We start from the raw sequence: 144,179 nt of genomic DNA, 5'->3' as shown, positions 1-144,179 counted from the left end.
TAAGTCAGGATAATGACAGTGGGAAGAAGGATATGGATTCAAGATTTTTATCTATAGTGTTATTAACCACAGAGATTAATATTTCATGATCCATAAGATCCCATTATATGACCCTAATGTCAGAGCTAATAGGTTCTAACTATATAGAATATTTGAAAAATATACATTTACCTTGAAACTTACTACATCTTTGAATTTAAAGGAATATTTTGAGTGGCATGAAAAAAATTTTGAAATCCATATTGACATGTCTACTTAAAGATATATCTACTGTATAAATTTCTAGCCTTAAACATTAACTATATAAACTTTGTTATTTTTTACATTCGGTGACACCATATTTGTTTTTCTTGACACTGCATACTTTAAAAAAAAAACTTTTCATGGACTGAGATACTCAATCCCATCAAGATATCAGATGGTTTTCCTACTAATGATTATTAGTGATTCTACTCAGAGATGATAACAGATGTTGTATAATTAACTTGATGTTGTTTAAAGTCTAATATGGTCCAGTTCAAATAGTATTGGAAACTCCTCCTCCCTTTATTTCAATAATATTTTCATTTGTTCCTCCCACCTTATATAAAATTGATGACTTTCTCCTACAATAGCATTAATTCTACCAGTCATCAGAAACCTATTCATGGTTTGAAAAGTGTACAAAATTACTCTTGAAAAAAAGCTGCTTCAGAACTTTGCTCCATATGCTAGGGACATCTACATCTTTTCAAACAAAGAGTTCTTAACTACTTAGGAAAATTGGAGTCATACAACTGTATCATCATAAACAAGTATATGGAAACATATTTGCTCTCTTGTTTTATCACACTGGAGGATATACTTAAAATGGGTGATTGGAAGAATTGTGTAAATTCTCCTTAGATGAACAGTTCAATTTCTGTTAGAAATAGAGGGCTCACCAAATGAAAATGCATCTTGATAAAAAAAAAAAAACAACTCTAGCAGTTTATTAGTTAGGCATTAAGTGCATATGAATGTGTAAGTGACATAAACTCCCAAGTTCTACCAACAGTTTTGCTCTTCCATAGTCATCCATGCTCACTCCCTGGTGACCTGATTTTGTCCTGGTTGGGGGAAAAGGGTAAGTTGCATTACCTAAGATGTTATTCTTTCCTCTCATTCCTATAAGCACATGTACTTGGCAGATATATACACAGATATATAGTGTGGTCCCAGGGTTGTGCTACTTGTCCAAAGGGAGTGGTTGGCTTCACACAGAGAACAGGATGATGGAACACCAACTTTTCCAAAGGATAACACTGAAATCCTAGAATGGGGGTGGACTGAACCAAGAAGTCATGGTTCTCTCTAGTAAATATTTCATGCCTCATCTGTTGTAGCTTGCTTTATGGGAAAAAGAAAATAAACTTTATTTCCATTTGGAGGTTCTCTTATTTCTCGGAAAAGCATTTCAGGTACTTGCTCCTCAGCTTGCAATATTTGAAATATGAATTCTGCATTTGTGGCTTATCAATAAAAACATATTGACTTTCACAGAGGTTATCTGGTGAATTCTAGTACAGGAGTAGAAACATTTACTTACATTGTGTTCACAGCTGATAAACTGCAGTTGCTAACAGTTTGTTAATTAAATCTTAGTTAAGCTTTGTCCTGCCTGCTTAGAAACGGGAACTCTTAATATTTGAGGCTGCAATTTGCATGCATCAATCAACACAAAGGCTGAACAAAGTGCTTGTTTAGGTAATAAGATAAGGAGGTGCCCTCTCCACATTTCAGCTCTAACCGCCTCAGAGGCAACATTTCCCAAGATTCCCAGCTGCTGCTTGCTCAGGCAGCTCTGTGGTTTGCGCTGCATATTAATTTCTGTTCGACACGGGAATTCAATTTGTACTGTACATTTCATTTCTTCACAGATTTAGATTTATTTCATGTTCTCTCCTTTTAATTAACTCTCTGGCACAGCTGCTGGACAGGATAGAAAAACTCATTGCTCTCCCTGTGTTATGAGTACACCACCAATCATTTGCCACTTAGATGGTGGTGCAGGAGCTATCAGTTTCTATGGCAACCACAGCCGTGGTGATTGATTCCTTGCCAGTATGGCATCACCACAGGGAGTGCAGCTTGTGATTTTTCTATGCTCACAACATCCATCTAATTAAAACAGGATTATGGAATCATCCCAGTATATGTTCGACAACTACACTGCAATCCATTTATGTAAATGTCAACACTGTTAAATACAGTGGTCAGTATTTATGAAGAAATACTTGTTTTAGTCTTTGGTTTGTACATTGGAAAGTGAGTGCCCAACCACCTAGTTTTGGCTGTTGTATTCTCTTAAATGGTAGCCTTCAATCGCACAGTCATTTTATATTTGAAAATCATGTGAAGCAAAACCAAATGATTATATTTCGATTGATGCAATGCTAGCTAACTCGAGAATGCTATACTAAGCCTGACTTGGAAATTGGTTAATTAATTTAGTGTACATGAATTATTTATTCATCCAAAGCTCTTAATTCACGTGATTGATTTTTTTCTTCAGTGACTTCCCTTGAGAGCAGAGCTCTCATGATTTCCTTCTCACAGAGCATTTCTCAAGTCCTCTAACAGTTACATGGGATTTGGGGAGCTCTCACCTATCAGGTGAGATGAAAGATGCTATATTCACAGTTGTGCACAGAGGCTCCAGATGAAAAAGGCAGCTCAGGGATTTTGTGAAGGGCTAAAAGGGGAGACAAGCCCTTCAGAGAATTGTGAGATGTCCCTTTAGAGAATTGTGAGGTGTGTATGCGAAGTAAAAAGAAAGGACAAAGGGTGACAGATCTGTTAGCAATGTTGTTTTATACCTCAGAGTTTTTGCTGGATAAGGCTGACAAAATACTCTGTTAACATGAAAAATGACAGTCTGCACTACCTAATAGCTTCATGTCCCTGTGCATTTCATTTTCCAATATATTTGTATGTTACAGAAGCTACCACTATGACATATATTAAGTATGTACTATATAGTCTATATATTTGCAGTCTATTCATTTTACAGATTTCCCCCCTTGCCTTCATTTTCGTTATATGAAGAAATTGCACATTCAGATACTATCAGAGGTAATTCTGGTTAAAGTTTAATTATTAGTACTATACTTTCCAAAAGTTTCATGACATTTCAAAGTTCTCATGAATTGACAGCAAAATTACTCCCAAAGCAGGAAATTAATAAAATGACAAAAAATATATAAAACATTTTGACTAGAGAAAGAAAAAGGATTCTAATATCAGCACAGCCATCCACAGAATATGATGATTGGTTGAGATAAAACTGATGGAAGTAGGAGTGCTTCACTGAAGGTAACTTTTAAAATACATATTGTTCTCCAGTTATGATATTACTGCCAAGATTGTATAACTACATAGTAGGTGTGATTGGCAGTATTTTTTTTTGTCTCAGGCACAGGCACACAGTTTATATTACATGTATGTATCTATACTAGACAGTAGTATATTTGCCCCTTGAGGTATAATACATGGTATTTATTGCTAATTTATTAGTATGAAGCTGACAAGCACCCGTTTTAACTACAACTGTAGCAGCAGCATCCCCCTCATTATAATGTCTGCTGTACTTCCAGGTGTTCATGCTGCTACCAGTGTTTCCTTTGAACCAAAAGAAAAGTTTTATTAACACATAATCAGAAATATAATTTTCAGAATTTATTTTTGAAATGGGAAATTTGTACATTACAAATGCAAGACATTTTAGGATAATTTTGAGGTTTTTATTTTTTCAAGTAATGTGACCAATAAATTAATCTTGTTTTCAGTTATCTATTTTTTTCTTATTTAAGCTCAAAGAAGTAAAGCTATACTTCCCTTAAATTTTCCTCTGGTAAAATGATGTAGTATGCTCTGTGCTACAAAAATAACAAGAGTGTATCAGAAATCTGTACTGCTTAATTTCCACATAAATGCTGATATCCTAACTGAATACTTGACTAATAAAAATATAATTACATAAGCTAGAACTAGTAAACTTCCATATTATCTCTGTCTGTCTCTATAAGCACTCCCTTTCCTCAAAAATTATATTTTATGAAATGTTAAAATAATTAATATCTGTACTTTTTATAGGTACAAACTGATATTTTCTTGAGAAGTCAAGAAGTTTATCTGAAGTACACTTAGACATGTTTAGTGAAAATAAAGAAAAATTATGCAGAGAGATAATAAAAATCTGTTTCAGAGCCTAGAATACCCTTGAAAAATATATAGTATCTACTCTCTGGAAAACATCACAACTATTACTTATATATTTAGTCTTTTTAAGATAAAAGTGTTATTTTAAACTTTTTTTATGGGTCATGACATCTTTGATGGCATCTCGTATTTTCCACAAATGAAAATATGTACTGCTTTTTAGGAAAGTCTTTTTGAGTGTTAATTTTTTAAGCTCCTTGCAGCAAAACTGGAGTAAGTGAAATATTGAGTCAAGGATGTGGTTATATTACATTCCAGATGGCTGGAGACATATGTGACAGGGCAAGTGCCACATTCATCTGACAGTATTTTCTTAAGTGTGTTTTATTTCGGTTGAGGGAACCCAGGGAGTCATTACAAGTATCCACATGCAGGGAACAGCTGGCCAACCTCAGATCTACACCTATGAGTGCTTAGACTTTGTTGAAGCTTTGATGGTCTGGAAAGAAGTAAGAGGTATTGTCTTTCCCCTTTTCGTTCGAAGTGTAACATAACAATTGAGCAAGAAGAAACAAAACATTCTTTGCTGTTGAAGTAAATGTTATCAACACAAACTTCACTCCAAATACGGTGAATCAGATCAAAGGAAATGTTTCCAAACCTTTTCATTTGTTCTCTGGCCTCCTTTCCTTATTTCTACATATGTTGACAATGTCGGTGTACATCTACCTTTGTGTACATAAGCAAACTTTTTTTTATGATAGACTCCTAGGAACAAGTTTGCTGTATCAAAAGTTAATGCACAGTTTAAAATTTGCTTGATACTACTGAATTGTGTTTTAAAAGGGAGAGGTGAGATTTACCAATTTAAAGATTCTTCTTTGCTTTAGGTTTTAGTATGGCTAGATATGCTACTGCGTAATATGATTTTTTTGTATTTAAATCTTTGCTATTTTGTTTATCATTGACTTTTTATAATGATTTTTATTTTAAAATTTTTACACTACAATTTTATTAAAGGTTTTAGCAAGATTTTCCTTAATTTGGCTTGTTTTTGAACTTTTCTAATTGAGATTATACTATGTAGTCTTCTGGGACTAACTTCATTTTTTTTTAATACTATAATAATGTAACTGTTCCTCCATTCCACTATAGCATTTCATTGTGTGAATGAATGTATCACAAATTATTTGTCCATTTTTAATAGCTGGCGTTCAGTTTTTCCCAAAGTTTTTGCAATTATGAAAAAGGTTCCTTTTTAATTTCTTGGACACATCTCCTAGTTAATAATGTGCAAGTATCTTTTGAAAGTTTATATACTTTAGTAAAGAATTGCTGAGTTGCAGGGTAGGTATGTGGGAAAGTTCAAATTTTCAAGATAATAACCAATTATTTTCCAATCTGACTGTACCATAATGAACATAAAATTTTCATTTTAATGTGGTTGGGTTGTATTTTTTATTTTATGGTTAATGTATTTACTTTACCTAAGTTAAGGGCTCTTCTCTGTCTGTTGCATATTGCATTTTCTAATGAGCATGACAAGAAGTCCTGTTCCATGTACTCTTCTGTTAACGTGATCCCATCTTTCTCCTGTCAAGAGGTGGAATATAATTCCCCTGTCCTTTAATCTAGGCTGGCTTTAGTGACTTTCTGAGCAGAAGTGGCAATCTAGAACTTCTGTGGCTAGGACACAGAATGAGTCTCTTGGAACATTCCTACTTGGGATACACACTTTCAGGTCCTAGCCACTAGGATCTGAGGCACTAGGCACTCTGGGAGACAGCTTCTACTGAACTTCCTACCAAGGTCAGAATTGGCTGCTGTTCCGGTCAGTGAGCCATCGTAGGTGTCCAGCCAAGTCAAGCCTTCAGAAAACTTCAACCTGTGCTCTATCTGCCCGTCCACTATAACAATATGAGACCCCAAGTGAGAACTGCCCAACTGTGAGAGATAATAATAAATTGCTATTTTAAATCACTATGATTCAGGGTACTTTGTTGTATAACAGTAGATAATTAGACAATAGTCTTAAGACTAGAATAAGTACAAAAATTAGATATATTTGCTTTATATTCCTCTAAAACTTGACATTAAAAAAAATTCAGTATCTAAAACCTTAATCCACCTGCAGTTGATTTTTGTGTATGGTAAAGTTACAGACCCAATTTTATATCTGTAATAAGATTAACAATACAAGACCAAGTTTCTTGTAAATCTTGTTATTTTTATTTATATATAGTGGTTGTTTCTAGAACCTTCTAATCTGATTTGGAGCTTCATTGACTTTTAGATTTGTACAAAAAAAATTAAACCCATGGCAAATTCCAAAACTATAATTTCTTAGACATAAATCATCTAAGATTAGTCGTTACTAGTTAAATAAATAAATTACTAACAAGGCAGGGAATAATGGTTAAATATAACCTCTTAGGAGTCAAATAAATTAGAATCAAATTTCTGACTCACAAATTCACCAAACTTTTTCATCTCCTTAAAGGAAAGAACTAAATTTATGTTTCAACATTTTTGTGATAGTGAAACAATCATATTAAATTAATTAGCATTACAGACTTGAATAAATTAAATTCTTAGTAAATGGTATCTCTCTTGGCCCACAAAAGATAGAAAAGAAACTAAGTAGTTTGTGAGAAAATGTTTTAGACTTGAATCTATACCCTTTTACCTGATGCTTCTTTAAAACAGACCCCTGCATTTTCATGAATGATTTAGGGGTAAAAATGTCTGTCTTACTTTATGAGACTAAATGTGTTTCTAAATCCTTTTCTTTACACCATATGTAATGTTTGTAACTCCATTTTTCCAATTTTTAAAATTATCAAACTCAACATGTTCTGAGAAAATGTTTCACCATAAATCATAGTAATAATTTTTAAATATTGTGATGTATATTTTGAAAAACTGTGCCCTTTTCTTCTGTATTCTCAATAGTAAATATCAAGTCTTTACTTTTTTGGCAGTAGTTTGATTTATAGTTAAGCTTAATCGGTTTATGTATATAAAGATGTTACATGAAAAAATAATGTTTTCCTCAGGATCTTATATTCTGTTATAAAGAACTCTGGAATATATAATCAAGTATTTGCTGGGGTATAATCCTTTAACAACTTAATTAATGTGACATTTAAGCTACTACACTTTTTATAAATAGACTTTGTATTTTAGAGCCATACTAGATTTATAGAAAAATTCATCAGAAAGTACAGGGAATTCACAAATATTCCCCACTCCACACACATAGGTAGTTTCCCCTATTATTAACATCTTGTATCAGTGTGGTACATTTTGTTAAAATTGATGAGGCAATTTTGACACATTATTATTAACTAAAGTGCATAGCTGAGATGTGTATTCCCTTTGTGTTGCACATTCTATGGATTTCGACAAAGTTTAGGGACATGCATTCACCATTATACTACCATACAGAGTAGTTTACAAACCCCCTGTGCTCCACCTATTTATTCATCCCTCCCTCCATCCAAAGCACAAGCAACCACTGACTTTTTTTTTACTGTCTCTGTTTTGCATTTTCTAGAATATCATACAGTTGGAATCATATAGTATATAACCTTTTCAGAATGGCTTCTTTCAAACTTAGCAATATGCTTTTAAGGTTCTTGCATGTTTTTCATAGCTTGATAGCTCATTTCTTTTTATCACCAAATAATACTCCATTGTATGGATGTACCATTATTTGTCTATCCATTCGTATAGTGAAGGATTTGGTTAGTTCCAAGTTTGGGCAATTCTGAATAGAGCTGCTATAGACACTCATATGTTGCTTGTGGTATATACATATATTTTCAGCTCATTTGGGTAAACACCAAGGAATGTAATTCTTTGCAAGAAACTGCCAAAGTGCCATCCAAAGTGTCTCTTCCTACTAGAAATGAAGGGAAGTTCCTGATATTCCTTATTCTTACTGGCATTTGGTACTGTCAGTGTTTTAGCCAATCTAGTAGGTGTATAGTGATGTATCATTGGTGTTTTAATTTGGCATATGATACTGAGCATCTTTTCATACGTTTATTTGCCACCTGTATTTTTGGTGATGTATCTGTTCAGATCTTTTGTCCAGTTATTAATTGGACTGTTTTCTTACTGCTGAGTTTAAGAGTTCTTTGTATATTTTGGATACCAGTCATTTATCAGATATGTGTTTAATAAAGATTTTCTCCCAGTCTGTTAGTTGTGCTTTCATTTTCTTCCACAGAGCAAAAGTTTTCAATTTTATAAAGTCCAACTTACCATTTTTTCATAAGTCATGCTTTTAGTGTTCTATCTAAAATCTTATCAACTCAAAGTCATCTAGATATTTTCTGTGTTATCTTCTAAGAGTTTCATAGTTCTGTGTTGCACATTTAGGTCGGTGATCCATTTTCAGTTAACTTTTCTGAAATGTAAAATGTAAAACTTCTGTAAAATCTATGACTAGATTTATTTTTTGGCAAGGGCAGTTGATTCAGCACCTTTTGTTGAAAAGACTGTCCTTCTCCCTCAAATTGCCTTTGCTCCTTTGTTAATGATCAGTTAGCTATATTTGGATGGATCTATTTCTAGGCTTTCTATTCCATTCCATTGATCTATTTGCCTATTCTTTCACCAATGCCATACTCTCTTGTTTACTTTGCTGTATAATAAATTTTGGAGTTGGATAATGTCAGTCATCTGACTTTGTTCTTGCCCTTCAATACTGGCTGTTGACTGCTCTGAGCTGTTTGCCTATCCATATGAACTTCAGAACCTATTGATACCCGTAAATTACTGGGACTTTGACTAAGATTATATTGAAACAATAGATGAAGTTGGGAAAAACTCGTATCTTGGCAATATTGATCCTATCCATCTGTACAAAGTATCTTTCCATTTATTTAGATTTTTAAAATTTCTTTTAGCAGAATTTCATAGTTTTCCTTTATAGAACTTATATTTTCTTAGATTTATACCTAAGTAGTTCATATTTTGATGGTGATTTAAATGGCACTGTGTTTTTAATTTCAAATTCCATTTGTTTATTGCTGGTATATAAGAAAGCAACTGTCTTTTTAAAATTAACCCATAGTCTGCAAAGTTGATATGATCACTTTTTAGTTTTAGGAAGTTTTTAAAACGTTCCTTCTTTGCGATCTTCTACAGAGAAATTATGTCATCTGTAAATAAAAAGTTTTATCACTTTCTTCCCAATCTGTGTTCGATTTATTTCTTTTTCTAGTCTTACTTGCTAGGACTTCCACTTCAATGTTGAAATACAGTGGTGTAGGGGACATACTTGGCTTATTCCTGATTTTAGCAGGAAAGCTTTTAGTTTCTACTGTTAAGTGAGATGATGGCTTTTAGGTGTTTTGTACATATTCTTCATCAAGCTGAGAAAGCTCTCCTCTATTCCTAGATTACTGATAGTTTTTTCATGAATGGGTGTTGGATTTTGTCAAATGCTGTTTCTGCACCAATCATATTGCTGTATGATCAGGTGATTTTCCTTCTGCTGGCTGTTTATTTGTTGGATTACATGAATTTATTTTTAAATATTGAGCCAGCTTTGCATATGTGGGATAAATTCTACTATGTGGTGTCCAATTCTTTTTATACATTGTTGTTTAATTTGTTAACAGCTTTTAAGGATTTTTGCGTCTATATCTATGAGAGATATTGTTCTGTAGTATTCTTTTCTTGTAATGTCTTTTTTGGTGTTGATATCAAGATAATGCCGGCTAAGAATGAATTAAGAAATATTCCTTCTGATTCTGTCTTCCAGAAGAGACTCTAGGAAATTTATATAATTTCTTCTGTAAATATTTGGGAAAATTCACCTGTGAGACAATTTGTGCCTGGTATTTGGTAGGTTTAGAAGGCTGTTAGTAGTTGATTCAATGTCTTTAAAGGGTATAGGACTATTCGGATTATTTATTTATCCTTGTATGAGTTTTAGTCATGTCTTTCAAGGAGTTGGTCCATTTCATCTAAGTTATCAAATTTGTGGACATAGAGTTGCCCATAATATTACTTTATTACCCTTTTGATATACATGGAATCAGTAATGATGACCATTCACTTATTTCTGATGTTAGTGATTTGTGTTTTTTCTGGTTTTTTCCTAGCATGGCTTGTAGTTTTAAGGTTTTTAATTTAATGTAAATGTTTTCAGAAAACCAGCTTTTGGTTATGTCTGTTTTATCTGTTTATATACTGTTTTCAATTTCATTACTTTATGTTTTAATTTTTATTATTTATTTTTATCTGCTTAAATTGGATGTAACTTGCTCTTCTTTTTCTAGTTTCCTAGCTGGAAGCTTTGATTATTGATTTTAGAACTTTATTATTTTCTAATATATGCATTCAATGATTCAAATTGCCCTCAAAACAATGCTTTTTCTACACTCCACAAATGTTGATAAGTTGTGTTTTCATTTATTTAAATATTTTTGGACATCTCTTGAGACTTCTTTTTTGTCCTTGTGTTATTTTGATGTGTTATTAATCCCCAATTATTTTATTGTTTTTAGATTTTTTGGGGGGATTGATTTCTAGTTAAATCCATTGTGATCTGCAAGCATACTTTGCATTATTTCTAGTCTATAAAATGTTTTCAGTTGTTAGAGGCATTCTTAAGTTTTTTATGGCCTAAAATGTGGTCTCTCTCATTAAATATTCCATGTGAGCTTGAAAAGAATATGTACTTTGCTAGTTTTAGATTAAGTATTCTAAAATGGCAACTGGATCAATGGCACTGTTAAGGTCAGCTGTGTTTTGGGGATTTTTTGCTGCTACTTTTGTCTCCAAATTTGCTTGTTTCTCCTTGCAATTTTCAGTTTTACCTCATATATTTGGACACTGTTGCTAGGTGCGTATACCTTAAAAATTATTATGTCTTTTTGAAGAATCAACCCCTTTATTATTATGTAATATCCCTCTTTATCTCTGATAGTTTCCCCTGCTCTGAATTCTGCTTCTCTTGAAATTAATATAGCTACTCTAAGTCTCTTTTGATTAGTATTGGCATGATCTGTCTTTCTCCATCCCTTTACTATCTGTGTCTTTATTTTTAAAGTAGGTTTCTTGTAGACAACATATAGTTGGTTCTTTTTGTTAATACACTCTGACAACCTCTGTCTTTTGATTGGTGTATTTAAACTATTGACATATAAAGTGATTAATATTCTACTATATTTATTACTGCCATAATTGTTACTGTTTTCTATTCATTGTTCTTATTTATTTTATTTTTTCTTACTTCTTTTATTTTGTTATGTGTTTTCCATTCTTTTCTGCCTCCTCTTTTTTAATTATACATTTTTAAAATGGATTTTTTATGTGGTGTACTACTTTGATTGATTTGTGGGTCATCCTTTCATTCCTGGAATAAATCTCACTTGCTTATGTTGTATGATATTTTTAAAAAAATTATTGAAGTGTAATTGATTTATAATGTTAGTTTCAGGTATATAGCAAAGTAATTTAGTTATACATATACATACATATAAATTTTTTCTTTTCAGATTCTTTTCCATTATATGTTATTACAAGAAATTGAATATAGTTCCCTGAGCTATATGTTCTTGTTGTTTATCTATTTTATATATAGTAGTAGTGTATGATCTTTTTAATGTATTGTTGAATTTGGTTTGCTAGTATTTTCTTGAGGATCTTTTCATTTGTGTTCACTGAGGCTGTATCTGTGCATTTTATAGGATTTCATTTTCTTTCCTTTCTTGGCATATCTACTATATTTTTTTAATTTTTAATGATCCCCCTAAAGTTTGTATTATACATTAACAGCTAGTCCAAACCCACTTTCATCATACTGCTTCATATGTAGTACAAGTAAATAACAGAGTATTCTCAATTCCTTCCTTAGACCATTACTGTCATTCACAATTATTCATGTGTTATAATCACTGAAAATTGCTATTACTAATTTTAATAAATGGTTATTTGCAAGATAAGTTAAGAATAAGAAAAAATATTCTATTTTGCCTTTATGTATTTCTTTTCTAACTCCTTTCTTTATGCAGATTCAAGTTTCTGATCTATATCATTTTCCTTCTCTGTGAAGAAGTTCTTTAACTTTTCTTTCAAGCTAGGTTTACTGGTGACAAATTTCCTCAATTTTTGTTGGTCTGAGATAGTTTTTATTGCTCTTTTATTTTTGAATGGTGATTTCACAGGATACGAATTTCTAGGTTGGTAGTTTTTTCTTTCAACACTTTAAATACTTCACTCTACTCCCTTCTTATTTACATGGTTTCTGAAGAGACATACAGTTTAATTCTTATCCTTGCCCTTAAATATTATATATGTTTTTCCTCCTCTAGCTTCTTTTAAAATTTTCCTAGTCTTTGATTTTCTACAGGATTTTCTACATATTCTAAATGTAGTATGCCTAAGGATAGATTTTTTTTTGATCTTGCTTGATGTTTACTGACCTTCTTGGATCTTTGGTTTGGTGTCTGTCATTCATTTTGGAAAATATTCTGCCATTATTAGTTCAAACATTTTCTCTGTTCCTTTAAATCTTTCTTATACTTCTGGAATTCCTATTAACATATGTTGCACATTTCATGGTTATCCCATGATTGTTGGATATTTTGTTCCATTTTTTTTTTACTTTTTTCTTTGCATTTCTTGACATTCTATTGACATTTCTTCAAACCCACTGATGCTTTTCTCAATCATGCGCAGTCTCTTAATAAGGCCATCAAATTTCTGTTGCAGTGTTTTTTATTTCTACCGTGTCCTTTTGATTGTTTCTTAGAATGTTCATCTCTCTCCTTAGATTACCCGTGTGTTCTCTTGTGTGTGTGCTTTTTCTATTAGAGCCCTTTCCATATTACTTATAGTTGTTTTAAATCCCCAGTTTGATCGTTCCAAAGTACTTTTCTACCTGAATCTAGTTCTGATGATTAGTTTGTCTCTTAATACTGTATTTTTTGTCTCTTAATATGCCTTATAGTTTTTGTAGAAAGGCAGACATGATGTAGCAGGTAAAAGGAACTGAGGTGTAAAGTCTTTAGTGTGAGGTTTTGCATTTATCTGGCTAGAAGTTAAGCTGTGTTCACTGTCTTTTATAGCTGTAGTGTCAGAGGCACCTCTGGTGTCATTGTTTTTGTTGTCTTTTATGTTTCTGTATTTCCCTAGAGATTTATTAAATGATGTCTGAGATGCTTAGTGTTCAATTGTATCCCCCCTCTAAATCCAGGAGTGTCATTGAGGTGGTGGTAAGGCGTACGGGTAAGAGAAGTGTTCTGTAGTCTTGTGGTCATGTCTTATTCTTTTAGTGAGTCTCTGTCCCTGGACTGTTACTTCCTAAGTGCTTCTCAGCCTTGTCTTATTTCATTTTCCCCTACAAGTATGCCAGACATAGCTAGAGCTGATATTTTCCTTCCCCACATGGAAGACTGCAGCATGCTAGAATTGTTTATTTCTCTTCAAACAGGTTGGTAAGACCCCCTTCAGTTAGTCTTAGTAAAATACTTCCCTTGTGGACAGGCCCTGTTAAGGAGAACATAATGTCCTGGGCATATTTCAAAATGGCTATTTTCATCTTCCCTCAGCTGGAATTATAAAGGCATTTTTTCATTGATCTTAATTGTGATAGGATTCCTTAAAGTAAACTTTAGGAAAGTTAGGGCCCCTCTATGACTGGGTCCCCCCTGAAATTATAATTCTCAAGCTTGTCCACATAGAGCCCCAGCAATTCATCAGTTACAATTTAAGTTTTTTTAACCCTGTACTGGCTCCAGCAATGTTTTCTGCCCCTGGACTTCTACTCTGGTAAGTTGTGATTCTCTATCTGCTTGTCCATCTCTCCAGTTTGGGGAGGGAAGGTGGCACAGCAGTTTGCCATGAGATTTCTATTCTCTCAAGGATCTAAGAAGAGGGGTTAATATTCAGTTTACTCAGCTCTTTTCTTGTTGTGAAGATGAAGTTTTTCCAAGCTCTTTACATCCTGGACCAGAAACCAGAACATATAGATAGTTTTTAAAAACTTTAATATTGAGATATTGTAGATTCATATGTAGGAGTAATAAATAATGCACAGATATCCTGTGGACTCTTTCCCTGGTTTCCTTCAGAAATAACACCTTGCAAAACTACAGAATTTCACTAGCAGGATATTGACATTGATACTATCCACTGATCTTGTTCAGATGCCTCAGTTTTGCTTGCACTCATTTGTATTTGTATGTGTGTGTGTAGGTTGAGCTCTATGCATTTTTATTACATGTGTATTACATCTACCACTCCAGTCAAGATAAAGTACAGTACTTCCAACACAACAAGAATCCCTCTTATTGCCCCTTAATTACTACATCCACTTTCCTCCCACCATATCCCATTTAGCCCCTGGAAACCACTAATTAATTTCCATTTCTACAGCTATTACATTTTTTTGATGCATTGAACTTATATTTTTTGTATGCAAGTCCAACAATATTAGAATATAAGCAAATTCTCCTTCTATACCATGATTTTATAAATAGAAACATGAAATTTCATTAATTATATTTTTCTGTGTAATATATGAAAAGAAGGGGCATCTACTTCAAATTAGAATGCTATCTCAGTTTCTTGAGATATGATTCTTGAGATGAAAGGCAGCTGATGCCATTTGTTATCATGGAATTCCTTCTGACAGTGAATATAAGAATTCTAATGGTCAGAGAAGACAGTAGCTAATGTCAAAATGGCCTCCCCCTATTATATGTCTGCCTCAAACAGGAGGCCACTTTCTCTCTTTAAAAATGAATCAAGGTGAAAGTGTTTTTGGATGAGTGGCTCTGTAGCTGAAGGATTAAGAGAACACCAGGTGAGAAATGGGATATGGTGGGAGGCTACAAGGAACTTGTATGTTATTTGCTGGAATTTCAATTTATCAGTATACATATGATTTAATATAACTACATAAAATTATCACTTTTTAATTTCGTATTTGATTGTATTGTTCTTCCTCTGATTTTCCTTCTGTATAATATAGTTGTACTTCCCTATGTATTATTATTAAAAGATATTTTAGTAGATTACCTTAATTGGAGACACTGAACTAGTTATACGCAGAGTTTTGCCAAGAAAACCTTAGTGATCTCATGCATAGATTTAGTGCTGAATTGATCTTTGTATTGATTATCATCTCACTTTTAAATTATGCAAAGCTCCAATTAAAATATAAAAATAAAATGTGAAAGCAGAGAAGAATCAGGTCTTTCAAAATATGCAGCTCAGATGAATACACTTTATTTAGGGCATCTCTCCTTTTTGCATCTGTATTTTGAACATACCCGGTTATATGTTCTAAGAATAGACATGGATATTACAGAGAAAATCTGCCTTTAAAATGTACTCAGTAACTATTCACTAATCCTTTCCTCAGAGAGCTTAGTCTGCTAAATATGATACAACATATTCTCTTGCATGCATTGATTGAATGCCAGAACAAGGCTCCAAAGATACTGTAATCTAAATACGCAAGGGTGTTGAAAGAGATGATTTAATCAATGTCTGTAGCACAAAGGTTTAGCAAAAGGAAAAGTATTTGAACATTATTATATCAATGTGAAGGATTTAAGTTTGTACAATTATATTGATTCCAAAAATCTTATTTTATCCATTATCTTTCTATAATGTATAGACTGGAGAAAGAAAGGGAAAATTCACACATCCACCAAAATTTGATCATATTAAGCATAGACCAATGTCATGGGTGGCTTCTTGTTCACAGGACATTCTAAATGTCATTTCAAAACACATAAATATGGCAAATCATTGTGGCACGAATACAGCTGTTCTTGATCTTAATTCACTTAGAAAAAATGTCAGTATCAAAGTTATGTATGTATATTTGCTTTCTAGGGAGCATTGAATAACTGGTGAGGGTACTTTCCTTATCTGATACTTCTCATTCCAATTGCAATTTGAAGGGAAATTTCTCTTTTAGGGTCTCAGGTGAGTCTACATTGGCGAACTCACAAATTTAAAATGAAAAATGAAGTCTGTGTACAAAGTAAGCATGTGATGAGTCTCATACTGCCCTTATGTGGGTGATAGAAATAATTACTTCCAGACATATCATTGCACTGGGCACAGTTGGCACACGGGAGTCAGCCAGGTGTTAGACGTGATAGGAAATGTGCTGCCTGATTAGACAGCCTGGAATCCAAGTGCAACAACATTCTCTCTTAAATGAGATGAGGGGTGGGAATTTAAATTTGCCATTTAATTTTTCATCTGTGGCCAAGGCATGCTAGTGTTTCAAGATGATTTTGTTAATCACATGGGACTATATACTGCATGCAGTAATGAAAAGATAGAAAAATGTTTTTCTCAAATAAGGCAAACACTGTCCAACTCAATTCTGTTGTGATTGGTTCAGTTGAGTTTTTTTTTTTTTCATTCTCTTGGTTAGTTCCTCTTATAACTGCATAAACATGTTTTGCTTTGTTTTGTTTCTACTTGTGGCAGAATCTTCTTTGTAGGCATCCTGATACTTTTATTTCACTGAGCCTTTTTTATTGTGATAATTCAGTCCTACTCTGGGCCATATGGATGCTCTGGAAGCTTTATTTATCCCAAATATGCCCTGGAGCTCAGAGTTCTTGGCCAAATAGGCTGAAAACTTCTTCCAAAAATATAGATCATACACATAAGCTTGTTTAACTTACGTTCTTACTAATTTTTAATCATTTGTAGATTTTTGACTTCTGTCCCATATTATGAACCCACTAGTAATGATAATAGGTCACATTTACAGAGACTCTTATCTTCAATAGACCAAGCACTGTGTCACACATTTTATATGAATGACTTCATCATTTAAATATCATAAAATATTTTGAAATTAATATTATTATTATAATCCCTATTTTAGAGGGAGAAAATCTTGCCTAGATAGGTATCATAAGCCACTGTAGCTCATATAGCATGTAAGTGGAGGAAGTAGGACTTTTTCTGAAACTGAGTCTGTAGTATCAAATCAATATTATGGATGCAAGAGTTTATTTCTTGTTTCCTACGTAGTGGTTCTCAAGGCTCTTTCAGGAAGTTCATCACGTAAAAATGAGTTTCATAATAATGTTGGTGTTCTTTGAGACTCATTTTTATACAAAAAGTTTATAAACAACGGTTTTAGATTCCATGGTACCACTGATCTGTAAGAACTTACTAATAATTGAGTTTTAATGAAGTATTAAAAAGGAATATTCTTGATTACCTGAAAAAGGATAGAATACTCCTCTCTTTTCCAACTACATATCTTTATGACCAGAGTTTTTTAACAATCTTCAGCCAAAACAATGTATCATGAAGGATTAAATGTAGAACAGATACGAAAATTTAGGTGTCATTTATTAAGCCAGACATTTTAGAGCTCTGAAAAAAAATGTAAAACAATGTCAGTCTTCTTTATTATTTGTTAGGGAAATATAGCTAAATAAATAATAATGTCATTTACATTGATATATAATGGGTTTATTATTGTCATTTTTAAATGATTTAATAACTAAATATTTAAATGCACTAGGTTTTAATTTCTAATACTTTAAATACTGATAGATATAACCAACATAATCCAAAGCTCTCAATAAATTTTAAGAATCTAAAGGGATTATGACAACAAAATTTTTAGAACCATGTTTCTAGCATATTCCCCAAAAGAAATGCTGCTTCTACACTAGTTCCTACATATGATTCAGCAAGTAAATATATCATTTTGTTCCTTCTTTTATTCATAAAGCGAACTCTAGCCTTCCAAGAGATAATGTGATATGCTGATAGCACAGTGACTTCCAGGTAGGGTGAATTTTCTTTACCAACATAAGAATTTTATACTGTATCTTGAAGGAAATTAAGAAACCTAGTGCTTTCTAAATTAGAGAACAACATAATTAAGATTAAACATTAAGAATGTTCTTCAAGTTATAGTGTGTGGGATGGTAAGGAGACCAATTGGAACATTATTAGATTAGTAGAGGTTAAAAACAGCAAAAATGAAAAAGGTTTGAAGTCATAAACAGTGATGGTACAAGACTGAAGTTCTGTAACTAGTTTCAGGATGAAGAAACACTTCAGGGCTAGGATGACACAGTTTAGAAACAGGTATCAAATTGATATATAGGGCAGGGAGGAGAGGTACCAAATATGCTAAGGTTCTGAAACATTGCTGTATCTCACATTTTTATTATCATAGTTATGATAAAAATTGAAGATACTTTGCAAATAAAAATGGAAATGGAAAAATAACTTTCTTTTACACATAGGGACCTTAAGGCAGTGTTTTTAAAAGTTACTGACTATAAAAACATAAATAAGATATTTTTTTCCAACTACAACTTACGCTTCTTTAGAGCAGAAGTATCTCTTTTATCCACTGTTGTATCCCTAGATGCTAGAAGAATACTTGGTGTATAGTAAGTGCTCAGTAAATATTTAGTGAATTAATGGTTGTGTGGAAGCAAATAAACAGTGTTTAATCAAGAAAGAAACTTAGATACCTAAGGATCAAAATTAATTCTTTTCTGACAGATTAGATTCTGAAGTCCAAGTAGAATGTTCAAAAGTGTTAAAACTTGTAATTAACAGAACCCAGAACACCAGACTCCCTGACCAGGGATAAGGAATTCCTCATTCCTAATGATTACAGTTTTAGTGGAGATATAAGCATGACACTTCCTTAAAAATGATATAATTTAGATCAGCTACAGCATATATAGTCAGTTTGTTTCACTTTACATTTTTTAAGACTCAACAAATAGAACCCTGAGGATTTGGAAGAGATAAAAGGAGGAGTCACAGTTCCCCACTGAAGAATCGGTGTCTGAAGTTTTTCCTGCTCCAGAATTGTGTAAGATTCAACAACTTCTTTTGTCTACACTAAGCTATTTTATTGTTTTGAACTATTCTTTGTTTGATAAACAGAGCCAGTCAGAACCGCCGCTTAGAGTATCCTAGAATATTTTTCAGTTTTTCCATGGAGGATCCAAGAAAAGAAGGTCCATGTAGAACACAGGTGGGTGTTCATCAGATTCCAATAGCAAAAGATCGGTAGTATCAAGCACCATGGAGAAGCCTTTTCAGGGCAAAGACTGCAATATCAGAATGATATTTAACATTTCTTTCTGACAGTATGGGAAGTACCCTCTCAACAGGAAAGGAAAGAGAAGAAAAACAGCCCCAATAAAGGTCATGCTAGTTCCTTTTCTGCTGTCCAAGTTAACGGGGGTAGTAAATATGATGATGAAATAAGATGACATTAGGAGATGTTAGTGGATGGTGTTTCTTTGGGTACCGTATTACCTGTCTCTCCCATGACTTTTTGGTAGCTTGAGGATGATCATATATCCTAAGTGACTGCCCACCAAATTAGTCTGTGTCTTCTTTTAATTTCATAAGGGACCACTCGGCAAATGCTTCTGAAAGCAGTGTATAGCTTTCCAGTGTATCCTAAGTCAATATAAGTTGATATATCAGTCTTTTAACATGGTTGATGTTCTAATAAAAAAATTAGAAGCATTTGAGGTTGATGTTCAGAGACTTCTTTTAATGAACACAAACAAAACATGTAAATTTCTTAGAAGCATATATACACGAGTTAAATCTAATACTGTATGTTCCCATTGATTTCTTAGCTGTTATTGAAATGGATTGTTTTTCAAAAGTTAGTGACCATTAAAATATATCTAACACAGTTTTAATAATTTTATAGGGTAGGAAGCAGAAATCTGATTACTTAAGAAAATATAATAACTAATATTTCTCATTTTCCATGTAGCTTTTACCTTTGATTATAAGCATATAACTGAACTATGAAAAAGGAATAAATATACACAAAATGGACAGGTAATGAGTAAACTATTCTCTAGTCAGAGCTATAAAACGTCTCTTATGTTCTGGAATAATTTCAATAGATAAAATATATGCTTCAAGATAATTTGTCCCTTTAGCAGGTACCTATTGAGAGTCAAGCACTCTAACCACTTTTTAAGTCTCAGATGTTCAACATAAACTTTTTCCTTTCATATCAAGACTTTTAGCTTGATTTTCCATTGATCAGTGTCTTTAAGATCTTATGACGTGATCTGAGTTTGTTTGGCTCTATGACAAATACCTTTAATAGTTTTCTTTTTAAATTGATGTTACCTTTAGTCTTTCATAATCTTTGATTAATAACTATCATTCTGTTCTCCTTTTTAAATTCTATAAGCTGAGGGAAAATGGGCCAATCATTGATCTAGCTACTCTATGAAAAAAAGTACGTGCCTATTCATCCAATCCTTTGAGCAATTAATTTTGATATTTTGCTTCTTGTCTCCAGTGTACTTATTTATTTTTCTAAAATATGAAATGTTTAGACTAGCACTTCTGTTTTTTTCATTTGTTTCAAATACTGAACCTTTGTAAACATGGTGCATTATTTCTAAGCTTCACAAAAATAAGTAAATACCCTATTTTATCCAATGACTAGATCTTTCTTCTTATAAAAATGAGACATCTCACCATACTCCATGAAGATAATCCACTGCACCCTAGGTGGAGAAACATTTCAGTCATTCTTTACAGCTACTAAGCTCTGAATAAAATTGAAACATCAATATTTTTAGGCTATTATTTCATAAACCATAAAACTTTGTTTCACTGTTTAGATATGTCAGGTTACCTAATTTTATCATATTTATTCAAGGGGGTAAAGGAAATATGACTAATTCTAAGGATGATATCAGCTATATTGTTTATTTATTATTATTATTATTATTATTATTATTATTATTATTATTATTATTATTATTATGTGGTAAACCCCAAACTTATTATTGAAGCAGGGGAGGAAAAGAAAGAGAGAGAAAGAAAAAAAAAGATTGATTATACAATTACAGAAACACTATAAGAAACTGATCTGTTCTATTTGTTATAATTATATGAATTAGTGAAATAAACTGGGAACTGAGAATTTTAGAATAGTATAATGATATTTGATTCCAATTAAAATAGATCTCAAACATAACTTCAAAAAGAAAATAAACGAGAAACATAGGATTTTGTGAGAGGACATAGGCATGCAGGATTATAAGAGAATTAGCAAATTACTAGATAAGCAGAAAGACACTGTCATAACATACATTGATTTCAGGAAAAAAAAAGGAATTCCTTCAAGAAAACACTTGTGGACAAAGTAGTATCCAGATGATAAAATTCTTCTTTTTAATTGAAGTATAGTTGATTTATAATATGATGTTAATTTCAGGTTTCAGATGTATGGCAAAGTGATTCAGTTATGTATATATGCGTGTGTGTATATATATCCACACACATAGATATGGATATAGGTTGACAGACATACTGTTTTTCAGATTCTTTTCCATTATAGGTTATTATAAGATATTGAATATAGTTCCCTGTGCTGTACAGTAAATCCTTTCATATATAGTAGTCTGCGTCTGTTACTCCCACACTCTTAATTTATCCCTCCTCCCTCCTTCCCCCTTTGGTAACCATAAGTTTGTTTGCTATGTCTGTGAGTCTGTTTTGGTCTTATAAATGAATTAATTTGTACTGCTTTTTAGATTCCACATATATAAGTGACATATAATATTTGTCTTTCTCTGACTTACTTCACTTAGCATGATAATCTCTAGGACCATCCATGTTGCTGAAAATGGCAATATTTCATTCTTTTTATAGCTGAGTAATGTTCCACTGTATATATATATATATATATATATATATATATATATATATATATATATATCACATCTTCTTTATCCATTCAATCTGTTGATGGATACTTAGGTTACTTCCATGTCTTGCCTATTGTAAATAGTGCCACTATGAATATTGGGGTGCATGTATCTTTTTGAATTCTGATTTTCACCTTTTCCAGATAAACCCATGAGTGGGATTACTGGATCATATGCTAGCTCTATTTATAGTTTTTTAGGAACCTCCATACTATTCTCCATAGTGGCTGAACCAATTTACATTCCCTCCAACAGGGTAGGGACAGGGAGGGAACAGGAAGGGTTCCCTTTTCTCCATACCCTCTCCTGTATGTATTCTTTATAGACTTTTTGATGATAGCTATTCTGAACCCACACAAGGTGATGCCTCATTATGGTTTTGATTTGCATTTCTCTAATAATTAATGATGTTGAGCATCTTTTCAAGTCTGTTGGCTGTCTATATGTCTTCTTTGGAGAAATGTCTTTTTATGTCTTCTACTCATTTTTTGACTGGATTGTTTGTTTTTTTGATATTGAGTTCTATGAGCTATTTGTATATTTTGGAAACTAAGCCCTTGTGGATTGCATCATTTGCAAATATTTTTCCCCGTTCTGTAGGTTGTCTTTTCTTTTTGTTTATGATTTCCTTTCCTGTGCAAAAGCTTTTCAATTTGATTAGGTCCCATTTGTTTATTTTTGCTTTTATTTCTTTTGTCTTGGGAGACTGATCTAAGAACATATTGCTATGATTTATGTCAGAGAATGTTTTGTTTATGTTCTCTTCTAGGAGTTTTATGGTGTAATGTCTTATTTTTAAGTCTTTAAGCCATTTTGAATTTATTTTTATGTACAGTGTGAGGGAGTATTCTAGCTTCATTGATTTACATGAGGCAGTCCAGCTTTCCCAGCACCACTTACTGAAGTGGCTGTCTTTTCTCCACTGTATATTCTTGCCTCCTTTGTCACAGATTAATTGACCAAAAGTTTGTGTATTTATTTCTGGGCTCTCTATTCTGTTCCGTTGATCTATATGTCTTTTTTTTCCCAGTACCATGCTGTTTGGGTTACTGTAGCTTTGTAGTGTTGTCTAAAGTCCAGTAGGGTTATGCCTGTAGCTTTGTTCTTTTTTCTCAGGATTGCTTTGGCAATTCTGGGTCTTCTGCAGTCTCACATAAATTTTAGGATTATTTGTTCTAGTTCTGTGGAAAATGTCATGGACAATTTGTTAAGGCTCACATTCAACCTGTAGATTTCTTTGCATAGTATGGCCATTTTTAACAATATTAATATTCCAATACAAGAACATGGGATATCTCATTGAGAACTATAAAACTTTGATAAAGGAAATTGAAGAGGATTCAAAGAAATGAAAAAATAAGATTCTAATAAATATTTGCCTTATGCTTTTTGAACAACCTTTTCGCATCATGGCTATTTCCCATATTATAAATTTCATCTTCCCAATGTAGGAGCTAGGTAACTCTTTGTCCTGGGTATTCTTACCCTTGAGGCATAGCATGTGACCTAGGTTTTGCCAATCAACTACACCCAAAAGAGACATTGATTTCAAAGAAATCAATGTGACAAATTCATTGTGTTATATAGGTGGCAGTATATAGTCAATAAACTCAAGCTTTCAAAACTAGCAGTGGCAGAGATTGTGCTATAAATTGTGCCATATTTAGATTTTTATGCTCACTGTCCACTATGTAAGCTGCAGTGCCAATACTCAATGGCAGTGCCATTATGTCTGAAAATTGTCAGGCAATACAATATTTGTGTGTTCGTCTTGGTTGTATAACTTTGAATGTTGATTCTCTGGTGCTGTGTTCCTAGAAATGCTTTGAAACATTTAACACCTGATAATAAATCAATTTTATGTTTTAATAAGTTAGAGGGGGTTTTGTGGTCTGTATTAAGTTCTCTGAATAAGACAAGGATCATACAGTATTTCTCACAAACTATGTAGAGAACATCTTGATTATCTATTTTTGAACTAGGGGTTCAAATACCTGTTCATTTCCAACTGGTCTTTCTTCTTCTTTATGTCAACAATGTCTGTGGCTTGCTGTTTTTCTCCCGTACTCCTCTTTCTCTTCCTTATCCCAGCTACCCATGCTAAAGAATTTCCATCATTTTCAAATCTGGAATACTCTGGAAAGTTCTACTTTAAAGTCAGAGGAAGGAGAGAAGAGAACCTATAGTCACCCATGTTTTTTGAAACAAAAGCGAAGAACATGATAATTATAAGTTATTTCCTTTATGGGCAAACACATTAAGAGTTATATTGAGCGAAACAGCACTTAGAGAATATAATCAGGGAAATAAACACACATGCAAATACTCACACATATATTTTCCCCCATCTCAAAAGAAAAAAAACTCTTTCAACTTAAGATACTCACTATGCCAAGGTGCCATATTTTGGGGTAGCATGTCCTGAATCCCAGCAGTGTATCAGTGACTGCATATTACTTTGACATGTCCATAAAAACTACAAGACAAATATTGACATAGTGATGTATAGAGAGATGGATAAATGGAGAGCTATATAATAAGATAAATACTGTGACAATTAATTATAGAATCTAGGTAGTAGGTATAAGAATGTTTATTGTACAATTCTTTCACTTTGTGAATGTTTGAAAGTTTTAATAGCACATTTTGGGGAAGATGTTACATATAAAATAAAAACAATGAAGGCAGCTCTGTATTAAATAAATAAAGATGAATGTTCATCATGACCTAGACCTAACATAGCAAGAAATTTTTGCTTTATTTAGTTTTTCAGCTTAAGGCATTAGACAAATATAAAAATATGTGGTAGTGAAAAGAACCACGAAAAATACTTTAAAATATTTAAATGAATACTCAATAGGATATGATGTCTGTTATTAGTTTCCTTGCATGTTTAATATTTATTGTCATAAGATGTGTATTTCTTCACTATGCCAAAATTGTCACCCTGTATCTCACAATAGAAAATCATAATTAGAATGAAAGATGTCTCAGTTTTAAGCTGGTTTGAGCCTTAGACATCATTAATTGAAAGTTCTTTAATTTTATTTAAGATGGAATTTGAACATTTAAAGTGACCTACCTAAAGTCATTTTGCCTGAGTGATAGAGTGAGGCAAGGATCTGTTTTCTGATTTCTAGCATAGTACTCATCCTGAAACTCTACATTATCTTTTATTGAATAGCGATGTTCAAAAGTTGTGTTAAAAATCATATAAAAAGCTATATAAAGCCTGTAATCATTACTAAATAAGTCAAATTTCTGTCCTTTAATTAAAGCCGAAATTTAGAAACAAAAGCTATTTAATTTTGCTTTCATCTCCCTGTATTATGTCATTCTGTGACTATTATAAATTATTCTCATATCATTATATAATGTGTAACATAACTGCATATATGTATACGTGTATACATATACATGCATGTATATTTTCTAAAATCAGGACTGTTAAAGGACTTTAGTTTCTAATGAAATTGTTAGTTAACACAAAAGCCACAGAAAAACATACTTACCTTTCAAAATGTGGGAAACATTCTAGAATAGAATTTTATATTCACATAATTTATCAGAGAAGTGTATCTTAAAACAAAGATGTTTTAGAACACAGTGTAATTGCATTTCCACATAAAAAAGCACCTACTCTTTTTTTGAAAAAGCATAAAAGAAGCTCTTAAGATTCTGATAGGTCAATTGTTTTTAAACTGAAGATCTTAATTGCTTTTTATTGTTTGAATGATAATGAATATGGCAAAAAGATTAATAACTCTTTTAGTTCTCATTTTCTCTTCCTACCTGGCTGATGGAAGGAGACATTAAGAGAAATGAATTCTTTTGAGTGAAGTCAAAGAATTCAGTTTATTTCTAAAAGTGATTATTACTGGCAAATGAGAAGACTTCATTTTGAGTATTGAACGCTATTTTCTCATACAACATTTTGCTATAAAAGTTTCCTGTTGAGATTTTCTGGAAAATAAAAGAGTAAGTAGAATTTCTGTAATCATTTTTTCTAAACCCCTTAAATATTTGAAAAAAATTTAATAACTTCAGAGAAAACAATTGAGTATATTCCATATTCTTAAAGGACATTTTTCCCCCTGAACTTCAGTGTGCCATAAAATTACTCAGGGTAATTGAAAAGATTTTTTTAGCTCAACCCAAGAAATTCTGATTCCATAGAAGTATCTCCTGAGGTGATTCTGAGGCCAGGATTTTAAGATGTAGAATTTGAAAATCATTGCTTTAAGAATCCTACCATTTTTAGAATGGTTGGCTTAGAATCAATCAAGTGTTATTCACAGTCCATATGACTCCAACCACAGTGATTCTTGAAGACTATTCTGCTTTCATCTTAAATCTTAGGAGAGAAGTCTGTTGAAAATCAAGTGTCTGATATCCAGGGCACTAAATGCTCTGGACATGTGAACATTCATATTCCTCAATCACAAATCTGGGGAAAATACTATTGATGATTCTTGCCTGACTGGATTTGAGCATTTGGGTCATTATTTGGAGGCTAAATCATTGGGGCTCTCCTCCAACCTTCAACCTTTCTTACCAACTGTAGGATTAAATTTAACTTGTACGTTCAGAAATACCTCCAGTAACCCTAACCTTTTCACCCAGCGTTAGCACTGAGAACTTATACTGTCATGGGTACTGCATACAGGATTGTAGAGCCATGTCCCTCAGAGCCTATTTTTTAAGGAAACTTGAGTGAGTAGAAGCAGCAGAATCTAGCACCAATCATGAATATGTTCAGCCATATAAAAACGCAAAGGCAGAAGAAAAATGAGTTGCATCGTTTTAGTAACGGTTGTGGAAAGCAAGATTTTAGAAAATAGCTGCCATGTATTCTCTGGAAAAGGAAGAAAACACCATTTCCATGAAACAAAAACAGAGATTTTTCATTTATGGAATAAATATGATCATCAATGCAAACACTGGATAGTAAAACCAGCTCTGAAGAAATGTAGTTCAGTGAAACAAATAATAGACTCAAAGTATGTACACACACACACACACACACACACACACGCACACACACACTAAAGAAAGATGAAATGATGATAAATATACACACCTAGAATCTAGAACCTGTGCTGTGAGATCAGCTAGACCTTGACTTGAATTGTGGCTCTACCACTTACTAATCATTTAAGCTCAGAAAAGTTAATGTCTCCATTACTTAAAATTTCCATCTCGGTAAAATGGAAATTATACCTACTTGTTTATTGAAAAAACAAAGATAAAAACTTATGCAAACTGCCTAAGAATCTGGTGCATAGAAATCTCAATAAATGACAGAAGATGACAAATACTTGAGAGACATTAATATACTCTACTCATTTAGGATAAATTGCTAAAAGAGAAGTCACCATCACAGCCAATCCACAATAGCTGCTGAAATCAAAGTGGCTTTGGAAGTTTGCATAACAAAAATTGTTGCAACTAATCAAGCTATAATCATTTGAAAAGTTAAGAGAGACATTCATGCATTTCCAAACAATGACAAAATATAGACCATTTGCAGACATCATTGGAGCAACCACAGATAGAAAATTCACTGTTGATATAATTTACAAAATCTAATTCTTATTATATAAATAAACAAAAAAGACCAACAAAAAGATTTTTGATGAAAAATAATTATATAGACATATATTATGTGGGGCCACTCTGGGTTGTCATGTAGGCAACTCCTTATCAGCACGTTTAAAAATTATTCCCTTTGTTCCTGCATAGGGAATGTAAACTCCATGGTGACAATAAAATATATTTATTTCTACTGTTCCTTGGGAGAATGTAGAATAGTGCTTTCTTCTTGAAAATATGTACTTATCCTACAGATCCCTTTGTAAGCTGAACATCTACTGATATAATTCTGTTTTCCACCTGTGTTTTATATGGTCTTTGTACAGTGAATGGTCAGGTGTCAGTAGTTCGGTTCAAAGTGGGACCTGCCAGAACTGTTTCCCAATCCTTGAAAAGGGTCAGTTGGCTGTGGTTATGCTGCAAGGAAGATTGGGCTGTGGTTATGCTTTCGTGACTTTTGCGGAGCACTCTTAAGACTTCATGACATTCTTATTTTTCAGTGAAAAATGCATCATCTCATATTATTTTATTTATCCTTTACAAATATACAATTGTCTTCTTTTCTACAAGTTAAATTTCACTCAGGTAGATGATGATGTTTTACCAATTTAAATTTGCAGATGAGCTAACATATTAAGATTTATTACACAGGACCCTTGGTATTTAGAGGTTCACATTTAAAGCAGTGTGTAGGAAGACCATGAGTTGATGCAAAGATTAACTCTGACATAATAACTGTTTTTAGATCCACTGGATAACAGTTTTCATTTTATTTATGAGCTTCATATTTTAAATTGACGTTTACACTGGGCAAAGTGTGAAATTATTTGACTGTGACCAGACTTATTTATAAATTCAATGTGAAGACTGACACATTTCATATGCTATTTGTATTATGAATATATTGGATATGGTACAATTAAAATATCTGAGCCTGAAGAGGGAAGGGGAGCGATACAGATCCAGTTAAGAAATAATGTTTGAGTGCACACATATTTAAAAAGTTATAAAAGGAAAAGAAGCAATATGAACTACTTATCTCAGTGCCTGAAAATATGCGGGAAGCAAAAATAAGACCTGCTAAGGCTGGCATATGAAAAGGACTTCATGAAATGTTAACTTAGCACATTTGAAATCATATTATAATTAGTACCGGGTGAGCCATAAATGTTCCTAAAAACACCTAGAAGTTAATATGGTTTCTCCCTCTCTCCCTCTCTCTCTCTCACTGTCATTTTCATATTATCAAGTACGAAGGTCTTAACTGAAGATTGTGTTCCTAGAGAGTGTGCATCGTGACAAATGGCAAAATATTAAAACCTGAAATGAGTTCTCTTCAGCTATTTTAGCTCCTAGTGGACCCTGGAAATTTAAGGGTCTAGCGTCTGGTTTGTGCATGACTGACTGTTGTTTACCCTGATCTCCTCGATGTACCTGGCCAAGAACAGAGGACTGTATTTCCAAGGGGCCTAACAGGTTCATCTTACTGATTCTGAGGCAGCTCAGAAAAGGAATGATACTATAATTACTAGCAAGAAAAATTCTAACAAGGCACACACAATTTGTTCCTTTTTTGTGACTCAAAATTTCTGACTCACATTTAGCATAATTCATTTCCTTTTAGTGAAAGTGTCAGTACCATCCTTTTCAAAATATTCCATCTTCAGAATTCCCCTCTGCATTCAGAAATGACATACAATAGCAATAATAGCAATAATTATAGTAATAACAATACCATGTATTTAGTGATTCAGGAGAGAGTGATTGACACTGAAGACAATTATTGCTAGCATATAGTAAAGAAAAACTGGTTTGTTGGTGGGTAGAAGCATAAGATGCTTGGCAACTAGTGAAATGATGAAATCTGTTACCTAACACATAGCTCATTAGAACCAGGGAGTTTGTCATGCTGAGGGTGGCAGCAGAATACTGTAAACTTTTCATTTTTATGTATATATAATTTATCTCATTATTGAGCACACAGTAGGCACTTAATCAATATAGTTCATTTTATCTACTACAGAATAAGCTTCTAGAAAAAGAAGAATTGAGAAATCCTTGAGGAAGGGATTTGATTTCTGAAAAAACAAGCTTTGAATCAATGCAGGTAGGGAAGCCAAAATCAAGGAATATATCAAAAACAAGGCTAGGTTAGAGCAGCAGATCAAAAAGTCAGCTGAACAAGAACCAAAGGATACATATACCAGGAAACAAAGTGATACATACAAAGCCCTGACACATGGTCAGGAATTAACCCATAGATGTATCAGCAGGTGTTGAAAAAAAGTAAGAGAAGGAATGTGTGAGATGCTAGCACTAAAAAAGAACCAAGATAAATGGTCCAAGAGTCACTTCAGTCTAGTATTTAGATGAACCTCTTTAAGAAGGTACATGATGACAAAGCCAGAGCTTGAAATGGAGATTGGTAACTAATAACACTAGAAGACAATGCTAACAATAATAGTGCTACTACCACCAATAATAAATAACAGCTATTCTACAGGAGCCAAAAAAAATCTAAAAATTGACAATAGGGTTATAGAATTTACTAAGAAAGTTTTTTAAATGTAATGTTTACCTGATACATTTAGGTAAGTGCATATTTCTTATTGTAGTGAATACATTATGTAAATTATAGGAAATTTTAGTAATTATTGATGCAGTTAAATTTATCATTTTCCCTTCTGGCCTTCCTTTCTTGGGAAAAGATTTCTCAATTCTTCTTTTTCTAGAAATTTATTCTGTAGTAGATAAAATACCAGTAGTCTAGTATTTATCATTACCATTAATTTGATCAGATAGACCTGAAATATTTAATCATAACCATTACCATCCTGTTTACATTACACTCAAGATCTCAAGGTGAACAATAGTAGGAATTCTTCACCTACTATTCATTTTTACCAGAAAAGGGGGTATATCACCTAAAACATGAACTCCTGTTCCCTGAATGAAGGACATGGGGACAGAGGAATAGGAAAGGAAAACAGTGATAACAAAAAATGATCAAATGTGAAGAAGGGAGCTGACCTCTCTACATATCCATCCCTTCTGACAGGGCCACAGAAAGTAACAAAAGCAGGTTTACCTTAGAATATGATTTCATGGATGGCAAGTAGCCCTTCTTCCCCAATTCTTTCATTTAAAAAAAAAGACCCAAACACACTTACCTGTGGTGTAAATCCTTTACAAAGATCACAAAACATTTAATTCCATAAAGAAAGATAAAAACAAACTACAATATAAGTTTCTTTAATCTTTTCTCTCTATGTTGTCTTTTACTAAAATCCTCTTACTTCCTCTTGCATCATCCCATTATATGAAAATTGTATCAAGAAAGTTTACACATAAAATAGTTCATTCTATAGCAAGGGGATAAATAAGGTGTTTCTGTAAATATATAACAACACTTTGCAAAATGCATTAATCAATTATTTTAAAAATACTACAAAATAAATATTTCATGGAAGCTGAATCCTCTCCACTTTACAAATATAAACAATTACCATAAATTAAGATTTACTAATGTCAAAAATATATACATTCAACTATTATTATACAGTATGTTCAATTAAGTGCAGTTAGCAGTTTGGGAAAATATAAAGTCATCTCTTTTCACTACATATAAAATTAATTTTGAAATGTTTTAATATCAAAGCAAATTTGGTTTTTATTCCAAAGAAAAAAATATACACTCTCACATATTAATTTATAATGATAATCATTATAAAACTCAGATTCCTACTGATCAAAAGAATAAAATAGTGACAAAGAAAATACAGATGAAAATGAAATAAGAATTAAAACAGTAGAATTTATCATTTATTTCCTATCTCTTCCTATCTTCCTAGTCTGATGAAATGTAGCATTAAAGGGCCATTAATTGAATATCACTGGAATCTTAAATAATTTTAATGAATGTATACCCTATTACTGAAAATTTACATATGCCATTCTATAATTATATGCTATGAATTTAAATCTATTAATTTTTATATTCATTGTTTAAATCATTTTTAAAAGTCTCTCTTATTCTCACAGCATTTTAGGGGAAAATGAATAATTCAATTTCTTTATATCTTTCAAATACTCACTTTGAGCTAAACTAAGTGAAAAATCATCAAAAAGGAAAAGCTTGTATTGTCTAAATAATTGCCATTAATCTCTTTGCTAACATAGGAATTTAGTGTACCATAAAAATAATGTATTTAAATTTATAAAACTCTATTATCACCTTAATTATGCAGTACACACAGATGTCTTAATGGCATGTCCAATATTTAGTTTAGTATTTTTCTGCATAACCTTTCATTTGGTTTTCTATGAAGTCTGACCTCATTCATTGTTTTATATAGTATTTATTATTTTGCATTTTTATTTATTTAATTAGAAAATACAGATGTATAAATAGAAGGTTTATTCTTTTCTCCTTTTGAGACATTAGTCTGCTTCTTAGAGGTTAACATTTATTTCCTTCATTTTCCCCAATTAGTCCATCTGATGACTACCCTTATGTATAATAGTAAAAGAATTTTTCCTTCCTATTTTTTAATGTAGGAAACACAATGTAATATTCACCATCTTTATCATTTTAAATGTACAGTAAAGTATATACACCTTATTGTGCAATAGATCTCTAGACCATTTTCATCTCGCAAAACTGAAACTCTATACACATTAACAACTCCCCCTTTTCACCTTCCCTTAGCCACTGGCAACTACCATTCTACTTTCTGTTTCTAAAAATTTGAATACTGCAGATAATTCACATAAATAAAATCATGCAGTAGTTTCTTTCTGTGACTGGCTTATTTCACTTAGCATAACGTCCTCAAGTTTCATCCAAATTGTGACGTATCACAGTATGGCCATCATTTAAGGATAAATAATATTCAGTTGTATGTTTATCCTACATTTCTTTATCTATTCATCTCACTGATGTTAATGTTGATTAGTAGACATATTAATTGCAAATATTTCAACAAACATGAGTGTAAAAATATCTCTTCAAGATCTTGTTTCCATTTTTGTAAATATGTAACCAGATGAAATTGCTAGATCATATGATAATTCTGTTTTTAATTCTTTTTGAGGAACTTCCATACAGTTTACATAATGGCTGTACAATTTACATTCTCACTGACAGTGCACAAGGGTTCCAAATTCCCCACATCTAAGTCAACCTTTGATATTTTCCCCTTTTTTGTTATTGGTCATCCTATTGGGTGTGAGGTGGTAACCCACTGTGGTTTTGACTTGGATTTCCCAGATGATTAGTGATACAGAACATCTTTTCATGTACTTGTTAGCCATTTATTTGTATATATTCTTTGAAGGAATATCTATTCAAGTCCTTTGCCCATTTTTAAATTGGATTATTTGGTTTTTTGTTATTGAGTTATAGAAGTTCTTTATAAATTCTGAATATTAATCCCCTGTCTGATACATGGTTTGCAAATTTTTCCCAGTTCTGTAGGTTTCCTTTCACTCTTTTGGTTGTGTCCTTTGTTGTGCAGAAATTTTTAAGTATGATCTAGTTCCATTTGTCTATTTTTGCTTTTATTGCATGTGCTTTTCGTGTCATATCCAAGAACTCATTGCCAAATCCATTAACATGATGCTTTTCCTCTTTTTTCTTCTAGGAGTTTATAGTTTTAGTCTTAGTCTCAGTCTTTCATTCAGCTTGAGTTAGTTTTTGTATGTGATATAAGACAAGAGTTCATCTTGATTCATTTGCATATGGATAGCCAGTTTTCCCAGCATCTTTGGTTTAAGAGACCATCCTTTCCCCATCGTGTAACCTTGGCATCAAGCTCTTTTACGCCCCTGGGAGTTTCCATAGTCCTAGAATACCCAATATCCTCTTAAAACATCTACCAGTGAAGCAATACTTAAATATGAAGTTTGGTCACCTCTATGGCTGGAAAAGGCAGGATCAGCTGGGATCAGATTCCCTCAATTTAAGTGAATATGCAATGTTCATTGGTATTGTAAACATTTGAATCAGAGAAAAGTATACTGAATTAACTGGTTAAATTTATATAGAATATATTCAAGTTATCCCAGTAATATAAGCATTATAAGATAATGTAAGCAATCTATGATTTTAAATGTACCATTCATATTTAATTGACTTAATTATTCTGTTTGATACATAATTAGGGACTTATAGAATGAAAGAGTTTCAATTTTGCAGTCAAGCAAGTGGGGATTTTATTTGACATGTGCCACAAAAAACTCTATATCCATTATTAAAGACTCCCACATTTATTAATAGGATGCATCCTGTGATGTTGTTTCTACTTAGAGTCTTATTTAAAACATGAAACAAGCAATGGAGGTTTAAAGATATTAGTTTTGGTTAAAACAAATAAAACCCTCATTTTCCATGAAATAAGGGAACAAAAACCATACCTTCCATGTTTATGCATACCATTGTCTCATCTATTTTAAAATTATAAGAAATTTATGAACATTGTTTCTTTTAATTCAAAAAAAACATAGTAGTTAACTTGCCAAACTTGAATGTCTGCTTACCTCAGAGCCTCCACTGTACCACACATAATAAAGAACAGTGAAGAAAGTAATGCTATCCTAAATATTGAGTTCAGTTTCTTCTTTTGAGTTTGATCATGCACACCAGCGTTTTAATACTCTTTTGCTATGAGGGAGGATACATTTTCAAGCCTTCATGTGCATGTGTTATGAATATCAGCTAATACTCTCAGCAGGGGAAAGCAATTGGCAATTCCTGACTTATCCTTCTGCTCATGTGTTTATACAAAGAGCTAAATGCTAGTTTATCAGCCTTTATGCCTTGATCACAGGTGTTAGCATATGAAAGTGGTGAATAATCTTGACTCCCTGATGCTGCAGCTCATGAAATTCAAACCTACTTGTGAAATTCAAGAACTGTTTCATAGATTAATGATCACTAATGGCCTATACATGCATACCCTATTAGTTAAACAAAGAATATGTCTGTGGTTGGAACTATAAACAGAGTATTTATGAATTTGCCTGATATTTTCCTTTTTTCATTCTTTAGCTGGCCTTGTGGGCTCAATTATGGCATATAATGAATGGTTAACTTTTCTAGGATATCGTCAAACAGATCAGAGATCTCTACAGCTCCGTAAAATTTAATGCTTAGCCAGGTAATACCATATTTAATTTCATAACTTTGTGTTGAATTTGTCTCTCAGTTATTTTTTCGTTCTTGTACAATTTAACGATATTTTGCGTCTGTTTTACAAACCTAACCAGAATCAGCAGTCAGAGAATTCTGAAATGTAATTAAATTTTGGAGCTATTTCCTTTTTGGTCATTAATATGCTATCCCCTATTGAAAGACAAAGTTTATTGCATTGCAAGATAATTACATTAAGAGGGCTTCATGAAGAAGCAATATTTTCTGGCAAGAAATTAGTCACTCTTTTGATTAATACAATAATTAGGAACAACATGTCAAGGGCAAGGTTCTGTGGTATAAGAGTAACTCTTATTATGTGGAATCATGATGTAAGTCTAGTTAGTTAAAGGAACACTTTCATGTCTGGGTTTTTAGTTTCCTTTTTATATTTGCAATATTTTGCCTGAATAGTATTAGGATAGGAGAGGAAATTTTAATATAGGAACTTCAAGCTGTACTAACTCTAATTTTCACTGTTTTTGCAATTCACACTTAAAATACCAAATGCATAACCCTCTCTAGAGTCTTGCTCTGCAAAGTGGTATCCATGGACCAGGCGCATCTGTACAGCCTAGAAGCTAGTTAAAACAGAGAACTTCAGGTGTGATGCCAGACAAACTGAATCCGAATCTGCATTTTAACATGATCCCAGTTTATAAAGTGACAGGCACCAAATAAATAAATGTCAATCGCCCCTGATTCCTGCTCCCAAAGGGAAGTTTTTAATAACAAACCTTAAACCATGAGAATGATTAAAAATATATATAACCAAAAAAAAAAAAAAAAAGGAAGAGAAAGAGACAAGGAAGAATGTGGTTGTCATTGCGTTCCGGCATTGAGAGGTCTTGATCTGAAGGTTTGGTTTAAACCTGTATGTATCTGGTAGTTTGCTGATTGATCCTAGGTCCTTGGGAAAGCTGTCTCCTTCATAACACCATCAGTTTTTGGAGAATCTTGAGAGATTTTTAGTTTTAGAGCTCTCATTATTATAGAAGTTATAGAGATGGTGTTTTTCAACTAAGAATTATGAATCCAAGACTTAACGCCCTAGTTTTTACTTTAAGAAGTTTTTATGTTCCCATACCCTAGAAATTCATCTTTCATATACTACTAAAGGAATGGAATCTAAGTGAGACACATATAAAACTACCCCAAAACTATTTTGTAATAGTAATTAAAGAAAAAAGCTCATTATTTTTATGAATTTCCTGTTGGATTCATTTGCACTGAAAACAGATTTAGACAGCTCAGCACTCATTGTATACCTATTATAAATAAATACAATAAACTGTTTGGAGGTTCTGGGTGTGTATGACAACAATAGTTATTATAATGATCATTCCTATTTAAGCAGCAAAAACCTAAAGTTTATCATTATATAAAGCCACAATTATAAAAAGACTTTTTATTTTATTACAAAATTGACTAAGTTACATCAATATGTGTTAAGTAACACAGTTCATTACATCTTTGCAAATGGCTTCTCTCATTCAAAAGCTAGATTTACTAGTTCACAAATATTAAATATTTGCTTTTTTTTACTTCTGTTCTTATTTTTTGTTGTTCAAGAATAAAAATTTTAAATCTTAAGAACAATAACTGTTTTATAGATACGCTGATTTCATAGTAACTAAGACAAATCACTGAGGCCAAGCTATCTTCCCATTTCAAGGAATGAAGTAGCAAATGTTTTATTCGAGTAAGCTCCAAGTAAAAGTATTTTTGTGACCTTAAATTCACAAAACATATTCAGTTGGAAGATCTACATATTCGACAAGAAGGAAGAACATAGAGAAAATATATTCCTCAATCGAGTTATAAAGAGATTGATGAACATCTTAGCTACAACCTTAGTAACATGTGCAATGGAGTGAAGACCCTTGTTTATTCAAATTAGAGAAAATAATGATTTAAGGGTCTGAATGGAAGCATTAAGCTGTCTCAGAGCCAAATTGAAATATATTAAAATGTCTTCAGAGACACAGAGAAATACAAAATGCAGCCAAGCAGTGAAATAAAGTAGTTGAGATTTTGGTGGTGTTTCAGGATTCCATTTACTCAAATCAAAGAATTAGGTAACCATATATAAACAGAAACTGTGAAAATCAACTCTTTGTAAACAGTATGGAATTGTAGTTCTCTGATGCAACCACATAAGATGACTTATTGTGTCCACCCATAATGGATGTGGAAAGAATCAGCCTGACATGCACATTATGTTTGAACTGTAAACATGCATAATGTCCATCGGTAGGAAAATGTTTCACTGGCTCTTAGCCAAAAGGCTGAGAAGTGATAGTAGGAAAATGTTTGATTATGTTGAATAACTTCATTATGAAGTAGAATTTTTCAGGTATACAAGAAAAAACTGCCATAGCTCTAATCTCTTGACTTACAGAAATACTCATTTTTTTCAGTAACAAAAGCAAATTCAATAGTAATGTGATTAACATGATACTATTCATGTAAAAAAAGACAACAGAGAATGAACATATAGTCTAAATTTGTATGAGAATGGACACCAGAGATTTGCACATTATGATAAATGTTGTTTTTCTGCAACAGGAATGAGTGTTCCTGCAAAACCTTCTGTTTCCCTCATGTTTAATGGATCACAGCAAATGTATATTCTGTAATTTTGTAAGAATTATAAAAATTGTTCTTCAAATTAAGGTAGTAAAATTTACCTTGAAGATAATCAAGCTTTTAGACAAAACTACTAGTTTATAGAAATGCAAGGGATGGAGCAAGTGATTAAAAACATACTTAAATGTAAGCTAAATTAAAAGAAGAAATAAATAAATAAGTAGACAAATATACTAGGTTTATGTATTGGTAAAGTCAATATTGTTAAATGCCAGTCTCTGCAAATTTACCTACCTATAGGTTCATTGCAGGAATGTGTGCATAAATTGACAAACTGATTCTAATGTAAATTTGGAACATAAGAAAACTAGGATAGGTAATACAGTGGTTTTTTTTAAAGAACAAAATTGGAGGACTCACATTGTCAGGTTAAATACTTACATTAAAATAGTCTCTTTCTGGTGCGAGGATAGACAAATGGACCAATGCTCAGCAGAGCCCAGGATCATATACTCAGTCACCTGTGTTATGCCAAAGGCATTACTGCAATTCAGTGGATAAACAGTATCTTTTCAATGAATGATGTTAGGTTAGCTAGATACCTATTTGGGAAAAAATTACCTCACACAATACATGAAAATTTATTTGCGATTAATCATAGACACAAATGAAAATTATAAAACAATAAGGCATCTGGAAAAATATAAGAGATCATCTTCATGACCATTGGTTAATAAAAGATTCTTAAACAGAACACATGAAGCAACTAAATAACTAAGACATATGAAACAACTAAAATATACACAAAAAATTCCACTCATTTGGCAGTGGAACAGTGGAGGATTGTGATCCTTAACAAAGAAAAAAAAAAAAAAAGTAAATCTTACGATTGCGCCAGCTTAATGCCTAGGATGACAGAACCACTGAATTGACATCAGAGATTGTAAGTCAGGAAATTCAAGGTACCTAGAAATTTGGGCTGCTCCACCACTTTTCCTTAGGTGAAGGAAAAATGTATTTCACTGTCATAATAAAAGTACATATATTTAATAATGGCAAAATAAATATGGTCCTTACTTATGACCAAATTATACAACTAGAGTTGACCTTTCTCCTAGAATTAATTCAGATGGTGATAGTTCAGTCATTTCCATCAGAAACTGACTAAAATCACAAAGACTAATGAGAGACAGGCATGTATCAAATAGATAGCATACTGTGTACTTACCAAAGTACCAAAGGAATAGTGAAGTTTCCCATATAATACAATAATAAAGAATTTAATGTATCTTGTTCCACATGATTTCATACGCTTGTCAGATGCTCACACACACAAAAATATATAGTTTATAGTTTAAAAGCATGGAAATAATAAAGAAAAAATCAAGATAAACTGTCAAGAATATTTGTCTCTCAAGTAAGAAGCACTGGAAATGATCAGACTACAACACCCAAGGAAGTTTATCAATAATAGAAATGCTGTTCTCTAGCATTCATATTACACAACTGTAAAAATAAACTCCAAAATACAGTAGCTTAAATAAAGCATAAATAATTCTTATTCTTCTTATCATTTATCAGAAAATAAGAAATATTGGGGAAAGTGATCTAAATATTCAAATCAAGAAGTTAGGAAGAAAAAAATGTACAAACCTAAAGAAACAAGAAAAAATAGAAAAATAAAATTACATGCTCATCTGAACATACATAAACATCAATTCCATATGCAATAAAATATTAATATTAAAACTGAAAGTTTAAAACTATTAGGTAATATGAAATAATTCTTTATAATGGTAATGTATATAAATATATTTTTTAAATTAAAAAATATTTAATTACAAAGTCATATGTTATATATATTTATGTATATATATATATATATTCACAAAAATGCAGAAGACTGCCCACATATATACTGGCAAAATATATGTAAGATAAGTATAACACCTCTAATTGACAATAGATTAAAATTTAGACTGTATTAAGAAATTTGTTCAAATCATAAGAAAAGGCAAGCAACACAATTTTTAAAATGAGAAAAATGTTTGAACACTCCATTCACAGAAAGGGACCTCTAAATGATCATAAACATATGAAAAGATGCTCAACTTTGCTAATAATTAGGAAAGTGCAAGTTAAAAAATAATTTACTATGTCAGATCTAGCAGACTGGCATAAATAGAAAAGATTGGTAATACTAAATATCATTAAAGATGTGAGAAACTGGGAATATTCAGATTGTTAGTCAGAGTATGTAAATTGGTTAGAATTGTATATAAATTTTTGGTGGTATCTAGGAAGAGGAAAATTCTTTAGATCCAGCAATTCCATATGTACTTATGCATCAAAAGAATTTCTTATGAATGAGAAAGAGAAAATAATTCAAAAAAGAAAAGAAGGTTAATTGCATTGTTTTTATATATGTATGAATGTATATGGATATATGTATGTATATATAATATATTATCTTAGATAATTTAGATGATTTAAATAGGGAAATTGTTAAATAACATATTCAGATATCAAGATCAAAGACTCCTGTTAAAGTGAAAGCCCTAGATATGTAGACCATGGATAGATTTCAAAACTCAATGTTACAAGTTACAAAATAATGAATAGCATATGGTTATATTTATACACATTTTCATAATGCTACAACAGATCCCAATATTACATATTATTGATGTCTATGTCACTATAGTAAAGTTGAAAGCGTACTTTGTAATGAAGTATATAACCATCATAAAATAGTAGTTATTTCTAGGGTTTGAGTAAAGCAAATGAGATCTCTTAGGCATACCACTAGCCTTAACTCTAATGTTTTATAAGTTTTTATAATACTGATCTGAAGCAAATATGGATAATAGTAAGATTTGATATATCAATAAACAAAAACTTGCTTGCTGGTATATAACATTTTAATATTTGAAACATTATAATTATCAGGAAAACTGAAAGGTTTATTGTCTTTGCTTGTAATACTTTATAATTAAAAAAGGAAAAGGAAAAGTTAAATGAGTAGGATTTCCTTCATTAGAGTCCTCAGAGAAAATCTATCACAAGTAATCAGGTTTAGAAGACAATTACACAACTGCTCTTGGTCCTTAACTTCGTAAACACCTAGGGTCCTCTGCTTCTGTATTTGTCCTCCTGTCCTTGATTCTCTTTTAATTTGCTCAGTTAGCTGGTTTGGTTATATAACTTTTTAACATTTTTTTTCCCATTGTGTTTTTTCTTTTTTGTTCGTTTCTTTTTATATCGCTATTTGTCTTAGGTGATATCAACCTATTTATAGGTTTTATTTGTTGTTCCTGATTGCTTTATCTTTTTTCTCAATTTAGATTTCCTACTATATCTGTACCATTATATTTTATGTATGCTGAAGTTTTATTTTGTCATTTAATTTTACTTTTTGTATGAATGGTTCAGTATTTTATCTCCAATAATATCCCCATTGCTAATTTTACCTGTATCTTATAAATTCTTTTGTCATTCTTTTTTGTTAGTATCAAATATAAAAACCATTTTGGAATAGGAGCAGTGATGGTGATTGTCCATGCCCTGAGGGATACTGGATGCATTTTCTTTACAAATAAAGCTGCGCAGAATCTGTTAACCTCCTTCTCTTAATTTCTACACTCCTCTCAAAAATGAGTCATCTGATTTTAAATTCCTTAAGATGAGTAATCTAAGAGAGGTAGACATAAAAAATAGCCTCTATAATCCTGCTTTGGGTACAGTGCACTGTGTCATCAAAATGGTATTTTCCTTTCAGATTAAACATTCCCAGTCCCTTTATGAAATATACATATAATCATAATCATTTATCTCATGTTTTCTTCTAGTAAATCCTGGAGAGTAGCTAACACAGAGACAAACTATGTCACACAAGGAGAGTAAGGCACATGAGAGGATCATTTGGAGGAGACAGGGGCTTGGGAAACGTTCTCTACAAGCAACCTGATCTAAGAAATTCAAGACTCCTGCCAAAATTTAGTGAGCTACTGTAGGACAGGGCCCATGCCTTGGTGATTGCTATCTTTGAAGTACTTGTCTTAACACACAATAAGAATTCATTAAATGTTGAATACATTAATGAGCAAGAAAGAGGTGGTCCATTTAGTATGTCAAAACTAAGCTTGTCTTACCTCAGCTGTGGAATGAGTCAAAGACAATCTTAAACTGCAAAAAGCAAATAGCTTGACCTTCTCTGACCTTGTAGTCTTCCTGGAATACAACCTACAGTGTATTTAACCCTCTTCTGAAAGAATGACTAGACTTCAAAATGCATCAGATTTAATTTTTCCACAAAATGAAGTTTCATGGTATTAACCTGCAAGAGGTCAACCAGCCCCTTATATTTAAAAAATGCATTATGAAATTTCTCACCATAATGAGCAAATTAAATTATATTTATTCTTTTTATGATTATGCTTTCAAATAGAGCAGAATAGTATCTTATAGGAAAGATAAAGGGATTAACAATAAAAAACCTGGATTTTACCAAATTCTGGCATGAATGCTCAAAAAAGTGAGTTAATTTGTCAAATATCTTACTCTTCTATCTGTAAAATGAGTAATTTAGATTACTGGTTTTTAAAACTGATATTTCAGGCTTGTTTTAATATATCATAAAATCAATTAGGTAGTTACAGTCAGCATTTAAGGATTTATGAAATGAAATAGAAGAAAGATTTTTATAGGGTATCATACATATAATGATAAGTAAATTATTATGGAAATGAGTTTCCGATTCATGTGTGTTAGTCAGTGTGTGTACTACACCATGATAAAGCATGCCTTTACTATTGATTTTTTTGTTTGAAAAGATGCACCCAACCAGCTATCCTCCAAATTTGGCCAATCCTTATTTAAATATTCTAGCTGTTTTAATCAGTCAAATTCATTTTTGCTTCATTCATTTTACAAAAAATTCCCAGAAACACCCGGCTTAGAAATCTCTATTTTAACTAATTTATAGACAGAAAATAAAATTTGATTTGAATATATTGCCTGATTGACTCTCTATTTATTAAATACCTTTTAATGTTATACAAGCCACTCTGCTCATACATCAATTGACTTTATCATTAAACATTTTAAACTTATCATACATATACAAAAATATGACATACCAAATAGGAAAACACAAAGTGATTATATCTTTGAGAAAATCCTTTCTTCGTAAAAACCTGATGGATTTTCATAAAGTGTGCCTACTGGCCGTCTGTATATCTTCTTTGGAGAAAAATCTTCTGCCCATTTTTTGATTTGGTTGTTTGTTTGAGATATGCATGTATATATATGAGAGAGAGAGAGCTGTATAAGCTATTTGTATATTTTGAAAGGTAAGTCCTTGTTACTAACGTGGGTTGCAAATATTTTCCCCCATCCTGTAGGTTACTTTTTGTTTTGTTGATGGTTTCCTTTGCTGGGCAAAGTGTTTAAGTTTGGTTAGGTCCCATTTGTTTACTTTTGTTTTTATCTCTTTTGCCTTGAGAGATGGATCTAAGCATCTAGCAATATTTGCTACAATTTATGTCTGAGAATGTTTTGCCTGTTGTTCTCTTCTGTGAGTTTTATGGCGTAATGTCATATTTCGGTTTTTAATCCAATTTGAGTTTGTTTTTGTATATGGTATGAAGGAGTGTTCTAATTTAATTGATTTACATGAGGCAGTCCAGCTTTCCCAATGCCATTTGCTGAAGAGGCTGTCTTTATTCCTTTGTATATCCTTGCCTCATTTGTCGAAGATTAATTGACTGTAGGTGTGTGTGTTTATTTCTGGGCTCTCTATTCTGTTCCATGGATCTTTATGTCTCTTTTTTTGTGCTGATAATACACTGTTTTGATTACTGTGGCTTTGTAGTATTGTCTGAAGTCTGGTAGGGTTATGCCTCCAGCTTTGTTTTTTTCCTCAGTATTGCTTTGGCAATTCTGGGTCTTTTGTAATTTCATGTAAATTTCAGGATTATTTGTTCAAGTTCTGTGAAAAATGTCATGGGTAATTTGATAGGGATCTCATTAAATCTATAGATTTCTCTGGTTAGTATGGCCAGTGTTTTAGTATTATTTTTATAATTTTTATATTATTCTAAAAAGTAATAGCTGTGAAAATTTATCTTCTTTTCTCTAGATAAATCAAAACTATACTTAATTTTGTCACAGGGGAAGATCTGCAGTTATTGAACACTAAAGAGTATAAAATACTGATAGCATTAGATAATTAGCTATTAAGACCATTTTAATCCTTTAGATTTTTTTCAGAACTCTCTGATATTCCATTCCTTTTTGTTTGTTGTATTTACTGAACTTTTCAGCTGTTAATTGCTGTTCCTGTGTAAACTCTAATATTGTTATTGTGAGGTCATCTTTATTTTCTATTAATACAAGTGAATATTGCCCAGAAATTGAGAGTGCACTTCTTTTGTTTACCTTGACAGTGAAGGAGTCAATGACCCTGGCTTCACTTATTTCACTTTTTAACCTTCCAATTCTTCTCACATAGTAATAGGTTCAACTTGATTCCTCACAGGCAACTTTCATGACCCAAAGATAGAAGGTGTTTTGCTGATTCCCGAGGAAGAGAACAAGATTTCCAGTCCCTCTTCACAGGTGCTCCAGCTCTTTGGAGCTGCAGGTTTTATGTAAAGGATTCCCTTCAGATCTCTTGCTTTCTAGGGATCCAGGGCAAAATGTCAGCCCCGAGGTACTAGGGTCCATATCTAAGTCCAAAGCCCCTGAATGCCATTGGCACTACCACCTCTCACTTTCTGAACTGGTTTTGATTTTTCTCTTTGTTTCTAGCACTTGAAATTTCACTTTATTTTAAGGAAGTTATTTCTTTTGAAAATTGTTGTATTATCCAGAATTTCTGTGTTTATACATTTGGGCTGCTTGTCACATCAACTCAAGTTACATTGGGACAAAAGTCAAACTGCAGCACTTTTCAGATGGAAGTTTTATGACACCTATCTACTTGTTGAAAATATAGATTATGCAATTCCAGTTCAAGAATAATTGGGCGAATTGGTTATCCCTCTCCCAACATAAATATCATAAAAATGTATTATTTATAGCTATCAATTATAATTAATAGCACTGTAGTACATAATTGAAATCTGCTGAGAGTAGAACTTAAATGTTCTTACCAAAAATAAAAGATAAATTTAAAAAAAAGAATGTGTTATTTAAAAGCCATAATTCTCAAATAGACACATAAGTCTCAAGCCAGATAAATAATCAAAGATTACTCTTACACATATCATAGCAAAATTTTAGAACTCTGAAGTAAAAGAGAAAATTAATGAAAACTTCCTAATGAGAGGTAACAGACTATTTAAATAACGGAAATCATATTGACCTTAACTTTACTATTTGCTACATTGAATTTAGACATTGTGTTCAAAGTACTGTGGTAAAAAAATTTTTTTTTGACTTAAAATTTTATACACTTATAGAAATAATGATAACTAAACTATCATTAATAGTGAGAGAGAAAATACGTATCATCTTCAGAAATACAAAGACAATGGATATTTAAGTATTATTAAGGATACATTTTAGCAAGGTAATTGTAAAAAATAAATAGATGCTTGAAACTAAAATCTCAAGTGTTAAAAAAAACCATGGTAAGTATTTTTTTCACTGAAGTAGAAGATATATTGTTCAGAACAAGATTCCACTGCATATAGCAATAAGTAATTTTAAAAGACAGATCTTTATTTTTTTCAAATATTAAAAAAAAATCTTAAGGTTGGTGATCCAGTGCTAATATGGTGACTCCATAATTATTTATGTAAAATTTATATTAAACATTTGTTTAGTATTTAAACATATTTCTCTATCAACATGGTGAACTAATCAGCAACTATAACATTTCCTTCCAAATAAAAATACTTTCTGCAAGCTGTCACTTTCTCCATTTCCTTCCAATAACCCATATTTTGTTGAAGTCTTCTGGAGTTTTAATTTCTGGTTTTTAATTATATTTTCAATATGCTTCTACTTTTATAGATATAAATTTTATTGATTATCTTAAGGCTTATACTCACACTCTCAACCCTCTTATATATGTAACTTTAATTTTTGCTGGCTTCTTTGATCAACTTTGTTTTTAAAAATTTTATGAGTTCAATGGTTCTTGACCTCAATTTAAAAAGATATATATTTTTGAGTAAATCATTCATTGTTTCTGAAAGACTTTCTCACCATCCTGTAAGTTGGAAAATGTACTTTTCTTGCCTCTAGAAGTGAATATTTTTAAGTATGTTAAATTTTACATTTACAATTTTTCTTTTGGACATTAAAAATATTTCTCTATTTTTCCCAAAAACCCTGAGTTACAAAATGTAAATCTGATGCCAGTCTAATTCTGATTCCTTTGACAATAGGCACCTTTTTTGCCTGCTTTCTTTGTAGTAAGCTATTATGAAGCTTTCTAACTTTGAAATTCTTAAATGTCTATACTGGGTCACTAGGTCTTCTTGAACACAACCATCCATGCTTGAGGTTTTATTCAGCTCAGGAAAATTACTTATTTTTCCAGTTTCTCTTCTCCATTTCCTTTATTCATTTGTTCTACAACTCCTTTTGAACAGATTGTCCAACTTCTCATGCTATCATAGTGTTCTTATCCCTTTATCTTTCACACTATGTTATGAGATAATCTATTGATTCCATGTACCAAAGCAAAGAATCAAGTCTTCGGCTGTGTTTATTCTAATAGTCAACCTGTTCAACTTTTTTGTTTATTATCTATTTGCTTTTAAAATGTCACCTCTATGATTTTTAATTTTCAATGCTCTTATTGTTTCATTTTTGTATAACAGTAATCTTTAATTTTGTGGGTATCACAACCTTTTAGTAATATCAGTGGATTTTAATTCCATGCATTTATCTTTTATTTCTTTAATATACAGTCTTATTTCGTATACTCATTTTTCTCTTTTTTTGTTATTGGTTCTCTCTCCTTTTCATGATGCTGATTTCCTCAAATACTTCGTGATCCTTTGTTGTGGTACCATGTTTAAAAGTAAAGTTCTATATTGATCAATGATCGTTGTTTGAGCTTATTTCCTCAAGATCACATGAAATACTCTGGTTCAGTCTCAGTGAGGGCTACTCTGTAAGAGGTATTCTGGTCCCCATTCTTGTGGTTGCAAAGTTAAGGGGCAAGTACATAATATATGGCCAAAGGAATAGTCTTCAGGGTGTCAGATTAGCTGGTTTTGGGGAGTGAGGGAACTCTCAGTCTTTTGTGGTAGCTGTTGTTTAACTCTGGACCTAACATTTGTCTACTCTGCAGAGCCTCAGGAAGTGATTTGAGTCAGGATTTCCACTTTAATCTGAAACGTTCTGCTCGATGTTTTAACATCCAGTGGATACATGTAGGATTGATCTATTTTGGACATGTACCCTTAAGCTGATGTCTCTGTGTGGATCCTGTTTCCTCTCCCATTCCCTGCTACCTTTAGTCCTGAAGATATCCTGCTTTTCTTCTTAAACTCACTTTTACTTTATTGTATTTATTTCATTTAATTCCCACTTTCATTTCTATCATGTTGGAGACTCTTCAGTTCCATAGGATTTTGATTAAATCTAATTAGCTGTCGTAGGTTCCAGAAATTCCTCATGGTTCTGATCAGCTGGTGGCATTATTCATGGTTTTTCCACATGATGAATTTACTCCCTTTTTAAAAATTTGTTATTTTAATTGTTCTAAAGAAAATTTTAGAATGAAGGAGAAGTAGAAAAGTTTATGGTTAGGAGTTCAGATTAGAAACCCCTACCATTTTATTTTTGTGTCTTTTGTGCTTTCATTAGGAGAACCAATATGGGAATCAGGGGAAGCATATGGAAAAGTAAGGACTTTAGACTTAGGTATGAGCCTAATGTTGTTCTGCAGTTTTCTGTGTGACCATGAGCAGGTCATTTAAACTCTACCAAATCCAGTTTCTCTTCATCTAAAATGAGGATATTACTTACTATCTATTTTAGAGGTAGGATTTATGAGAGGAATATGTAAGATAAATGTATAAATTAACAATTATACTCTCTGACAAAACAGAATGTGAGAGTACTGGTTTCACACACTTTGAAAACATTGGCTTTCATTACTTTTTATCTTTGCAAATTGATAGGTGAACAGTGCCAACACATTTTAATGTCTCTTTTTTTAGCAAATAATGGGCTCTTTAAAAAGTTATTTTGCGAACTGGCAAACATATCCTTTGCTTTATTTTCTAAGGCTATTATCCACTAATTTGTGAAAAAAAATACCCACTTTCCACTACCATCTAATTGATTTTGGTATTTTGGATACAATTTTTTTAAACTATGTCTCTTCAAGTTTACAAAATATATTTTGAAATATGAAATATGTTATTTATAGTTTTTTTAATGTCAAAATCTTTAACTACTTTGATAGTAAATGAATAAAAACTATATTTCTTATACATATTTCATGGATTAATTTTTTACACTTCTACATAAAAACACTTAGTAAACCAAGAAAATGCATTATATGGTGTGAATAAGACTATCACTTTATTTTGCCTAATCATTAATTCATTTTCTCAACTATTGATTGAAAATATAGTCCAGACTTATTCACTAATTTGAAGTGATAATTTTAGTATTTACTATGTTTTAAAATACCATGCATTTGGGGAGGGAATTCTTTTCTATTGAAGTTATATGTATCCTTATTCTTACACTGATAATCTATTCCTTAAATTATTATAACTATATAAAATAATTAATACCCATACATAAAATATTATTTTTCAGCATTTTGTTTGTTGCTTTATTCACCTCTTTGTAGTATGTGTCTTACTTAATTTTATCATATTTCTAACTTGCTTTCAGTTGATCCTCTTGAGTTTTCTAAGTAAAAAATTATATTATCTATATATTGATAATATTATACTTTTCCCTGTAGTAAACACAATCTCTCTTTTTTCCTCCATAGTCATCATGATATGGGTTTTAATGTTTCCTAGATCCTGGTTCAACAGAAAGATTCCTGTTGATTCATTATCAAGAACTTAGTTGGATCTTTTTAAGGATAACCTTCATTTTGTTTAAGAACTTTCCATTTCTGGTTTAGTACAATTTATTTCATTTGTTTTTGTTTTACTTTTTAATCAGGAAGTTTGTCCAGCCTCTATAAAGACCATTATTTCTCTTATGAAGTATAGCTATATAAGCTATATTACTACCTTTCTTAATAAAAATTATTTTTCAAAAGTTTAATAAAATTTCTTTGGTCATGACTGTAATTTTAATTTATTGCTGACTTTGTTTTATTTTTACATTAAGATATTTTATAAAATGAAAAACCTGAGAATGGAAATTCTTTATTTGCAAATTTGTACAATTTTGCCTATATTTATTTTCACAATTTTACCAATTTCGGGGAAATGCTCATATGTTACCATCTGGAATAATAAGTATGTCATAGAAATTATGGATTTCATGAAAGTTTTACAGCCTTAACTTCTAAAATTGTGGAATTTTATAACTATTACTTAAATAATAGTTTATTAGTTATTATTATCCTAGAAAATGTATCTAAGAGCTTTTGTAGGCTAGTAGAGATTTTATTTTTTTCTTGACATATATCTTAACTTTTTGAATTTAGAATTTCAATCTTAATTTTATGTATCCTACATGTGTATACACACACACACACACATACATACATATATGTATAAATAGCACTATATACATAATTGTTATTTTTCCCGAAAATAATTTTATGGAATGATGGACAATGAAGCATGCACTTATATTCCCTTTGTTAGTGTTTTTAGGGAATATGTTTTATTAATTTTAAAAGCACTAATCAGCTTTTAGTGTTGACTGTCCCTGTCAGTCAAGAACACAACTCTTAACAACTGTATTTCATTCTTTTTTTTCATAGACTTTATCTTGGTTCATCCACCTACTACTAAATTATTTATATCCCTCATTTCTACTTTTCAAAGGATTTAATTAAAATGTCTCAGTATTCATAAAGTAGCTTTTTTCTAATAATCATCATGTGAATGACTTTTGAGTTAATGACACTTTCCTAATTTGGAGTATTTTGCGATATTTAGCATAGTTTTTCCTAACAGCAAAGGATTAAAATTAATGAAATTATTGAACTTTTGGCCAATAACCCATAATCAATTTTAATATGCATTACTTGACTCACTATGTTGCTACCTCAATAACGGGTATCATGTTTTTCCTCTCTAGATTTTATTGGTACAGCTCTATATTCTTATGTAATATTTATAATCACTGAGTTATAAACAAATAATTTTGACTAACTTAAAATAAGCCTTTTTCAGTGTTCTTATAAATCTGTTGAATTAGGAGCATATTGATTTTAAAAGACTATATGGGGCTATGTAGATAACTTTTTAATTACTTACTTGGGAAGTTTAGTTTCTGAATTGCAGTTTAAGTTCTGTGCTTTTGGAAGTTTTAATTCTTTTTCTTTCATTTGTTCATTTTTCAAAGTCAATTTTTGCCTTTTGCAACAACTGTTCTGCCCCATTTAAAAATAAATGACTCTCTATAAGAAATAATTTTTGCTAGTTTTACAAGAAAAATCAATATAGTACATAGCTTTTTCCTGGCTTAGTAGCTAATCCAAGAAAAGAAAAGGGCCATACACTTCAAATGATGGATGCCCTAGACAGCTTAAGTGCAGACTTCAAACACAGATATTTTGTCATAATGTTTGATTCCTCGTAAAAAGTTTATACTTAAACTCGTATCTCTTTTAATAACTGCCTTATGCAGCACTATGCAAAATGTGGGAGGCTTTTTAAAATACTGAATTTAGACTGAAATAATTATCAGCACCATGCACAAGTGGGTCAAGCCTGGAAGAGAAAAACTGCACTGCCAGCTTTGAGTAAGACCCAAGAGGCAGGCAGAAAGCACATGATGTGGTTCAGCTTTGTTTGATTATTTTCAGTGAAGTTCCTCAGCTATTATGACCTAAATCTCCATTAGGATGGCTTGTTTTCCTTGGTTCATTGTTTTAAATATGCTGAGTTTTAATAGATAAATATTAAAATGTCTGTGAGAGTCTGTCTTACCTCTTGTAGCTCCCTTGAGTCCTTTCTTTACAGAGAGCAAACTTATTATCTAGTCTTCTTTATGTCTTGAATAACCAAAATACTGCAATACCCTAGTGATTAAAATTAGTTTTGTAAAGTAAGTTTAGAATTCCACTTGTAAAGCCATGCTGGGCAGATTAGACTCATCTCCTGGGATTTTAGAACTAGTTCTCCAAGAAACAATTTCCAATTGCTGGTGGGCAGTAGAGATCCAAGGTCAAGGTTACCACAGAGTATGCCCCTAACCAGCAAAATGATTTCTGTATCTCTCTTTTTTCTTTTCTCTTAGACAGTCCAATTTAGGACTTTGGAAACTTAGCTAAAGCCTAAGCCCTAGAGGGGAGGAGAAATAAAAAGTAATAAAAAGACATATGTTCCTGTATGTAATTTAAAAATTGAATTCATTATAAAAACTTTAAATAAATAATATTACAAAGTCATATAATTTCATTGGTGAATTCTCTCAAACTTCTAAGAAATAGTACCAATCTCACAAAAACTCTTACAAAAATATAAAAGGAATTTTCAACCTGTTTTTATGAATCAAACACAACCATGACACTAAAATCTAGCAAATATATTACAAGATAAGAAAATTAGAGACCAACATCCCTGATGTACATGGATCCAGAATTTGTTAACAGGGTATTGGTAAACAGAACCCAGAAACACATACAAATAAAGAACGTAATGATCAAGTGGATTTACCTTAGGAAAGCAAAGTTGGTTTAATGTTAAAATTTAACATACTAGGTGCATAAGAATGATGTAACAAAGTTCAGAAAATGGCGTGATTGTTTTCCAAATATAGAGGGGAAACTTCAGAAAACAGTCAACAAGTTAGTTAATGGTGAAATATTGAAACTTTATCCCTTACAAGAACAAGGCAAGGATAACCACTCAGATCATTTCTAATCAGCCTCATAATGGAGGCTCTAGCCAGTGCAATAAAGAAGGAAATGAAATAAAAGGTATGACTATTAAGGAGGAAGAAGTAAAATTGTCTTCATTCATGTATAACAGCATTGTTTACATAGAAAATCCTAACAAAACCAACAATAATAATAACAACAACAACAACAACAATAATAATAATTCTACTAGAACTAATAAGTGAATTTAGCAATGTGATAGTAACCTAATCACACCTGTGTTTAAAAGTGGATTCAACACTACACCAAGCCATTGGCACTTCCATTTTCACTATGTTCAATGTATTTTTCTATTGTTTGCCTCCTTTTGTGAAAATATAAAATTTCACAAGGGCTGATGTCTTTTATCTGTTTGCTTCACTAATGTATCACCAGCGCCAAGAGCAATACCTGATAAGTGATAAACACAGGAAATACTTACTGAATTTAAATGGTCTATATTTACGATTAAAAAGCATGGTAATGGAAAGGAATAGTTTTATCTTCACAAAAGAAATTAAACTGGTGAATGAATCATACCAACTCCAATTGCTTGCTCTTCTTTTGCTATGAATCAGTTTTATAAGGCTTCAGAGTTAGTTATAGATGTTTCCTTGAATCTGGCCTATGTGGTTATAATTTCCTTGAGTCTTTTTTTGACTTTGAACACAGAGTGTTTGTATTGTTTCACAGGAGTGCTGGACAATTGTCACAGTGGGAAAAAAACGTCAACATAAAACCTAGTTATAGTTTCTTGACAGAATAAGCCATCTTAAATATTAGTGTATATATAGTTCAATTAGTTTTACCCTTATTTTCTGATTGATTTCTTTCTGCAGTTGGACAAGATTCCTTAAGGGTCATTGAGTTAAAAATTTTTTTAAAGAAATAATACTCAGATGACTCCATTATTTCCTGAGTTGTCATGGATATACTGAATTGTTTAAATAGGTCTTGGTGATTTCTGAGAATCTATTTAAAACAGAGGGTATGTGTGTAACTTTGTGTGTGTGTGTGTGTGTGTGTGTGTGTATGTTTCTAAATGCATTTACAAAGTTAAATTATTCTCACTTTCAGGTCAAGCTCTCAAAAGAATTCACTACTTTGCCATAATTATCTACATAAGTTATTATTTAACCTAACGCTTGTTCATTTTGAAGATTGCTTATAAATGAACATCTCCTTTGCTACTCACAGGGAAGAGTTGCAGAGATTACACAGTAGTTACGAAATCCGTACTGGGAATGTCAACCTCATTGTGAAAGAAGATTTTTTTTTTTAAGAATATAGATCTGTGAAGATGACTGACTTTTCCAAATGCATATATTGCTTGAGATTGGAAAGACAGTGATAAAGAAAGTTATTTGACTCTTGTCAGAGTGATGAATTTGGACAATAAAGGAAAAAATATAAAAATTGACATGGGAAATATTTGGAAAGTTTCAGCAATATAGTTACAGATGCTTATTGGTGAACTTCACAGCACCTCCAATTTTGCATTCACATCCACAGACAAAGCCATATTTTCATGTCAGGCTATTTGTCACATTAAAAGTAGTTCACCTATATCACATAAAATACATTTCTTTCAAACAGACTTTCCACTTCCAAAGCCCCTTGCCATTTAGTCCCATTTGCACTAATATGCTTACATATTAAATGGCTCATAATTTGGAGGGCACATATGTAAAATGATGGATCCCTGATTTACCAAGTAGATTCATGAACCTGACTCAAACAATGTTACTTTGCCAATGCAATACTTATGCTTTAGAATTATTTGTTTCGTCATATTTTATCAGACATATGAAGTAATGTGAAGTAAAGTCAATTCCCAAAAGTGGTTTGCTAGACTCTTAACTTTAAATTGCTTTCTCTCAGATACAGGCTCCCAGACACCAAGCACAGGCTATAGCTTTGTTTTTAAACCAACACAGAACAGTTTTCACTACAGAAATTTATCAATAAACCATTGAGGTTTGAAGAAAAGAAATACCTTACCTAATCAAGTATTTGCAAGTATAGGAAGAAGGAAAAGGATTTCCAAGAACTCTGCATATATGCATTAAAAAATGCATACAAGTACATATGTCTGTAAATCTGATACGTCCCTATCATATTGGTATGCTGGCTCATTATTTAATCTTTCAGGTCTTATTGTCTATGTTGTCTTCCATTTCCTTGAGAGTGAAAATCTGATACTATTAAAATGTACTGTGTTATTTATCTGATAGTCTAAACTGCTGAGTCAGTGACCAGCTTTCTATGTTTACCTTTCTGTGTGACCTGGGATCTATGCTGGGTCCCACTGTGTCTGAGACTGGCATTCTCCCTAGTGCTTTTGCCTCTTTAACTGGAGAATGCCTGCTCCATTAACAGAGGACTATGCTCCATTGGGAAAATCCAAAATGCAGCCATTCAGAGTGAAAAAGCTGCATTTACAGGGACTCTGTAACTCAAGGACTTTGGGTTCAATGGAGTTATAATTGGCTTTCAATTTCAGGTATAGGTCAGGTATAGTGTTGTTAACCCCCACTGAAAGGGGGTGCAAATGAAAAAGCCCTCACTTTAACTCAATCAGAACTTCAGTCTTGAGCTTCCAAATTACAGCGTACTTGGTAAATTCTGCTAATGTTTTGATCTGTAATCCATGAATTTCATTTATTAATCCCAGTATTTTATTTATTTAGTAAGTGATTTGGTAAATCAACAATTATTAATTGAGTGATTACTATGTTTATGTAGTATTCTGGGTACTGGAGGTGCAGTAGTGAACAAAACAGACCAAACCCCTACTCTTGAGTACTTGCTTTCTGATAGGAATATTGACTGACTTTCTCATAAAAGAGAGTTACAGGTCAACTCTAAATTATGTCCTTTAGTCTTGCCCCAGCTGTCCTATAACTAGCAGTAAACTCTTAGCCATATTAATGTTTATTATGCTTTTATATTTTTATAGGGCTAATATAAGATTTTCTTTGTGTTTGATACTTTGATCATTTGAATAGTTTTTGGAGGACTGACTCTGGAAGAATGGACTTCAGTTTTCACAGAAGGAAGAACAAATATCATTTGAACTTAACTTGAGTAAGGTATGTAGAGTCATAATTTTCTGTACCTAACTGGGTCAAAAATATAAGATTATTTTACTCATTGTAAAGATATTCCTGTTCTGTTTCTTTCATTTTCCTGTGACTCTTTCCTTCTTCCCCATTGAATGGCAATTTCTAGTATAGATCAGGATTATTTCTATAAGAAAATCAGAAAATATTTAGGCTTAATGTTTTAACTATTAAAAATATAATACATGATAATTTCTACAAAAATTATGTCAGCCCATACCTTACAGTATGAATTCATTTTATTGACAGATATGCCTGCTGTATGCTTATGCTAATTTATTAGATCAGGTATATGTCAACACTGTTGTGTAGAAAGTGCCAATACAATATATGAGACATTCACTTTCAAAAGTAACACTGATAATTATTGACCAAGTAAATGTAACCATCAAAAACAGAAACTGTCCTCAACTATATAGAAATAAGTTCCATAGTGAGAAAAAGAAAATAAACACCCAGACTGCCAAAGTCTACTTCACAGGTCCAAACCAGTGACAGTGTTGAGATATTCTGGAAATTAAAGCTGTATTATACTGAATCTTTTGTAAGAGTGTCAGGATATTTTTGGCTTCTGGATAAACTACCAACAAAATGTAATAGAAAACAACCCAGTCTTTTTCCTTCCTATGTAGGGGAAAACCTAGTTCTTCCCCATTGTGCATTTCTTCTCTGTCTGTCTCCTTTCCTGCACACACAGAGCACTTCACTTCTGACACTTCTGGTCTCCACAAGTGTGGAGGTTTTTCCCCACAATGGGAAACTCTGTGTCAGCAGCAGAGTGTCCAAGAACTTAACTCAATTCTGACTCTGTCCACCTGGAGTTAGCATCAGATTACACAGGTTAAGGACTCAGTACCACAAATTTTTCCTCCCCCAGTGCTACCCCCAATCCCTTCAGACACCAATCAAAAGTCCAGGTTGTTACCTGCACTTCTGACCAACCAGCTATATAGATCGGCAGTTCTGATAAGGCTCCAGTAAACTCTTCCTTGGGTTTCGTTAATTTGTTAGAGAGGCTCACAGAATTCAGGGAAGCACTTAGTTATGTTTACCAGTTTATTAAGGGATATGATAAAGAATACAGATGAACAGCCAGAGAAAGAGATGCATAGGGCAAGGTCTGGAAGGATAGAGATCAGTTCCCATGGAGCTGGAGTGCCTCATCCTCCTGGTGTGGATACTTCTACTAACCTGCAAGTTCTCCAAACACCATGCTTTTTGAGGTTTTATGGAGGCTCCTTAATTAGGAATGATCAACTGTTAACTCCATTTCCAGCCCCTCTCCTCTCTCTGGAGGATGGGGGGTGGGGCTGAAAAGTCCCAGCTTCTCAACATGGCTTGGTCTTTCTGATGACCAGTCCTCATTTAGGAGCCATTCAGAAGCCCACCCAGAGTCACTCAAAAGAGCAAAAGATGCTCCTAGTGTTATCACTCAGGAAATTTCAAGGGTTTCAGAGGCTCTGTGCCAGGAACTGGGGGCAGAGGCCAATATATAGCCTTTCTGTTATCTAACATAAAATCATTTCCAATATTAGAATCGACTCATCTTAAAAAATGTTATAGTGTTTCCCTTTTTCATTGTTTTTAATGGGTCAGAATTTGGCAAAGTGAAGAAGAGGCATAATATTCGTGCTCGTCAGGGACAATGAGATAAAATCCTCTCAGTGTGGGTAGGGGTACATATAGCATCAAAAAGGAAGCACCAGCATAACCAAACTTGACCAAAATGGTTAACAGAACAGAAAACAATGGAAAATGCAAGAACAATCAGTGTGATGACTCAAACAATTTCCTAATAACTCAGGCTGATAAAGCATCATATGTATAAATATTATCTTCTGGTTTGGGAAGAGGGTGATTTAGGAAGGGCAGTCCCTTGCCTTATCTATTGTGGATTGATCTTTTAAGGGGAAGATATTTTTAAGATGAATTAATATCTGCTATATTATTTGAATAACAATATTTATATAGAATTCTGTTACAATGCTTTCATAGTCATCAGTTCTTTTGAGAGATCTCTGAGTTAAAGCAAGGGAAGTATTGTTATTCTGAAATCTGTGAAAGTAATTGGCCCAGCAAGAATTGGGGCAGAGATTCATATCTAAGCCCACCTTCCATCACAATGCCATATGTTCCCATACATTTGCTATTGTGTTTGGGAAGCTTAATATGTACGCGTTAATAGTACTCAGGACACACCCGCAGCTTCAGATTCTGATTCTTGGAGCAAAAGTGGCAAAGGACACAGCAGTAATAGGTATTTGAGGGATCTGCATGGGACTGCAAACAGTAAGAACTCCCTGAAATTGAACCCATATATATATATATATATATATATACAGAGTAGTCACAAGAGCACCAGTGTTGCATAATAATCTCATTTCCTTTTACTCAAACAAAACAAAACAAAGCAACCAAAAGCAGTGAATCCAATGTCTCTCTGAAATTTTTAAAGATATCTTTATCTACAGTGTTCTGAAAGTTCATTCATTTTAATGGTTCTCTATTCTGAAAACCCAGAGTGTTTAAGTATGGAATTTTCTTTCCTAGGATAATTTACCTCTTAACAGGTCCATTGTTTTCTCCTTCTCTAGTACCAATTAATCAGAAATTGTGCTCTCTGCAATGACTGAATTTTACTTTTCTGCTATGTTTTGTAGCCCTTACCTTTCTGGTAGTCCACTTTAGGATTATTTCTTAGCTACACAGTTTGAGTTTTTCATTAAATTTTTATACTTCTGCTTAAAATTAAAATTACTTACTTAAAATTTCCAAGGCTATAGTTTACTCTCTGTTCCTTCACAATAACTTCTGTTCTTATTGCATGGATACAATATCTTCCTGTCTTGATGAGAATTTTAATGATAATTATTTGCAAAATTCTTCTGCCCCCATTGTTTTTGCATCTTTTCATTTATTTTTATTATTGTCATGTTTATGTGAGGCTTTTTCAACGTGAATTTTGGTCTGTGCTTCGTATTCACCCTTAAAAATGAAGCAGTACAAAGCTTTTTAGACTTGCCATGTGTATGAGTAAAAGAAAATCTATATTTGTCTACTCACATAACGCTTCTGACACCGAATATGTGGGGCTTTCACACCAAGAAATTCTTCATCTCTTAGTAGACATCAGCTGGGTATCCTGCAATTTAATTCATTCTGTTGCTAACTACCAATTAATGCAGACCCCAAAGGTTAGAGGCTCAGTCCCACAAAACTGTCCCCCACTTTAGAGTTCAATCATAAGTCTATAAGAGCAGTACAAAATATTAAATATTTCAAGATAAACTTAATAGTAAGAGTGCAAAAAATTTATGACAAAACATGATTGAAAGACATGGAGATAAATGCAGTCATCCTTATGTTAATTATAAATTGAATTCAATCCAAATTAAAATACTAACAAGTTTGATTTTTCAATCAGACTAGAGAATTTGATACTAAAATTTACATAGAAAAACTAACCTTCAAGAATAGTCATGAAAATGCTAAAAACAAAAAGCTGTGGTAGTGTACTAGCCTCCCAAACATTAAAATATGCAATAAAACCTCCGTCATTCAAATAGTATGTTACTTGTGCATAATAGTATGTTACTTGTGCATGAGTAGACAGAAAAGAGTAGAACTGAATAAAAAGTCCACAAAAAAACGCTAGTATATACAGATAATTAATATATAATGAAGTTGACATCTCAAGTCACTGGGGCAAAGATGAACTTAAAAAACAAACAAATAAAAAACCAAAAATACAACTAGAACCATGGCAAATGGTTAGCCACTAAAAAAAATGAAATTAGATCCGTACCTCATATCATACAAAAGAATAAACTTTAAATGTATCAGGGATCTAAATGTAAAATAATATTAGTAATGAAATTATGCCAATGCTAGAAGAAAACATGGATGAATTATTTGATGACATAGATATAGAAGATGGCTTTTTATGACTCAAAATCCAGATGCAATGAATGAAAAGACTGACAAATTTGACTGTATAAAAATATTTCTTTGTAAGCTTCCATAGCAAAAACCAGAGACAAGTAAGGCAAAAGGAAATAGACTAGGGGAAATTTTTGGCACTATATATCATATGAAAGAGCTAATATCAATACTATATGAAGAACATTTACATGGTGAGGAGAAATAGACCCTCCCAACAGAAAAAAATGGGCAAAGACATTAACAAACCATTCACTATATATTTATATAACGTATGAAAAAATGTTTAATCTTAGTCATGGTTGGATATGTGAATAAACACTGTAGGGATATATTTATAAGATACCGCTTTGGCAAAAGTTAAAATGCATATTAGTAAATTCCTGATAAAGTCACTAAAATTAGTAATTTTCTGTTACAGTAGTTGCAGAGTACAAGGACTCTCTCATACATTTACTTTTGATTCTACATTTTCACTTTTTGAATTTACTCTGAATATATACTTCCACATATGTATGCAAAAGGTTACCGATTACAGCATTATTTGTAATTACAAAAGATTGAAAATGAAATGAATGACCATACATAGAAAAGTAATTGAATCAACTCTAGTACACAAAACAAAATGCAATGCAACTATATAAAAATTTAAGGCATAGGTCTGTGAACTGATACAAAGGGATTTTCAAGATACATATTCTTAGGAGGAAGAATGCAAAAGGTGAAAGGATATCTATAGTGGCTATATTTTTCATAAGAAAGAAATAAGAAAATATATGTATATATAGTATTTAAGGTATAAATATATATAATATATGTATAAACATATATATGTATATTATAGTACATATCAAATGTGTAAATATGTTTCTATTTGCTCTTTTTTTTTTAATAAAGAAGTGAACAGAAAGGATAAACAGAAAGAATAGGCCAGAAATGAATGAGATTGGTTTCCTGCAGGATGTGGGGGGGAATAGGTTAAAAATGACACAAACATTAAAATGGGAAAGATTGGATGCTAGAAAGTGACATTTGATATGAATTCATAAGATACAATTACCTGAGACGCATTTTTAATCAGTCACTCTAGCTGCTGATTAGCAGCTTTGAAGAAGGATTTCTTTAAAGAAATCTTTAAAACTAGAGACTACAGGGAATTTTTTGGTTTGCCTATGGATTTGATAATCAGGAACTCTGTGTCTTCTTGGGATACAGATGAACAAGCAAAACTCTGTAAGTCAGGAGTCAGCTTCTATAAATGTGGCCTTACATATTTATTTTAGATTTTATGAGAAATTTGATTTATCACATGTTCTTGTATCTACTGTTATAAATTTGTTATATTGTCGCTTAATTTTTAAAGTTTATTTCTAAAAACTGCAATATGTTAAATATATATGTAAATGTTTGATTTTAAAAGGAGATTTTCATTAAAACATTTTCTTCTCACCCAGTCTTCAGAGGCATAGTAACATGCAAAGGTAGTTTTGAGGTATAGCTAAAAAAAGGAAAAGAGAGAGAAAGGGGTTGTTTCTAAGTATTCTATTCTAGGTAAAAGAGATAAATTTCTTGAAAGAAGAATAAGGTTATTCAAGATTTTCTAAATAAAGATTGTGAGACCAGTGGTAAAAATTATAGGAATCATTTTGAACTAGTTTTACTCCTCTTGGAATTTAAAAATCAAGCCGTTAAAATTAACAGTTGCAGTGCTAACAGTGAATGCCTGTTAAAATGAAGCAGTTAATCACCAGGAATAGCATACTAAAACTGTTAATTTGTAGATTTGAAGCTTCCTTTTAATTAGAGCTGTAGGAAAAGTTTCTTGTTCAAAGTGAATCTGAGATCTCATGGCTCTCTGTCACAGTTGTGAAATTTCACAAAGAAAAGTCCTTTTAGAGGGGAGGGCTGGTGGTGAAGGGAAATGCTTGATTTCAGAGAATAAACTTACTTGTTTTGTCTTGGCCTTTAAAAATAACCCATAACTGAATGACAATGCTTTTTATTTCTGGGCAGTGACAAAAACCATTAGACTGTGTTAGCATACTGGAAAGTGACTGGGTTACATCTAGATGATATAAATATTAAAAAAGAAAGCAAGAAGACATTTCTAGAAACAAGATGTAAAAGCTACCATCATGGAAGTAGCTTTTAGAAATAAGAGAGTTGTTCATAACAGTGGATTTTGATATTAGTAGGTTTTGGTTCCTGAGTCCAATTTTCTGACCTGAACTCTCTGTAGGATTACCTGCAGAGGTTGGTAAAATGCAGTTTCCTTGGCCATTGAAGAGATTCTGATTCAGTCCGTTTGAGGATAGCCAGGGATCTCCATTATAGTGTTCATCCTAATACAGGTTTACGCAGACTTCAGAGACTGACTTTGAAAAATGCTTCCTCTGATTCAAGCATGCTTTTACCCTCTGATTTTGGTGAGCTCTCTGTATAGAAGAGGAGAAACAGCAGAAATCAGAGGACAGTGTAGAAACTACATTCATAAATAAATGACCATCACAACTATTATGGAATTTATAAGTACCAAGAGGTAAAAACAGCAATATACAAAAGAAATGAAGCCTTTTTATTATAGATACATTTATACATCAACTAATTTTAAATAAAACATGTGCAGTGAAAATGGGCAAGCAAAAAAAAAAAAAAAACCCAGCAACAAGAGAAAATTAAATCCAGCTTCCTCATACTGTTGAGCCCAAACATGGCCTTCTAATTCTATTTACAAATAAAGTAATAACAAAGATTTTGTATATATGTGTATTAGACTTTTTATCACTCTGTGCCTTACCAGATAAAAACATGTTTCAGGGTTCTCTGGTCTAGCACAACATATGGAATATAGCAGACATTCTGTAAATGTTTTTTAAATGTGATCAATTTTGATTAATATTCCATGGTTTTAATTTCTCCCCACATGTTACAACCGCAGCTAAAATCCCCAACTGCAGGCACCTACCATGGCAGTAATGGCAGTATAGTCTGCTAGATAAAGATGAAAGCCCAGAGTCAACCAGACTTAGTTGCTAAAATTTACCAGCTACGTGTAACTACTCATGCAATTAATTGCTTCACTTTTCTAAGTCTCAGAATTCTTAATTATAAAATCAAATAATAAAAATATGTACATCAAAGTATGTTTCATTAATTAAATGAGGATTGTGTCATATAATGCATAATAAATATAAATTACTCCCTGCAACAGCTATATGCAGTTATAAAATTTTTATTTGCTGAAGATAAACTTAAAATCTTAATCATATATATGCTACAGTATTTATTATGTTGATGATTTTCATAAGTAAATGCTACAAGTAATTCTTAGTGAAACCACAATTTATATTTATTGACAAACACAACTCACATACACATGTGAATGCATATACACACATACCACAACATATGTTCAGTAATTTTTATATATAATAATAACTAAAACTGCTAACATCTGTATTGAGATGTCATTGACATAAAATAAGCTATACATATTATGTTTACAATTTGATAAATTTTGTAGCACATGTATACATGTGTGAAATATTCGCAGTAATCAGAACAAATGCATCATCCCCAAAAGTTTCTTTATGCCCCTCTCAAATCCCCCTTCCCTTATTTATTCTTACATATCTGTAGAATCTATGTTTATGTCTCTTATTTCATTGCTGGTTTTTAAATTTTGTGTTTTTTAAAAATTCTCTCCAGATTAATATGACTAGAGATTTATCAGTTTTATTGATCTTTTCTAAGAATCAACTTTCTGATGTCATGGATTTTTTTTTCCTACTGAATTGTATTTTCTACTTCTTTGATTTCTTTGTAGTTAAAATACCTTTATTTAGTAGTTTCCTAAGGTGAAAGTTTAGATCAGTCATCTTTAGATGATTATTTTCTAATTTAAGCTTTAAATGCTATAAATTTCCTTCTAAACACTTACTTAGCTACATTTCACAAATTTTGAAATGTTTTGTTTTCGGGAGATCAAATGTAGTCTTCATCTTAGAGCTAATTTATCCCCACTTTTTCATGTGGCCTTCTGTAGTCTCTACCTAATTCTGTAAAATCGGTGAGGGTTCTCCACTCTAGCTTGGTGGGAACATAAATGATTCCTAGCTCTGTGTTTGCTCTGGGAATTGTTTCCATACAGGAACCCTATTAAGTATTCTTTCCTCGTAAATTATTCTTGTTCAACAAAGTTGTATTTTACCCTCTGGTTGTACAAACCTGTATCCAAGCGAAGGTTCAATGGGACCTATGCAGATTTCTGGACTTTTTAGATATGTAGTGATTGCATATGCATGTAAACTATAAAGTAAAAATATACTTTTTGATCTTATTGATTTAGCCACTGTAGGTTTCAAGTAAGGAAATAGTTGAAGTCCCATTAAAAATGTCTTCAGATGAGAGCAAGTATGTCATAAACAACTAAGCAGACCATTACTCTTCCCCTTTAAAAGTGTCTGGTACCGCTGTTGTCATCGAATCTGTATGGTTTCATTCTTATATACATTTGAACTTACACTTCACTCCCCAAAGTGTCTCCCTTTCTCCATTCTTCAGTACACTATCTCCTCTACTTAAGTGCTGGATAAAGCAATAACTCAGTGTGACCCTAAACATACGCGTGAATCCCTGCCCAGAGTATCTCCTCTGTGATACTTAAGAGTGAAAGAAAATGTAAATGGTACATAATAGAAAGTCTTAATTGCCCTTAAAATTTATGAATAGCTTAGTGCATTTTTCCTTTCTTTTATATCCCAGCCCTCTATTCTACCAAGGCAAAGCAAGTTATAACCGCATCAGAGAGACAGTTAAGATCTCCTCTAATCCTAAGAGATTTTGGCATAGATATCTCCTTTTGAGAAAATGGTTTTCAGACACTCCATTTCTATTTGGGCTTCATGTTTAGAGCTGCTCTCCTTTCTTTAAGAATGGGTTCCCTCTTTTTTTTTTTAGAGGACCTGTTCTTATGGGTTTGTAGAGTTATATTTCCCTCTAGAGCTTTTGGCTTTCATCAATTTTGTCTTCTTTAGTTTTCTTTTTCTTTGATAGATTGACAAGATTGTCCAAGGTACAGAACATTTTTGTACTGATGATGCTCATCCATGATGTCCCCATCTTTCCTGGATGAAATAGCATTTGTGTTAGGATAGAATCCTGATTCCTTCTACCACAAAATACTTCAAGTGGATGAGACAACATTAAGCCACAACACCTTCAGTGTGCAATAGCACCACTCATTTTAGGCAAGATTATTCCCTTTTCAGTGCATTCTTCTTCACCATTTCTCACATCTGCTCTATTCTTAGGCTCTATGCTTTCTAAGAGATAATTTCTGTTTGTGTGTTACTCCCTAAATAAGTGTCTCTGTCACAACTCCAAAATATTTTTATCATTTATTGCAATTTTAAGGAACCTAGAATTTTTTCTTGGAAGGAAATAACCACTTTTATATTTTTGTTACCATTTGCTTAGAGAATGCTTCTTGCAATATACTTCATTCCCACACAATGAATCATTTAAGTGGCCCATGTTTTATTTTGTTTTCATTTTGGAGCTTATTCAAAGGGGAAAATACCTAATACAATTTTATACATTGAAAGAATTTTTATTCACTATAATTTGCCACATGATGAAATTGATGGATGATTTATAATATTAGAACTGAGTGTTATTTTTAAGAAGTCACTTCCAGAATTTTTCTCAGGGAGAAAATTCGTCTTTTTTGGATGTATTTTAGTGGATCTATTTGGTGTGAACTTGAGGCTGAGTATATCCTAAAAGACTGAGATGAGACAAAAAAAAGTAGATAAAATGTATTTTTGGGGGCTAATATACAAATATGATGAATATGATTTTGGGTGAGTAGCTGTGATTTAGCAAGCCTGGAATGATAGAAGATGAACTAAAAGTGTGCAGTAGGCCAGGATTTTACATGAAGGAATGAGTTGTGTAAAACTTTTGAGGAAAGAAATGACAAAGGAATTTTTAAGACTATGAATTAATGATACTAGTAATGTTACTATGCTGCATGTCTAGCAATGTGATGTTAGTTCTGTTATGTCAAAAAATCGGTAGATAATTACCTCACAGAAAGTCTTATGCTACTACTCTTTATAAAAGGGAAAAATTGGGATCTAATATAATGAAGAAATGTGGAAAAATAAAACAGGCACAGGTTCAAAGAATTCATCAAGACTGATTTGAAAAAGAGGTACCCTGCAGAAACAAACCCCCTGCCACTCTAAACATAAATAAATAAATAAACCTTCTGATATTGGAAGAAACACTAAGTCTTTCACTTAAGAAGTTTCAGTCAAATTTAATCAAAATTTCTAAAGACAAAATGTCTTTGTTAAAAGATAATAAGCAACTAAGACTACCTTGGTCTTCTGTGGTGTCTAAGAGCTTTAATACATAATTTTTCCTCACTCAGTGTATTTTTAGAGTTTCCCATTAATTGATTTTTAAGCCATGTGGTTAAACATAAGCATGGAAATGTGTTACTAGAGCATGCTGAGGACACTTTAATAATATGGATCTTAAAGAAATGTTTACATTCTAGGAGTCAAATGAACCATTGTTGTATTTGCAGACTTAGTTGTCTTTAATATTAGTAAGTAAATGTAAGTGACTACAAATAATAGTTGCATCTAAACTCTATCCGTGAAGACTATTCTTCATTTTATAGACACAATCAATGTCTTTGTTTTTCCGTCACCTTTCAAACTCTGTAACTTTACATCTCAGCTTTCTCCTAAGATTCAAATTTTTATTTATAGCTTTAAATTCAACACAGTTATTGTCGAAATCGTATCTTCTCTGATTCCCATAAGCTTGCACCTCTTTTCAGTTTTCTATTTATGCTAATAATGTCACCATTTACTCATTACTAAACTGCAAAACATGGCCTCATTCTCTCTATTCCTCTAGCCATTTGTATCATCTCCATATCAGGTGATTATCAAGTCCTAAAGTATCTGTTTCTGCTCCCCTTTGCCACTACCTAGGCTCATACTTCCTAACTTTATCTCACCTCCAGTATATCCTTTTCATGATCATATTAGAACACAAACCTGATTGTTATTCTTATCAAAGAAAAGCTTGCCTTTCACTATAATATTAAGAAAAACAGTTTAAGATTATATTTTTGATAATATTTACCAACCTATTACTTTAACCTCATCATATAATACCTCTCTAAACATTCTAAGCACAACATATTTATTCTTATTTTCATACTACACCCTGATATTCTTTTCTCCCTTTACTGTGTAATTTATACTTATTCTTAAATGCTGAGTTAAAATTATACTACCCCCTAAAACAAGATATCTGTTTCACTAGCAAATAAAAAAATAGCTGCTACTGATTACTATATTAACTTAGAATGTGTTAGAGTATACAGATCTCCCAAATGACAAGCTACTTTAGATTTAGTTATGTTTTACATCAATTCATAGCATATTTTTTCTTTTTTTAAACATTTTTTGTTGATTTATAATCATTTTACAATGTTGTGTCAAAAATTCCAGTGTAGAGCACAATTTTTCAGTTATACATGAACATATATATATTCATTGTCACATTTTTTTCTCTGTGAGCTACCATAAGATCTTGTGTATATTTCCCAGTATAATCTTGTTTACCTACTCTACAATTTTGAATTCCCGTCTGTCCCTTCCCACCCTCCGCCCCCTGGGCAGCCACAAGTTTGTATTCTATGTCTATGAGTCTATTTCTGTTTCGTGTTTATGCTTTGTCTGTTTTTGTTTTTGTTTTTGTTTTTGAGATTCTACATATGAGCGATCTCATACGGTATTTTTCTTTCTTTTTCTGGCTTACTTCGCTTAGAATGACATTCTCCAGGAGCATCCATGTTGCTGCAAATGGCGTTATGTTGTCGGTTTTTATGGCTGAGTAGTATTCCATTGTATAGATATTCCACTTCTTCTTTATCCGGTTATCTGTTGATGGACATTTAGCCTGTTTCCGTGTCTTGGCTATTGTAAATAATGCTGCTGTGAACATTGGAGTGAAGGTGTCATCCTGAAGTAGGGTTCCTTCTGGATATATGCCCAGGAGTGGGATTCCTGGGTCATATGGTAAGTCTATTCCTAGTCTTTTGAGGAATCTCCATACTGTTTTCCACAGTGGCTGCACCAAACTGCATTCCCACCAGCAGTGTAGGAGAGTTCCCCTCTCTCCACAGCCTCTCCAGTATTTGTCATTTGTGGATTTTTGAATGATGGCCATTCTGGCTGGTGCAAGGTGATACCTCATTGTAGTTTTGATTTGCATTTCTCTGATTATTAGTGATATTGAGCATTTTTTCATGTGCCTATTGATCATTTGTATGTCTTCCTTGGAAAATTGCTTGTTTAGGTCTTCTGCCCATTTTTGGATTGAGTTGTTTGGTTGATTCTTATTAAGTCATATGAGCTGCTTATATATTCTGGAGATCAAGCCTTTGTCAGTTTCATTTGCAAAAATTTTCTACTATTCCGTAGGTTGCCTTCTTGTTTTGCTTATGGTTTCCTTTGCTGTGCAGAAGCTTGTAAGTTTCACTAGGTCCCATTTGTTTATTCTTGCTTTTATTTCTATTGCTGGAGTAGACTGTTCTAGGAGAACATTTTTGAGATGTATTTGAGGTAATGTTTTGCCTATATTTTCTTCTAGGAGGTTTATTGTATCTTGTGTTATGTTTAAGTCTGATCCATTTTGAGTTTATTTTTGTGTATGGTGTAAGGGAGTGTTCTAGCTTCTTTGGTTTACATGCTACTCTCCAGTTTTCCCAACACCATTTACTGAAGAGACTGTCTTTATTCCGTTGTATAATCTTGCCTCCTTTGTCGAAGATGAGTTGACCAAAAGTTTGTGGGTTCATTTCTGGGCTCTCTTTTCTGTTCCATTGGTCTATATGTCTGTTTTTGTACCAATACCATGCTGTCTTGATGACTGTAGCTCTATAGTATTGTCCGAAGTCTGGGAGAGTTATTCCTCCAGCCCCTTTCTTTCTCTTCAGTAATACTTTGGCAATTCTAGGGCTTTTGTGGTTCCATATAAATTTTATTATGATTTGTTCTAGTTCTGTGAAGTATGTCCTGGGTAATTTGATAGGGATTGCATTAAATCTGTAGATTGCCCTGGGTAGTGTGACCATTTTAACAATATTGATTCTTCCAATCCAAGAGCATGGAATATCTTTCCATCTTTTAAAGTCTTCTTTAATTTCCTTCATCAATGGTTTATAGTTTTCTGTGTATAATTCTTTCACCTCCTTGGTTAGATTTATTCCTAGGTATTTTATTACTTTGGGTGCTATTTTAAAGGGGATTTTTTCTTTATTTTCTTTTTCTGTTGATTCATCATTAGTGTAAAGAAATGCAACTGATTTTTGAACGTTAATCTTGTAACCTGCTACCTTGCTGAATTCTTCGATCAGTTCTAGTAGTTTTTGTGTGGACCTTTTAGGGTTTTCTATATATAGTAACATGTCATCAGCATATAGTGACACTTTTACCTCTTCTTTTCCAATTTGAATCCGTTTTATCTCTCTCTCTTGCCTGATTGCTGTGGCTAGGACTTCCAAGACTATGTTGAATAGGAGTGGTGATAGTGGGCATCCTTGTCTTGTCCCAGATTTTAGTGGGAAGCTTTGAGTTTTTCACCATTGAGTACTATGCTGGCTGTAGGTTTGTCATATATAGCTTTTATTATGTTGAGATATGTTCCCTCTAAACCCTCTTTGGCGAGAGTTTTTATCGTAAATGGGTGTTGAATTTTGTCAAATGCTTTTTCTGCATCTATTGAGATGATCATGTGGTTTTTGTCTTTTCTCTTGTTTATGTGATGTATTACATTGATTGATTTGCATATGTTGAACCACCCTTGTGTCCCTGGGATGAGCCCCACTTGGTCATGATGAATAATCTTTTTTGTGTTGTTGGATTCTATTTGCTAATATTTTAGTAAGGATTTTGGCGTCTATGTTCATCAGTGATATTGGCCTATAATTCTCTTTTTTTGTAGTGTCTTTGCCTGGTTTTGGTATCAGGGTGATGGTGGCTTCATAGAATGAGTTTGGGAGTATTCCCTCCTTTTCAGTCTTCTGGAAGAGTTTGAGAAGGACTGGTATGAGTTCTTCTTTGTATGTTTGGTAGAATTCCCCCGTGAAGCCATCTGGTCCTGGACTTTTATTTGTAGGGAGGTTTTTTATTGCTATTTTGATTTCATTTCTAGTGATTGATTTGTTCAAGTGGTCAGTTTCTTCTTTTTTTTAATTTTTTTTTTTTAGATATTTGAAATACGACGTTATTGTGATTCTAAATGAAAAGGAATGGGAATGACAGTAATAAACAAGATTTCACCACTGAATATTGTGATGTGACTGTAGCAGTCTTATATTTGAAACTCAGGGAGGAAACAACTGCATTCGAAAGCGGCTAAATATGCAGGTCCAAAAAATGAAGGTTTTTTTTTTTTTTTAACTGCCACATTCACTCTGAAGCCCATTCATCTCCTTCAGCATCCCAAAGATTAAGCACATGTTCTGCTTAGCTATATAATAAAGTGGCAAACACACTGCACCACTGACATCACAGGACAGTTGCCTATAAAACTAGACTTCTGACACTGGGCTCCAGCTTCACTTTCTTACAGGTCGTCATCTTCATCCGGGAGAGCAGTTGTCTGCGCAACCTCTAGATCGTGCTCATACTGTGTTTAGCCAGGGCTGGGTCCATGACCACCTCTGGCGGGGCCAGAGCAGGCATGGCAACGAACTCCAAGTTCGGGTCTCCGACCAGTTTTCTAGCAAGCCAGAGGAAGAGCTTTTCAAAGTTGTAGTTACTTTTGGCAGAAATGTCATAGTACTGAAGATTCTTCTTTTGGTGAAAGACAATTGATTTTGCCTTAAATTTTCTGTCCTTTATATACACTTTGTTGCCACACAACACAATGGGGATGTTTTCACACACTCACACCAGGTCTCTATGCCAGTTCGGCACATTTTTGTAAGTAACTCTCGATGTTACATCAAACATTATAATGGCACACTGAGCTTGGATATAATAGCCGTCTCTCAGTCCACCAAATTTCTCCTGACCAGCTGTGTCCCATACGTTGAACTTAATAGGCTCTCTGTTGGTATGGAACACAAGGGGATGGACCTCAACACCCAAGGTAGGTACATACTTCTCAAATTCACCAGTCAGATGAGGTTTCACGAATGTAGTTTTTCCAGTGCCACCATGTCCCACCAACACAAGTTTGAACTGAAATTGAGGTTCTCCTTGGGCAACCATCATGATATTATATGGCACGGGACCCAGCGCCAGTGCGCAGCCTCTGCGGTCGGGGAGAAAGGAGAGCTCTCCGCCCAGAGCCCTGGGCCCCGCAAAGCTGACTCCTCACGGCCACGGCTGCTGGGATGCCCCGGCCGCCAGCCCCGCGGCCCCCGCCCCGGCAGCTCTACCTTCCAGTTTCTTCTTGATTCAGTCTTGGTGGACTGTATGTTTCCAGAAACTTGTCCATCTCCTCTAGGTTATCCAGTTTGGTTCCATATAGCTTTTCATAATATTCTCGTATGATATTCTGTATTTCTATTTTACTTGTTGTAATTTCTTCATTTTCCTTTCTTATTTTGGTAATTTGTGCTCTTTTTTCTTCTTTGTGAGTTTGGTCAGAGGTTTGTCAATTTTATTTACTTTTTGAAAAAACCAGCTTTTGGTTTGATTGATTTTTTTCTATGTTTTTTAAAATCTCTATTGTATTTATTTCCTCCCTGATCTTTGTAATTTCCTTCCTTCTGCTGCCTTGTGGGGTTTTTTGTTCTTCTTTTTCTAGTTCTTTTAGTTGGTGGGTTAAATTGTTTATTTGAGATTGTTCTTCTTGTTTGAGGAAGGCCTGTATAGCTATAAACTTCCCTCTTAGCACGGCCTTTGCTGTGTCCCGTAAGTTTTGTGTGGTTGTGCTTTCATTTTCATTTGTCTCAAGGTATTTTTTAATTTCAGCTTTGATTTCTTCATTGACCCATTGATTTTTTAATAGCATATTGATTAATCTCCATGCTTTCCTTTTTTTCTTCTTTGTTTCTCTGTTGTTGGTTTCTAGTTTCATGGCATTGTGGTCAGTAAAGATGCTTGAGATAATTTCTATCTCCTTAAAATCACTGAGGTTTCTTTTGCTCCCAAGTACATAATCAATCCTAGAAAATGTTCCATGTGCACTTGAAAAGAATGTGTATCCTAGTTTTGGTGGGTGTAATGCTCTGAAAATATCACCAAATCTAATTTTTCTATTGTATTATTTAGTTTCTCTGTTGCCTTACTTATTTTCTGTCTGGAAGATCTGTCTAGTGTTGTTAAAATCTCCAACTATGATTGTGTTCCCATCAATATCCCCCTTTATCTCTGTTAGTAATTGTTTTATGTATTTAGGTGCTCCTATATTGAGTGCATATATAGTAACAAGTGTAATATCCTCATCATATTATTTCGAACCCATCCTACCAAAAACAAAAAATTTAAAAAAGAAAAAAAACTATATTTTCTTGCTTCCCTCTCCCACTATTAATGATTTAGATGTCTTCTTTTACAATTTCGTGTTTATTTTATTTGTAATTCATGAGTTATCACCTTTCCAGTTATGAGTTTCTCATTTCTGTAGCATCCTGCTTCTTTTCTATTTGGAGTAGACCTTTCAATATTTCTTTTAACATGTGTTTAGTGTTGCTAGACTCTTTTAGTTTTTGCTTGTCTGTGAAAATCTTTATGTCTCCTTCTATCCTAAAGGATAGCCTTGCTGGATAAAGTATCCTAGGCTGCATCTTTTTTTCATTCAGGACTTTGAATATATCTTGCCATTCCCTTCTGGCCTGTAGTGTTTGTGTAGAGAAATCAGCTGAGAGCCTTATGGGGGTTCCCTTGTAATTCACTCTTCGCTTTTCTCTTGCTTCCTTTGGGGTCATTTCTTTATCCTTTACTCTGGCTATCTTGATTATGATATGTCTTGATGTGGGTCTGTTTGAATTCTTCCTGTTTGGGACCCTTTGAACTTCCTGTACTTGGATATCTGATTCCTTCTTAAAGTTTGGGAAGTTTTCAGTCATGATTTCTTCAAATACCTTTTCAATCCCCTTTGATCTTTCTCCCCTTTCTGGGACCCCTAATATGTGAAGATTGGCATGCTTTATATTATCCCATAGGTCCCTTATGTTGCTTTCATTTGTTTTTATTTGTTTATCTTGCAGTTGTTCTGATTGGGTGCTTTCTGTTGTCCTGTCTCCTAGGTGACTAATTTGTTCCTCTGCATTATCTCGTCTGCTTTGCCCAGCCTTTAGATCCGTTCTCATCTCAGCCAATGAGTTTACCAGTTCTACTTGGCTCTTCTTTATAGCCTTGATTTCATTTTTGACATATTTTATATCTCTAAACACTATCACTTTTAGTACCTTCAATACTTTGATCATTCTGCTTTTGAAATCTTGATCTAGTAGGCTATCGATGTCTATTTCATTGATCGTTCTTTTAGGGAATTTCTCTTGTTCTTTTAATTGGGAATGCTTTCTCTCCTTCTTCATCTTGCTCATATCTCTCTGGCACTGTGGCTTATGGAGTATCAGTTATCTATTGTGGTCCTTAAAGGAATGTATTTATTTATCTATCTAATGCCTATGTAGGAGTAAAACAGATTTTTGGCGTCTTTGTCTTTTGAAGAGGACAGTGTTCTGTTGGAGTTCTGCACGTGCTCTGATTGGCTGAGTGGGTCTGTGGATGTGAGTCTTGGTGTATCTGTGGGAGAGGGTGAGCTGTGAGCGTCTTACTACTCCGCCATCTTGGCCTCCTTAATTCATAGCATATTAAAGAGTGAGATTGACCAGGCAGTAAAATTCCATGAAATGTCACAGGATATCACCTTACTGCAACAAGGATCTGAACACTTATGTCAGATAGTTGATGTCCTTTTAATGTCTATGAACAAAAGTTGTTGATACAGCAATTTAAGTGGAAAATTAATGACTTCACTCTGAAATTCATATTTAAGAGAAAGGATTATAAACCACTTTGCAAGATCAGCAGAGCACTGTAGGCTAAGGATATGCCTGAAGAAGACTGAGGTCATGTAGTTGGTTGAACTGGGGAATAATTGCACTTGGCTGAACACTTACCTTCAATAGGCTTAGGGAAATAGCAGAAACCATCCTACATGAAGATTCAAGTAATGAAAGGAAATCTTGATTTGCCTCAGAAGGACTGAGAGGCTAGAGAATTAATTCTCTATCAGAAAAATAAAAAAGCCAACTGGCTAAACATAGCCACAGAGAAACCAGATACACAATTGGGGCATCCATGAAAAGGGAGATCTAAGCCTTTAGTGGCTCTCTAGGGAACTATACCCTCCCGCCTAGAGAGAATGTTTTTGAGTTTTATGGGGAGCCAAGCTTTGAACAGATTGGAGGAGATCACAGCCCAGCAAAAGATTAGAACAGAAGCCTTATACCTAAATTAGTCCAACCCCATGTTTTGGAGATGAGAAAACTTAGGCACAGAGAGAAGATCTTTCTTTTACTGTAACTCGCACTCCAGTGTTTAACCAGTGAGGGTTGGTACCCGGGCTCCTTAACACCTAAATAATGCACTGTATTTCTGCAGTAGTTTCCTCCACAACCACATGAGTAGAACTCCTTTGATACAAATATTACTATTATTTTGATCTCATACAAAATGTAGCTACAAGGAAGTATATTCAATGATTTGTAGTAACCTGTAATGAAAAAGAATATATATCTGTGTGTGTGTATACACATCTGAATCACTATGCAGTACACCAGAAACTGACACAACATTATAAATCAACTATGCTTCAATTTTTTTTTAATGGGAAACAAAGGTACAGCTATCTTGATGAGGTATACAAAACTGAAGAGATCAGCCACAAAATTGTGTGACGGATAAAATTGTCCTTTTTCTTGATCTTTACTAATGGATCTAGCTGTCTGAGGACACTCCTTAAAGGTGAAATTTATGTTTAGTATTCATCCTACAAGTAGAGAAATAAGGAACTAGAGTCGGTATGCTGGAAAATTTTCTCAAAAAAATCTGCATGCCTCAAAAAACAAGTTTAATATGCAAGTCACAAGGTGCATGTATTATTGTTTATTTCTTTATATTCTTCTTTGCTCCCTTAAACCTTTAGCAAAACATTTCTCCTTTTTTAATGTACTGATGTTTCCTTGGTCATGGTATTGGTAAGTAAAAAAAAAAAAATTTAGGTCCTTAATTGAGCATAGTTTTAAAAGGGAAGCAGTATTACTACTATCTAATACAGTATCAGAGAGTAAAAAAGAGATAATTAAAATACAAATCTTTATAATCTTGGAAGGATTAATACATTTTTCTATTACTAATTTAGATACATTAGGAGTTTAAGTCTCTGTCCTTCATGTTAACAGATTTAGCATTTTTGTAAATGACTCAAAGAAATGTATGGAATACATGTTTATTAATGTAAAAACTGACACCAATCATAGAGGAATAGAAAGTACAAAGTTAATATCTAAGATGATCTTGTCAGGCAAAATGCTTAACAAGATGAAATTTTTTAAAAAGAATATAAAGTACTGCATTTAAATTTATAAAAAAAATCAGTCAAATAAAGTTTCAGAGAAACTTTAACTATCTCTGAAAGCTTTTAAACTTTTGAAGCATGCTTTACTTTTTAAATTGATCTTTTAAGTGTTGATTTCTATTTTAAATGCTTTATGATTAAATTGTGTGTTTGGGGTAATCATTTCTTTGAAATTATAGTCAGTTTTGTATAAAAATATATTAAGTTTAAGGATTTCTTCTTTATCTGCTTGGTTTATCAGTGTCTGGTGAAATTGCAATGCTTGCAGTTTTCACTTTATTAATTTCTTGTTTATGCAAATGTTGTTTTGCCTTTTATGCCATATACCTATTTATCTGTGTTAATACTTCTGCCCTAATTTTAATTTTAATCCTGTTTATTATGGTATTGGAAAAATAGCATTCTTCTGAACAGTTTTGTTTCAATATACTTTTTGGGTTTTTTTATTTGGAATCTTTCATTGTGGTTTTATTTGTGATGTATATTTTGAGAGCAGACAAAGCTAGATAAATTTTTTCATATTAAAAGGTCGTTGTACTTTAATGGGTGTATATAATACATTTATGTTTATTGTGATGATATAATTTAACATTTACCACCATTTTATTCTGCATTTTATGTTTAGCCTTTTTTTTCTTCTCTGCCACTATTAAGTTAATATTATTTTCTAGAACTCACAATCTTCTTTTAACCATTTAATACATTGGAAGTTATAGTATATAATATGTGTAAGTTATAATACATATATTTTAGAATATAATTTTAATATGTTATTGACTTACTGATCTAATAAACTCGTTATTCAGTATTTTTGTGTTTCTGTCAAAATGTCAGTAAAACTTGCCACGCTTTACCCATTGCAACTACCATCACAATCAACACATCATAATATTTTAACAGTTTTCATTTTACTTTTTTAAACTCAGAAAATAGGTGTCATTTTTATAGTCAAAAAATTTGAAAATCAAATTTACTGACTTCATTTGTCAGACTGTGCTTCTATTCTTTCTTATTTTCTGCGCATTTTCTCTGTGTTCATTCATCCTCTTAATAGAGTGCAGTTTCCAAGAGTTACTTGAATGACTTAGGGTGCTAAATTTTAACTTCTTAGGGCCTATTTGTAAAATGGGAATAATAATAATAGTAGTCTTATCAAAAGGTATACAGTTTACTTAGAATACAGGCTAACCCAAAGTAACAGTTAAATTTCATTATTACTTGAAGCATTCAAATAATTAATGAAAGAAACATCATTTTCTTCAAGAAAATAGTGTTGCTAATGATACCCGTTTGTTTACACATACCTGTTTTTGTTTATTCCTTTCTAGTCAATTTTAAGATTGTTTCTTTTGTCTTGACTTTGTATAATTTTACTACAATGTTTCTTAGTGTGGATATGCTTTTACTTAAAAAAATGCAGCTTGGTACTTATAATGAACTTTTAAACTAGAAATTCATGTCTCCCTTTAAGTCTAGAAGACTCTCAATAATTAATTCTTCAAATATATGCTGTTATTATTTCTGCCATCTATTATTTTCAAATCTCCTTTTAAGACAAATTCTGGTGTTTCTCAGTGTATCTTACACATCTCTTAAATGTTCATTTGTATTTTTAAAAATGTTTCTATGCTTTCTTAAATCTCTTTATGTTTTTTCTTTAAAAATCCATAATATACCTTCCAGTTCACTTATTTCTTTGTTACCTATTCACTCTAAATTTTATTTTTATTTTTTATATAAATAAATAAATATTTAAAAAAAATATTTTAGATTAACTCATATCCTATTAATCTTTTGTAGTCTAATTTCTATGTGTATTTTTTCAAATTTTTTTATTTTTTATCAAAGTCATATCTTCCTTTTATTTCACTGGCCATAATAAAATACTTACTTTTTACTTTAAAAAATATTTTCATGAAATTAATTTCCACTACAGTAAATTCACATTCTGTTTATCATTTGGCATTATATTTATATATGTATTTTAAACATTTTTATTTGTAAATTCATTATAGGTGGAGGCTATTTGCTTTTGTTTTTATTTATAATTTGTTTTTCCCTTTCCCTCTATATTTATGCACAATACCAGATGATTCTGCAAATGATTCCACAGTTCTTCCGGGTTGCTTTTCCATAACCAGACCTTAGAGTTACAGTCAGGTTCTCTACTGCTTTGTGGGCTCTTAGGAAGGTTGCAGATCCAAGCACACAGCCATCAAGCAAAGTTTTTTTGTTTTGTTGTGTTTTTTCCTTAGATTCTGATGAAAAGGGACTCTCCATATTTCCTTTTGACTGATTAGCTCATATGTGTGTATGTTTATGTACGTATGTTTTAGTTCATTTCCCATATAGAAAATAGATTTGTTTTCCGTCACCTGCTGTCATAGTTGAGGGTGGTGGGAGAAGTCCAAAGTCAGTCCCAAGTCTCAAGAACCTAGCATAGCATCAGCCCTCTGTTTTCCATAGAATGTTTTTGGTTGTATTTGGTCCATGTGAGCTGGACTCTAAACATCCCTCCCTGCTTCTAGTTGTAGAATCACTTCTTCTTTCACAGATGCTTAACATTTTTCGGATCTTTTCTGTTTCTTGGTCTTAAGCATGAATTTTTTTTAACTCTACTTAGATCATTTGGTTTTTGATTTTTTTTTAATTTTATCTAGCATTGCTATGTTTAGAGCAAAGGAGGTTTCAAGGCATTAACTTTATTCACTGAGTCACCTTCTCCAAAAGTCAAAATGCAAGGGCATTATACAAATTATCTCAATGGTTTAAGTCACAGATATCCTGGTAGGTACAAGGAAAGTAATCTAGTAGTAAAGTATGACTTCTGCCACTTCACTGGAAAATCTTCATCTATCTATCTATCTATCTAGGTGGATATACTGTTACCTCTTCTCTAAAGAATATGGAAATAAGAATTGCTTATTTCACTGTAATAGTCAACAATAGTAATATTTATCAAGAATTTACTATGTACCAGGCACTGTTCTAATGTTTAAAATAAATTAATGCACTGAATCCTCTGAAAAGTATTATGCATAGATCCCATCATTAGTCTTATTTTAAACATGAAAAACTAAGACAAAGAATGGTTAAATACCTTCCAAATGTAGCGTAGCCAGTAAATGATAGAGCTGATATTTGAGCTTGTGTGAGCTAGAATCTATTTTTTTTAATTGAAATACAGTCAGTTTACAATATTGTATCAATTTCTGGTGTACAGCATAATGTTTCAGTCATACATATACATACACTATTCCTTTTCATATTCTTTTTCATTACAGGTTACTGCAAGGTATTGAATATAGTTCCCTGTGCTATACAGTAGAAACTTGTTTATCTATGTTGCACATAGTAGTTAGTATCTGCAAATCTCAAACTCCCAACTTATCCCTTCTCACCCCCTTACTCTTAACTAGTGTTGTATGCTACCCTTCAGTGACTGTGGTAGACAAGTAGACACATTATAAAGTTCATCCACAATGATTTGTAAACTTACATAATCTTCTTTCATGAGCGCAAGACCTGTGACTTGCTTCTAATCAATAGAAAATGACAGAAGTGATAGGATGTCACTCTCGTGATGATGTTGCATTACATAAGACACTGTCTTAGCAGACTGGACCAAGAGACTTCTTTGTTGACTTCAAGTAAGTAAGCTGGTATGATGTGAACTGTCTATGGAGAAGCTCCACATGGAAGGAGATTGTAGATAACCTCTAGGAATTTATGGCCTCAGTCCTACAACCAAAAGGAACTAAATTCTGCGAACAACTATTTTATTTTGAAAGAGACAATGAGCTTTAGAGGTGTCCAGTGAACACCTTGAGTGCAGCCTATTAGACCCTCAGCAATGAACCAAGTTAAGCTGTACCCAGACTTCTGACCCAAAGAAACTGTGAAATAACAGATGTGTATTGCTTAAACCACTATTTGTGGTAATTTCTAATGCAGCAATGGAAAACAAATACAGCAATGTGCATGTAATGACGCTTTCCTCTTCTAGGCTGTATTTCCTTTCTGTTGTTCCCATCGCCATATGAGCTTTTATTTCTTTCACTGTTTTTATTGTTATTGTTACATTATTATCATCATAATGATGTTAATAACAATAAGGCATTAAACAGTCCTATAACAAAGCTGAAAAACACTAATTCTCTATTCTTTTTCACACAGCCGTATGTTTTTCAGCACAAAAATTCTTAGGAAATGAGTTTAAAAGAAAGCAAAATAGAAATAAACACACTTTATGGCACTAAAACTTTTGAATTCAAGTTTATCTTGAAGGTACCTAAGAGGAAAAAAGTGTACTTTGAAAATACAGTCTGTGACAGTGCGAGAGTGCCCCAAATAGTTGGACAAATAAGAAACCCACAGAAAACTAACACCTGTATTATATACAGAAAGGGTCGTCTGCCAGCATCAACAAATTGATGGCTTATATAGGGCATTTCTTAGTGAGAGTGGATGTGGGGATGGGAGCATGTCACCTTTTTAGTTAATAATGTTGAGCAGTGAGCATATTCAAATGTCTTGGCTCTGAAGATAGTGCCACTTAATGAGTGTAATCATGGCACACAACATATTGCCTCAACTCAGGAATGCATATGCAACACACAACCTCAAGTTCTCAATAGCTTTAAAGAGCCCTCAGAAACTACAGCTGGTCACCTCATCTCTGATCCTCCCAGACACGTATAAAGTATGCTGGGGTTAGGTGTGTGCATGCATGCATATTTTATCACCATTTTCCCCAACACATTTTATTTGTATAACCTCCTTGTGTATCACCCATTTCCATTAACCTTGTATCTCATTCTTAGCCCAAAGGTGGCAGTTTAAAACAAACCTTCTTATATAATGTATGGATAAGTCCATACAAATAACTTGTAATGTTTAATTAAAATAAATTGTTATCAACAGACATCATCTTTCGACAACCATGTATCAGGAGCTTTATCTGTTGAAAATTAACTGTAAGGTTGACTTGACTTTTAAAGGCAGTATGTGAGTTTCTCATTAGCCTTATTATCATTTCTGAATCATAAATATGTAAATGATGAGTTTCACACGGGAGATTTAATTCTGCACTCTTATTTCTGATTAGCTAGAAATACACTCTGGTTCTGTCAGATAATTGGTAACACTGCACACCAATAAGGCATTTCCCTACGCTTCATCGGAGGCAGTTGAAATTAAAGAAGGCAGGGCTGTTACATTTTTGACAGTTTTGTAACACCAACTTGTTAAAGTTTTAACTCAGCCATTAATATAGTCCATGAATTATTAATACAATTTTTATGTCAAGATTCTTTTTTAAAGTTGAGATCTAAGGCTAAAGTAAAATGCTCTGGGAAAGAGAATGCTTTCATTTTATGTCATATTTTTTAGAACATTCTATGCTATCAATAACACCAATGCAGTTTGAGTACAAGGGGAAAAAAATGTATTGACCACTTACTGTGAACCATCTGTATTCCCTAGCTCAAATGCCAAAATATTTGTAAATCTTTAAATGTTTGGCACTAGACAAACTTTTATTACTTTAATATATGATGTTTTTTATTGAATATAGGTTTTTTGCTAATAGGAATTGCACAAGAGGAAAACGTTATTATTAATTTTTCCCAAGTTGCCTAATCAGTCTAGATGTAAGAGTTTCAGTTTACTTCAACGTAGAGAAATCTAAACAGTTTTTATTCATAAGGAATCCATTTTTTTCCCCTGACAGGTTGATGTTTATACTCCCAACAAGAAAATGAACTCTGATGGGTAAGAAGTAACTCTCTTTATCTGTACTCTGTCTTCCATTGAATGTCTGTTTACTAAATAGAGAAATAAGTTGCCACTGAAAGAAAAATACTGTTTCAAAGTATGCTACCCATAATCTCTGGTGGAAATTTATCAGAACTTATTTTTGTATTTAACACCTGGCCATACTTAAACCTACTAGACAAATTAGTTAAAGGTACTCAATCTTTGGTTGGCTATTATCATATTTCTGTTTCAGAAATTAACATCAATATATTCATAAAGACTTGTGCTGTATATGGTCATAGGAACTCTCAAAACAATTGTGTTTTATTTAAAAGTTTCTTATGGGATGTCTTCTTTATTATCATCTTTATAATGAATGAAATTCAAGGTATGGATTGATTAAGAATTTGAGTAGATAAACTAAAAAGGTCTCCCAAACGTTCTCCTTCCAATAGACAGCATTTGTGTTAACATTGATATTGCCATCATTCAACCTCATTCTTCATAGCGACTTCTCTTGATTTTCACCACTTTCTTCCAGAGCTGATCACTACACAGCATCTCTTCAGAAAATTAATTTTCTATTTTGAATGCAAAACAAAAAGTATTCCAATCTCAATTAAAATACTAATGTTTAAAAATCAAGGCATGTTTTTCTAGCATGAGTTCATTTTATTTTCAATAAAACATATAATTGTATTTTTAAGAAGAAGGGTACATTTAGGGTTGAATGAAGAACCTGTAGTATAGGTAAAAGATCATGCAGTCATTCTTACAGTGCTTCATTCTGGCCTCTTTAAATCCAGTTAATTCACAGGTGATTTTTCAGCATAAGTAAGTTTTCCCTTAAAAAGATAAGTGAGCTATTACATAGGAAACAAGATTTGGTGTGAAATTTAATTCCAATTGTCAGCACACACAATTGAATGCAGTACATTATCCTCAATCAGCCTTGTACTCATGTGCATCCACACATTTGTTGATTCTACAGTAAGTTATGAAACAAAACAAAAATAGCAGAAAATGTGCAAAATTGAGAGATGGCTAAAAGTGTAGAATGCTATATTCAAGACATGTAAATCAATCATATGAGAACTAAATAAAAAACAAGACATCCAAACCAAGTAGTAAAATTTCCTCAGAGACAGGAGTGTGACTGTTAGATGTGAAGGAATAGTTCTATGACTATGAAAATAGAATTCTAGACATTCTTGGTAATTAGAAATGAATGCTCACTGCTGATCTGAGAACTGAGCTCAGGTGCACTTATCTTCACACATGAACCAGCTATATAACATAGAGTAAAATGAGAAATGAGCTATCAATTCCCAACTCAATTATCAACCATCATGAGCTGAACAGTAAGGCAGCATAATACTGCAATTAACCATGTGGACTGTGGGCCCAAATAAACCTAAATTCAAATTCTGGCTTCACCATTACCTGGGCACAATATCTTTGAATCTCAGTGTCCTTATTAATAAGACAGAGAAATAAGGTCTACTTCATATGTTCTTAATAGGATTAAGTGAGATAATTCTAAGGCTTGTTACATAATAAACATATTCACTGGTTAATATGAGACTTTTTGCTTTAATTTCCTTTTCCTGATTATCAAAGGAATACTTGTAAAAAAAAAAAAGAAATACTTGTAAAAATTCAAACAGAATCTCTCATATGTATACATATGAACTATATATACCTTGAAATTAGCCTAAAATCTTACCCTTTAAAGAAAAGCAGTATTGACAGTTTTGTGTATAGTTTCCCAGATTTATTTTTTTCACACTGACTAGTCTAAGTAATTCACTTTTGGAAGGCATTGCTCTGAAGGGTAGAAAATTTTAAGAAATTATTTATGTTGGGATTTCAGGAGGATTCAAAAATAGCACTACTTTTCCCATCATAGGGATTGACTCAATTGAATAGTAAACCACAAGAGCAAATCAGTCAGAATCCATACAGCTTTTTTGGTGTTAAAGTTGGTATTGCCTAAACAATAAACACTTGTTTATTCTATTTGGTACCGTCTTTCATTCTCAAAAGTTTCTGAGTATGGACAACAAAATATACCGTCACCCCAGCTGAAATTCACATGGATGAATGTCACCTAGATATGGGACATTATTTGACTTTCTAATAAGAAATGCCACAATTAAACAGACATATCTATCCAGTCATAGGCAGTCCTGTATCACCACAGGTCTTCCCAGGTAGTGGGGCTCATTCTGACCACTTCTAGCAAGGAGGAGCAGAGCACAATGCTTCCTGCTGTTCTCCTGGCTCTTTACAGAAATGGGGCAGAAAGGCTGTGTGATGCATGCCCTGCATGCTCTCCTAACCTACCAATCTGGTAACTCATTCACCATCTATAGGTAGAAGTAAAAGCTTGGGCAAGAGCTCAGGTGTGTTCTACTATTGGATGGTAATGTAGAAACACAAGGTCAAGGAAAGAAGTGACTGCCTCCTGAAAAAATGAATCTGGCTTTCTGTCTTAGACAGGTCACTTGGTAAAAGCCTGAAGGAGCCTAAAAGTTGGCTCCCATTGCATTTTCCAATGTGACCTTAGTTTTATTATATTACTATATTGAAGAAATGGAAAATTTGGAAACATAAAATAAAAATCACCAACAATCCAATGACTACAATATGTGTGTGTGTGTGTGTCTGTGTCTGTGTGTGTCTGTGTGTGTGTATCCTTCTGGTCTTTTTTCAATATAAATACAGTTAGATAGATGGAAAGAAAGGATAAACTGTAGGTGTGTACCTTCCTTTACCTAAAAACACTTGAGGATTTGTCCTTTGATTTAATGCCCATTTTGATGATAATTCAAGGGACTTTTTGGAATATAACAGGATCCCAGATAAATGAGGGTCCGGCCAAGGTAGTACGTAGAGGACCAAGCACCTGAAACTTGTTGCCCAGATTGTTTATTGGGTACTAATATTTATGAAATGTGGTTATACTAGTAAGTGGAAGTTAATCATGTCTCCCTGAAGAGACTACGTAACAGTAAGGCACAAAAGCTGAAGGCACCACAAATCTGTTAGCATCCCTGAACTGAGGCAGTTGATACCCAAACAGTCTAGAATTTGTGCCTATGCAGATTGCAAATGCAAAGTGGATGAAGTGGATGGGACATGCAGAAGTCTCATGGAAGAGAATTAGACCTCAACTCCATTATTGAGTTATCCCTTGTTTTGGTTTTCTATTGCTGTGTACAAAATTTAGTGGTTTAGTTCAGAACCATTTGTTTGCTGTCTGGACCTGGTAGGAAGAAAGCCCAACTTTTCTCCTTGTGGCATCAGCCTGGACAGCTCTACTGGGGCTGGAGTATTGACTTTCTCATGGCTGATGCTAATGTTCCCAGGAAACTCAGCTGGGGCTGTGACCTTGGCACCTTAACTCACTATATGAAGCTATCCATGCAGCTCCTTAGCAGTTGGGTTGCAGTAGGGCAAAAGCATAAGCTGCCAAGTTTTTATGATGCTTAGATTCAAAAACCCAGAACATCAGTAAGCAGTTAAAAGTTCAGCCCAATTCAGGGAGAAAGTATATGGCTCCACCTCTTGACTGGAGGGATGTACATAGAGGGAAGGAAATAATTTGGGGGGTGAGAGGAGAATCTTTGGTTTCTCAGTAGACAGTGTTTACTACATTGCCTGCTTTGTGTCCTGTCTCACACAGGGTAATCTTGGTGCTGGAGGAACCAAATCTTATCTTATGAATCTGGTTGCCAAAGCAAAACCAAGACCATTGCTGTTGGCTGAATAGATTGGGTGTTGTAGTAGATATATTTTCTTGAATACATTGATGTCGGCACATATATGCTGGTATAGCATTTCATTTGCTTAATATTATATTTTGAGCAATCCCCTCTGTCATCAGATGTTTTCCGAAACATGATGTATAGGTTCTGGATGAAGTATTAAGATTTCTTGACCATTGTTAGTTAGATATTTTGCATGCTTTTACTTTTTTTTATAAGTATTCAATGATGCTATTGTTATATAAATATTGCTGCATACTTGGGTTATAGAAATCCCCAGAAGTAGGATTGCCGGGTCAAATATGTTTAAAGTTTGTGAATCAGTTTGACAAAATGTCTCCCAGAAATATTTTACATTTTATTGCCTTTTTCAACCAATCTTGGATTTATAATTTAAAAATTCTTGTCAGTACTTGCAAATGCCATCTCATTTGTTTTAGTTTGTGTTTTTCCTGCTGCCTCAAATGTTGTATTGCTTGTTAAGCACATTTATTTTCTCTAAACTTCTTTCATCTTTTCCAAATATGATAAGGCTGTCATTTGTCTTCACTTTATTCTAGAAGATAACCTTCTAAATTTTAAAAGTCAATGATATATATAACACAAGGTGAGTTTACAGTACAAGCATCTTGTATATCATGGTCCCCTCCTGGCCTGCCTTTCCCTTCCCTTATCTCACAGGTAAACACCTACACTTTCTGTAAAATTCAGCTCAACTGTCATCCTACCTGGGCTGCTTACCTGAATTCTCTGAGTTAGAGTGTGAACTTCTTTCTGTGCCCCCATTGTGTTTCACGCATACTATTACAGAATTTCCATAGCATACTTTAACTATTCCTTTCCATTACCAGACTGAGATTTTTCATTAAAATTCAACAAAATTTTGATGCCTACATTATGACAAGTAGCATGCTAAATACTTAGGTTGCAAAGGTAAGAAGTTATTGTCTCTTATTTATGGGTGAAATAGACACCATATCTCACCATATCTTTTTCTTGTATCTTCCACAGTGCTGTCCTTGAATATAGTAATAGTAATTATATAAAATGTTGTTCAATATTGAAATAAATGAATTAACAGAAAATAAAACTAGAAATAAAAATAACCCAGTCTCAGGCCATTTTCAGGGAGATGTCTGAGAGAAAAGTCCTTTTCTAAAAGATTTAACAAAGAATTGTAGGCAAGCCTGGATGAGTGTGGATTAGCCTATGGAGTTTTTAAATGTTTTCTTCAATGAGTATTTTTATCTCCTCAAGCATAATTATTAGGCATCACAAACAAGACAAAATGAAGATTTGCTTTCATCTTCCATTATTTTCATTTAAAAAATCACAAAGCATCAGGGGACCTTTCTTTCTGTCTTGCTGGTTAGATGCTTCTATTCCCTGCCGCTATTAGTCCCAAGGATAAAAATGTGAAGTTTCTATAAATGACTGTCAATTTTATTTAGAAATCCAAAGTTTCAAACTGACACCAAGTCAGGCAACTCCAAATGTTATTGAACTTCACCCTCATATGTATACCTTCAGGGGAATTTTCTTGCACAAGAAAAGAAAAAGTAGCAGCAGACAATTGTTTTCTAAAGCACAAAATGATTTCCCTTGCTACAAGTGTCACCTATGCGATGACAACAATTTCAAAACAGGTATTTTAGTTTTCCATTTTGTTTTTGTTAAATCAGTCCTCAGAAGAGGTAAATAGTTTTTCGGTATGTTAGATAAACTTATCTTTCTTTCTTTATCTATTCAGTTATATTACTTAATTTCTGCACAGCCTGCCACAATGCACTAAAGCACCTGGGAATAATTAAAATATTAAGGATGACTATATAGAATAGTAAGAATACAGATGAAGTAATATTTTCATCTGGGTTAAATAAATAAATTTTGTTGTCCTATATTGTAAGCAAGAATAATATGGTCAAAGTGTGAAAAAGCAATAATTTATAGAAAAAGTCATAGGGAAGAGAAGCAATGAAGGAGCAAAAAGAAAGTCTAAAGGGCTTTAAAAGGCAAATTGAAATCATAATAGAAATGTAGCTATGAGGACGCTATGGCGTTTCTGAAATAGTGGCACATCTTGGAGTTATATGGAAGCTATTAGAGCTTCAAAACAAGTTTAATAACAGAGGAATAACTTTGAAATTCCTTCTGAAAAATTTTAATGTGTTCATATCCATTTACAATATTCTCTATTTGAGTCTGCTGAGATTTTAAATTGTTTTGATAGAAAAGCAGATAAAATACGCTCATAATATCATACAATAATATACTGTCACTCCTTCCAGCTAGGGTTGCTGGACCTCAACCTTTAAGGTTGTTTTTTTTTTTCCAATATATGTTTATTTTTATTGAAGTATTGTTGTGTCAGTTTCTGATGTACAGCATAATGCTTCAACCTTTAAGTTTTTTCTAGCTCTACTCTCAGTATAATCAGAATGGACATAATAGATCCTTCCCAACCAGCTGTTTGGGAACTACATATCCTGAGTCTCTGGCTTTTGATTTGACTCTGAGCTTGTCTTTCAAGTCTATAAGTGAAATTAGGCAGTGTTCCTCAGACACCATCTTTATTTTGTGCTTCAGTTTGGATAACTGGGTTTCTTCTCTTTACTTTAGTCCCTGTTTTCATCATCTGAGAAATTCATCTGGCTCCTAGCCAAATACTGGAGCCCTGCTACCAGCCGACAGACCAACCCTTGCCTGGTGTTTTATGTTATCTTTATTTACCATGTTGCACTGGCTTGTTTTGTCCACTATGAGCCAGCACTGAAGGGCATTGTAAGAATCAGCCAGCTCTGTGAAATCCATTTCTGTGAGCACTAAAAGCCTGCTGTTTGAACCTAGAAAGAGGAATCATACTTTACCTGAAACTCATTTTTTTTTGTTTATGGGCTAATCTGTCTGTATTTTTTGGACACCTGAATTATGTTACCGGCTATATTTTCCACCTTTTGATAGCTGTTAGAAAAATTTAGCATCTACTTCTATCAATTATGCAGGACCACACAACCAATATTTGTTCACAGTAATCTCATCCCTGGTGCTCTCTACTGAGTTCATCTCCCCAAAGTCCAGAAAAGCTCACCTAATTATTTTCAGTTTGCTTATATCTTGCTGAATAAAGTGTATTTTTATAAGCTGTCTATAGTTTTGGAGAGGAAAGAAGGGATAAAATGGATAAGTACTACAGAAACACTGCTTCCTGTTCCAGCCTGCAAACCATGTAATGACCGTTACGTCAGGGAGAAAGCGCCCCAGTCCACACTGTCCTGACATTCTCCTCTGACTGCTGGTTTTCAGAACCTATACATGGGTGTGTGTCCACAGTATCCACCCGAGGATACAGGGGAGTATAGTCTCGGATCTAAGTCTTCTCATTCCGGTCTGTATTGCTGAAGATGACTTGTAAAAAACAAAGTAAGATAGTCTAATCTTTCATCCGTAAGTCTTTGGATATAATCAGCTTCCAAAGCATCCTTCTCACCTGTTAAAAATCTCATTTTTAAAGTTCTTAAAAGAGATACATTCTACTACCTTCTTCAATAATTCACTTCAGTGTACAGGATAGTCCAAGGTTAGGAAATCCTATTTGTATCTAACCTTATTGAAGCTTTATTGCTTTACATTAAGATTATTGTTAAGGCTCAAGGGTGAAAGAGAAGATCTATTTGTTCAATGATTGATCATTAAACATAATTCCAGGTCTAAGCATTTTAAGAATATTCAACTGATGTATTCTTTAAGTTTTAAATAGGTCATTAAACATCCATCAGGCAATGCATATGGAGAAGTACATATAGGGTTAGCTAGTATTATTTTTATTGACTGTCAGTTATCTTGCATAACACTTACATGTATGAATTTATATAATCCTCTATAAAACTTCATGAGATGGAAGCCATTATTATCCCTGTAGTGCAGATCCGTAGAAACAGATATTTAGGAATCATCTTATGGTCACAATCACCTTCAAGTGATGGAGACAGAATCCACAGTCGGGACATCTGACACCAGAACCCATATGTGCTGTACTGCCTCTGAACTCCAGGACCTATGCCAGGAGCCAAATGTCCCCAATCTTTGTAGAAGTCTTTTTTTTTTATTTACTTATCATCCTCTAAATAATGAAAATTTTACTAAAACAATATCTAATCCAGTACTGCATATTTTATATATAATTTAAATATTTTGATTTAATTAATGCTATTATAACTGCACAATTTTCTTATTTTCAGTGCAAGAGGACAGTGTTTTAGTTTCAGGCTTGTGTGAGCTTGCCTAGACCTGCCTGCAAAATAATTGTGATCTCGTTTCTATTGATAGGGGGGAAAATATTTCCCACCTTCCATACTTCTGAACTTGAGGACTGCTAATAAATGAATAATATTCATAATTTATAAATTAAGAATCTAGTTCTATTTTACATAAAACTGGTGAGGACTATCCTTAAAACTATCAGTTATCATTATAGCAATTATTTTGATGTGATGATATCATCATATCAACTATCATATCACAATTCTTCATTTTCAACAGTAATTTTTCCAGCACTACAAAATCATAGATCTAAGTCCTTATAATATATTGTCTCATTTATTGCACCTATGAATTCTATGACTGGGGAGAATTATTAGCCCTATTTTACAGATGAGAAAAATCAAGACTCAGAAAAGTTAAGTAACTGGCTTAAGCTGCCTTATTTAGTTCTGAAGCAGGATCAGAATATCTTTTGCCAAGTCTGTCTTAACAAGAAAGAGCAAGGTTTATGATAGGGGCCTCAGAATCCAAATCATGTGGTCCAAGTGTAATTATTTACAAACACACAATACTTGTCAGACACTCACAGCATGATTACCCCTTTGTAACAAAGTTTATTAAAATACTTTGTAATCTCTCTCTAAACCAGTTTTGCAAACCAATCAACAAAAAGAACAGTGAAGTATGACCCCCTTGGCCACCAGGGGGAGCAAGGTCCAGCACAGTCATTAGTCATGTTCTGAAGTCAGCAGGCCTTTTCTTGTTTGTGTAACTGTGATGGTATGTGGAAAGGGAAAACCTCTCAGGAAAAGCATAGAGTAAATCTAAGGGGTTTTGTAAATCAAAGGTCAACATCCCTTTGAACTACCCCTGGTGGTAAATGTATGTCTTTGAGTTATGAAACTTGATCGAGGACTGACAGAATGTGATAAAAAGAAATCAAAGAAATGAAACCTCTACTTACTCTACACTATTTTCAGTGTTATAAAAATTTGAAAGTGTCTGGCAGAGCGGTTAGCCACAAGGGTTTTTAAGGTATTGATTTCTGGGAGACCATTTCTCTTGATAGACAGCCTGCATTTTAATGATGACCACTTCTAAAGGTGATCTTGCCTGTTTTCATGTCAAGTCATGCAAATTGCATAGAGTAGGGTATGTATGCCCAGCCAGCAAGGCAGATGTGGATTCACCTTTGTGTATCTTTCTTTCTGTAAGCACTGTTTATATATCTAAAATTTATGTGAAAACTTGTTTCCTTGGAGGTATAATGCAGCTGTTCTCCTATACCTGGGTCAGTTTTGTTTGAATCTTTCCGTTGTCATGCAGATTGTCAGCATGGTCCACAATTACAAAGAGTCTCTGATTGTAAAATAAAATAATAAAAAGAAAAATCAGTAGGAGAGTGCCTGGGGTGAATATATAATGCATTTAAAGTGTGAAGCTGTCCATTTAACCCTTAACAATATTCATTTTCTTCACAGTGTGCAAACCTTGTCAGTAGTTTGAAAAGCTATGAATTTAAATAACCTTAAGCAGCCTGAGAAATGAATAATTTGATAGGTATATCTGGCAGATGGTTGAAATATCTAAGTTCTTTTTTCTTTTTTCCGTAAGAATATACTGTAGTGTTTCTGCCAAACTTAGGTTGTAAGAAATCACAAAAATCAAACAATAAATGCTCCATATTTGCAAACTACCAACATTAAAGTAGCATTTAAGGAAAATAGTTGCCAGTCCCTTCTCCCTTGACCCTTTAGAGGAATGACCTGAAAAGCAAGAGCTTTTTTGTTTTTTCTTTTTAACATGCATTTTTTTAAGTCTGTCAAAATGAATATTTAATCTGACTAAGATTAAAATCAGTGACTTGCTGGTGCATCTCCAGCTTGTCTTTATTGTTTTGTAAAGCTTAACGCTTATTTCAATATTAATGTGGGTACTGACAGCTCCACTAACATACTTTGATTGACATCTCATTGAAGGGACTCTAGTGATCAACAGAACATATCTTTTTCCTTCTGGCTATTGTTGATGTGTGGAGACACACTCCTTATCTTGTGCAAATAGCTGAAAAATTTAGCTGAAAATAATATTGTTGACCCAGGTCAACACTCACCTTAATCAACATCCATTTATCAAAAGACAGTGTCTTTACTAGAAATATAGTCTGGATGTAGAGTACATATCCCAATAGCACCTGGTTCTGTGAAAGAGGACCCTGATACAGGGATGCCTAGGGTTGATCTCAGTCACATTCAGAGCTGAGTATGCCATAATCCACCAAAGAAACATATACCCAAGTCTCCAAAAATAACCCCAAACAGACAAAAATAACAACACGATAGCATTCTTTGAAAAGTGTCAAAGGGGGAGACTAAGTTTTTATGTAAGAATCAAAAATGTAAAAAAAAAAATATAAAAGCCTATTAATTTATTAACCAAAGGTTATATTGGCCTCCAGAGGGTATATGCAAATCAGAAATGTTTGAGGAAATTTCTGATAACAAATTCCAGTTGTTAATACGATGATTACAATTTCTTAAATACTTCATTATGTTGAGATAATAACAATAACAGCTAAAATTTTAAATATTTCAAATCAGCTTCTATACATTATTTTATTCAACCTCACATGCTGACAATGATATAGGTGCATGAAAGAGGTAAGAGAAGTCATCAGTTAATAAAGACAGGAGTTAGAGATTTTCTGATTTCTAATTCATAGTCTTTTACTACACAAAGCTACAATGTATTTGTGGGGGTTTTCAGATTTATAGTTGAAAATAAAATAAGAATCACCTCTATCAATTAAATTAAAATTTTATAGATATTTTAAGATAAATGTGTAAATGGGAAGCTGAGTTTTCAAATCTTTATGTTTGCTTTTATTGTCTTAGTTATCAGTATGTCCCTGAGTTTGTTGCTTCAAAAATTCCTTTCAGTTGGAATTCAAATTCTTCTCTGTAATCTCTTGCTAAACTGAGTAAGACAGCCACAGTTCCTGCCTGGCAAAGCTTCTGTTCTTCTGTCAGGGGAGAAACAACTTAAAGAACTGTTACAGAAGCAATCATTCAGTTATTGTGTGTTAAGTACTATGAAACAGAGTTTCACAGGTGGTTATTGGAGAGGATAAAAGGGTTTCCTCTCAAAGTTACTAAAGGGAAGAATCAGAAACTGTTTTTAGGAAGATAAAAATGTAGGTGAGATCTAAAGAATTAGCTTTGATTTAAAAAAAAATTAAAGTAGGATTTGGCCAAGGAAACACCATATACAAAGTCGTGAAGGTATTTTGTAGTGGCAAAGCGTATTTGAGGAACGTAAACAAGGCCAGTGAGCTAGAGCCCATATAATAAAAGGAGAAAAATTCAGGAGTTCAGCCTCATGCAGTTAGCAGAGACCAGGTTATTCAGGTCCTTATAAGGACAGGTTAAGGCTTTTGCTGTTTTATGCAAGGGAGTGATATTGTTCAATTTACACAGCTCGGTCCCAGTTGACTAGCGTCAACTTGCACTCCTTTGTTCCTTGAATCTTTATTCTAGCTAAACTGACCTAGCCACTACTTCTTCTTTTTTTTTTTAATTGAAGTATAGTTGATTTACAATATTATGTGAATTTCATAGCATAGTGATTTAATTTCATAGCATAGTGATTCTGTATTTTTGCAGATAATACTCCACTATAGGTTATTAAAAGATAATGGCTATAATTCCCTGTGCTCTGTGGTATATCCTCATTGCTTATTTATTTTATATATATTAGTTTGTATCTGTTAATCCCATACCTCTAATGTGTCTCCACACACATTTGTTTTCTGTATCCATCAGTGTTTCTGTTTTTCATTAATATTCACTTATTTTAATTTTTGAATTCTAAATATATGTGATATTATAGAGTATTTGTCTTTCTCTGATTTATTTCACCTAGCATAATATTTTCTAGGTCCATCCATGTTGCTGCAAATGGCAATATTTCTGTCTTCTTATGGCTGAGTAATATTCCATTGTGTACATATACCATATCTTCCTAATCCAGTCATGCTGATGGGCATTTAGTTCGCATCCATTTCTTTGCTGTTGTAAATACTGCTGCTATGAACATTGGGGTACATGTATATTTTCTAATTAGTGTTTTAATTTTTTCCAGGTATATTCCCAGGAAATGCTGGGTCATATGATAGTTCTATTTTTACTTTTTGAGGAACCTCCATACTATTTTCCATAGTGGCTGCACCAATTTACATTCCCACCAACATCATACAAGGGCTCCCTTTTCTTCACATTCTCTCCAACATTTGTAATTTTTAGAGTTTTTGATGATAACCATTTGACAAGTGCGAGGTGAATTCTCGTTGTTTTGATTTGCATTTCTCTAATAATTAGTGGTGTTGAGCATCTTTTCTTGTGACTGTTGGCCATCTGTGTGTCTTCTTTGGAAAAATATCTATTCAGGTCCTTTGCCCTTTTTATGATTAGGTAGTGGTTTTTTACATTAAGTTGTATGAACTGTTTGTATTTTTAGATATTAACCCCTTGTTGGTTGCATCATTTGCAAATATTTTCTTGTATTCAGTAGATTGTCTTTTTGTTTTGTCAATAGTTTCGTTGGCTGTCCAAAAGCTTTTAAGTTTAGTTATGTCTCACTTGTTTATTTTTTCTTTTATTTCTTTTTCTTTAGGAGACTGATCTAAGAAAATATTGCTATGATTATTTATGTCAAAGCATGTTCTGCCACATTTTCTTCTAGGAGTTTTATGGTTTCAGGTCCTACATTTAGGTCTTTAAACCATTTTGAGTTTATTTTTGCATATGATAATGAGGAAATGTTCTGATCTCATTGTTTAACATGTAGTTGTCCAGTTTTCCCAGCACCACTTGTTGAAGAGACTGTCTTTTCTCCATTGTATATTCTTGCCTCTTTTTTCATAGATCAATTGACCATAGGTGTGTAGGCTTGTTTCTGAGCTGTCTATTTTGTTCTGTTGATCTGTGTCTGTTTTTGTGTTTGTGTATGTGTGCCAATACCATGCTGTATTGATTATTATAACTTTGTAGTATAGTCTGATGTCTGGAAGGGTTATACTTTCAGCTTTGTTATTTTTTTCTAAGATTTTTTGGCTATTCAGTGTCTTTCGTGGTTCCACATGAATTTTAGGGTTATTTGTTCTAGTTCTGTGAAAAATCTGAGGGGTCTTCATTTTCTTATCTTATTTCCCTTGCCTCCATCATCTTCTTTGCTTAAAATTATCCACATTTTTTTTCCCAAAAACCTCTATTTGGAAATATAACTATGTCATCTTCTGTGAGGTTGTAAGTACTTAGCACCCTGATAAACTTTTCCCCTACTTTCTGAAACCTTATGAAACATTTCATAAGCCAAAATGGTGTAAAGCAAAGAAGCAATTACGTTAGGACTCATCTTGCTAATAAATGAATAAAATAAATCAAGATAAGCACAGCTGCTCACAGACACAGTTCAAAAGCTATGGTACCTTGATGCTGAGATGCTGAGTGTAGTTCCCTGGAAGGAGCTTGGTGATGCCACTCTCACTGCTCAGGGCATGCTGTTTCTATAATGGGTGCATGCAAAACTAACACTGAACACTATTTTTTGTTTTTGTCTTTTTTTATAAAAGCAAAAATCCTCCTCGGATTTCTTTTGGTTAGTGGAAACAGGTACTAATGTAGGTCTATCCTAAAAGAGAAGTGGCTTAAAGTGAATTTTCAGAAATCAGGGGCTACCTTCACATACTATGGATACATCACTGATAGGGAGGGAAAAAACTTTTTCCTCTGTCCTTCTAGGTTCAGTACCTGGGGCCCTGCAAATTGAACTGACGAAAGGCAGATTAACAGGAGGCAAATGGTTATTTCATGTATATATGAGGCTAATAAGAAGGATATTAAAAAACACCAAAGGGGCAATCAGGTCTGGAGTTTTATATACCATTTTAATAAAGGACAATAAATCTGTGAAGAAGTGACAAGAGAAAGAAAAAGGATTTTGAACTTCTAAGGACAGTAAATTGTGGGAAAACAAATATATGGGAGAAACCAATGGAAGATAAGGGTTATCTAGTCAAGTTCATGCAGGTCCATCTTGGTGCTGATTTTACATTTTTTCATAGCAATAAAACTCCTCTGGGTGAGGGGATTTATGATAGTCCTCATGTCTCAGAAGTTTCTGATGTCAGTCAGAAAAGGGAAGCTCTGAGAAGGCTTCTTTCTGCATCTGTTGATTCAAGGTAGCCTTCAGCTCAAAAGAATGTATCTGTGAAAGTGGTACTTTGGGAGTGGCAAATTATGATCCCCTTTACCACTTTGAATCATTGTGAGAGTACATCTGTGCTGCACGTTAGCCTGGATAATGAGTCTTTATAAGTAGGGAAAATTCTCCACTTCTCATTAAAAGAGATGCTGGGAAAGACTCAGAAGAAGAAAAAAGCTAAAGGATGGATCAAGATGGATGCCTGAGTACTCAGACCTATCCTTATATCCAAATTCTTAATATTAAGAATATTTATTTAAAATTAGTAAATGCTTAGAGCTGAGAAAAAGAGAATACTATTTGTGGGCCTATAATATTAGAAATCCCTAAAATATGGAAAGATATGGATCAGATTTATAAAAGTACCTATAGCCAAAAACTTAGAAGAATTGTTCTGAAAAGGTGGGAATTTTCCATAAATATTGTAAACTCAGAAAGTACAGGATAAAAGGTGTAATCAGAATCCCTGGGGAAATGTACAGGTTTATAATTTAAGAAATGGCATTTAGAACATCCTAGAAGTTCGGCCTCTTAAGGAGTGGGCAACAGAAGCATTTGCCTGTAAGTATGGGCAACTGTGCTTAAGAATCAAGGTGGTGCCCCTCGGAGATGGTTTATTCTTTATGGAGACTTTCAGAAATAATTACTAATGTACTTGAACAAAATAAAAACTAATTTTGTGTAAACTCCTTAGGGTACGCTATTTCACATTAACTACTGTCTACTTGTCAATTACAAATTACTCAATAAACTAATTCAATAATGAGTTTCAATTTATCTTGGGCCTGATACACTTCTGTAAAGTCTTTGACTTAGTGTTACAAGTAGGAGTCCAGCAAGGGCCACATCTTCATGTGTTCCTAACAATAAGAGTAAAGGTCACAGACCTTCCAATTTTTTTCTTTAAGATTTTGACTATTAGGTCATTACAATTAATAAAGTTGATCTACTTGATATATATAGAAGACAGATCACAACTGCAGAATACATATCATTTTCAAGTACATATGAAATATCTCCAAATATTTAAAATTTGCTAAGTCAAAAATTCCAGTGACGAATTCCAGTAAATTGAAATTGTTCAGAAAATGCTGTTTGACCCAAATGCATTAAGTTACAATCAGTGTAAATAGATAACCAGCAGATGCCCATATGTTAGAAATTGGAAGCTACATTTCCAAGTAATCTAGGACAATACTGGTAATCAAAATGAAACTTAGAAAATACTTTTAACTAAATGATAATCAAAGTGCACATAAATATATGTTCAAAAGGAAATTATAGCCTTAAATCTATACATTAAAAAAGAGAAAAGGCAGAAAGATAAGCTAAGCATATAACTCAAGAAGCTGGAAATACAGAACGAATCAAATACAAAGAAATTAGAAAGAAACAAGATTGAAATACTGATTAAAGAAAACAAGTATATAGTGCAAAATCAATGAATACAAGTTTGGGATATTTGAAAAGCATAATCAAATGGACTTGCTTCCACACATACTGATCAATGAAAATAGAGAGAATGTGCAAATGACAGATATTGAGAATTTTTAAAGGATGTTACTAAAAATGCTATAGGTATTAAAACTAGTACAATATGACATTATACATAACTTAATGGCAATACATTTTTGTATATATATTATTGAAGTACAGTCAGTTTACAATGTGTCAATTTCTGATGTACATCATAAATGCTTCAGTTATACATGAACATACATAGATTCCTTTCCATATTCTTTTTCATAAGTTACTACAAGATACTGACTATAGTTCCCTATGCTGTGAAGTATAAACTTTATCTTTTTTATATATAGCAGTTAGTATCAGCAAATCTCAAACTCTCATTTTATCCCTTCCCACCCGCTTCCACTTCTGGTAACCATAAGTTTGTTTTCTGTGTCTGTGAGTCTGTTTCTGTTTTGTGAATAAGTTCATTATTTTTTTTTTTTTTAAGATTCTGTCTAGATTAGTTGTCTTTTTTTTTTTTTTCAGTTTCACGTATAAGTGATATCATATGGTATTTTTTTTCTCTTTCTGGCTTACTTCACTTAAAATGACATTCTCCAGGGCAATCCATGTTGCTGCAAATGACATTATTTTATTCTTTTTGTGGCTGAGTAGTGTTCCATTGTATAAATATACCACAGCTTCTTTATCTAGTCATCTGTCAATGGACATTTAGGTTGTTTCCATGTCTTCGCTATTGTAAATAGTGCTGCTATGAACATTGGGGTGCATGTGTCTTTTTGAATTAAGGTTCCTTCTGGATATATGCCCAGGAGTGGGATTGCTGGATCATTATGGTAAGTCTATTTTTAGTCTTTTGAGAAATCTCCATTCTGTTTTACATAATGGCTGCACCAAACAACATTCCCACCAACGGTATAGGAGGGTTCTCTTTTCTTAACACCTTCTCCAGCATTTATTGTTTGTGGACTTTTGAATGATGGCCATTCTGACTGGTGTGAGGTGATACCTCATTGTAGTTTTGATTTGCATTTCTGTAATAATTAGTGACATTGAGCAATTTTTCCTGTGCCTATAGGCCATTTGTATGTCTTCATTGGAGAACTGCTTATTTAGGTCTTCTGCCCATTTTTGGATTGGCCTTTTTTTTTCTTATTAAGTTGTATGAGCTGTTTATATATTCTGGAAATTAAGCTCTTGTCAGTCTCATTTTTTGCATATATTTTCTCCCATTCCTTAGGTTGTCTTTTTGTTTTGCTTATGGTTTCCTTTACTGTGCAAAAGCTTATAAGTTTAATCAGGTCTCATTTGTTTGTTTTTGCTTTTATTTCTATTGCTTGGGTAGATTGCCCTGGGAGAACTTTAGAAGAGAAGAGTTTAACTATGGAGATACTTGTTTGGAGGACCTGACCTCTACTCTATTCCCTACAATATTATTGGTTGACTTTCTGTGATGAGAGCACGGTCATTCTGTGAGGTTTCCTTAAGTTTTACATTTTTCCTGTCATCCAGAATAGACTACATGTTTTGTGTCTGACAAAAGACTGCACTGAGTATTAATGTTCTTCATTTCATTACTTCTCCCAAGCAGTCATGTCCAAACTACTTCTAATAAGTTAAGGGGGCCCTAATCTACCCATTCTCCAAATCTAACTCTCTCCAAATTGAAAGGGATTGGTTCATTTTTTCTTGATTCAGGGAGCTCACATTTCCCCATCTGACTATGTCTTGGAAGCATACAGAATATTCTCACCAAACTATGCAGAAGTTTCTGTGGATTTTTGTACATTAATTCCATTTTTTTTCACAAGGAAAACTTCTAAAGATTTTGGGGTAAAGTTGTAACCTAACTTTGGTTTGATATGTATTGATACTCTTTGCTAGTTTTAATTTACTTTGTCTAGGCTTCCAGGTTGGAAGGAGTAGAATTTCAGATCTACTGTCTTGGTGTAGTTTACATTCAAAAGTGTAAACTCTAAAATTTTAACATTACTTATTATTTTAATGTGATATTCTTCCAAGCGTAGACCTAGTCAGTAAAAGCTGTAGAACCAAACTATATTAAATACTGTTATTCAAAATGAATAACAGAAACATAGTTTTACCCTTGAGTAATTTTTAGTCATTACTGTGACTCATTAAATCTATCCTTCTCTAGTATTTACCCAACAATGAAGAAAAGAGAGATAGAAAAAGGGGAAAAGATGCAAAGATAGAGGGTGAGGGAAATAGAAGGAGGACAACAGAGAGGAAGAAACAGAGTGAAGAAAAGGGAAAGAGGGAGAGAAATAGAAAGAGAGAGGGAGAGAGATAATGTTCAATGTTCTGACAGATTTATAATACAATTATTTTAGATGGGAAGAGCTTCTCTACCTCATTTCACAACTGAAGAATCAAAATTCTGCTGTAATCACCATGATTTTAAAGTCATTCTGCTGGTTAAAACTATGAGGTTGGAAGTGACATGATGTTTATAGCATTTGCTTGGATGTCTTACGTACGAATTGAGCCTATGTTAAAAAAAATAATATATATTCTGCATCATTTAGCAATCAAAAGAACAAGAAAAAACAAGAAAGACTATGAAAATAGCTTTGACATTCCCTTTTCCCCATTAAAAACTAGGAAAAAACAATGAAATGCACAAACAAATTTGCTTACACCCACAGACACACTTTCTCTGTCTCACACAAACACACAAACTGATCTTTTAAAATCTAGAATCAAAAAGCTAAGAGAAAAAGGAAATTGATTGAAGTATGTTGTTATAGAAGATTCACTTTTCCTCCCATATTTCAACTTAATTATTGTTTATAATAGAGTGTTGGAGAACCTGTATATATCTAAGTTACATTTTCCGGCACCAATGTAAATTATTCTTTTGTCTTAATTTAATACTTAACAACAGTATGCATTGCATTGAGACCTTGTAAAGCACAGTGTTACTTGTGAAACTTTGATCTCTAAAAAAATATCAAGATCAAAGTTTTCTGATTTGGACATAAATCTCAGCTAAAATAAAGTGATAATAGTCTAATCAAGAAAAAGCAACCTGGTACAAATACCTTTCAATTGGTGTTACTATATATGGTTGGTGCATTACTGAGTTAATTAATCATTTCTTTGAACTTCCATATTCTGCTGTCACTAAGTTAGGAGTAAATGCCAGTCACTATTCCTTTTATTTGACATTCATTTTCTGTGATAATATTTTGTAACTAGAAAGAGAAAAGAGTAAAAATTTGGCTCTGAGAAATTCAGTGCAGAGAATGTTCATGATGTAAAGAAATGCAGAGACAGGATTTAACATCTTTACTGTTCTTAGTTGGAAAATTCTCATCGTAAGTAAAGGACTGATTGGATTTGTGGTGGTTGTTTTTTGTTGAAGTTAATTTGAGTGTCAGCTGCTGTAATTAATGCAGTTATTAATGTGAAGTCGGGCAACATGAGCTTGAATCACAGCTCCTCCAATTACTAGTTACTTGAACTTGAGCCAGTTACATGACCTCTCTAAGCCACACTTGCTTCAATTTTAAAAGGGGGATGCCAGTGGTACCCATTAATAAGATGGTCATAAACATTATCAATATAACGATTGTAAAGTGTTTTCCATAGTAATTGTGCAATATTTCCTACTCATAATTAATCTATCATAGAGATTTCAAAAGTATTCATCAATGGCAGGAACTTTAAAGTTTACTCTGAGGAATTGTAAGGATGCCATACAAGAGCAGCTAAAGAGATAAGGAGACTGTCCTGAGATTCTCCATCCTCGGCTTCAGATAGGCCAGTTCCACTATTAACTTCTTTTATGCTTTTTTTTTTAAATGGAGAATTTTAAACACATTCAAAAATAGTGAGAACATTGTAATAAACCCCATGTACCCATCACCCGGCTTTACATAATTAATATTACAATATCTTTCATGTAGTGTTTTTTTTCCACAAGATTTGGCTTGCAAAGGGTTTTTTTATGCTAAATAAATAACTTTGAAAACCACTGTCTTACAGGCTAAGTACATTCTAGCAAAAAATAAAATCTTTCTTAGCCATCAATTTGAGTTAAGGCATCCAAAAGAATGCCATATATAAAAAGCATTTTAATTTTGAGACAGTTGTGTGCTTAACTTTCTCATTTCTGTCTACACACTCCCTAGATAATCCAGCCCAGCTCCAGCCCCAGCCCTGTGGCTTTAAACTCCATTGATAAGCCAGGTATCTAGATGTTATCTCTCTCACTGACCTCTCTGCCTGCATACAATATCCACGTGGATATCTCATATGCATCTCAAACATAAAAAGCACCAGTCAGAATTCTTCATTTTCTCACCCATGACCATCTGTCTCCCTTTCCCAAGAAGTGACACTGTCATTCACTCAGTTACTCAAAACAAAGCCATAGTGGTTATTTTGCTTGTCATCCTGTCTTTCTCTCTCTCCCCCCCTCACTCTCTCTTCTTTACTGTTCACATAAGACTGTTGGTGTGAGAAAAGTACATCTCATTTCTATGGACTCCTTATCATAGCCACTGCTAAGGATCCTAATGGGTCTCTACGCCTGTTCTTCTGCCCTTTTATAGTCTATTCTTAGTGCAACAACCTGAGTGATCTTTTAAAAACATAAATCAGATAGCAGCTTTTCCCTGCTCAAAATCCTCCAAGGGATTTATATTGTCCTTTAAATACAACCCAAACTCATTCCCGAGCCCTGTGTTATCTTGCCCTCCACCTCCTCCTGTGTTATTCTCCCTATTCACCAAATGCATGGCTGTTTGCCATTGTTACACTGTTCTTCACATAAGCCACCAAGCTTGTTCCTGTCTTATACGTTTGTGCTTTCTGTTCCCTGTTCCTGGAGCTCTCTTTTGTCAGATTTTAAAAGGCTTCCCTCTTCATAGTCTCTTCATATCCTACAGGTCTTTGCTTAAATAGTATCTCCTCCGAGAGTCCTTTCCATCTTACCCAATCTAAAGTCATCTCTCTCCCAGTAACTGTTTTAGGAAAAGCATGATGTATTGTCTTTACAGCACTTAATCACTGTCTGAAATGGTTTTGTTCTATTCATTTGTTTTATTTTCTCTCTTATTTTCTAGAAAGTAATCTTAGAGAGAGCAGGGACTTTGACCTTCCTGTTAAGTGAATTTATCCCTGGTGTCTAGATACTGGCTGACATAAGACATATTTGTTTTAATAATAGTAAATGAGTAAAAATATTATTCGTAGTGGAATGTAGACCACTGTCCTTGTAGGACAAAGATTGACGAATTACAGCTCCACCCATTTCTGAATGAACTTTAGTTACTCATTTTATTTCCCTGAGTCGTTTTCCCTGTCCTTGTAATGGAGACAATGACTAAGCTTCATTATTGTTGAGAAAATGACACAAAATCATATGAAGCTTATTCTCTCTTTGCCTCCACCCCAGGTCCATTTTGTACCCTTCTCCACTCTTTGCCTTGCCCAGCATCCGTGATAACGAATCATCTAGATTCATTTTCCCTTGAGCTTCTCTTTGAGATCCTACAATGAGAGGAACTTCCTCTTCCTGGCAGGCCCCCATACTTTTCCTACCTGGCTGTGGTTTCTTTGCTAGCTGACTATGGAACTGCCTGGCAGCTCTCTTCTCTTTCTAGCCCTAGACTTATCAGGCACTAGTAACTCCATTACTTTCTCTTGCCCTTTCACAGGTCGTAGCATCTTGCCCCTGTTTCTAGTGCCTGAATACCTCACGGCCCAAACCTGTGTGAATAGTCTTTTCCTTAAGTAACTTCAGCTAAAATCTTAGGTGAGTATTTGTTTCCTGCAAGGACCATGACTAACACAGATACTGTACACAGGCATTTTCTATGCTGCCTAACACATACTTTATTTCAACAAATATTGACTGCCTGCTGCATATCAGGCACTAAGCAGACACTCAGTCAACACTATTTGTATCTGACATATATACCTAAGAATCTTATGTAAATGTTTCACTTAAATAAGATAGCAAGGGTTTAGGCAAAATTAAAACTCAAACTAAAGAACCATCAAAATATGCATTGAGAAAATGTAGCAAATGATTTGTGTTCTGGTATGTTGCTGTTAGTGTTTCCATTGATTTCATACGTGTATCCTGAAAATAGAAAATTGATACATACATGCATACATACATACATAAATAGATCTACTTATGCTTGATCCTTACTCAGAGCTGTAACTTATCAAACTGCAGGTATGAGCTTATATACAAGCATAATCTACAAATGCGGTATTGAATGAGATGTGGCAAATATAATAGTGCTTTTTTAATTCTCACTTCATCAAGCAGTGCTCCCTGGTAATCAGCTCCCTGTGGGTCCATACTGTAGTGATGCTCCTACATATCCGTGGCAATTTGGCAATGGGACACTGATTCTCAAGGACTTCGAGTCTGGAATCATAGTTCTTAGGTTCAGTCCCAGCTTCACATCTTACTAGCTCTTTGACCTTGGACAAGTTACTTAAACTCTCCAAATCTCAATTTTATCACCTGTCAAAAAAGGATTAAATAAATAATTGTACCAGCTTCATAAGGCTGTTGTGAAAATAAACTGAAATAATATATGCCAAATGCTCCTCAAAAGAGCATGGTAAATTTTTGTAAAGTACTTACTACTTATGTGAATGTTATTAGTGATGCTCCTGGAATGGGGTAAGATTCTGAAAGATATGCACAGAACAACATTTAGTTGTAGATTCTTCATAGTTACCATGGCATAAGACACTTGCTATCTTTTCTGTATCAAACATTCTACAAACTGTTCTATATTATCATTTTATTTTCCTTGTAGACTGTACACACACACCTGTAAAATATATAAATATTAATTTCAGATTGTATGTAGGCACTTGGTTGACCAAGTATTGTAGATATTACCTCTGTACTAATCCAGGATAATAAGCTCTGCAGCCCCCAATGAAGTCTGTGGATAATCTAAACTAGTAGAAAAACAACCACCATTCTGAAGTGGGAAAGAAGCTGTCTGAGTGAACTTTCGTCTTCCATGAAGTCTTCAGGAAACACGACTAGATCTTTCTTTCTGTCATCACTGGTCTTCATCTCTCCCCTAGAAAGCAAAGAAAGTAAACCAGATCCAGTGCTTTTCAAAGAGTTCTGTATGAAACAGTTGTTTAGGAATGACCTAAGATCTTGCTTTGCAATACACAGGTTGCTGGCTTCCACACCCACAGCTACTGAGTCTGAATCTTGGAGAAAGAAAAGGAGGAAACAACTATCTTCTTTTAGAAAAAGGATCTCTTCCAGGTAATTCTTTTCTACATTTAAGCATTGAGAACTGCTTGGGTAGAAGATGGTCTTATTGATATCTTCCAACCTCAATTGTCAATGAAATGTCAAACTGTTATCATTATACATTTGAGGTATATTCTTGAACTGGCAACTGCCCCAGTGGATTACTGTGAAAATCGACACTGCTCTAAAATATACAGACCTTTCTCTCTATGTTAAAACTATTACCATCTACCTTATCTTTTAACTGGAGTTTTTGCATCACCACAATTTTAACACCCACCAAAAAAAAAAAAAAAGCGTAGCTTTAATGGACTGTGAAACAGTGAGCCAATCACAAAGGCAACACAAAATTCAATCACAAACACCTGCAACTCATTACAAATTTAGCAGCACAAATGCCAGAGGCTGTAATGGGTCTCAGATAGTCTGTGCAACTCTGCCAATACTCACCTATAATTTGGACTTGACATTTACAAAAAAGACAACATTTACAAAAAGAAAAGGGCAAAGAGTTTTACCAAATGGTCCCACTCTTTCGACTTCCCCCTCCCTGCCAAGGCACTGCAGGAAAAAAAAATCAATTCTAAATACAGGTGCTATTTGTATTCCTTCTGGAGAGCTTATGAAACCAAATTAATTGATGAAGAATATTCACTAAGGGATTTGGAGGTATTATATTTTTCCCCAGAAAGTTACATTCTCTATAAATGTCTTTAGCATAAAAAATAGGGACCAAAGAGAAAAAAAAAAGAAGGGAGAGTGAAAATAAGAAATAATGTCAGTTTTATTTTTAGATTTTTCTTCCTATTTTGATTTAAGGACTGCGTGTATTCAGTAAATGTAGACTTGAAATCCTACAAATGAACACTGTCACACTTGCAAATAGGGAATGTTATGGTTGTCACTGTGTGGAGTGAAAAGAAAACTAAACTCAGACATCTGAAGAGTTTAATTCTGATTCTGGGTTAGTTCCTAGTTGAGTGACCGTGGAAAACTTGTTTAGCAGCCTAGTACTCTGTTTCTTCCATTTTAACTTCTGAGGATTGCAGACTCTGGCCTGATATCCCACTCAGGAGCCTTAATTCCAGAGTAAATTCTCCTCATAAGCTGGACTATAGACAGTCAGTTCTTCTCTCCATACTTCCTTCAACGTTCATTCTCTTTCCTATTTTTCACTACATAAACTGAGAAACAGACACTGTCACTAGGAACAGACCCTTTAATGTGCTTACTGCTAATGCATCTACTATCCTAAGGAGACATTTTACTTTGTAACTTACTTGGAGTATTTTTAAATCTTAACATGATTTTCCTTTGCTCATTCTCTCAGCTCATTTTGGAAATTGCTCTCCTTTAAAGCCATTTGATGTAAACTGAGAAAAGCAAATTCATTTTGCTATTTAGTATACAAATAGGAAAATAGTCTGTTAATAAGCAAATCATGAATAAATAAAATATTTTAGGTTTACTCTTGGCTTTACAAGCATTAGCAAAAATTTTACAAGGAACTATCATTTGTGTCCTACAGATTTCCCATCAGAAGTCAGTCTCATTTCTTTTCTCACAGGTTCCATAATATTTTTTAAATATCTCCATACTTCAACTAATAAATATGCTTAAAGTTGACATATAAACACCTTCCTTTTATCCGTCAAGTATGCTGCTAAAAGCAAAAAGAACAGACCATCTATGATTTAGGAGACTCATTCTCGTATTTTAGGTGCTATAACATATCTGGTAGATACTCACAAGTCATTTTCAAGAAAGTTCCAAGATTACCTTTTCAACACCTCAGGCAGTTTGGGAAGGTTCTTTCTTTGAGAAAAAGAATGTCTGCAATACCTGAGTATCGGGCCAGAGTGTGGTAGTCAAGCATGAAGGGAAGAAAAGTAACTAGAGAAGGAAAGAGATGACCACAGATAACTAGAAACTATATATAAAGTAGCTGTATTTGTCTTCATCAGTTTGGGGTGCCATAACAAAATATCATAAACTGAATGGCTTAAACCACAGAAACGCATTTTTCTCACAGTCCTGGAGGCTGCAAGTCTGGATCACAAGTCTGGTGAGCTGTCTTCCTGACTCGCTGACGGCCACCTCACTGTGTCCTCACATGGCAGAGAGAGAGAGAGAGAGAGAGAGAGGGAGAGAGGGAGAGAGAGATCTATTCTTCTTACAAGGCCGTAGTTTTACTAGATTAGAGTCTCACGCTTATGGCTTAATTTAATGTTAATTACCTCCTAATGACCTATCTATCTGTAGATACATTGTGGGTTAGGGCTTCAACATGTGAATTTTGAGGGGAGAGCACAAATCCATAGCACTATTATATAAGTATTAAGGAGGGAAGATATCTGCAACATGTATTAGTTTAAAGCAACAGCTGACTGATTTTGTGATTTATAATAAGAAATACATATTTGGTCTTTGTCCACTGTTCTGGAACAGAGCTCTTAAAACCTTTGGAATTTCATAAGGTGGCTTTTGTTATTTTAATGAGGTGACTTTTAGAAAGCTCCTGGGTGACCTAAGCATGGGGGCGGATTGCCAGAGAATCAACCATGTGATTGAGAGGTTGGAACATTCAGTCCCATCTCCCAACCTTTGGGGAGGGAAGTGGGCTAGAGATTGAGTTCAGTCCCCAATGGCCAATGATTTCATCAGTCTTGCCTATAAGATGAAGCCTCTGTATAAAACCAAAGGACAGTATTTGGAGAGCTTCTGGGCTGGTAAACATATGGAGATTTGAGGAGAGGGGGCACTTGGAGATAGCATGGAAGCTCTGTGCCCTTTCCCCATATCTTGGCCTCTGCATCTCTTCCATCTGACTCTTCTGAGTTTTATGCTTTTATAGTAAACCAGTAACCTAGTAAGTAAAATGTTCCTTTGAGTTCTGTGAGTCTCTCTAGCACATTAATGGAAACCAATGTGGGGAGTCATTGGAACTTCCAATCTACAGCTCATCTGTCAGAGCAGAGATGCTAACCTGGACTTGTGACTGGTGTCTGAAGCAGGGGAGGGGTCATGTCTTATGGGACTGAGCCCTTAACTTTGTGGGATCTGATGCTTTCTCTGGGTGGATAGTGTCAACTCAATTGAGTTGGATTGTGGAACACCCATCTGGTGTTGGAGAATTGCTCAGTGGTGTGGAAACCCTCCCCCTACAGGTTGGAATAGTTGGCTAAATATTTTTACTTACAAACAATGTATCTTAATATTTTATATATAAATATATTCATAGAAAAATGACTAGAAAGATGTGCTTCAAAATATTTATGATAGTTGCTTTTAGGTAGTTGAATTATGAGTAATATCTAGTTAACTTTAATTTCTATTTTCACAATTTCCTATAATTAGGAAAAATATTATTAATGTTATCTGAATGAACTAACATACTCTGGAAAATAATCTTCTAACTTCTATAATGATTTATAACCCTCTAACTCAGATCACTATAACTGAAGCTATTTCTCTGTTCCAGTGAACTCTCAACCTCAAAATGCTTTTGTGAGTTCTCCTGAAGTGTAAATTATGAGATTATTCCTAACCTTGTCAGGTTCTGGTGACATACTGCCTACTATAATGTAAAAGAACAATTCATAAAATATTCCTTCACCTGAACCTGTTTCAAGTTCTGTGTCTTTGCAGCTGCCATTGTTCTTGTTCCACACAGAATGTTTGGTACAAGAGATCCTTTTATGGAACAGACCAGATAGTGGAGAGCTGATTTTACTTGCTAATTATCGACATTGTTACTCTGGCCTTTTGGTGACATTAGAAGGATGCAAAACAGATGCTTTGTGAAAGGGATCCGTGTTCATGGTGGTGCTCTGCAAATGCTTTAAAGGGATGGTAGGTGATATTGAGCCAGTGCATCTTTGGAACTGCCAGGTGGGGCAGGCAGAAACCCGAGGTTGGTAAAGGCCTGTTACAAAAAACCTCACCGAGAAACTCTTGGGGTATGAAAGGACCCAGTGCCCTGCTGTCCTCACAGGCAGTAGAATATCCTAAGCCATGCACAGCACTCACTGTTCCTTCAGGGTCGCACAGCATGACTCTGCTGCAGCAGCTCAGTGCCGAAGGTGAACCATCTTCCATCAAACAAGGCAGTCAAGACTTTGCTAAAGGAAGCTGTGTTCCAAACTAAGGAGGACTGTGCTCAATCCCAGTTACGCATAGTTGGGTTCAGGTGTAGGGCACAGAAAGAGGCCAGACAGGGTCTTAACATGCCCCGTGTCAAGCACAAATTTCCACTTAAAATAATGTGCTTCATTTTGAAGCTGATGATCTCTTTCAGTGGCATCCAGACTTGCTTCTTGAGTGACATCTGGAACAATATGTGCTATTTTTATTGCACCATATTTGTGTTTGCCGAGATATTAAGAAGACTGGGAAGCAGTAGGCTAACCAGATAGCATTTTGCCATCCTCTAAATTCAACCTAATTATGAGAATTTAAAGCAAATGAAGAAGATTTAGAATATTTGGTACTAAAGTAAAAATTATTAAATATGCAGAATCAATGTCTGCCCACTTGGCTGCCTCTTTGACTAATGGTCTAATCTGCAGATGACTTAAAATTCAATTCATTTAGTACTTAAGTTGCTGCTGAGCAAAACCTAGTGCACACAGTTGTCTAAATGCTCTGTTTAGTTGTGTCTTCAGTCATACACTGCTCTGGCTGGCAGCCTACCCCATCATAGGGCTAAAGACTTCGAAGAATGTTTATTTCACATCCCACTAATTAGGTGTGTGTATTTGAGCTTGCTAATCTCTTCAGAGGAACCTGAAGAAAAGTATTCCATTTTTTGACATAATACTCTCTGAGAGCTAGTATAAGAGTTAAAAGTGAAGCCCCAGACAGGGTATCTGGGAGGTACAAATATCCTGTCTGTTTACATAATCTTAAGAAGCCCTCTCATTCTCTGGCTCCAAAAAAATAGACTAAATATTTGTCCCACCAAAGGGTTTGGTGATCACAAGGAGAATGTGTCTAAGTGACACCATCAGGTTCATTTTTGAAACTTGTTGTGCTAATAAATACAGTGCTAATATTGAAGGAGCCCATCTTTAATGGGTTGGTTGACTTTCCTCCAGAAGAATGTAAGCACTCATTAACACATCAATTATGCCATAAATATGCCTTTTTCTTAAAAAAATCCAAACTCTATTTCTGTTTATTCTATTAGTTTCTATTTATAATATGCTTCTGTTTTTGTCTTTAGACTCAATTACCTTGGAAAGGCTTAAGGGCCACAGAGAAAATGCTTTGCTGTGATTTGAGATTTATTTCTTTGTAAATTATGAACTCATTTTTACTGCCTTTTCTTGGGTTTTAAAAAAAAGAATAACGGAAACATCCAGAAATCTCAAAATCTTTCTGTTTTATTATTTTTTTCCTTCTCCCACACCTGCAGAATCCTGCCATTTTAAATCTGATAAAAGGAAGGAAGCTAGCATCCTTAGGTCTAAGGATTTTTTTAAAATTTCTCTACTGAAATGGAAATACAGGATTGTAGTTGAAAGCCTGTGTTCAAGAATTAACAAAACAGGATTCAAATTCAGCCTCACCATTTAACCCTGGAAATATTATTTAATTTCAGTTTCTTTTGTCTCTAATAGAATATAACAAGCTTCAGAGAGCTGCTTGAGGATGAAATGACAAGCAAGGTTCTATGCATATAGTACCACACAATAAATCTATTATTGTTATCGACAAAAGTTTATTACAGCAGATATTCTTATTCCCAATTTACTATGGAAAAATAAAGGTTGAGAGTGTTAAATACCATGTCATTGTTCATATGGCTGGTGAATCACAACCCATGTTTTTCTAACTCGAAAGTGTATTTTTCTTTCATGGGCAATTATAGGTATATTACATTCTTTATTTTTAAGTTCTATTAAACTAGGTCACAAAACCATAGAAAGGGATTTAAAACAAACAAATAAAGAAGCCCAAACCTGCTGGTTACTCTTGGTCCTTGATGGAACACATATTAATTGTTAATGAAACCCGCCCAGAATGGCCTGCTTCAACCTTTTCATCTTCAAATCCATCTAGTCCTGGCTGACCTGCACCAACAGGAAGTATCCAGGACACTTCTCTGCTAACTGAATTTGTTTGTTTGTTTGTCTCTCTCTCCCCTAGTGGGTCTGCGTTAACGTTTTCTTTCTTTTATGGAAAAATATATTCAAATGCAAAGAGGAAGCAAAACACTTAATCCACTCTAGTAGATCTGTGAGACATATGGCCTGTGGAGTAATTTAATCCAGCCCACCATGAAATCTGAAAATTGCTTCTTCCATCCCCTGCTGTACCTGAATCTGAATGCAGGAAGAACAATCTCAAAAACAAGAGCTCCTGAGTGCCGTTTCTAAGGGGTAAGGCCACAGAGATGTACAGCAGTGGGGGTTTATGAATTCAATTTACTCATATTCAGAGCAGTGAAAGAGAAATGACTATAGTTCCACTTTCATACAGAACTCCAGGTTGGAATAGGAAGAAAATACAAAGCTTCTGACTCATTTAAGGAAATATGTAGCCAGATTGGATCTAGGAGCAGAAAGGGGATTTCTGGAAATTCAGATAGTTTCCACTGATAAACTAATGCCTTGCTGAGACAGAGCTAACATTGTCATCTCAATAATGATGAAGGTGCTTTGTGCAAACTACTTTACACACACACACACACAAACACACACACACTTTAAGAGCTGGTGATTATGAAATTTCTAGATTCTATAGGGAAAAAAAATAACATAAACTTGCTTGAACCCTCCTTTAAAAGATTCTTAGATATTCTTTGAGTACACATGATTAGAATAAGTAATGATGCTTCCGTACAGAAATAAAAGCCTCTCCATTTTGAGGAGTTATACCCCCTATAATAGTCTCACTAGTTTTTCCTTCTTAATCCCTGTTCCAATTTATTTTATTTTAGTATTTTCTATTTTTTGAATTCTTTAGTGAGCTTTCATTTCCCATAGAACTGGAGCCTGTCCTAACAAAAACATAACAATTACGTTAAAGTAAACTAGTAGCCAAGAAATGTAATTTTTCATAAAATAAAAAGCAGCTGAAGAAACACAATTTCGTAGAGAATTTTCAAGGATTAAAATATTTTTCCCAGCAAATTATCGTCATTATATCCCAGAATACTAGAACACACACAGAAGATGGCATACAAGCTTCCTCTAACTGCATGTCTTTGCTGAGTTTGGACTTAGAGAATCTGTTACCTCACCTTGATACTGTCTCTTCATCCAGTTGTCCATTCAGTCAGTTGATTTAACAAATAACACCAATTTTTTTTTTAGTATCTGTGGAGCCTGTGTCACAGGCAAAGATGAAAAGACAAAAAGTCCCTGAGGACTAGCTTAACGGATTAATCATCTCTTATTTGCTCTTTAAGCCTAGCCAAGTCACTTGCACTCCATGAGCTCTAGTTCTAGCACTTATTGAATGGGGATACTACTAGTTTATAGCCCTATTGAGAGGATTAAATGAGATTATCTATGTTAAAGTGCCTAGCACATGGTAACTGTATAAGGAATATTAGTTGGTGATGATTTCATTCCAGATTCAATGTTAAAAAAAAAAAAAAACAGTTACAGTGGAATTATTATCCCTGTCTCTGTTAATATTTCCATGATCGAGAAGGGCCTTTTCACTGAGAAAGAATGCTATAAAGGACATTACTGAATCAATTGACAAAATTGGAATACAGGTAGTAAATAAAGTTATTGGATCAATGGTAAATTTACTGAAGTTGGGAACTGTACCATAGGTATCTAAGGAAATACTGTCAGGAAATACAAACTGAAATATTTAAGGTAAAGGATCATAGTGTAAACAATGTATTCTCAAATGATTCAGAAATTATGCACACACATGTGTATGTATACTTACATACATACTTGTATACAAATGGAAAGAAAGAAACCCTGGCATGTGGCATACAAATGGGGCAATAGATTAGCAATAGGTGAATCTGGCAAAAGGTATATGGATTTTTTTATATTATTCTTGTAACTTTTCTGTAAGTTTGACATTAAAACTCACAAGTAAAAACTAAAATAATTATAGTAGTAAAGACTTATGTCAATATAGCTATGGCTCAGCAGTACTGGAACCAAGGATTGGGAAGGGAGTTAGGGGGCGTTTGGAATGCAAAGAAGCACCTATGGAGAATCAGAATTCATTCTGGGGAAATAGGAGAGGTATAAGATGAAAAAGATCCCCTTGTGGCTTTTAGAAGATAGATAAAGGTGAAAAATCAGATACAATTTTTTAATGGGCAGAAAGAAAACTCATTATTCCCCAAAAGATGGTATAGCAAAATGTAATATGTTCAAAAATATTTATCTGAGTTCATGGCTGGGAAATCAGCCTACAGTGGACCGGGGGAATTGCTATGCTGATTCTTTAACCCATTTTCTGCAGAATAATAGTCTGTGAAATGTTCCTTGTGGGGAAAAAAGCTACTGTCAAGCTTGGGAAATGCTGCATAGCGGAGTCTGGTCTCAGAGATTCATGATACATAAGGGCATGTTATAGGTTCTAAGAGTTTCAGAAGTAAGAACTTAGATGATTTCTGAAAAGTTTAATAAACAGCTATTTTTCTGGTGTTCTGGGTGGTGCTCTCTGATGTGGACGTTGAGATGGAGTTCAGGGTGCGGGAGAAGTGTCTTGCCTCAGTCACCAGATAAGGGAGACCAGAAGGCAGTTCTTTGCAGCTGCGACCTACCCTGAAAGAGCTGAGAACTGGAGGCCATCTGATGACCGCTGGCTGCCCTGCATACTTCCTGTAGCCCAGACACAAGTCCTTCCTGGAAGAGAGCATATCCCCATGGTGATTGCATTTGGTTACACCAATTTCCATCCTGCATAGTACATTCAGGGAAATGATGCTTTAAACTTTCGAGAGCAAACAAACAAGCTATCTCTCAAACCAAATATTAATTAAACTGCCAGAGACAGAACACTGAAGTATACGATTATTGCTTTCACAAGTAACTTTTCTTTTCTCCTCTTCTGTGTCTGCCACTGATGGTATGATCCTTGTGAGTATATTTGCTTGGCATAGTATTTACCCAGCATCATAGAAGCAGACAATTAATATTTTTATGACAATATTCCCTTTTCTCCTTATTATTGTTATAATTTCTGCCTCTTTTAGATAAAAACCTTACATGTTTAACATCAAGAAACCTCCTTGCTCCTCAGTACCTCCCAGTTTAAGATAAACCGTTATGGTCACAGTTCAATATAATTAAAGAAGCTCTAGAATTGGTGACAAAGAGACTTACCTGGATGGGAGTTACCAGTAGTAACCACCTGTAAAAATGTAAGTGAATTCAACTCTTCTTTCATTTCTCTATGAAAATTGGTTGAGTCAATATATGTGAAAATGTTCTGCAAATTGCAAGGCACCCTAAAATGCAGAGGGTTTTGCTTTGTTATTATTATCATCCTCATCAAACCTGGCAGTAGTAGTATTACATAAATAATGGAATACAGTCACTCAGAAAGATATAGCAAAGTTCAACCTTCATTTATTTGTTCATTAAACAATTTTTTTTAGCATCTGTGATGGACCAGGGAATGTTTTTAGTGCTCATATCGAAGGATGAGTGCATTATTGCAGCAAAAGAGACATCTGCAAGAAAAGGTTTAACAAGATGTGTATGTAATTTGTTGCTGTTGGGAAGCTTGTGACTTCAGGCACAGCCACCTATTAATTAAGGCTGATTATTAGTATTACAAGTCTGTGCCACAGTACAATCAAGGGAAGGAGAATTCCCCTTGTTAAATATTTACCACTTGGGTCCTGCACTCTAATCCCTATCAGGGTACGAACAGTGGCTCCTTTGAAAACCACTTGACAGCCAATTCACCAAATGTGCCTCCCTGCAAAGGAACTGAAGACCAAAAACACATGGTAAACTCTAGAACTGTGTTATCAAGACAGTAAAAGTGGACTACAAGAGAGCACAGGTTGAGCTCAGTGAGAAAGTGTTTCCCTCAATTTCTGCAGCCGTCATCAGTAGAAAGAACTGGGGAGCAGATGGCAGAAAAAGGAAAGAAGGCAAGCTATATTCTTTTTTGTAATTAGAGCTCTATTAAAAAACTTCCCAGGGCTCTTAAACATATGAATCATGTATTTCACTCATCTAAAATGTTCTATCAATTCTGACACTTACATAACGCAGAGTAAATTCATAACGTCTTTGGTAGATCTCAAATCTCACCTATTATCATTTCTTGGAGGGCAGAGAGGTGGGCAGAAGGAAAGGAGAGAGGAATAGAGAAAAAGGGAGGGAAGGAGGGGGATAAAAGAAATGAATTTAGTGTGTTTCATTTCATCAACTGTCAGGAGATTTCATAAATTACTGGGGAAAGATACTTAGACAAAATTTAAACTAAGTGAATTATTTAATAAACAGATGCCAAGTGGAAATGCATAATTTATTGCTAATATGCATAGCTAGTTTGAGGATTCCAAGGTTTTCCTTGTTTGTTAGATTAAACTATTTCTACACATAACTTCATGTACATTTGAGGGAAAAGTGCAGAAATAGTTGCATTTAATCAATCAATCAATCAATCAGTCTTCAATTTAGTTCAGCAATTATTTATACAGTGTATACATTTTCTTATGTGTTTTGAGTAGTACAAAAGTAATTGAATACACAGGAATTTAAAGAAGAAAAATATGTAAATACCAAAAAATGTTATCAGACTTGTCTCTTTCACCAATTTATCTTATGCTCACCTTGCCCAGATGAGTTTATTTTGGCCTCATCTTCACAATTCTGAGACCTGGAATGCTTCCCCCTATTTCTCAGCTCTGTACATGTTTCCTTCAAGGCAAACTTCAAAGGCACTTTCCCCTTCTCCCCAGCTGGTGAGCTGATTCATTTACTGCATTTCATATATGCACTTGATAAAAATGTATTATAAAACATATCAGAGTGTAGTAATTACTGGTTTAGGTAAAAGTGTCAGCTAACAGAATGTAGGTGTCAGGCTCAGGGAAGATGTCTTATTCTGCTCAAGAAATGGATAGGGTTATTATTATTATTATTATTATTATTATTATTATTATTATTATTGAAACAGTAAGCAGTGTATGAAACAGAGTGAAGGAAATCATGAGATTATGAATATATGTAGAAGAAAGTGCAGAATGGAGATCGTTAAAATTTAGCATTCACCCCCTGTACCTTGGCTTCCCCATCTCTAATAAAGGCATAATGATAGGATTTACCCCATAACACTTTATGAGAATGAAATGAGCTAATGCGTAAGAAATTAATTCAAAACATGATCTGGAACTAGCTGAAGAGTTAAAGCTTGGAAGAGAGTGGTACTAACACACAGTAAACACTCAGAAATGGTGATGATGATGATGATGATGACGATGATATCTGTAAGCTCCTTGGTAAAGTCGTTTGGTAGCATATTACTTGAGTGGGTGGATGTTGAGAGAATTTAGCTTTAGCTTCTGTTCTGCCACCAGATAGCTTTTAACTTGGGTAAAATATTACACTTCCTGAGTCTCAGGATCCCCATCTGTAAAATGAAAGGTAAAATGGAAAACATCTTTCTAAAGTTTCTTTTATCTCTTAGTCTCATTTTTTACTGTGCAGGTAGAAATTCCCTGCATTGAATTCAGTCCTCTTATTTGTAGTTTCAAGGTAGAATTTGATCATAAGGAGTTAAGGCTGGGCCAGAATAAGTAATAGGGCTGTAGCTTAATATGGAGGTGAGTGGTGTAACAAAAACAGAAGTGAGAGGAATCACTTATATAGTTGGTAAGTTATCCCTCCACCAACGGGGAAAAAATGGTAATTATTTGCTAATAATAGAAAATGTTAGTACAAATGTCATTACTAAGGCCAGAACTGCGACTTGGTTAAATGACATGAGATCTGCAAGCTGACCTCATCATTTTCTTCCTGTAGGTTGTCAAATGTCCCATTACAGGATGAAATGTATATCCTAGTAACTGTATCAGAGTAAAAGCAATTTGACATAATTATGATGATTTCCATAAAATCAATCAATTACTGTACTTCATTTCTCTTTGTCTCTATTCTTCCTGGTCTCCTTCAGAGCAGTGAAACCTGAAGACTGGATTTTAGCATTTAGAGTACATGCCTGCACTATAAGGGCTACATACAACCCCCCATCTGGCCCACTGCTGCTCTTTCTTCTGACCCATTTTCCTCCTTTCCACAACAGTTGTACACTTCCAGTTGTCCTCTACTTCTTTCTCAACTTCCAAACTAATCAGTTTTCAAGATCTGACCATTCTTTTCAATGTCTCACATCCTCCCACCGCTTTTGTTCTGTCGTAGCTACTGGCCTTCAGTTCAAGTCCGAGATATCGTTACAGTTTTCTGTGCTGGTCTCAGTTCAGTTCTATTCAGTAAGCACTTACTGCCAACTTAAACAAGCCTGCATATTGGCCAAAATAAATTAACTGACAAATAGCAACAATGTAAGTTCACTGTGTTTCCACTAGGATTGCTCAGTTACTAAATTTTGAGTAGAAGGACATTTAGAAATATAGTCCAGCACATTCCAGTAAAGTTTGGTGCAGGGATGGAAACATTCTATACATGCGGCTACTGAACACTGGAAATGTGCCTAATGCTACTCATGAATTGAATTTTAATTTTACTTAATTAGTTTTAATTTTAATGAAAATAATCATGTTTACATGTAGCTAGTGACTACTATAAAATGGATTTTATATATGAGAAAATATAACTACAGAAGTTAAAGTTAGTAACCCAAGATCACATAGCTATAAGGCTTCTAAAATTAACCCTCTCTTTTCTTTCAAAATTCATAATCAACCCAAAAGCAAGTTCCCACTTTGAAATATATCTGCTATCTGAAAACTTGTCACCATTTCCGCTGTTACCACCCTCCTTCCTCTAAGCCACTGTCTTCTGTCTGCTTTCATCCTTATATTCAAGGATGGCATACAAGACCTTGTGTGGACTGGCTGCTACTAACCTTCTGACATCATCTCACCGATGTCAGATTCATTCCCGCTGTGCTCTAGCCACGCTCAGCTCCTTGCTGCTCCTCCCACACCCCAAACATACTACACTTGTACTGCCCTCTGCCTTAGAGATCTAATGCCAGGTATCTGCGTGATAATTTTCCCTTCTCCCTTCTTCTCAGATGTCCCTTATCAAAAAGAAATATATAGAGTGGTGTGTCACCTTATTATCTGGGCACCATTTGAATACAAGTTTTATAAGAGAGATTGGCTAAATCCTACACATACAGAGATGGAAATAGGGTCACCTGAGAAAAATCTAAATGCCAAGGGTATGCCTCAGTATGAAGTCTGAATTGACACTATTCATCCTAGGATAAAGCTTAAAGTAAAAACTGGTCTGTAACCAGTAAAATGCTTAGGTTCTGAAAGGAAAACTTGGAAAATGCCTTGTAATGGTATTTTGAATGTGAAATTACAAGGTATAAGGAATCCCCATCAAAAAAATAACTCCTGCTGAAGATGAGCTCACAGTCAGAATTTCCAAAAGCACTAAAGGAAAGAAGGAGTCCTGAATGACAATGAGTCAGTTTAACAAATGGGAGGTTTCATAACCAAGAAACAATGATAGCAGAAAAATTTGTGAGTGACTTTCAAATGTGTCACTGCATTCTGAAACAGGCTGGCAAGTCCAGAATGTGCAGAGCACCCACCACACACTTCTATATGCATAACTAGAGAAAACACAAAATAGCTTATGTTATGAGGTTGTGTACTTATTTAGCCTGTGGTAATCATTTCTTTTTGAAAAGTTTTATTGTCTGGTTCTTAATTTGTTTGCATGACCATCTCACTCTCTGAAGCGGAATGGCATATTAAAAAGAGATTGAAATAAATTATATTTTATTATTACTATAATATTTGTATGATTTGCCCTCCTGTCTTCTCCCTGCCCCTGTAAGAAAATAAATCATAGGAAAGGATGACACTGTGTTGTACATTGTCCTGTCCTTTTCCCAACTCTATGTACTTTCATCACCAGGACAATTCACAAACATAATAAACAGCACCTTTCTCTAAGCAAGGCAGAATAGAAATCTTTTAAGACTTCTTTTAGAATTTCTCTTTTAGGATTTTTTATCTTTTTCGTGTGTCAGCATTTAGCATCTCAATATTTCTGTTGTTACTAATTAGGATATAAATGACCTGGCCTTTTCTATGCATCAGAATACCAATGTCCAGTTTTCATAAGTCAAAAAGCATTAGCACTGATGCTACATAAATGTAAAAATGACTGTAGAGATTTGGTATGTTATAATAATCTGAACAAATTAAAAAAACTACTTTGAACTCCTTCAAGCCAATCAAACACCTCTAGTTATTTTTTAAATTAAATTTAATTTTTTTATATTTTATTTATTTATTATTGTATTACCAAATTATCTTATTTTGGTGGTGGGAGGAGGTAAGTAAGTTTGTTTATTTTTAGAGGAAGTACTGGGGATTGAACCTAGGACCTTATGCATGCTAAGCATGTGCTCTACCACTTGAACTATACCCTACCCCTAAACACCTCTATTTAGATGCAGAAAATATGAGAGATGAGAGGGCATTTTCCCTGTCAAAAATAACTATTCTATTTAACAATATGTTTTGAGCAACCACTATATTAGGCATCATCATACAAGACACTCATAATAAAAAGTGAGAATGGGAATTTCAGTCTATGCCATTATGGAGATTTTAGTCAAGTAAACCTCCTTTAACAAGGAAAATAAAGAAACTAGAGGAAAGTCCACAAGATTCTGGAAATAGAACTAATCTTGCAAATGATCTTCTCACCTCAGGCACTTCTGGCACAGAAAATAAAGTTAAGAGAACTTAGGCAAGTTTCATAATTGCTTTGTTCCTGAAGCAAGCTCAAAGCATCCCAGTTGTGTCTGAACATTTGGCTTCCCTAGCAAGATACACACCACAAAGCCCCCTCTTATAGAAGTAAATTGTCAGCTTGCCCAGACTGTTTTTCCTGCCCCAGCAGAACTCCTCTTGGTTGAGATAACATGTTTCCTGTGTACCAGGATCTGCATGATCACTACTTGGTATGTTTACTGCATGCTGTCCGCTGGATGTTTAGTATCTATGAACGTCCTCCATCCAGATTCTTAACTACTTTTCTCCTCACCTGCTTGCCTGGCTTTTAACTCACCGTTACTTTGGACTTGGTGGTCTATTCTGTCAGTTTTGTTTCAGCTGACTGCCCCTTCCTAAACTATCTGAACTGCTTTAAAGGTCTTCCTGGCAAAGCATTCTAGGCTTTACTGAAGCCTAGGGTAACAAATCTGGAATGTCTACACGTCCTTCTAGGCTAAGTTTCCAGCCCTGTCGCTTGGCTTTACCATTGTGTTATAATACTGACACGATGGCTGTGAACTCAGGTGCCTGGTTTGCTAATAACTTACTGTAAAACTACAAGTAAAGTAGTTTTTCTCTCTCCCAAACTTTCTTTTAGGTTTTTATTAAAATGCATAGACACATTGCTGGTATATGGAAAAAATGCAGTGTAATCAATGATGTGTAAATCTAGATGCATATATATAATGAGAGAGAAAAGAGAATAATATTGTGTTTCATTATCTTGGATATATTCTAGGTGCCACTTAGTGATATAGCAAAAAGTAATATGGTCCCTGATCTTTAGTACCTCACAACTTCAAGGGAATAGTTATGACTGATGTGGAATTTGGAGAATTAGGATTATTTGCATAGAATATTGAAACTTGTTGAATTTAATGTATTACAGATACCTCTATTATTGGAACTCCAACCTTGCTTGATAAAATCCTGCTATCCTGATCTTTTGAAAGGTAATTCTTAAAACATGTAATATTTACCATGAAAGCATTTTAATTCCATGGATGAAACAAATTGGATGGAAGAAACAGAACATCATGTATTTTCTTCTGTTAGAATTCTTGTCTTCAACAACAAAGGGAAGGGAGCTAACAATAAAGACTTACTAAGAATCAGTTATTCTACTAGACCCTTTAGGCTTTTTAAAAATCCTAATAGTAACCTAATACTCAAAGCATACTAATAAATTTTATACAATGGGGAAAATGTGGCTCAATATAACTGAACAGATTTCTAAAAATAACTAGTAGATAGAGCAAAGTCAAAATTTGAATGCGTGATTATTTGATTTCAAAGTCCATACTCTCTGAATTGCATCCTAAGAAAAATATCTTATTAGAACTAGACAGTGAGGAATTAAAACTCTAGGTAATCCTAAAATTACTCTCCATGAATGTAATAAAGATTTAATGGCAGTTTTCCCATAATACTCTACTCTGCTTACTCCAGTATCCTCATATGGGGATATTCTTGGTTTATCTATTCTTGGTGTGTACAGTTTCTTCATTTTCTGTAAATTTTTCAGCGAGTGTTTCCAAGAAGCAAGTCTGCTTAGGCTGTTCCTATTGACTGGTTCCTAAAATATGGGATACTGATAAGTACTTAATATAGTATCCTTATTGAATAGAATTAAAAAAGGGCTGTAAAGAGGGGTAAATGTTCTTTTGAATCACTCATTTACCTTGCTTTTATGGAAATATAATGATTATTGCTAATCACTTGAATTATAAATTGTTTTATGTTGGCATAGTTCTGCTGTTTCCTTTAAGCCAGTAATATGATGTTTTAAAAATATTTAATTGAACAGTATCTGTTTCTTACTATTCCGAATTTCATAATTTATCACGTTTACCATAAAATATTGAGGAATTTAGTGTTACTCCTTGGGAATTATATCTGGTTTTAGGAATATTATAGAGGGAAAAAATGCATTAAGCATCTACATCTAGGTTTGTTGCTTGCTAGACAATCTCCATTATACTGTGGCTTTGATGTTACATCTATATTTCTTGATAGAACTGGGCTTAGTTGTTAAGTATAACATTTCTCCAACCATAATCATTTTTTATGGTGCCTTGACAGAGACTCACAAAGCTCACATGAATTGTAGCTTTCATCTTTTTTTTCCTTGCTAATTTCCAAGTTGGTGTATAATTTGTCATTTCATTATCATTCTGTGTTTTTCTCTTTATATACTGTACTTTATTTCTTCCTTTTATTTTGCTTCCTTTGATAGCCTAACAGTTGAATATAAGAGAATGCCACTTTTATTCTCTTTTTTCTTTTTACTGAAGGCAAGGAAATTAGCCCCTCGATGGAAGGCACACTGTATAGAACGTATTAACCTCACAGAACTCTTAAAAACATCTTGGTCTATTAATATTACAAAACTTAAAGGAACCATCACAGTTTTTCACTTGTTTGAGTTTCCACCTCAGCTTCCATTGTCACAAAATGACAGTGACAAAAATATTCTTGGAAAGCAAACTGAACCTCTTTAACATTGTCATCAGCCCAAGCGAGAAGCAACGATCAAATTTCTCCCTGTGTGAAATGATGAACCGAGTGAGAACTGGTACAGGTAATTAAATTACCATGTACGTTTCCCTGAATATTCTAACAACTTTAATTTGCCCTTTGCTCTTGAAGAAGGTCTAGAATACTGAATACAGAAAATAGGAGTCTGTGATGCACTCCTGAATTAAATTTCAATCCCTCACAGACTAAAAGTTTCTTCAAAATGTTTTGTGAGGGTAATTTACCATATTATTTAAGGCTTGCCTCACAGAATGTTACTTGGCAGAATTTTTATTTTTTAAAGGAATTACCACCATTTTCTTCACCACTACACAATTAGCAGCTCACTCTGCATAAACTAAAGCACCACAGGTGACATATAGAATGTACTTTCACAAGTTAACAGTATGATAGTATACCACCTAGAAAATATCATATTTGAGAAAAAAGTCAAAACCAAGTACATTTCTAACATGTTTAAAATGTCTTCTCACAGTTCAACTGAATAACATCTGTGGCACAAGCCATATTTCATAGTTTACTAAGATCAGCTGCAAAAACTATTAAATGTTGAAAATAACCATAAAATAATTTTATTGTAATTAAAATGTATGTGGGTATTCTCTGTAAGACAAAAGTGGCTACCTATATTTTAAACCCTCCATACATTTTCCAAAAATGCTATAAAACTACAGGTAGAACAAAACGACAGCTATGACCCATGCCTAACCAAGTCGAGGAAACACCACTGCACATGATTACAAGATTGCTTAAAACCAACAGAACTGGATCCAGAGCCCAGAGTAGCAGAACAAAGCAGGGAATTTTGCACAGGGTATGCAGTGGGGTTATGGTGGTCACCCATCAAAGATAATACCTCAAATGTATGACACCTAGAAGACTGGATTCTGTCTTTAGTGGGAAAATATTGAAAAGAGGCCTGAAACTTGGTAGTTGAAACCACTGGCCACTAGGGGCTAAAGGAAAGGAACTTGGTGGCAGTCTTGGAAAGGCAGTTTACTGAGGAAAGATGGAGGAGAGAGGCAATTTGAAAAGGAAATTGTTTACAGGCTTGTTGATGCAGAGAAAAAAATATGAGTAAAAATATTATAAAGATGTTGAGAAAAGATAGTATCAAAAATTAGAAAAAGGCAGGTAAAAACATACCTTTTATTTTTATTTAATTAATTTCATTGTAGCTCGGAAGAGGGTGCTAAGAACCAAAGAAACTGCCCTAAGCCCTTATGACACCCATTGAATTACACATTACTGCCTGTCTAAAAAAGATGTAATATAAACACAGATAAACAAAAAGGAATCCAGTTTCTATGAAAGTCAATATAAGAAGAAAACAGAAAATAGAATAAAATGTGTTCTATAGATGAAAACACTAAAAATAGCTAGGAATCAGTGGAAAACTATTACATAATGTTCCAAAAGGAATTAAGTAACATTGAACAAGCAATTATAGACATGCATGAACATCACAAATCCAGAATTTAAAAACTCAGAATAGCAATTAAGACATTAAAGCAAGACTTTAAAGGATGTGAAATCAGAGCTGACCAAACCTAAAAGGGAAATTAAAGAATAAAACAAAATCATTTCAGAAAGGAAAAATAAATTACAAGATCCAAGAGAGAATACATATGACCAAAATTACAAGGGACATATGACTGCACTTGCAGTAAGGGATCAGAAACAAAGTGATAGATACAAAAGACAAGTAAAGAAGATGTTTAAATTATCTGATGGGAGTCCCTGAGGGAGAGAAACAAAATAATTGAAATGTTTAATATTTTTTAAAAAACTTTAACTTAAGAAATTTTAATAAAATAAAAGAAGACTTGAATCTCATATTGAAAGTTCCCCTCAAGCATGTGGGAAAAAATCAGTCTAGAACCATCAACTATAAACTATATCATAGTAAAACTATTATACTTAAAGAAAAAGCCCTTTAGGCTACAGTCAAATATGAAGTAATTACCAAGCAAAAAAAAAAAAAAATGGGTGACATCTAACTTTTCAACAGAAACATAAGAAGCAGGAAAAGAGTGGAGCACTATTTTTAAGAAAATCAAAGAAGAATCAGTGAAAAAATTACAATTCAGTCAAACTGTAATTCACAGTTATAAAAATACAGTTTTAACATGAAAACCTCAGAAACTTTGCCCTCATGAGCACCTCCTGATAAATATCCTAGAGGGAAAGTTTCACCCAAGCAAGACAGAAACTGGAAAAACAATAGTGAAATGATTGTTAGTCAAAATGCAGGGCTTGTATGCCCCAATTTAGTGTACACATACTACAAAATTACGTGGTACAGGGCGAGGCTACAGGAACAGTTAGATAATCATAGCTAATACCTACTCCACAAGCAAATAGTAGAAGCCCAAGTTAAGAAAAGAGTGACTGTATTTATTTTATAAAGTTATTAATCTGAAAATTAATACTAGAGCAAATACAGAAGTTTATAAATACCAAAAGAAATGTAAAATAAAAATAAAATACAAAACCAAAAGAAAGCAGACAACGATAGAAATAGTAAATATAACAATGCATTTAGTAATTTTAAAATAACATGAGCCAAGACCAAATATATTGGTCACATTTAAAAATGCAAATAAGGCTTAAATAACCTATAAAAAATATTTTCCAAAATGAAGATGGCCTACTGAATAAGAGAAAATATTTGCACATGATATGATTGATAAGAGGTTGATATCTAACATATATAAACAGCTCATACGATTCAACATTAAAAAAATAAACAACTTGATTAAAAAATGGGCAGATGAACTGAACAGAAATTTTTCCAAAGAGGAAATGCAGATGGCCGACAAGCAAATGAAAAGATACTCAACATCGCTGAGTATTGGGGGAATGCAAATCAAAACAATGAAATATCACCTTATACTTGTCAGAATGGCTATCATCAAAAAGCCTACAAATAACAAATGTTGGAGAGGATGTGGAGAAAAGGGAGCCCTTATACACTGTTGGTGGGAAAGTAAATTGGTGCAGTCACTGTGGAAAACAGTATGTATGGAAGTTTCTCAAAAAAACCCTAAAATTTGAACTACCATATGACCCGGCAATTCCACTCCTGGATATATATATCCAAAAAAACTAGAACAGTAATTCAAAAAGATACATACACCTCAATGTTCTTAGCAGCATTATTTACAATTGCCAAGATATGCATTATGAAAGATAATATAATGTTAACAAAATGTTAATGGAAATTTCCATGGTTAATAGAATTATAGTGAGTATGCATTATTCTTTTTTTTGTGTATATATTTTTTTCATTGAAGTATAGTCAGTCTACAATGTTGTGCCCATTTCTGGTGTACAGCTTATTGCTTCAGTCATACATGAACATACATAGATTTGTTTTCATATTCTTTTTCACCATAAGTTGCTACAAGATACTGAATATAGTTCCCTGTGCTATACAGTATAAACTTGTTATCTGTTTTATATATAGTAGTTAGTATCTGCAAATCTCGAACTCCCAGTTTATCACTTTTCACCCCCTTCCGCCTGCCTCCGTAACTATGTTTGTTTTCTATGTCTGTGAGTCTGTTCTATTTTGTGAATAAGTTTGCTTGTCTTTTTTTTTTAGATTCCGCATATAAGTGATATCCTGTTGTACTTTTCTTTCTCTTTCTGGCTTACTTCACTTAGAATGACATTCTCCAGGTCCATCCATGTTGCTGCAAATGGCATTATTTTATTATTTTTTATGACTGGGTAGTATTCCATTGAATAAATATACCATAGCTGCTTTATCCCATCATCTGTTTGATGAGCATTGAGGCTGTTTCCATGTCTGCTATTGTAAATGGTGCTGCTGTGAACACTGGGGGTGCATGTATCTTTTTGAATTAAGGTTCCCTCTGGATATATGGATATATGCCCAGGAATGGGATTGCTAGATCATTATGGTAAGTCTGTTTTCAGTCTTTTGAGGAATCTCCATACTGTTTTACAACAGCTTCTCCAAACTACATTCCCATCAACAGTGTAAGAGAATTCCCTTTTCTCCACACTCTCTCCAGCATTTATCGTTTGTGGACTTTTGAATTGATGGCCGTTCTGACTGGTGTGAGGTGACACCTCATTGTAGTTTTGATTTGCATTTCTGTGATAATTAGTGATACTGAGCATTTTTTCATGTGCCTATTGGCTATATGTATGTCTTCATTGTACAATTGTTTGTTTAGGTCCTCTGCCCATTTTTGGATTGGGTTGTTTGGTTTTTTTGTTATTAAGTTGTATGAGCTGTTTATACATTCTGGAAATTAAGCCCCTGTCAGTCTCATCTTTTGCAAATATTTTCTCCCATTCCAGAGGTTGTCTTTTTGTTTTACTTATGGTTTCCTTTACTGTGCAAAAGCTTATAAGTTAATTAGTTTAATTAAATTATAATTTAATTATAAGTTTAATTTGTTTACTTCATTTGTTTAGTTTTGCTTTTACTTCTATTGCCTGGGTAGACTGCCGTAGGAGAACGTTGTTGAGATTTATGTCAGATAATATTTTGCCTGTTTTCTTGCAAGAGGTTTGTATTATTCTTTACACATTTCAACTTTTTTTTTCTAAAAAGGGTATATATTACTTTTGTGATCAGAAATATTGGCAATTTAACATTAACCATTTTTATATAATTACTATATTAAAATTTTATATAGGATGATATATAAAGACTTTAATCATTTATGATGAAAATATTTTGAGAAGACTTATGGTATAACAGCCAGGCACACTGTGAATATCTGAAATCTAAATCAGCCTTTTTACTCTTTTTTGTTTTGGTATAGCACTTAACATATCACAATTTTATATTTACTGGAGTTTGACAGTTAAGATTTCATTTTTATGATAGCTTATATTTTGTTACAGTGGAGTGACTTCTTTTGGTATTGGCATAATATAACTAATTTCTAGGTAGTAATTTACCCTTTATAACTAGCTTTAGTTTTCTTTTACTTGATTCAGGAGGAAGTTGTGGTTTTTGGCTGGTTCCTCAGTCTGAGACGTTGCAACTCAAGTCCCCTTAAACACTTAAACTTGCTTCTTATCATCTAACCTGGGAGTTTTGATCATATTTAAGATGAGAAGTTCTGTTTCTTGTTTATGTATTTCATACCCTTGCTCTTTTAGATCAGTCTTAAGTTAACATGAACTTTGAGCAACTTTTGTAAACCTTTGTTTAGTCTATCTCCTCTCAGTTCTCTGTGTTCAAACAAAATTCCTTTGGATGACAGAAACAGCCAACTGTATTAAACCACCAAAAATGATGGTCTAGACACCTTGTTTGATTACATTGTTCAAGTCAGTCTCTTTCCCTCTAGAGCAAAACTTTAAAATTTTATTTATAAGCTTTAAGTGATTTAGTACAAAAGTTAGTTCCAGATGAATTGACACCAGCCCCTTCTCTTAAGTTCTCAGTTCTTCAAAATGTATTTGGGGAAATCATTTCATGCGTTGAACAAGTATTCATTGAAGTTTTAGTAGCAAAAGGTTGTTGACTGTTTCCCCCAACACTGATGCAGTATTTATCACTCTCCTGTGTATTTGTCTCTATGCTGTGTATTACAGATACAAAGATGACAAAATTGCTCTGGCTTCAGGGAGTCATGTCCTGATAAAAGATCCGGACACAGAAACTTATACTGCTGATTCTGTAAGTACTGTGAACATAAAAGGATAGATGCATAGGGTGTATGAGAAAAGAGATGTGCAAATCAAATCTAAATGCAGGAGTTCATGTGATATTTCAGAACTATTAAAAAAAAAACCTCTTCCTTAGACTCCATTTTATGCTCATCTTCATCAACAATATAGAACTAGATTTAATCTTTTAGACACCATTATTCATTGAATTTCATATCCAACATACAATACCATTATTTTCATCACCATCACTTAATAGTGAGCTAGCTTCAAGAATGTGGAAAGTAAAGTTTGCATTAGTAAAAGATGGAAGAGATTTACTTCCCCCAACATAATTACAATTGAGCTCTCTGCCTTATGCTGCCTACTGTCTTTTTTATTTATGACAGTGATTGTTCTGTATATGCATTTCAAACCAAATATTTTCTCTTTGTTTGGGCTGTTGATTCTTTTATCACTTCAGTCTGCAGCTGGCATGTACTTAATCCTTTATTTAGAGTTTGCAGTGATTTTGGAGAATGGCATGGGCAAAATTTCCATCACAAACTCAGGCAGCACATTTTACTAACTTTGCCTATTAAAAAGTAAATCATTTAGCTCTGAAGTTTTTGTGTTTAAAACTCTTAAGAAATCCTGCACACTACAAAATCACTTTGAATTTTAACATTCTGATTTGATACAATATTTATGGAATAACAGCTCACATGTTCACATGTTTGAAATTGCTAACTGAATTTTCCTAATTTTGGAAGCACATATGAATCTGTATATGGAGATGATTATCAGTAATTATTTGAAGATAGTGGTAATATTTTTTAAGATTGTTTTATTTGTTATTAAATTACTAATCCAACCAATATGGGATTAGTAGGTTTTGCCACAATTTGGACAGATGTTTCACCTTTTGGAAGTTCAGTTGAAATGCTCTACTCACTATTTCAAACGGCTCTGTTTTTATGATTTCATTATAGGGATGTATGTATTTCTTATACATTCCAAGTGACTTACCCTTATTACTTTCGGCTTCCTTCTGTAGTGATCCAAACTATAGCATCTCCTGCTGTTATTTTTTTTCCAACTTCAACTGTAATGTCTCCTTTGTCCAGTCTATAGAATGATTATCACCCCTCACCCATCACCTAGGAGAACATAGAATATTCAACACAATAGTGAGGTAGGTAGAAATTTTTTCAATTGTGACTTTATTTATGATAGATTTGATGATAATTTTGTTGTTGTATTTTTAAATAATAAAGTATATGATGTTATGTGACACATTCTAGTTATGAAGAAGTATTAGTATCTTCTGTCCTTAATTATAAAAGAGATAAGAGTTAATGGTATTGAAAGCAGTATATGCATACCTTTGTCGGAGTGATGGTGAAAAGAGATTCCTTTGGGTTAGAAAAAAATTACAATTTTCACATTTTCTTTTTATTATTACTCTCTACTATGTTGTCTACTTTTATATGCCTTGTATTACATATAATATATTTATATAGATTTATATTAATTTAATTTCTCAGTTGGTACCTCAACAAATTCTGGAATACATTGGATTAGATTAGTTTTGCTCAGACTTCAGTCCCTCACATACTAATTCATGAATTTTGCTATATTTGACTACCACTAAAGGTAATTTTAATACACTGTTGAAAAGGACACAGTGAAGGGCTTAGAAATCCAGAAATTGAAAATCCACTAGAGAGACAATAGATAGATATATGAATGATAGATGGATGGGTGGGTGGATGGATGAATGGACAGAAAGATGGATGGATTGATAAATAGATAGATCTAGATCACCGTCTTTCTCAGAAGAATTTCGGCTAGTTTATTTAATTTATGCTTGCGACATTCATGGTCATCCTCAGTACCACACCAGTAATTTGTGTGTTCTATGTAAACTGGGTTTGAATGCCCCCACCTTATTTTTCACTTTGTCCTAAAAAATGATATAGCTAGATATGAATTATAGTATACTACTGGCATTTGTATAACACATATTAAGATAAATATGTAAAAATAATATAATTTGAAGCCAAGACCTTCTAAAATATTCTCATTCACTCTCAGTACACATATTCCAGTCCATACTCAGAGTAATTAACACTAAATGCCTATTTGGCTTGATGATCACAGAAGCAGGTGTGTACCATGAACAGGAGATGTGTGGGAGCCCATGATTGGGTTAACAAATTGTAACAGATCCCAGCTGCTTATCTCCTTAAAGAAGACGTGCTTAGTAACTGCCTTGAGGTTTTAGCAATGACCCAGGCCCCCGGCTATAAACGCTGGGCGTGCCTGCTGTTAGTCTTCTATCCCCAAAACAGCCTTGGGCTGGAATGGTAACAACTTATAAAAAGCTGCAGACTCAGAGGTGAGAAGGCTGGTTAGCCAATGACAGGTAAGATCCCCTGAGGGGGGCAACCTAAGACAGTCACAGCCACCTGAGTCCAAGCTGTTAGGCAGCTGATTCTCATATGTTCTGCCCTGATAAGCTGAAAGGCTCAACAGGAACATGATTCACCAAAAAGGGTCTTCCGACCTTGAGCCAAACACCAACAATAAACAAAGCCTTTGTACTCATTGTGATCCCACCCTAAATTCCTGCATTCCTCCTTTGATTGTACTCAATAAATATGGGAGATCTGAGAGGCTCCTGGAGTTGGCTCCCGACTCGCTCTCGCTCTCTTGACCTTTCCGCAGTCTTGAGTAATTCATTCTGTCTCGGTGGGACTTCTGCTCACCAGAACCCACAACTGGTGACGAACCCACAGAGATGTGTCAGAGATCTTTCTCTTACCTCTGTCACATACTAGCTTTAAGTTGTTGAACAAATAACTCACATTCTCTAAACTTCAGATTTCACTGCAAAGTGAAGATTGTAATACTCACCCTAAAGGAGAGTTATGAGAACTTGACACTATGGAGGGACTACCTCACTGTTAGATGCATAGTAGGTACTCGATAAATTAGAGCCGCTAGCTGCTATAACTATTAGTGTCCTTGTGTTTGCATTTCCACTTGGTCAGAGGAACTTTTTAATATTGATGCCATGAATCCAGTCTTACTTAATTTAGCCTTCGTGTGCTGTCCTATCTCCCATTCGTGTTGAAAGCTCAGATTTATGACTGTGACAAACCAGGAAATTAATTTCAGATTCAATTTTGCAATCTCCAGTGTTCTTTTCTTCAGGTATCTAAATGTTGATTTTCTACACTGATGTTCATATACCACATATGAGGAAATGATCTAGTATCTATCCTGAAAATTGTTGCTAGATCTCAGTGCTCACAGCTAATATTGGGTCCTCTCAGACTCATTTCTCTAAGTTTCTGAGTTCCTTGAACTTCATCTAAGGTGGATACACATGTCAGTCTTCGTTATTCTCCTTTCAAAATGAAATTTCCTTTCAGCCTTCTTCTCTGCCCAAAGCAGGAAAGAACTCTCCTACTCCCCAGCAGTTCTTGCTGTTTTCACAATATTAGGAGGCACTGTCTGCAATTTGGAATCATTTTGGCTTGTTATAAGGGCTTGTACTGTACTTCATTAGCAGGGCTGCTATGAAATTATGAAACATTTTAGTGAAAATTATAAGACATTTAGACTTGTTTCTTGCTGAAAGTATGCAAAGCCCTTCAGGGAAAATACAGGCAGATGGTGTTTGAGACATTTATTGTTTTCCAATGTATTTGTAAACAAATACTATAAATTAAGGGTTTCAGAATGATCTCTAGGAAATCTAGTAGCAAATTAATACATGAACTCTCAAAGAAACTGTGATAGCCATTTCCATCTTACCAGTGTTTTTCTTTCCTGTGTTTAATGTTTCGGAAAGGTTTCAGAACTGATCCAAAATTGATTGTTGAAAAGCTCCAGAAAAAGCAAAACAACAGCCTCATTTTTTTCCCAAGTAAAATTTTGTTAAGTCCTGTACGCTCTGTAATTAACACTACCAAAATATTATTATTTCTCCTTATATATATAGCAACTTGCTTATATCTACCCAGAAAATCTTAGGTAGGTCAAAGTCACAGCCACCTAGAAGTGAACTGAATGAATGATTCACTTCTTACCATTTAAAGTTCTTAAAATATAATTTATATTTTTTGTGGGTTCTTTCTGAGGAAGGGCTGTGATTTTTGGAAGCTTACAGGTGCTACCCTGAGGACTTAACTGGAGAAAGTGATAGCATGTGAGTAACTGTGTGTGAAGGAGAATATCCTTATTTTCTAGCTGCTTTGACCATATATTGTAAGTATCTGAGGCAAGAAATTATTTACTGGTTGTAATAGAGTTCAAACAGGACTCTCATGCAAATCAAATAGGTATATTCTGAAAGGATAAATCATCTATACCCCTCCACTAACTGATTTAAAATTTTCCCTTCTACTTTGCCTAATACTGCTTCCCCTTGTTCCCATAACAGTCTCCCTTCACATTCTATTCTTGTGTTTTCTAATTTTGTTTACAGAAAGACAAAAAAAAGGTCCAAATGAGGTGTTTGATCAACAGAAAATGTTTCTAAGGAGAATGTGGTGGAAATAAAACACCTTTTAGAGCATGCCTTTGAAGGTACATTATTGATAAGCAATGCTATTTTAGTGCAAGACATGTTGTTGCATTTTGACATTCAGATTAATTTTCTCTGATTTATGTTGAACACAAATACAAGGAGAAAACATTCTATTTTAGTGAAAAAGGTTAAGATAGTGAATCATATTGTTTTTCTGACTTTTACAAATAGACATAGTCATTTTCCCCAGTATTCTCATAAGAATTGAAGTTATAAATTGAATTGCCTGTTCTTTTCCTTTCTCTCCTTTGCTGCATTTCCCTCATATTTTCATATTTGCACAGATATACATTTCAGAAATTGCTGGGAGTTTATGAAGGGGTATACTGACTACGAAGATGCTCCTGATGTCATGGACAATAGTTTGGCATCCCTCTTAAAATGAGTTGCTGTTGAAGGATGAGCTCCACATTCTTTCCAGGCTGTATGTGGGGGTAGTTTCGTGAAAATCACTCATATTAAGTACCAGGCATTTCAATGTGAAGAAGAAACAGTCTCATCTATTGAACAATTGTCCATCCAGTGGGGGAGATAATTACAATATAGTTCTCTAAGTCTTTATTCATAGTTTTAGGCATAAAAGTAAAGCTTAAAAAATGGCTTAAGGAATATAGTACTGAAAGCCTCCTCTAGGGTGACATGAATCCTTTCTTCATTTGTTTATTACCCTGCTTTTGAATTTGAGTGACTTAATTTATTCAAAAACATTCTGGGGTGAATTTTTTAACTTGCAGAGAGCCTCTTGATTGCCTCAAACCCTAGTCCACACTATTCCATTTTGTCCTTAAGTAATCAGTAAAATGTTTCTAAAATATCCTGCCAAAATCATGATACATCATGTCAGTGGATCAAGGAAGATGAATAAACTTGCTCCAGACACAGAAGACCTAGACTAAGCCATTTTCCTCTGTGCTGCACAAGGAACATTAACATACCTGGAGATATCACAGTCATCATCCCCCAGAAAATAATTATAGACCTGTTATATATCTTTTCAGAAAACAGTTCTGTTACTTCCCTCTCTTTTTGTTCCTTCCCTAAAAAGCAAACTCGGCTGTTTAAAGTTCAGTCACATAAGTAGAGAGAAAGGCTATCCAGACAATATCCAGGAAGTCCTGGAAATTGAAACTCGGTTGCTTTGGAGGGTCTATTTGTTTAAGAAAGTCTGGAAACCATTCACGATATAATTACCTGTAACCCCTTAAGAACAAAAAATAGCTATTTTGGCACCCCATGCACACGTCCCAGAAAATCCAGCACCTTAATCTTGTGCACTTCATAAGTTTGCCGACTCAGGTTTTGGAACTTGGGAGCTTAGAGGTACCCAGCTACTTTGAGTTAGTGAATTTGTCACCTGATAATGAAAATTCTGCTTCAAAAATAAAATTATACTCTACAAATATGACTGTGAACAAATGATGAATAGTTTCTGAAGAGGAATCACACCCTCAACCTCAAAGAATTGTGCTTGAATAAATTGTGCTGAAAGAAAATGCCTGAGAAACTGGCCGAAGACAGCTCTTCCTGTTGTGCAGAACGATTCAGAGTGGACCATCAGAGGGACAGGAGATCATATCCTGGCATCCTGCCATCTTGAAGAGATTCAAATTTAGCCCGCGGGCTCTAGGTCTTTACTGAAATAGAATACAGCCTCTCATTTCTGAAATAAAACGAGGTGGGGAGGAGGAGGTAGGGAATTTTAGAATCATGACTATATTGAGTGAAGAAGCTTAAAAATGACCTCAAATATCTTATAGATTGTGAAAAAACAGATGCAAAATCAATGAGTGATCTGACCTGAGCCACACCATTAAGTCAGGGCCTAATTATTACGTGGTTCATTCATTTAGTGAAGAGATATTAAGTGTCTTGCTCTATGCCAGGCATTATTCTAGGTTCTGGGGATAAAACAGAAAACAAAACATTTTTCCCCAGCTTGCCTTGCTTTGAGCAGGGGGAAGAGACAAACAAATACATGAGTATATTATACTGTATATATGAGAGAGATTAGTGCAATGATGAAAAATATAGTGATAGGGAGGGAACAGGGAAATAAGGAGGTAGGGGACAGTTGTTATTTTATATAGTGTCTTCAGGGATGGCCTCACTAACATTTAAGTAGAAAACTTGAAGAAGTGGGCCAAAAACCTATCTCCTCACTCCTTGTCAGGAGTTTCCCACCAAACCAGCCTTTTTTTTTTTTTTTTATTGCTTACAACCATTAGAATTTTCAATTCCATGAAACTAATGTAAACTTTGTGTCATGGACAGTGTAGCCACAGAGAAGGCCACGATCCTTTAATCCAAGATGCTCCAGAAGTAGCTCTTTTGCAGAGAACTTACTGCATAATCACCTGAGCTGATGGACCTTACTGAGTCTTCATTCTCCTTGATCTCCCCACCACTGCTGGTCTCACGTTTTCTGAAATGCTCTTCTATCTTGGATATTGAGAAACTACACAATTTCGATTTTCCTGAAAGTTCTTTAAGCCATGCTCTATTTTGCTTTCTTCTTCAGTTCCCTGACTTCATTTGGTCCATCAATGCAAATTATCTCAGTGTTCTGTGAGCTACCTCTCTTCATTCTCTACCATCCTCTGTATTGCCTGAAACTTAGGCTTTGTGGATAGATTTGCCTGGGCTTGAAACCCTGACTCTGACACTTCCTCGCTGAGTGATATTGTGTAATTTACTTAACATCTTGTTCTTCTCTTCCCTCACCTGTCAAATAAGGACAGTAATAACATCTACCTTCCAGAGTTGCGTGGATTAAATGAGTTAATTTATGCAAAGCATTTAGGACAATCCTGGAATACAAATTGTGCTCAATGTGACTTATTACTATTGTTATTAGTCCTTAAATGTCACCTCTTGTCGATTACAGATTTTTAAATTAACATTTCAAGTTTTCAATTCTGTTCTAAGATTTACCTTCACATGCCTAATTTATGTCGAGAAGGTCTTTATAGATCAAAAACAATACCTCAAATGACCTTGTTGCAAGCGTCACTATTTACCCTCCTCCAAATCACTCCTTTCTTGTTTCTTGGCCCATCACATCATTCTTTTTTCTTATACTATTCTCTAGATATAGAGGGAAAAAGTCAAAGTCAGAATATGCCATTTAGGATTGTTTTTCTTCAGAATTATCTCATTTATTTTAAAATAAAATTAAAAACCTAATAACTAAGTAGATAATAATTAGTATTATTTTATATTAAAATATCTTAAAACTCAATCTAGAAGCAGGACATGATAGATGAAATACTGGGTCATCAGACAAGTAAGGAAAGGCAGCCCATGACATTTATTTTGCCTTTATGTACCTTTTCCTTTGCTTAATATTTTTGTTTTGTTTCACTCAGTTACGGTTGCTGAAGTAAATTAACATCTTTGCTTTTGTAAACAGATAATTGTAAATCTATATATGTATGCGTACATATCTATAAAATGAAGAGAAATGTATTTACCAGAAAAATCTCAAGAATTTCTAATAATCACAACATTCAGAGTGAGAAAGTGGTACCCTTCCTGTTACAGGTACTTGGAAGTTGCTGGGCCCTCAGTCATCACCACATAGCCTTCATGACTCGTGAGTGGCGCAGATATCCTGGAAGCAGCTCTCCTGCAGAGACGGTACTGCCTGATCACCTGAGCTGATGGACCTCACTAGATTTTCATCCTTCCAGCTAAGAGGTACATAAAAGATCAGAGGAAACAAAAGGAAGTGGAAAAAGAGGGATAGATTTCTCATGGTTGCCTGTGAAATATGAGAACCCAGAATGTGTGTCTGTTAAGAACCATGTGTTATGCATGCAAGACCCTGCACTGGCCTCTTTGGGAATATGTACCTATAATACTACTCATGTTATTTAGAGTTCTAAGTGTGATTTCTTCAAGAGAAACTTCAAGGAAAAAAAGTTAACCATGTGTAACATACATATACAGAAGTTATTAGAATGTAACCCCTTCTTTTATTTTCTACTCTTACGTCTTGAGATGAAAGTATCCCAACTAAAGATACTAAATCCCCTGTAAAAAATGTTTACTTAAGTCCTAGCCCAGAGATCAGTATCCAAACACACACATGTAAATACAAACTATATGACTGACAGATCTCTTCCAGTTCTGATTCTATACTGTGACCAGACCCAATTTCAAAATCAGTGACAGTGAATACAGAAAGAGATGTATTTACCTGGTGCTACAGGTAAGTTTCAAAATTATGCTGCTACTTAAAGACAAGTAGATAAAGCAGAGAAACGTATAGGGTCAGCGAAATGACTAACATTAACCTTATTCCCATTTCCTTTCTTCCTTCCAAATTTTGCTAATGTATCAGCTCCCTTTTCTGCTGACACTGTCCATTAGAAATATTCTACACTCACCATCAATAGTGTGACTGCCATAGAGAAAATTCAGGCCAGTTACAATGCCTGGCACAAAGCTATCTAAAATACAAGTGTGGGTGTTTCAGCTTGGGTCTTACCTCATTTGAAATTGAAATATGTTTGCAGTGCTTGAATGTGGGAAGATTAATTATCACCTCTGTTTCAAAATAAGCAGCAGTAGAAACCCATCACATGAAAATGTGGAAGTGACATTGTTGACAGCTAACAAGAGAGGTTTTCAGCTGGAAAAGGGTGCAAACAGAAACAAATGCATTCGTATTTCTCATCTGCAGTCAAACAAAACTGGTGTTTGATATTGGTGAGCTTGCCTAAAAAAACCAGGTCCGCATTTTAGTTAGGACACTAAATGCTGCAAAATGAACCATGGAGTTCTGCCTCCCAATTATAGCAATGATTTTACATTTCCAAAGTCAGGACGCTCTCACTTTTTGTTCCCCACTAAGAGGGGGAAAACCCTACAAAGTCTCACCATTGACTAGCAACGTGGCCTTAGTCAAAGAAATTGATCTCTCTAAGCCTCAGTTTCCCCATCTATAAAATGGGCTTAATAAGTACATACTTCAGTCAGAGTGGATGTGAGTCTATTGCACACGGGTTTAAACAGTTAGCATGATGTCTGGCATGCAGTAAGAGATCAATAATTGTTAGCTACTGCTACTGCAGTCATCCCACTCTGCTCCAAGATAACTGAAACAAATTATTCCTTCCTGTCTGAATGCAGCTCTGTCTTAAGTAGTGAAGATATTATCCTTTCTTCTGTAACTGCATTGGTTATAAGAGATCATTTTGATACTTCATTCTGGAAAGACACTTCTTTTTGTTTTGTTTTGTTTTAAATGCCATGTCAGAACCCCAATAGTTAATATCAGGTCTTTGACAAAGGTCTTTGGGGTCATTTGAGCACTGGCATTGTGAAACTCAGGTCTCATTATAGATCTCTTTTGTTAATAGGAAGGTTTGACATTACTAAGTCTGCTGTCTGTACCATACATTAAGATAATGAGATAAAAATGGTACAAATTCAAATCATTTGGCCCCCTACCTGGTCTCTATTTCTCTTTAAATTTATGTTGCACAGTGACATAAATTACCACCTTTGGAGGTGAGCCTTCCCCGTGGTTAATCATCCCCATATCTGCAAAATACCCCACACTATGATTTAACATGAAATACAGCTAGGGGTTATGTTGAGACTGTTATGACTCACAGGAATCTACTAATTTTTGTCCTGTTCACCTTCATTCTATAACTTTGCAAGAATTTCTGCCAACATTGATGGGGGTGGAGAGAGTAGAAAAAAAAAGAGAGAGAGAGAGAGAGAAAGAAGCTCTTTGTGAAATGGCATCTCAAGTCTATGCCATTGATAGCGTCGTCCTGATTCCCCAGGCAGGCTCTTTCTGAGCCACTCTAAGTCCTCCAGAGACAATTTCTTTTATGAAAGTCAAGCTTCCTTCTATCAGACTCTCACATCTTCGACAACGATAATCATTCTTGAAGCTGGAAGTGTTGTCTGCTATCTTGATGTTGCTAGTGCTGCAAGAGGCAAACAAAGTCAGCTCGATAGTTTTAGGTTTGGATTAATCTGAAGTGTATAGAGAAACATTTTTAAAGGCTTATTTTGACTATCAAAGTGAGTCGATACGACAGCAGTCGTCAGGGGAAAAATGTGCACCATGCAAACACAAACATCCCACTGCAACCAGCTCCAGCTACTTTGCAGTAGCACATTAGAGGGGAAATTGCTTTCCTGAACATTAGCGAGAAAGAGGGTAATTCTCCAAGTTACTTAGGAAGGGGTACAACCACAGAGTGGCATCTAGGATGACACGGAGGTCAAAGGAGTTTGGAAATGAACTCTTAAAGCTCATAATCTCATTGCATTATTCTGTGACTTGGTACACATGTATCTGTGAAAATGTAATTATTTATAAATCACTCACAGATTGGCTGATAGTGATCCATTATGCCCAAAGAAACTAATAGTAAGGAGAGTAATTTGGGTTAGGAAATTGGGAAAAAAACACACACTAATGTATAACAAAATAAAAGCAAAGGCAAAATTCATGGCTAGATATGAATTATTTACTTGCTGAATGCACTTTTAGAATTCACTTCAACCACCTGAACATCTGAGTTTGTGAATGGAAAGCTACCTTCACCATTCTGATTACATGATGAGATGCCTTTTTAGATTTGTCATTCAGATGAGAAAACTCCCATTAACCTGGCATGGAAACTGCATGACTCCTCACCAAAATGCATGAAGTTAAAGGTGGATTTTTGCTGTTATTTCCAAATAATCAAATTTATATTTAATCAGTTTGAGATGTCATATGATTGCCATTTTCCAAGAGAAATTAAATCTGCCAGCATTTATCCCAGCAAAATATTGATGTCAACCTAAACACAATTTGCATTTACTAGCTCTTTTTGTTAGAAAATAGAGCAAAAGATATCTACTCACTTTGGCACAAACAAGTATTATTTGGAAATAATCATCTTCAATATGTTCCCAGAGGTAGACACACTTGTTGTCTGATATGAAAACAAAATGGGGTAATTTCTTCTTATTACTTAGAAAAGAGTTGTACAGAATTCTTTTTCAGATAGTCTGGAGAGAATACATGAAATCATATTTTAAGATACTTCTAAAAGAAAATATTCAGAATACTTTTTTCTGCATGTTTGTATACAGATTTTTTGCCTTTTAGTAGTTAGAGTCCTGCACCAGGCAGCACAGCCTATTTCAGATTTATTATAGAGATAAATACTAAAAAAAAAAAAGATCATAAAGGTAACAGAATAAAAGTATAATAGACATTCATCTTGTTTGACAAGCATTTTTATGATTTTTAAGGCACATACTCAGAAGCTTCTACCAAGAATATAGAGTTCTGATAGGAAAGCCTGGGCCTCAGAGCCACCTCAGGGTGAGAGCTGGTGTGGGGCCTGACCCTCTCCTTAGTCTCAGGACCTGTTCAGGCAGGCCTGCAGTGAAGTTCCTGATCTAGACTTCCAAACAAAAGAAATTGTCCCGAGATATTTTAGATAGAGGAGGCCTGATCCTATGGTCTTGTTCTATCTCTGTTCTCTTCATGGATATGTGTTTCTAGAATAACCTTCCTTATTACTTCACCAGGAGAGTCTGAATTCCAAGTTTAATTTTTCTCTCCCCAAATGTTCTTTAGGTTAATAGACCCTCCTAGTGGCCAGGGCTATTGTGGTCTGTAGAGGCAGAAATGTAACTTGAATTAGGCCAATAAAAAAAGCTCATGAACATGGGAAGGTGGGGACAGACCTGAGACCAGGAACAGCATATTATTTCTTATCCCTGCTTTTCTCCACCAGTTGCCTTCCTTCCCCACTCCATGCCACCAATAGCTGCTAAGCTCACATGCCTTCACTAACCCTCCAGAGACAAAAGGGCTCTTCCTTCCTGACTGCACTTTCAACACATTCAGGGGAGATAGTAATAGAATCTGTTTGGCTTAGCTTGAGCACAGACTCAACAACTATCATCAGTGAATGATGTATTCTAAATGTCAGACTCTCCTTGAACCACATGTAGAAAGTAAGGAGAAAGAGTTTCCCCACAGGTGCTGGTTGGGCAGGAACAGTGATGTGGGTGTGTGGATATCAAAAATATGGTAAGGAAGTGGGGATGACAAAAACCATTGATCCCTGCTACATCCTATGCCATGAGCAGGCGGCTGTAATTGAGAAAATTAATCAAATGAAACACATTCATATGTGTTTGCTTTCTCTGCCATTTACCAAATGCACCCAATTCCATGGAAAAGTAGAAAAATATCTCTGTGTGCTTACATTCTCTGTGAAGTCCAAAAGCCAAGAAATAATAAAGAAAGCTTAGAAACCCCATACAGAGTATATGTGCCCTCTGTACTGGTTGGAGACAGTATAGAAACCAACTTTAACTTTTCAAAGAAAAATTGTTGTGACTCAATGCAGTCCATGAGTGAAGAGGAATCCTCAAATCAGAATATGAGTCCTGAAACCCACGGGATGGGAATCAGTGGCAGTTCTAGACTTCTGTAATTGCCGCGATATATAAAGCAGAGTCCTTAGGCATCAAGGGCTGGGACAAAGGGGGCTCGTTATTACATCTCCTCACCCCTCAGCTTCAGCAGCCCTGCCATTGTACCTTATGGAGACGTCATGAAAATTAAATGGGCTACTGGATATAAAAAATGCCTAGCAAAGATTTTAACAGAGATACTAGATAAAATTTAGTTCCCTTATTTTGCCTCTTAGTTTTTTTCCAGAAAAGAGTTAACAGAGCAAGCCTGAGACTACTATGAAATCCTGCTTGCAAGGTCAGTCCTTGGCTGGCATCTGGGAATTTGGATTTCATGTGGGTTCTCACCATTCCCTAACTGATAATATCGACTTACTGTGCCTAAACTGTGCAAACTATACAGTTTATGCTGAACAACCACTTTTCTTCTAAGAGTCTCAAATTTTCATCCATACTAGGCAGAGAGTGCTTATCTGACCAAGCCCCAGTAAAACCCTGAGCACTGAGTCTATAATGAGCCTTCCTGATAGATAACATATCATAATTTAATTCTAGAGAGATTAAGCATGTCCTTTGTGACCCTAAAGGGAGAGAACTCTTGGAAGAGTGCACTTGGTTTTCTCCAGTATGTGCCCCATGTACCTTTTCCCTTTGATGATTTCATTTTCATTGTAATAGGTTTAACCATGAGTACAACTATATGTTGAGTGTTGTAAATCCTTCTAGCAAATCAAGGTCGTACTGAGGGCACCCAACCCAGCCTCTAACTTCCTAGCCACTCCCCTCAGATTCAATTCAACTTCCCCAAATCTCTTGTGTACCAGTCTGTGGCCTATTTCCTGTTGGTTCTACACAGATCCCTCAGCTCAGGGACTGCAAACCTGAATATATAGCCCAAGTAATGATGGCTTTAGAACAGCAGTCACTCTTTCTATGATAATTTGCCAATGGGGTTAGTTACCTAGATAGAGAAAATATAACCACATATTCTATATATAAAAATCTTAATCTGTATCCCTAGTTAAGTCAATACATTTGATTATTTTATATAGATGCCCAAGGGTTTATGTCATAAGCATAGTGATAACACCTTTAGTCTAAAGAAGTGTAAAGCAAGTATAATCAAGATGTCTGCATACAAACAACAGTAACAACCACCACCACCACCTCATAGAATGGCTAACTTTTGAGCAATGTTCATTTATAGTAAAATTACCGAAATAAAGTAACTGTAAGGTCTACATCAAAGTAACTGAACGAAGTGCCTGGTGAGTTGGAATTATTTTTACTTTGGATCCCTTCTAGATATAGCTAGTTATTTCCCCTTAGCTGATAACATTAATCCTTTATGAAAACAAAACTAAAATTACTTTCTTTATTACTGAAAGATTTTCTTCTTACCTTAATCTGTCAGTAAAAATGATTTAGGACACCAGGGTTTATTTACCATGAGCAGATAATGTTCTTAGAAGATAGAAATATAGGTCTTTTGTCTTTCCAAAATGAACAACATAGAAAGTAAAAGCCCCACTAAACACTCATAAGTAGGAGTTCTTACACTAACTTACATGGCTTAATGGAGTCTTAAGACTTTAGAAGGCTGCAGAGTATAAGAGCTGTACCCACATACACAACCCTTCTGTTTTCTCTGCCAACGGCATAAGGTAGCGTGCACTGCCCATGTCTGTAAGAGCCCTCTCATTCTCCAAAACCTCCAACATTTTTTCAAGTTTTATTGAGATAGAATTGACAAATAAAAAGTGCGTATATTTATTTGGTAAAGAATAAAGCACAGGGAACCAGCCGCGACAGAAGGCAGGAATGAGATATCATACTTGAAACAGAGAGAAGTAGTGAAATAAAATACAAGTAAATATAAGAAGAAATATGTAAAAGCAATGAGACTGGTGTTGGAGTGATTGGAGGTGTGAAGAGGTGGGAAAAAAAATAAGAAGACTTCAGTCATTTGTGTTAAACCTTGTATGTATGTATATATACACATATGTGCACACATTATATTTGTATACATGTGCATATAAACATTAATATATAAATATGTATATATTAATATATTTTGAAAGAAGAAATGAACTAAATGAATTATGTAACTATTTACTATAGAAAAAGAATCATGAGATGAAGCCTGAAGGAAAATGAATTTAATAACAGATCAAAGCATAAGTATGTTGGAAAGAGGAAAAACTACAGAGAATTTTTGTGAAGAATATAATATTTAAAAATATCTCTGACTAATCTTAGTGTGATATAATACATGACAAATTTGAATGCCTGAGCAATATAGCAGTCAAAAGGGATCCCCGTTTTCCTCCTGTCTCTTAAAGCGAATAAAAGGATCCAAGTGCATAGCCTTTCACAACCCGTATAAAAAATCACCTTTCTATAATGTGTATCTTCTGGAATGTTAGATCACTTGATGCTCATAGCTACTACACAGATCTAGAACTCAGGATAACTCATTCCAAGGTCCTTGTCTTTGCCTCAGTATAACTGACATTAAATAACTCAAAATTCAGCCAGAAGTAGAAAACTAGTAGATTACAGCTCTTTCTATATGGTTCATTAAAATTTGGAAACCAAATAATTGGTTTGAAAAAAGCCAGCTTTGTCACTGTATCACTCAAGGCACAGTTGTAAATTTCCAAATAGACCATGATAGACAGCCCCTTGTGAGTCTTTGGCTCATATGCCCACACAATTGCAGCAGACAAAAGAATTGAGTAAGATGAGGCAGAAATACATATTTGAAAACAAAACATGTGACTTTGAATTAAAATAATAGGTGATAATTAGATTAAATGATGATTATAAACATTGCAGTTCAGAGAAAGAAAAATTAAGAAGCCATATTTCCCATAATTAGTGGAGGTAATAAGTAGACATAAGACAATGCATTTTAGCACCCAGGGTTGAAGTCTCGGTCAGTCAGAAGCACCTGAGTATCAGGTACCTACCCTGTACCACTATATAGATTCCACTGCACTGAAGGAACAGGTTTTCACATCCAGTCTAAGCAAATGTACGCTCTGGAGGGATGGAGGGTATATCTTGAATGTGTTGCCTGAGAATAGGTTCTTGCCTTGAGCAGCAAAGAATTCAAGGGCAAGGCATAGTTAAGTGAAAGTAAGTTTATTTAGAGAGATACACACTCCATAGATAGAGTGGGGCCCATCTCACTTAGAAGGGAAGCAGCTTAGGAGATACACACTCCATAGGCAGAATGTGGGCCATCTCAAAAGGCGAGAGGGAGAGAGGCCCTGCAGTGTGGGGGTGTTTAGTTTAAAGTAAAAGTAGATACACACTTCATAGACAGAGAGCGGGCCATCTGAGAAGGCAAGAGAGAATGACCACCGAGTTGTTAGTTTGTATGGGCTTGGTAATTTCATGTGCTAACAAGTGGGAGGATTATTACAACTATGTTGGGGAGGGGATGGGAATTTCCAGGAATTGGCCCCCACCCACTTTTTGGCTTTTTTTAGTCAGCGTGGGAACTGTCATGGCACCTGTGGGTGTGCCGTGAGGCTCAAGGTCTATTGGAAGTAAAATCTTCTGTAATCTTGGTTCTAACCTCTAGTTTGTCCTGTATTTCTGTGTCATTCCAATGGTTGTGCCCTGCCCCCTTCCCTCCTGTCTCAAATGGACATACATGGCAGCATTTTTTACAAATTTCCACATTTCTATAGTGGAAGTCTAAATTTGTTCCTTCCTTTGAAGAAAAAGGGGTCTTGTGAAGTTGGAGGAACAACTTCTTATTTAAAGTAGTGTCCGAATACACTGAGAGTTTGAAAAATAAACACGACTGATGGAATTACAAACTCCTATCTTTCTGGCACTACTGGGACCTTCTCAGCTTAGGGGATCTTCCTCTATGGCTTTTATATTGTGGCTGCAGCCCAAGATGTCTGTTGCCCAATGCAGCTTACTTGAATTTGGAGAAATTATTTTTCTATAGTCTCAAGACTTTGCCTTAGTTTTCTGCATGGAAGGCTTTCTGCGCAGTGGTTTAATGGCTATCTCTATTACCCCACCCCCAACGCATGCAGACACACACACACACACACATTTTTTGCAGTTGGCACCTTACATTGAACATGTTTAACATTTCTGTATTTTTTAAATTAATTTTAAGCATGCTTAAATAATAGCTCACATAAAACATCCTCGAACACGAGCTTATGACCATATCACATGTATGAATCCTTGATGTGATGAAACATGAGGAAGATAACTGTGAGCTCATACAAGTTTATCATTTTGAGGATTCAGACCAACCTAAAAAAGATGAAACAGTAAGTGAACTGCCACTGCCTACTGGAATGTAAAATTATGTGTGTTTATCTTCCTCAGGGGATATGATCTGCCTGTCAGAATGGTAGTACCTTGTAAGAACTTCTCCACTGCACACTCAGACAATGGGTATAACTGCCTTGATAGCAGGTTAGAAGAAGAAGGGTATAGTAGAGCAACAAACAGAATTTTCCTAACTTGGTTCTGAGTCACTGAAGTCTCCCAAAGCCCTATGGTCAGTCCCTATTGTCAAGTTCCATCTAGTCTTCTCATGGTGGCGTATGCCATTCTTCAGCCAGTGACCAGGGAAATCTGCATGTGGTTGCTTTAAAATATTAGAGTGACACATTTATTCATCCTGCAAATAGTTCTGAAACACACTCTATCCCAAGCACTAAGCCATGTGCTTGGGATACATCCATGAACAAACAGACAGAATCCCTGTCAACATAGAGCTTGCATTCTAGTGTGGGTGTTGTAGGGACGATGTGGTGTTGTCACACAACAGAAAAAACAATAGATGTAGTAAACAAGTAAATTATAGAATATATTAGAATGTGATAAGTGGTATGGAAAAAAATGGAGCCAGGCGAAGGTGATTAGGAGTGTTGGGGGCTATAGGTTGCAATGTCAAATAAGGCCATTAGTGTAAGCCTCAGTAAGATGATTTTTGAGCAAAAACTTCAGAGAGTTAAGGGAGTTTACCTGGCAAGTATCTGTGGGAAGTGCCTTTGAGGCACAGGGAACAGCCAGTGCAAAGAACCTAATGTGAGAGGATGTCTGGCAGGTTGAGTAAATGGAAGGAAAATATTTTGCTGGAGACAGTTTGCCTTCAGGGATCCTTCTTCCCTAGCCAGAGTGCCAGCTCAAATTTCCCTTTCTGGCCCACCTTCAGGGTCTAGG

At 34.1% G+C, this 144,179-nt stretch overlaps 2 long non-coding RNA genes and 1 pseudogene across 6 annotated transcripts; 1 reads left to right on the top strand and 2 right to left on the bottom strand.

The window, feature by feature from the left end:
* Nucleotides 1–68,873: 68,873 nt before the first annotated feature.
* LOC102542836 (GTP-binding nuclear protein Ran-like) lies at nt 68,874–69,698 on the bottom strand (annotated as a pseudogene).
* A 10,794-nt stretch (nt 69,699–80,492) lies between these two features.
* On the bottom strand, nt 80,493–127,065 carry LOC140695993 (uncharacterized). 5 transcript variants are annotated; one of them, XR_012071895.1, is made up of 10 exons: nt 126,953–127,065; nt 114,193–114,390; nt 113,591–113,757; nt 112,125–112,249; nt 111,563–111,644; nt 102,439–102,628; nt 102,175–102,221; nt 101,839–102,051; nt 98,606–98,758; nt 80,493–80,624 (listed from the first exon to the last, which is right to left on the bottom strand). It is a non-coding gene; the product is annotated as an uncharacterized lncRNA (long non-coding RNA). The 5 variants fall into 5 exon arrangements; XR_012071896.1 differs by lacking the exon at nt 98,606–98,758; XR_012071894.1 differs by lacking the exons at nt 80,493–80,624; nt 98,606–98,758 and having other exon boundaries at nt 101,811–102,051.
* On the top strand, nt 102,752–125,947 carry LOC140695994 (uncharacterized). The gene is made up of 4 exons (XR_012071899.1): nt 102,752–102,825; nt 111,995–112,162; nt 118,635–118,698; nt 125,870–125,947. It is a non-coding gene; the product is annotated as an uncharacterized lncRNA (long non-coding RNA).
* Nucleotides 127,066–144,179: the final 17,114 nt, after the last annotated feature.

This window comes from Vicugna pacos, chromosome 4, assembly GCF_048564905.1.
Source record: "Vicugna pacos chromosome 4, VicPac4, whole genome shotgun sequence".
Classification (NCBI taxonomy): Eukaryota; Metazoa; Chordata; class Mammalia; order Artiodactyla; family Camelidae; genus Vicugna; species Vicugna pacos.
Note: the sequence above shows the minus strand (reverse complement) of the source record. Positions and strands in the feature narration are given on the sequence as shown.